Source organism: Panthera uncia (assembly GCF_023721935.1).
Source record: "Panthera uncia isolate 11264 chromosome A1 unlocalized genomic scaffold, Puncia_PCG_1.0 HiC_scaffold_17, whole genome shotgun sequence".
In the NCBI taxonomy this organism is placed as follows: domain Eukaryota; kingdom Metazoa; phylum Chordata; class Mammalia; order Carnivora; family Felidae; genus Panthera; species Panthera uncia.
The window spans coordinates 25,290,837-25,432,611 of record NW_026057577.1 but is presented as its reverse complement, the minus strand read 5'-3'; the positions used below and the strand labels follow the sequence as shown (position 1 = coordinate 25,432,611).

Sequence of the window (141,775 nt, the reverse complement as noted above, 5' to 3'; positions counted from 1 at the left end):
CTTCGGCTCAGGTCATGATCTCATAGCTCGTGAGTTCGAGCCCCTTGTCGGGCTCTATGCTGACAGCTCAGAGCCTGAAGCCTGTTTCAGATTCTGTGTCTCCCTCTCTCTGATCCTCCCCCCTTCATGCTCTGTCTCTCTCTGTCTCAAAAATAAATAAACGTTAAAAAAAAAAATAAAGGGGATGTCTTTTACTTTGCTTGTTTAGATTTTTAACAGTAAGCATATCATTCTTAAGACATTAATTTTTGGGGCGCCTGGGTGGCTCAGTCGGTTAAGTGTCTGACTTCTGCTCAGGTCATGATCTCAGGATCCATGAGTTCGAGCCCTGCATCGGGCTCTGTGCTGACAGCTCAGGGCCTGGAGCCTGCTTCGGATTCTGTGTCTCCCTCTCTCTCTGCCCCTCCTTCACTCATGCTCTGTCTCTGTCTCAGAAATAAATAGACATTAAAATTTTTTTTAAAAAAGACATTAATTTCTAAGAAGTCTCTGCTATGTTCAACTAAGGTTTGTGTAGCACAGCTACGTGACGGACCGGCTTTCTCATGAGATGTGTTGGTGGTTACATTGCTTCATCTGAAGGATAGCCTGACCTTGCTGTAACCACAGGGGGACAGGCAAAGCAGGGGCATGTGAGATGGCAAGAGCTTAGGAAAACAGATAACCTTCCTCAGAAGTGCCCACACTTTCCTCTTCCTCTGAGTTTGGAGACTTCCCAGACCCAGAACCATGTTCACTCTCAGAGAGAGAACCTTTGTTCCAGGCAGAAGTATGAACTACTCTGGAATTTTATTTTGTATATGTATACTTGTTGCTGGTGTAAGGGCTCCAGGTAAACATGGGTCACCTTTGATAGCTCAAGGGTAACAAATGTATATCCAGCTCTACTTGAGGGCCGCTTATAGGACTGACATCTACAAAAACAATGATATCCTTTTTACTCTGTTTAAATTTTGGAGATTGGTCCATGGGCACCTGCCAATGTGGGCATTAGCAAGTGAATCCCAAATACATGTGCTTCACTGGCCTATAAAATCATTCAGGAGGCAAGCTAAGTTTCCACGGGGTCTCTCAAGAAAGCTATCAAATTGTGTAGAAGCAGAACATTTGAGTGCCTGCCCTAATATTGTCCTGATCTAATGTTTATCTGGGCCCATTCTTAGAGTCCAGAACAGCCCAACTCTTGAAAAATAATACAATTCTCATACTCTTTGACCCTTGGGGTCCTACTGCAGTGTGCCAAACTATCTGGGGGAATATCACTGGATGGGTCACAGACCTCCTCCTTCTCCCCACAAGCCACTGAGGTGTGCTGATGGACATGGCTTCAATGCACCATTTGGCCCCAAAACTGAACGTCCCTGGAGAGCTTCTATCTCATTCCTGATGTTGCCATTTGTGTTGCAACTGTCCTTGCCTTGTTTTCTACCCCTTTCATCTTGACATCCCAGCCCTCTTGCTTTGGTATCTTTGGGGATTGATGCTGAGTGGAGAGGAGAGGTCTCCTTCATGGTGAGCAATGGTATGAACATATGGTGAACAGTAAATCTCTGCTGACCACTGACTGTTCCTCTCCTTACGGTTGTCCTCTCCCAGCCTGTATTGCTAACCTCTGTCTAACATTCCTCTTTGCTTGTCCATGGCCAGAAGCCCAGAAGATGTTTCAGACAGGGAGGATGTCCACTTGCACAACTGATTGCCAACATGCTTCAGCTTCAGTGGGCATCACCTCTGGGCGTTAGCCTGGATTGTGTCCAGGTGAAGGTGCTGAGTGGCAGTCAGTCTGATGGGCAGCAGATGTTCCTTCATCTGGAACCCTTCAAAGTTCCAGCAGTTTTAGGTACTGGAGCTTCAGGCAGAAGGATACTTGCTGTATCTTAAGTCCAATTCCTCATATGACCAGGATCACGATGTCCTGAGAGTGAGACACACCCTATCAGGTTCAGGTCCCAGGTCTCTCACCATCTGTCCCTGCTTCCTTCTGGATACCTCTGGCTCTGTCCAAGGGCATTTGGAAGTGGCCTTCAAGAGCCCAGGCTAGCTCAGCAGCAGAAGGTGGGAGAATCAAGAAAATACTGGAAAATTCTTTTGTTTACTGCTTTACTATCTATGTCCCTCACTAGAATGTAAATACCAGGATGACAGAGAATCTGTCATGTTTCTCCCTTGTCCCCAGTGCCCGAGACTGTGCCTGATACACAGTAATTATGTTCTCTCTCTATCTATATATACTCTCTCCCTCTCTCTCTCTCTATATATATATATAGAAAAAATATATATAGAAATATATATATATAGAAAATATATATATAGAAAATATATATATAAAATATAGAAAAATATATATGTCATATATATATTTTTAATATATATATATATATATATATTTTTTTTTTTTTTTTTTTAATGAATCAGTCCAACCATCCATCTAACCTGCTTCAGAATAGCTCACATTCTAGTCATTGGGCTATTTGGCAGTCCAGAGTGACCTAGGTGTTGAGTGGGAAGAAGAGCACCTCTACCTCAGAGGTGAGCAAGGCACAGGCCTACTGTGACCCCAGGAGATGCAGAAAGGTCCTCTTAGCAGAGTGGCAGCCAGGCATTAGGCCACATATCTCTTTAAAAGTAGCAGGAAGCCAGGCTCTGAGATAAGCGTGACTGCTAATGTGATAAAGGTGGGGAGAGGGCCAGGAGGTGGAGAGGTGGGGCTGCTCTGTGGGGATGTCCAGGCCTCTGTGGCTGGCCAGACAGCACCGCATGCTTCCTGTGGGGAACAAGGAGAGGAGATTCCCTCCAAAGGCCCTGGATCTGGGGCTGCCCCAGCTGCCTCACCCTTGACCTCACTGAGGTGGCTAAAACACAGGACTATTGTCCCTCACATCTGCCATTCTTGGACACTTGGGGGTCTGCTCTAGGGAAAGTGTTAGACCCATGTGTTCTCTGCCCTGGCTCCCTGTGCTTCTCTATGTTTTAGTCTCTCTGTTGGTAAAATGTATCCTCCACACCAGTGGTTATGAAGAGTCAGGGATGTGTAGGAGGAGGATCTCAGTGGGAACCAGAGGCTGAAGGCTCAAGAAGTGAGGCAGAGGAAGGCTGAGATGTAAGGTATGAGAGGCAGCCTGGGGGTGGTGGATGGGCCAGGTAAAGCTCAAGATGAGGGTCCTGAGGCAGGCACGGGAGATGCTTAGAGGCCCCCAGGTGTAGCTGGGCATGCCGATGCTGCATAACAAAGACCTGGCATCCCTCTCAGTATCTTATCTTGGCTGGTTCATGCTAAACAGCAAGGAGGGTAATATAAGAGCACCTGAAAGGAAGTCTCAGAGGCTAGGGTTCAAGTCTTTGACCATGTGACTCTGGATAAGTTATTTCTCTGCTCAGAGCCTTGGTTACACCATCTGTAGAAGAGGGGTTGTGGTGTCACATGATTGTGGTGAGCATTAAAGAAATGATGTAAGTCATCCCAGTGACACTATGGGCTTTAGCTCCTCAGTACTACCAGGGTCATCTTCTGGGGTGGGGATGGTAGGGGAACTGTGGACTGTGCTAAGGAAGCCAGAAAACCGCTGTCCTGACTCAGTGACTTGCTCCACCCTGGCCTCTGGCCCAGATTCTGGAGGCCTTAGTCAAGGGGTGGGTGTCAGAGCTGGGGGTTTCCCTGTAGGTTCCATGGGACAGAAGCATTGTCTCTCTCTGGAAAGCCCTCAAAACAGCTGGAGGTACCCCTGTCTGAAAAGAGCTCAGAACTGCCAGAACAGATGTGTGGGCCAGTTGGACCTGCCCCCTGGGGAAACCCAGGCATGAGCTGGCATCTGGACCTTAATACAGTTCCTGTCCATCCTGCTCCAACCAGGATCTGAGGAAAGCTTGAAGAGAGGCTGGGGTAATGCACAGGCCACAGGCTGCTCTCACCTGAATCTTGCTTGGCATCCAGCCTGTCCAAAAGTCTCCTAGTGCCTGCACTATCCAGGTCTCTTGCACCCACATCATCTCCTCATTCCCCATTACCCATTACCCCCCTCACTCCACCTGTCCTGAAGACCTTGCAAGTGATGCCACTTCACGCTACACTGACTTGCTCCCTCCAAGATTAGGGATATTTTCTGACCTCTTGGTCTCCCCTTGCCTCCATGATGCCACCATTCCTGGCTCTCTCCTCTGGGACCAATTCTTACAGACTTCTACTGTAGCTCTCTCTTCCTTTGCCCATTTGCTAGGTTTGCAGGTAGGTACCTTGGTGCTTGGTTCTTTCTCTCCCTAGCTATACTAGATATCTCAAATTTGTGAGGTATCTATGGGCCAAATCAGGGCCTGCACCCTCCAAGCAGGGTCCCTGCTTTTTCTTCCAAAGGTGATGGCACAAATTAGTGCCACCATTAAAGACCTAAAGGGAGTCCACCAAATCTTCATTTAATTCACTCGTAAAACTCAGCACCTAGAAGATGGTAGTGGGCTACTACCAATTCAAGAAGTCGTAGCCACATTTACAGCCCCTGTGCCTGCCAGATGTGGTATCTTTGATTCAGCAGATTAACATGGCCTCAGGCACTGAATGAGTGGCCACTGATCTGATTACTCCATTCTTTTTCCATCCTCATCAAATAGTTTGCATTCACTTGGAGAAAACAGTATAAATTTACAGAGCTAGGTTATCTCTCCTTCCCTCTACATAACATAGTCCCAAGAGATCTGGACCATTTGGATATCCCACAGAATATCACACTGATCTACTCTACCAGTAATTTTATGCCAATCAGACAAGGTGATCAAGAAGTGGCTAACACTTTGGTGGCCATGACAAGACACATGCACTCCAGAAGATAAGCCCTGTGAAGTTTCAGAGCCTGCCACATCAGCAAAATTTTTAGAGACCCATTGGTCTATAGCATGTCAGGAAATTTCCTTCTATGTATAAGAAAAATTGCTACATCTTGTTCCTTTCATTATGAAGAAGGAAGCATGTTTGGTAGGCCCCTTGGTGTTATGGATGCAACCTGTTGCACATTTGGGAATATTATTCTGACCCATATTCTTGGCAATAACACAAAAGCTTGCCATCTGTGAGTGGGTCCCCAAGCAGGAAAGGGCTCTGCAGTAGTTTCAGGCTGTAGTACAAGTAGCCCTGCCATTTGGGCCATATAAATGATCAGAACCTATTGTTTTTAAAGGTATGAGTAGTGGGGAAATATGTTGTTTCCCTGGGACTCTAGAGCAAAGCCATAGCATCTACATTGGGGAATTATATACATTTTGAAAACCAACTCCTGTTGTACTCCTGAGCCCTGGTGGAGCTGGGACAATCATGCAGCTGGAACTACCTGTGGCAAGTTGGTTTCTTCCGGACTTACTAAGCCATAAGGTCAGGTTGGCCTAGCAACAACGCATTATAAAATGGAAGTCATACTTCTGGAATCAAATATGAATAGGATTGGAGGGCACAAATAAGCTGTACAAACAGGTAACCCAGAACTCTGTGTCATCCACCTCTGGCACAAGAGCCTATCACACTTGTGGCTACATGAGTGATCCCCTAGGACCAGCTAATGGAGGATGTGAAAACCCAAACCTGGTTCACAAATAGGTCAGATCAGTATATGGGTGAAGCCAAAAATGGTTAGTGACTATACTACAGCCCCACTCAAGGATGACCTTGAAAGGCAATAGTAAGGAAAAATCCAATGGGCTAGAGCTTCAGGTGGTATATCTGGCCACTGACTTTGTGTAGAGAGATAGTCTGAAATTAAAATATATATGTACCCATGGGCAGTGGCAAGTGGAAAGACCAGTTGGGGATAGTGGCAGTGACAGATTGACAGAGTCACAGGCAGTGACAGACAAAGACAGAGCTGTTGCAGTGGTGGTAGTTCTGTCCTGAGCTTGGCCCTGGAGGCTCTTGGAGTTTCCTTTTGTCACTGTGATCAAAAACTTCCAGAAATTCTTTCCAGGGCCATACTTCCTCCTACCCCCATGGACCCCAAGAAGGGAGCAGGCTGTGACCCTTGCTGTCCCTGGAGCTAGACTCAAGAATCCATCCACTCTCTTGTCCCCACCTCCCCTTCCCAGCCTTGTAGGTCAAAGAAAGCCTCCCCCATATTCCTCCTAGGGCCACCTACTCATAGCATGGTGGACCTGCTTGTCCTGGAAAAGGTCTTCTTAGGAACTACTGTGAGTCCAGCCTCTGTGGGCACATTGGACAGTGTCAGGTAAAGGCTGCAGTCCCATTTATCAGAAAATGTTTAGCTCTAATTGACCAGCTTCTGTTGTCATCCTTATGACCTCCAGGGCCCAGAGACCTAACAGCCTAAAAGGTTCTAGCTAAGAGGAGACACTCCAGGCCAGATGAGGATGAGGTGATTAACCCTTTCATAGATAGGGAGACTGAGGCTGACTTGGAACATATTCAGCTCTATAGAGTCCAAGAACCCCCTAGGAAGGGGCGAGGTGTTTCTCCCTTGAAGGGATCTTTTTGCTGAAACCATGACCAGGCTCCTGCCTCAGGTTGGGCCCATGAGATAGAGACTCTGAGACAGAGATTAGCATGCAGGATTGCTCGTGGAAGGGAAGGGAAACAGGAATAAGCACAGGGAGAAGCTGGATTCAATGCAGTCATAACAAAAGTCTCAGCTAACCCAAAGGAGGGTTCTAGAGCTGGGATGGTCCTTCAAAGTTTTCCTAAGTTGGGGCAAAGAGGAAATCAAGACTTTATTTATTCATACTCATGAGTAATTGGATATAGGTTATTGGTTATTGACTTTAGGCATGGCAACTTTGTTCAGCAAAGGAAATCCCCAAAGAGACACACAGTATTCTATCTGAAGCTCAGGGCTGGTGTCTGCTGGTAGGCTAGACATAGGACAGTGGCAGTAACTAGATCACATGTGGCAAGAACTCCTGGTATTGGGTTCATGCAGAGTCTGCCCCTATGGCTATTCCATTCATGTACCCACTGGGCCAGCACTAGGGTAGAATGACAGAAACTGGACAGTATCAACTGGATGAGTCAGTACGTCTACCAGATTACTGTACCTCTTTCACTGTGGTATGATTTCTGGTGACCATTACCATGCAATATGAAACTTCTCATACTTTGTACCACAAACATTTGTCCATCACATTCCTTTATCCTCAACTTCCTTGTCTCAGGTCTTCTGGTCTTCCTCCTTCCAGGTCCCTGTCCAATCAGCAAAGCCAAAAGGAAACTCCAAGAGCCTCTAGGGCCAAGCTCAGGACAGAACTACCACCACTGTAACAGCTGTGTCTTTGTCACTGCCTGGGACTCTGTCAATCTGTCACTGCCACTATCCCCAACCGGTCTTTCCATCTTTCCCATCCAAGCTCTGGCATAATCTGTCAGTGCCAGGGACTCTCAGTATCTGTCTATCTGTTACTTTCAGGAGCCCTGAGCTGTGTCTGTCAGTTTGTCTGTCACTGTTATGGACCTGTTCTGTCTTTATGTGACTCCTGGGCCATTGGATTGCCTGACTCTAAGGAAAGATGCTCCTTCTTACCATGGGGGCTTACAGTAACTAGGGGACATAGGGCTGCAGTCATACCTGGTGTTTTTATTTGGTCATAGAGCCCAAGTCTCCGTCTCTGTTCCTGAGTTTCATAGGCAGGGGAGTCTTTGGTATGACAATGGCCTGAGACATTGCCTGCAGCTCTTGCAGCTTTCGCTGGTTTCTACCTGGTTTCCAACACTGGATGGTGTGCATTTCCAGGGGATTAACTGGTGAGAGATGGGGTATTAGGGCCTAACTGAGTCATAGTCCTTCTCTGAATCTGGGCTGGGTACAGCCTTGTTACCAGCCCTGGGGAGGGCTGGAGCTTCTGTTTCAGTTAAGGACCTGGGAGGGGCCCACAACAGCTGGCCCAGAGAGATCCCAGTGGGATAAGAGGCCTGAGGACTGTGGGGGTCAGTCAAGGAGAGCTTCCTGGGATATAGGAGGAGAGTGGAGACTATGAGTTACCATGTAGTTTCTGACTGGAAACTATGGCTCTAGCAGCAGCTGCTGATTCTTTGGGTTCCCCTCCCAGTACATGAAATGACCCCACCCTTATCCAGACCTGCTGGCAGAAGAAGCCTGGGTAGGAGCCAGGGCTTCCACCAGGAAAGCTTGGGGCTGCCCCAGGCTCTGGGCAGGAGGAAATGTGACACAATGCCAGAGAGCTGGGCTTCCCTCCCTTCTATTTCCTTTAAGATAGTACCCAAATCCGTTAAGTGGGAAAGGGAGCAGGCAGTTGTGCTGGTATTGGGTTCCCAGGTCCCCTGGCCCCTATCCTCTTGGCTCACCTCTCAGATGCTGTTGTTGATAAAGGTAATGATAACAGCATCCCTTGCTATACAAGAGTACCTTATAGCCTAGTGCTGATCTGCTCCCACAGAGCATTTCCTAAACTTTGAAAATTCATAATGCCTTTTCATCTTGATTTCCATAAAATCTATGTGCATTTCTTTTGCTTGCAGGTGAGAAAAGACTCATTTTCATCAGACCCTGAAATGTAGCCACTGCTGGCACCCATATAGTGAAGGGTCCTCCTCAGACCTGAGGGGTAGAGAAGTAGTTCAGAGAAGAGACCCCATATTCCCTGAGAAGCAGATGGTAGTGTCCCCTAAGACCCAGAAGGTGGGCAGGCAAGCCTCAGAGTGAGTATTGAGGAAGAGTATGCCCCAATAGAGGAAGTGTCCATTCCTACTGGACACTGGTTGAGTCTCCTGAGGGGATGGATGTCAGACACTTAACAGATGTCAGGCACTTGGCTGGGATACATTCCAGGCATAGAGGCGAGGGTATGGTAGGAGAACTGTGACTGGTTTCTGTTCCTGGGACCTAGGATTGCCATGAGGGGACAGGGCTATGAGCAGAAGCTGAAGGTATGTTTAAGGATCATGAGGGCCAGAGTGTCATGGCTAGGTCTTAGGCCAGATCATACAGCTTGATATTCACCCTGAGCCAACAGGCAGCCCATATGGGACACAGCCAGACTAATTCCCTAAAATGTAAACATCTCAAGGGTTGGGTTCCCTGCAGAGCCTGGCACAATTCCTGATACTTCATAGGCACTCAATAAATATTTGTTGAATAGATTCATGAGTATATAAATCCATCTAGCTGCCATGGAGAGAGAAGCAGGAGAGGTCTGTGTAGAGACTAATGTCTCTGGGCCATCTGAGGTGGCAGTCTGTGTGGGACAGGTGGGCTAGGCTGGGGCAGGGCTACAGGCTGGTGAAGTAGGTAGATTTCTTTAAGGGACCAGGAAAGTGAAAGTACCAGGATATGATGGGGGGTTGACTAGGGGATGGTGACCCTGAGAGGAGCCCGGGACACTACCTGGGGCTAAGCCCCTCAGCCTTGTCTCTCCCCTAGGATGATAGCACCTCATAGTTTCCTTGGGGCCTCCTAGAGCCTATGGGGCAAGAGACTTATGGACAAGGGCTGCACTGCAGAATGCACTGGCAAGACACCATCCACATGCATGTCAGACTGGGCCCTTTTTGAGCTAACTGCTCCCAAAATGAGATGCTAGAAGTTGACGGAGCCCCTACACAGCCGTAGTAGCATGGGGAAGTGGAAAGTGTAAACTTGCTAATTTCTGCTGTTATCAGTGTGCCTACTTCCCTGCAGTCTACCCAAGCCAAGCTCCCCAAGGGCAGGTCCAACGGCCCTGTGAGCACCATCTGAGGCTTAATCAGATTTGGTTTTGTTTCCCAACAATTGGCTTGTCAGAATGTTGACAACTGGGCAAGAATGAACAATGTAGAGAAGAATTTCCAGTAATGATGAGGACTTTGGGAAGCAGTTTCAGATTATGTGAAAGGAGAGGAAAGATCCAGAGTCTGATGGACACACAGTCTACAAGAGGTAGGAAAACCAACAATATTGCTTAAAAAAGACTTTTCCATGGAAAAATATTTGACAGTAACTACTAAAACTAAAATATGTATACCCGATGACCCAGTAATTCCACACCATTCCCAGCATTTCCAGCAGAAATGCATACAAAATACTCACCAAGAAAGGAATACAGGAATATTTGTAGCAACCTTATTAATGTTAGCCAAAAAACGGAAACAGCGAAAATATCCATCAGCAGTGAAATGGGGAAATACGTGGTGGGACATGATGGACTACCACACAGAAACAAAATAGACTACAGCTCCATCAAAAAACAGAAAGGATTGCACAGATATAATATTGAACAAGAAATGTCAAACATAAAAGAGAGCGCAGTCTGATTCCATTTAAATGAAGTTTAAGAAGGGAAAGATGAATTTATGGTGATAGAGTCTGGACACTTAGGACAGCAGATAGTAACTAAGAGGGAGAAAGCAGAGGCAGCCTTTAGGAGTGCTAGAAATGCTCTGAATCTTAGAGCTCTCGGGTGCTGGTTGTATTGGTAGAGACATACACAAAAAGTCACTGAAATGTACACTTAAGGATTCGTGTGCTTAATGTACAACTCAATTAAAACTCAAAATAATTTTCTTTAAGAAGCTTTTATCTGCCTCCAGAAGAACTGCAGGATCTTGAAGAAATGCGGATCTTCCCCTTGGGTGAGGGCCAGGAAGTATGTTTGAGGGCAGAACCTGGGGAGTTTGTGCTGATCTTCCCTTGAAGTTGAGAAAAAGAAAAGGGAGAAAGGTTTTTAATTAATCATCTCTCAGGTTGAAAGAGCAGGTCTGGGCCAGAGATAACATCAGTGGCAGCAACATGAAACTATTTCACTGCTGTTATCTCAAACCACAGTGAAAAATAACTTGTGAAGCTGCATCTTTCCTGGCAGCCATAGCTCAGGGTCTCCTCACAGGAGGGAAATTGGTCAGCCATTTCTGAGGGCATCAGCCCTTCTGAGGGTCCAGAAAAGGGGCTTCTGCGAACCAGGCCTGAGGATTCAGTCCAGCTTACCTCCTGTGTGGTCCTGAAGAAGTCCCAGGCCTGTCTGGGCCTTGGGGGCAGGGTGCTTCTAGCACTAACAGAAGGTGAGATGGCTCCTCCCCATCCCCAGCTCCCTTCTTGGAGCTGGCCCTGCTCTGACCTGCCCTATAGACCTGGATGCCATGAGCATTCTGGCCTCCCCTGTCCTCAGAGAGTGCCCAGCATCAGGGCACTCTCAGCAGAAACAGGTTTTCCTGGCCTTGCCGTAAGCATCAGGGCAGTAGGCCTTCCTATGTCATAGCAGGTTGGTCTGGGGCTGGTGCCTCTCTGTCCCTGCCACAACCCTACTTTACAGTTTTAAGGAGATTGAGGCCTAGGAGAGACACAAATGCCAGCTTTCTTTTTTGCGAAGCCCCTGTAATAGTGTGGGAGGGTCCATGACAGGAGCTGCTGGATTCAGCCATGTGCCTTCAACACAAATAGCAACTTACTCAGAAGGCCAGGTTGGCACAATATGTGCCTGGTGCATGTACCCCCTGCCCTCCACTCTCATTTATATAAACCCTGAATTCCTAAGCATGCATATGTGCAGGCAACCAAGATACAAGAGGGATAAGGGCTCAGGTCCCAGTTTCCAGGGCCAGTTCTGCCTACTTGGGTCTGTGTGATGCAGGCCAGATGTGTAGCCCCCACCCTTCACTCCATGCACGGGATAGTTGTGAGGTTAATTGAGGATGCCTGAGTAGTACCTTTCAACCTCCAGGCCTGTAGTGAGAGCTATCCTGCCTGCCAAGGAAGAGTAGCCAGGCCTCTTTTGCTGTCTATGCTATCTCAGAAAGAGCAGACAGCCCTCTGGACTTTGAGGGGAGAAGACCCCCCCCTTTTTAAGCTAATCACCGGCGTCTTGGTTGAACCACCGACTTGGGGAATCATTTGATGCAAACTGCCACCAAGAACTCCATTTACCTGGAGACACTGAAGGTGCAAATTTTCTGTAAACAAGGGAACCACATGATGCCCACTGATCTTGGCATTCAGTGTCTCTCCTCAGATCCAGCCACAGCCACGTTTACAGTCATTACAGGGTAGAAAACCAAGGAGAAAATATACCTGCCATCCCACCACCCAGGTCATCATCCCAATTCCTTTCTAGCCCTTGGCCTACTTGGCATTATCCCAGCATCGATGCCATTCTGGACCTTTCACAGGTGCCTTGTCATGTTGCCATGTTAACTTCATGTCCCTTACTTTATTTCATGGACTGAACAATTGGCTTTTTCTGTGGATAAAGCTTCGCTCCTTCTGTGTGCTCTCCCAAAATGTGAATGCTGAGTCAAAGAATGTAGCCACACTGTGGCCTGTGATAGAGACCACCATGTGGCTGCCAACAGGGCTGTTCCAGTTCTTGAGGCCTCGCATGTATGAGAAGGCTGCACAGCCACATTAGCGCATGTCTTAGATTCCTGGTTCTAACCTCAGTACTACTGACTTCTGAGGGAGAAGGAGGGCTCTAAGAGGCAGAGGGTGATAAAGAGTTGAGGTGGTCCCTAGGGAGGCCCCTGTGAAATGAAGGGAAAGGGACTGTTCAATTGTCCTGGTAAGCCTTGATGTTTGGATGAGCCTGTGTTCTCAGGCTACCCAGCCCTGCCTTTCCTCCTGGTCTAGAGGTAGGCCTAGCAAAGCCAAGAGTGTTTCTTCAGGGTCAGAATAGGCCTGACCCATATCTTTCCATGGTTATCTTCTTTGGAGGGATATAATATGAACCTTTTGCCTGGTATCCTAGGGAAAGAGAGTGCATAGGGCCATCCCAGCCATTTGGGGGTCAGGCCAAACCTCTTGTGCCCAGGTGTCCAACCCAGAGCTCCGGCCTTCCAGTGTACCAGCCTCTCTATAGATTCTGAGGCAGTAGAGCCAGTAGGCTCCCAGAGAGCTGTGGGCTCAGGCCTGCCTGGGTCTCCAGAGCAGTACCCACATGGCCCTCCCACCTGGTTCCAACAGGAACCATTACCACTATCTAGATATGAGCCTAACTGGAGGGGAAACTAGGGCACATAGAAAACCCAAGTGGCTCGGAGCACCTGGATGGCTCAGTCGGTTAAGCGTTCTACTTTGACTCAGGTCACGATCTCATGGTTCATGGGTTCAGGCCCTGCATCAGGCTCTGTGCTGACAGCTAGGAGCCCAGAACCTGGAGCCTGCTTCAGATTCAGTGTCTCCCTGTCTCTTTGCCCCTCCTCTCCTTGTACTCTGTCTCTCTCTCTCAAAAATAAATAAACATTAAAAAGAAAAAAAAAGAAAACCCAAGTGGCCCTCACTGCAGGATCTCTTCATGGATGGCATTTGGTGATCAAGGTTTAAGGGTGGCAGGGGAATGGGGACAATTATTTCTTGTTGAATAGCTGCCCTCCTACCTGTGTCCTTACCAAATTTCCTGTTTCCTAGAGGAGGCACCAGAGCCTCTTGATCAACCTTAGTTTCCCTAGAGCTGAGCCACATGCTCTGAGGCCCCAAGCTTGACAAAGACCCTGAACTTTGGCTATGGTCTGGCCTTTGGGGCTAGAGCCCACCCTGCCTGTATGGACTGTGGCTGAGAAACTGAGGTGCCTGTTCAACGTCACACAGCGAGTTAGTGACAGGCCAGGCCTGTGTACACCCTAATGTCCTGAACACAGCAAGGGGATGACAAAGGTGTACACACTAACCCCCAGACCTCCACTATTAGATGCCTTAGACTAAGAGGAGGCTGAAGCAGTGAAGTGGTAGGTCTTGTCATCAGTGTGTCTTCACAACCCCGTCCTGCCATGCATCCTGCAGGCTCTGGTGCTCATTACAGAGGAGTAACCTTAGGAACCCTGAGCACCCATGTAATGTGGCAGGCAAGGAGAGATGATGAATTAGATGTAGAGCTCACAGTCTGTGGGGAGTGCACCATGGGCTTCCTCTGGGCTTTATCTTAATTATCTTTGGCCCCTGGGCCTATCAGCCTTGATACCCAGAACTGAGTCACAGGGCTATCCTCCATGTTCTGAGATAATTTGGCAACTTTGCTCAGTCACACTTGCTGATCTGGCCTGATGTGGCCTATCAAGGTAGAGATGAGCAGGGAGTGGTCTGTGAAGCCTGGAGCAAGGGATAGGGGTAGGCAGAGCTATGGAAGGTCTGTGCTCTGGCTGCAGGCACAATCCAAAGCTTCACAGCTAGGCAAGCCCTATCAGAAGGTAGATGTTGCACACTCCCTAAAGGTCTGGCTTGGGCCACATTGTGGTTGCAGCTTGATACCTAATGGTATTCCAGAGCACTACATCTTTATCTTTCCTGGTTTGGTGAAGGAGCTCATGGTCTGGAAGGTTTGGATTGTAGGAGGCTGTCACCTCCAGTAAACTCTTCAAATCAGGGTTAGGGTTAGAATTGAAGATAAGGGGATCAGAGCTCAGTACCTCAGTCTGGCATCACTTCAGGACCAGAGTAACTTGTGAATTCACTACAGGCATGACCCCATGTGCTGGGGGATTGGGGGTAACATCAGTTGGGGAGTGGGCTGTTATACCAAGGGGACACTGAAGGGTGTTGTGAGGGACTTTACTTTGAAGTCAGATAGCTATTTGATGGTCTCAAAGAAGCTAGGGGTTGGAGATATCCCTACTCCCTGTGGACCACCCACCTGGTCCAGGTTCCCTACTGTGCCCAGTCCTCTGTGAGTAGGCTCAAAGCCCCATGCCCCTGAGCCATTTACCAGGTCTGACCCTTCTCTGGTTATACCAGTCTCAGCAAGAAAGCAGGCAAGGGGAGATGATGAATTAGACTTAGACACCCCCCCCCGCCCCCGCCCAGGAGTAGTAGTAGACACCACAGAGGGAAAGGCCTTGAGCCTTGAGTCTTGGCCCTCAGATCCAGGAGTGCTTGGGTGCTGAGTGAGGCTGGGGATGGAGGGATCTTTGAAAGGAACTGATTCGAGTTCTGAAGAGCACAGGGAGAAGAGGGCTAGTAATAAGATGCACAGACATTGATGTGCATCATTGTGTCCTACTCTGTGTCCACTGGCACTGGAGGGATAGCAGAAGAGCAGATGAGATGGGGCTCCCACTCACCCTCCTGGGCCCCCCTCCTGAGAGACTCCTGACTGTCCAGGTCAGGAGTCCTGGCTATGGAACCATCAACCCCAGCCCTCTGCCCCTTCCAGTTTACCAAGGGCCCAGGGAGACTAAACTCTATCACAACTCTCACTCACCAGCATTTATATACCCCAACTTTATTGAAATAGCAGGTACTGTTGCATCATTTACAGAAATAATTTCCTCAGGCACACCCCCATCCTTATTACCCACCCACATTCTCATCATCCAGTCCAGGGCCAGCAAACTCCCACCCCACCCTGGCTATAAATTGTTCCTGAGGCTCCTCCAGTTCCATTTCTTGTGTCTCTAACCGGACTTCACTGAAAAGATGGATTCTCACAGGCTGCTCTTGACCCTTTTACAGGATTTCCATCCTTCTATGGATATGACAACACTCTGCAAGGCTTCCTTGAACTGTGAGAAATTACTTTTCTCAGTAGTACAGTTCTTGGGTGATTCTGTTGGCTAAATAAGAAATACATATTTAAGTCATCTTTTTAGCAGAAAAAAATAAAAATAAACTCTGTTCTACTAGCCACAAGGGTCCTGTAAACCCTCCATCCCTGGGAGATACTTTGGGCAGGCCCTTAAAGGGGGCACTCGAGGCTGTCTGGAGCACAGGGTCTGAGGACCATATAGCCTTGGGGAGAGAGCAGCAAAGTGTGGGCAGGTCCCATGGTTGCCCAGGACAAGTAGGGTTAGAGCACAAAGGGGATGTGTAAACAGGGGGCTGAACATAGAGGAATACCTTGGTCATTTCCCAAGAACATGCCCCTCCTAAACCACTGCACATCCCCACATAGTAGGCTCCCAGTGGGACTCATCAGCCCTGAAGGAATCCCAGGAGCAGGGCAAACCAGAGCTCCCTGGGACTGGCCACTGAACCAAGGTTGGCTGAGCAGCCCTTCCTAACCAGCCCTGCTCTGACCTGTCTCAGACCTGCTCCACACTGACCCCTGAGCATAGGGACTTGGCAGAGGGCATAACAGAAACTTCTGAAACAACCCCTAAATCCCCACTCTCCTAAGCCCTAGCCCCTGTCAGTGAGTGCACTTCCTTTGGATCAGAAAATTATACCTGAGGCCTCACATGTGACAAGTGGGGGCCATAAGAAGTCCTTTGTCCCATTGGGCCCCCTGACTGTGGTGGCATGAGGTTCCCCTAAGAGCAAATAGCAACTTACTTCCAGCTTTGGGCAGATTCTGGTGAGTTCTTTCATGTCCTTATAAACCTTTCTTATATGATGGTCATGCTCGTTGTATTTCGTAAGTTCCTTCAGGGTAGAGATGAAGACCTTTGTAAACTCCCCGTAGCAGGGCTCCTGAAACAGGGTTGGGGGCACTGGGATGATGGTGGTGTACATCAGACCACAAGTTGACCACCATTCTCATCCATCCCTGGTCACCCTGGCTAGGAGCCCTGAACTCAGAATCAGGCCCTACCCTGATTGTCCCACAGGACACTGGTGGGTGCTGTAAGCTGTGCAGTGAGTGTCTGGTCTGTCCCCAGGCCCAGGACTGATCTAGGGTGGTGATCAGGGAGCCTAAAAAAGCCTAAAAACTGGCCACTCGCTCATCTGTTGGCTGAGCTGTCAGCTCCAAACTCAAACTCCGCTTTCTCCCCAGATTTCTCACTCTGACATCTTTTTTTCTTATCTCTGCCCTGGGTGCTGACTGGGGTGATGATCCCTTTCAGATGTGGTCAGAAGGTCCATGGGGAGACTGCACCTTACCTCACTGGTGTTCTGGGGCCTTTTGAAGGAACCCTGGAAGCAGGAGAAGCTGGTCAGAAACACAAAGGGCCACTAAGAGCAAAGTAATGTTTGATGAAGACCCAGACTTACGTTGTAGACAATGTTGTCAGCCGAAAGTTCTTTCTGAATTTCAGCACAGACTGCTGTGTGATTGTCATGAGCAGATGCGCTGGCTGTCTTCATCGAGGCAGAATGGTTTTCTGATCCCCAGAGTGCACAAGCCAGGAACACATACAGGTACATGGTATGACCTGAGGATAGCTCCAAGCCGATCTGAGCCCTGGGCTTGGCTCCACATTTATGTGGAGAGGGGTACCTATATATGTGAGTCTAAGGAAATGCTAAATCTCTTATCAGTCATCACTGGCTTACGTGGAAGACAGAGAGTACCTTATCAGTGGGCAAGATATGCTTTTCATGCATTTTCTATGACCACAGCACACTTCATGGATTCTTGTTATTGCTGAGAATCAGGCTTGGTCTAAGAATTTTTATTTGTAATCACATCTAGAATCATGACCCTTCTCTGCCTGCCTGTTGGGACAGGTCTTTGGCCAGGACTGGTGCTGTCTGCAGGTGCAGGCTAGAGCAGAGAGAGTAGGTGGGGTGGAGAGAGAGAGCCACTCAGGGGGAACAGCTGCACCAAGCCAGCTTCCTCAGGCCCACCTGTCAAAGAGAAGGGTGGCCTTGCTGTTTACCTGACACTTGAAGACCCACACACTTCCTCATTGTCCACAGGAGGGACACAAGGGAATGGGTTCAGGAACATGGCCTTCAACCGGGCTGGCAAAGGGAAGAGAAAAGCACTGCTCTTTCTTGGCCTGAAGGCCTTGGATTTTAGGGAAGCGCACCTGATTAGATGCAAAACTTCATCTAAAAACAAAAGCCAGCTCAGAAAAATGCCACACCAGAACCATGTACTAACAAATTCTGAATTTACATTCTGACTCTCAGAGATTAAGATCACCCATTTGGGGGAAAGTTTGGTAAATATGCTGAGCTCTGACCCCTGTGGTTATTTTTGTTTGTTTTTTGTCTTTTTTTTTTTTTCTTGAACAGCTAGTCTATCTCCTGGTTCAAATTAGGAGTGGTTGAAACCCTGAGTATGAGGATCAGGGTGTGGTCACAGGGTCCAGGCCTCTGAGGGGCATAGGTGTTTTGCCTCGCTCAAGGGCAGGCCTGTTCAACCAGTGGCCAGCCAAGCCCCAGGAACCCCCAAGCCTTCTCAGGAAGTATAAGGCCCTTTTTCTGGAGCACAGTGCCCACTGACTAGGTTCCTTGGACTTCCAAGTGAACCTGAAAACCTCTCTTTGCAGTGGGACCCTTGAGCATCCAGGGAAGCACGTCTAGGTGCGCAGAATGTAGCACCCAGGCCAAGTCTCACCTCCCCTCTGCTCCGACAGTACCGCCCCTCAGGCACCACCCCCAACCTTGCAGCTCCTCCCATCCTCACTGTCAGCATTCACTCAAGCTTGAAAATAAACTGGAAATGGCACAAATAAGAAGAGACTTTTAATAATTTATTATTGTTGTAAAACATGTTGAATAAATATAGAGTATGATCTTAAATAAATAAATAAATAAATATTAAAATACGTAAATATATAAATAAATATTACTGATCCCTGCCAATGTAAAACATTGCCCGCTCCCCATACCAAACCCATATCAGGGGCAGCGTGTCCCAGCACAAGTCTGGCCCCACCCACCCTCCATGGCCAGGCCCCACACTATGGTCCCTCCAAAGTGAAGATCCTGAGTTTCAGCAATCCGTAGGTTTGAGGGCAGTGATTCTCGAGGTGCACTCTCAGGGCTGGCTCCTGGCTGGACTGGCCTGCCTCACTTCTAGACTGGTTTCCAGCACTCAAAGGGGATGTTAGACAGAAACTCCTTCAGATTCTCTTTGAAATTTTTGAAGGTGATAGTCTGGGTTTCACAGGGCATTTCCTTAAAAAAAAGAAAAAGAAAAAGAAAACTTTGGGTCCAGGTATGAATGGGTAATGTGAGGGAAGCACCAGTGTGTTTCTGCACAGCCTGTTAGAACCCATTCTGGGCCCACCTGCTGACCTGGGTCAGGTGACAGGTTGCCACCATATGTCACTCAAAGGGTGCACAACTCCTCCAGTCACAGCCCGGGACAGGCACCTGACAAATTGCCTCTTTCCTCAGAGGCCAGCTCCAGCGACCCAGAAGGAGCAGGATTCAAGTCCACAGACCTCACTCCTCACAGGAAAGGACTGTTTGGGGCCTTTGTCCAATCCGGATATGACCCCCTCCTAACTCCCATGCAATTTAGGCACCTCACAAGGGGCCAGGGAAAAGTCCTGTTGGGAGGTAGCACTTGGGCCCAGGAATGTACCCTGGACCTTAGGCAGGCCCTGAGTTTCCTTGGGTTTGCCTCACCACTGAGCTCATTAATGATAATAAGAGCATAAGCCTACTACCACTAGGGAGTATGTAGGCTCACAGCTCCATGGCTTTAACTCCAAGAGATAAAAATAGTCAGGGCTGCTGACCCTCTGAAGGGGCTAATCATTATAAATCTGTTGACACAAAAACCCTTTAGGGTCCTGAACAGCTACAGTGAAAGGCCTCTCCTTTTACCCAGTCCTCAGCCCTTCTAGGCCAAGACATTCCAGCTTGGGACCCTGACATGGGCACTCACCGGAGTAAGGGGACAGTGCTGCTTGTAATGGTTGGCCATCATTCTCAGAGTCTGCTTGAGGCTGATGAGGCTGCCCCGTAGGCCCTGCTCGTACAGCTTTAGGTGAGTCTGCAGGCATTTCGGCTCCTGTGGGAAACGTCCATTCCTTGGTGAGAAGTGGCCAAGTGCCCTCTGGTGGGCACATGACAACCTCCCTGTCACTCTTTCCTGTTCTCAGCCCTGTCCCCCAAGAGTAGGGTGTGGGAGGGGAACAGGGTGATGCCGGGTCTAGTCATACATACTGCTCTGTTCATGTAAACATAAATCTGCACCATTCAGCTCAGGCCACCCTCAGCTAGCACAGCCACATTCCCTGGCATCTCAAGACGGTCCCAGTCCCCAGGGAAGGAGGTTGCTATCCCCCAACCATTCGGGCAGTAAGGAGCAGGATGGGACATCCCCCAGACCTGCTATGTGAACAGGGCTTGACCCTGAAATACCTCTGCACCTCTCTGTAGTCAGCACTCTTGTCTCCACAGGGCTTGGTCTCAAAGTAACTCCTGCTTACTTACCCGTCCCCTGGTGACTCCCACCCCCTGGAATGCTAGGTCTGTCCGTGGCTGCTCAGCTAACAAAAGAGTTTACATGTCTGCCACAGGGGCAAGGCCCGTGGCCACCTGAACACCCCTCCTTCTGGCAGCCAGGTGACTGGAGAGAAAGTGGACTCTGTGAGAGTCCATTTAAAATGGAGCCACCCCCCAAGGTAGAGGCCTCTGGGAAGGTGTGTCAGAGAGGAGTATCTTACCTCAGGGTCAAACATTTCAGAGACGACTTCTACTGCTTCATTCTGTAGAAAAGGAAAATACCGTGTTATCAAACTGACAGGGCCACTCCAGGCCAGTGAGATGGCTCAGGCACGGACCTCACTCCCTTCCTCACTCACCATCACAGCAGTTATTTCACTACTGTTGTTCAGAAGGCTCAGGGCCTCCTTGATGGCATCCACGTGTTGCCAGGGCCGAGTGACAGAGCTGGGTGAACTGGTGGGTGCAGAGATGCTGCAGACCACAGTGCCCAGGAAAAGCAGGTTCTGCAGCCACATCCTCCTGAGGACTTTAGCCTTTCTCTCTGAGCACTGGGCTCACTGGCAAAAGAGCTCTTATATACACAGTTAGAGGAAATGATTAATGGTGACCACAAAACGCCAGGGAGGCGGGGGAACTACCTGACCTGTGGAATCTCCTGGCCCTTATCACACATGGGAACGGTGAGCCTTTCCTCCAGGTGGTCAGGCTCAGCGGTTTTCGTTAATAAGTCCTTCCAAGAATTGGCAGCGCATCCGCCTGCCTCCTTGAGCACCCTCCAGCCTTCCCTGGCTAGTCTGCCCAATGAGGCTGCCCCCTTCCTCTGAGGAGCCTCTGGGCACAATTTCGACTTCCTGGCCTGGAGTGGCCAGGGCGGGGCCTGGGAGACACTGGATCGAGCTCCTACACCCAGGCTCCCCACCCTGCCTCTAATCCCAAGAAGGCTCTGGGCTGGCTGTGCCCACCCTGGGGCCCATTCCAACATCAGCCTTCCCTTCTCCTCCTAGATCCCTTTCCTCTGGCCACAGTGAAAGATCTGAGTGGGAGGAAGACCTTCACAGGCCTGCACCACAGTCCACCTAGGCAGATTCCAGCCAAATGGCACAGTCCTGCGATCCAGAGCAGGATCCAAAACAGTCAACAAGGTCTGCCCAGCCAGGGACCTCTGCCTCATAGCCCCCTGTGAGCAAAGAGAATGACACATGTGTGCGCATCATGTCCAGCCAACAAGATTGCAGAGCATTCCTTCGTGGTAAGATCCCATCTGACAGCAACAGTTCTGGTTTTCAAAGCTGTGTTTAACCCCCAGGCTGCAGAGATCAGCTGGGGTGGGTGAGGGCCCTGAGTTCAAATTCTGACTCCAGTACCACCTTGCTGAGTGACTCTTCCCTCTGAGCTACAGAGCCTCACCTCCCTCTGTGGACCAGACTACCCTTCTGAGATAGACATTGTGCTCCTTTGTAGAGCCCTTGCAGGTGCCAGGAGCTTCAGGGAACAATGGCTTCTCAAACAAGATCTTCCAGGCATAATTTTTTACATGGCCCCTGCCCTAGCTCACCTCTAGCTCCAGAGGCCTCTCTGAGGAACAGGAACTGTTTCTGAAAAAGCCAGTCTCTTGAGGGGCTGACAAGTGTTTGCTTTTCACAATGGAGTTTGGAGAGGACAGCACGAGTTTGTGTTTGCTGCCCCATGCTGTGAGTTTCTTAGCCACAGGGTGTGGCTGCACACATGTGCATTTCTGAGTGTCTGTGTGCCAGTGTGATTGGATGTGTCTGTACTTCCAAGTGTGTTGGGCAGGGGACTTTTACATGAGGTACATCCATGTGAGCCCCCATGCCTCTGCAGGTGCCCCTCTGATATGGGAAAAGCTCCCCACACTGACTTTGATGTTTTGGGGCCCCAGATTCAGTCTAGATTGATGCAGTCAGACACAGTAATGACATTCTGCTGGACTCAAGTAGACACCCCTCGAGACCAGGTAGAACTTAGGGTCTAAGTACCGTGCCCTGAGCCTGCAGCCCTGGCAGGTTTCACCGTAGGGCAGGAGCGTTGCTGCACTGGCACAGGGAAGACATACCTTAGTCCTCCAGACCTAGCTGCGTCCCCTCCCAGAGTCTGGGACCCAACATGAGGCCAGCCCTGCCCTTCTGAGCCTGGTGGAACATTCCTAGGTGGCCAGGCTAGAGTGAGGGTATAGAGTGTCCAGGCCCTGGTCCTTCCCCCTTTTCCATAAGGGCTCTGCTCAGCCCCTTCTAGGAAGTGCTTAGGAGGCACCAGAGTAGTTGAGGATACTAGATGCAGATGCTACACAGAGTGGAGATCTGTGTCAGACCATGATCTGGAACCTGGGTGGTAGAGAGTGGGAACCACAGTGAGTGGCTAAGTGAGTAGTCAGGGAGGCATAGAGCTGGTGTGGTCCCTCTAAGATGGAAGGTCACTTTCCTTTTAGAAATGAGTCGTCACAGCTCAGACAGTCAACAAATATTTCCAATCTGTACCAGGCTTTGTGCTGGGGAGGAAGTGGATGGGACCCTCCCACTGGCCCTCACTTCTGGCCCTGGAGGCTCTCAGCCTGGTAGAGAGAGAGAGAGAGAGAGAGAGCAAGCAGTGGATCCTCCCACTGTGTAGATCCAGGCAGGGAAGAAGTTCAGAGCTGAGGGATCCCAAGAAAACGCTTCTCACAACTTGGGGATCCATGGGGACCAAAGAGCCTCCCTAGGGGATGCTGCCTCCCTGTGCAGGCTAAAAGGGGAGGTAACGTCAGGTGGGCAAGTCACACTGTGGGAGGGAGGGAGAGGACAGGCTAGTGGAAGAATGTTTGGGGAATGGAGAGGCAGCAAGTTTTAGGAATAGGTATGGAAAAGAGGAGGCAGTTTCCAGAGATATTTAGGAGGTAGAAATTTATAGGACTAGATGATATAATGGAGTAATTCAGCCATTCATTCATTTTTATTGAGTACCTACTAGGTTCCCAGGAGGAGAAGAGGATACAAGGATGATGGAAAACCTACAGGGCCCTGCCTTTATGGAATTTATAGCTCTATGAATGAAAGAGCAAGATTAATCTACTCAAAACCCTCTCTTATGTGCTTTTTAATGTACATAAGAAGAGTTAGAACCACTGTCAAGGTATCTAAGATGGGGACCCAGGGATGAAGGAGCAGGTTTGCAGTGTCTATGGACCTACAGGAAGTTTCAGCAGTTTGGAGGCTGCTTGTGCAGAAGACAGATCTGCCTGTGAGTGGTTCCTGTCCATGCAACCACTAAGGCCACAGAAAGTTAGTCAAAAGAAGGGCTGAGGGCCAGCACAGCAGTTTTTAAGGGCTAGGGGCATGCTAGAAACGTGAGACACTGGCCAGTGGCCAGGGTTCCAGTAGAGCGGGAAAGGAAGAAAAGCAGGAGCCATAGGAGAGGTCCATGCCAGCAGCTGGCCTATAGGTACCAAAGTCATCATGGGAAGGACAGAGTTCCTGGGTTTGGCCACGAGGTTCGTGGGCAGAAACACATCTTCTTCTCCTTTTTTTTTTTTTTTTTGGAGAGATGACATCAAGGCTGAGGCCGTGACACAGGCAGACATTCCTAGATTGCACCGCATGGAAAGTGGCAGCGATAACATCGAGCGGGTGTGCTGACTCAAGGGCCCCAGATAGAACAGTGGGAGGGTTGGGGCGGGGACTGTGATGAACAGTGTGACTCCTCTTTGGCCCCTTCCCACAGGGCCAGGAGAAAACCCTCTGGAAGGGGTTTCCTGTGAGCATCCTCCTATAGGCTCTGGAGGAAATGGGTATGTATGTGGCTACCCCAGGCTCCATATCAGAGAGGAAGTTACCACAGCTTGAAGGAAACAGGCGTCCTAGTGCATCATGTCCCAGGGAACCCCTACACAGACATATCAGCTGATCACATACTCCCTAGGCCTGCCAACCCATGGTGTGAGAGTCTAGGAGACCAGAGGCCCACCCACACAGTCTGTGATGGCAGAGACAGGAATTGAACCCATATCTGTTCCTGATCCCCTGATGTTTCTGTTACTATCTCAGGGATCAGAATGGCAGGAAATGCTGGTTGCCTGGCTAGACAGATGAGGGATGTTCCCCATTAGGGCAGCTTAAAAGGAGACTCTTACAAGTGTTGGCAGGGAAGCCAGAGTGGCCTGTGAATGTCTCAAGGAAACCCTGAAGGCCAAGGGCAGAATTTCCCCAATAGAGCCTGTCACCCAGGCATCTCTGTGTTTCAGGTTTGGGCTCTCCACCACTGATCCCTGGGTAGCCCAAGGAAGTCCCTCTTCCCTGAGCCTTGGGTCCCTCAACTCTACAATGGGTTTAATTATTGCTGCCTCACAGAGGAAACTTTTGTCTATCCAGAAACTTTGTGGGAGAAACCTCCCAGGAAGGAGGTAGTGCTTCAACCTTTCTTCTCCTCTTCCCATCACTTTGGGAGGCTTCTGAAGCCCAAATTGGGCAGAAGACTCAACCTTGCTAGAATTATCAGGGACACATGCCCCTTGCCCAGCCATAGCCCCTGACAGCATCTTTCTGGACAGATGCAATGAGGTAGAAAGCCCAGGCTCCACCCAGATTCAGGGTTCACAGGGTCCTGGCACTGTACTCAAGAGACCCTGGTGCAGGGACAGCACCAGGAGGTGCTCATTTTCCCTGAGAAAGGATCCCAGTCACTCCAGGCCACACCAGACACACAAAGCAACATCTTTGGCCTTTGTGGTCACAGCTCCAGGCAGATCACTCTGGCATCTCCTCTGTCTAGGTCCCCAGAGGTACACCTCAAAAAGACCCAGCCTGTCCAAGTCCTAATTCTGATCCTGTTTCTTGGGTGTCCCCAGTCCCTGGTACTGGTGAGTCCTGACTGGTCTGGGAGGATCTGAAGGTGATTAACCATTAACCATGTGTGGACTCTCTGCATTCAAGCCTATAGGAGGACCCACCACTTGTGGCTGTACTTGGAGCTCATGTTTGGTGGTCACATTAGGTAGGGAGAGGGAGGACAATACCTAGACTCATGGACACCATGTTGAGGGCATCAACCAACCATGCACAGAGAATGAAGAGACAAGAGGGGGAATCAACAAATAAGAGTGAAACAAATTCAGAGAAGGCCTTGAGGGGACATGTTGCATGTGTGGGTTTGGGGCAAGAGGTGAATGAGGAGTCCAATACTCAGGGTTCTGGCTCAGGCAACTGTGTGGACAGTGAGGTTATTTGATGATATGGGAGAGACCCAAGGTAGCAGAGAGGTTTGGGGAGTTGTTCTAGACTGGACTGGATGTGGCAAGTTTAAGAGGCCAGGGGACCTCCAGGAAGACTCATTCAGTTGTGGCTACATGGGCCCAGAGGTCAGGGAGAGGTCAGGACCCAAGACACTTGGAAGTCATTGGTAAAGAGGAAGTTCTCCTCACCAGAGGGCTGCACAAAGTAAGCTGGGCCTTGGGTAGTGCCCAGGAGCACCAACTTGTAAGACTGGGCCAAGGATGATGAGACACCCTTTTTTGCTTCCTTTCTTGGTTCTTGGGACTTCCTTGCTGTTTCCTAACTGCACACTCAGGCTGGTAACACCCCACAGATGGGTTCATCAGGCATGCCCTCCATGATGCCCACTCTACCACTTATGCCTCCTGCCCAGAGTACTTTCTCCAAGTACTGGAAATGCATCCTCTGCCTATGAATCTCTGTCTCTTGGCCTCATCCCCAGGTAGGAATGTCATCAGGCATCCAGAAGGAGCCGCTTTCTTTATCTGTCTCCTTGGGAAAGAGCCATTGGATACTGCATTAAAAATGAAAAGGAAGAGAAATCTACCAGAAGCCTTTCAACCTCCCAAGTCTTATGCGCCTCCCTGTCCTTGGTTTTTGAGGCTGAAATCCAGGCCAATGTGCTGGTTGAGTACCTGGGGATCTGTACCCAGCTCTCATACCTGCCTTCCTCTGGGGCTGGTGGGCCAGAATCAAGGTTGCAGATGTGGGCTTTCAGTTCTGGTGGTTCTGGAATGAGCTCCTTGAGGACATTTCTGAAGTGCCAGGGCTCCCTTGGGCTTTCTCTGAGGCACTGTTTAGGCAGGCACATCTCTTGCTTCTGGTTCTTCAGATCCCAGAGGGCCCTGGCCTTGAACCCCAAGGCCACACCCTCTACCCTCTATTATGTATCTCTGCCTCTGGGCAGAGCATCCAACTCATTCTGGCACCATACTCCCCTAGCCCCTCACAGAAGTGAACAGCAGAGGCAGAGGGCCCAAGAGGAGTGGTGATAAAAGTGATAAAGAAAAGGGGGGGGGGGGGGGGGGGGGGGCCACAAAGTGTCTCTGGGATGGCTAAAGGTGGTCCTTGGAGATTTCTCCTCCCAGCCCTGGAGCAACAGATTCAAAACTCCCTCTCCCTGAACACACATTTATTTCTCACTCCCACAGGCCACCCCTAGTATGGGTTGTAGCCTAGTTCCCTATATAGCCTGCTGGGGTGCAACAACTCCCTCCACTATGAATGCAGAGTTGGAGGCTTGCCTCTAAGCTTGGCCCTTCTTGCTGCATGACCTCAGGCTATGACTCCAACCTCTGAGCCCCAACTGGCTCATCTCCACAAGAGGATGGAGGCACACTATGCAGTTTTTGGAGAGTGCCGGGCTACATGGAGGGATGTTTTCTATTTTGACTTGATGCCTTCCCTCCCTCTCCCACAACCCCCCACCCCGCCCCTTCCTCCGGCCCCCAGCATCTATCTTCCTGGCCTTGAGACGAGAGTAATTACCGGGATGTGGACGGCCTCCAGAGACTTCTCCTGGCGTGGAGGTAGGCTTCCCTGAAGGGAGTTTCCCTATACAGACCCCTCCCCAGTGCCTCAATACCTCCCCACACCCAGCCCCAGGAGGAAAACCCTGCTGGGCAGCTGGGTATTTAAGGTCCACTGACTGGGAAATGGCACATCGCAGGGAAAGAGCCAACTAAGAACATCAGGACAGGGGACTGTCCTCCCTAGTCCTGTCCCCCACCTCGTTCTGGCAAGGAGGAGGTGGTCCCAGGCTGTTAGGGGCCCAGGGCCTTGCCTCATAGGAACAAGGAGTCATTGAGTCTGGCCATCAGCTGAGGAGAACAGTCATATCTATTGGGTACCCACTGATGCAGGTGGGCCCATCCCCAGTGTTTCATGCCTCTCAGGGTTCACAACCTTTCTGAGGGAGAGGAGTGACTGTCTGTTGTTTTTATTACCATATTCAGGAGGGGCCCTGCCCGAATACAAGAAGCAGGACAGACACAATGGAGAAGAGAGAGCACTCCATCAACCCCCTGCCCACTCCCATGCTCTTATAACTCTGTGCTATAACTATGTTCTCTCCATACCCAGTCACAGCTGGCCCCTGTCCTTCCCCTCCCCTTCCAGAGGCCCATTCCTCCCTAACATGGTCACCTCAGAGGTGCATGTCTTCATCCACACAGCCTGCTGTCCCTGGCTGCACTTGGTTGGTCTCGAGCATAGCCCATGTGCCCTCTAGGGCAGGGCTCAGTCAGGACACTTGCAGGATACTTGCACAGTGCTGCTGAAGGAAGTCTCAGGGGCAGCTGGGGTTGGGAGTGCCGGTTGGAGGAACCAGTAAGAAGGCTTCAGACTAGGACTTTGTGAGCCTAGGGAGCAGGGAGGGTTTGCGGAGGGAAGGGGGAGGGTATCAAAGAACGAGCCAAAACTGCAGTGAAAGCTGACCCTGGGGTCTTTGAGGAGCTGGGTGGGAGTAGGGAGGCCTTGACTGCCGGCCAAGGCAGGAGAGAGCTGTGAGCCGGTGGTTTCTCTCAGAAACTCCATGAGGCATGTGGGAATGGGGGACACATGGACAGGAGCAATGAGGGCCAAGCTCTGCATCTCAGCCCCAGTGTGTGTGTATGTGGGGGTCACTGGGTAGGAGGGGACAGTGGGCATGTAGAGGATTTGGGTGCTACGTGTGTGGTGGCTCGGTGGGGTGGAGCTGAGGCTCTGTGGCTGTGCTGCTCACCACTGGGGCTGGAACCACAAGGCCGCAGAGCTAGGAGGTCCCTCCGGAGGCCTGGATCCAGCCAGGAGACTACACTTGAAAGGCTCCTGTGCCTCAGTTAGCATTGGCCAAAGCACTGTGGATTAAGGATTCATAGTCTCTGGAGTCAGAGGCTCCCTTAATTTCTCTGTGCCTCAGTTTCTTTATTTGTAAACTGGGGTTAATCACAGATGGGGTCATTGAGGGGATTCCCTGAGCCCTCCATGGTCCAGGAGGGCAGCAGCAACTTTGCCTGATCCATCTCTCACACCCCCTCCAGAAGCCTGACCTGAGGTTTTCAAGGGAAAAATTGAGGCCCTGGCTCCCAGTGGGAATTCACTCAACACTCTACTCTGGCCCAGACAGCCTCTGCCTCACCCTCCCTGCCACCTCGTCACCTGTTCTGCTTGACCAGCTCTTCTTTCCTTCAGCACCTCTCTCCCTCTGTTCTGGATCTTTCCTGTGGATGTTAAACATGGTTTCTGTTGTGACCCCATCCTATGTCTCTCCCTTCGCACACCCATCACTTCTCAGGCCATGGTTGTTCAGTCTTGCTGTCTCCACAGTGGCCAGGCCAGGCTGGGCTGGACTGGGATCAGAGAGGAATGAATGGGGGAGGGGACAAGGCTGAGACCCAGAGGTGCCGGGGGCCCTGGGTGACTGGGCTGTAGGGGCAAAGGCAGTGACTGGAGGGCCTGGTTCCACCAAGCCTCTTAGCACCCAACTCTGGCCCTATTAAGTGGCCTAGATGCTCCTGTGCTCCCAGCCTACCCTGTACTTTTAGATCTTCATTCTCTTTCTCCCCATTGTCATCTGCCAGACATCTTTTTCTGTATCTCTCTCTGCAAGATGAACCCCTAGTCCCTTCTCAAGCTCTCTTTGCATCACCCTCTGTGGCAAGCCCCTCTAACAAGACCCATACCTGTTCATCCATTGCTCTGTCTGGAATAACCCCCACCACCCTGTGCTAGGCCAAATTGGACATGGTCAAAAGGCCCCCAAGGTCCTGACTCAGTATCTCCCCAGTCCCCCACCCCAGCCTGGGTAAGCTATGGTGGGTCCTCAGGTTATTTACTGAACTGAGTCAAATGAAGTTTCCAGGACAGGGTGGGAGGAGCAGAGCCTGTCCTGAAGCAGGAGGATTCACACTATGGAGTGAGGTGAGTGATGCCTCTCTGAGGGGGCCTCTCCTTAAACACTGGCCTTCCTAGCAATTTCTCTCTGCTTTATTTTTCTGAATTCACAAATTTTTCAGTGAAGAGGATATATGCTATCTTATATTGCCCTTCCAATGAAAAACTATAATGTTTCTTAAATTAAAATTAAAAAAATAAAATAAAATTCCTGGCTGAAGTCATCTACTTTCCTGCTGAAAAGGCACCTTGGATTTGGGAAGGTGGGAACTTTGACTTTCAAAAGGCCATCCTGGGACTTTTGATGGGGCTTTGCTGCCCACTAGTGGCAAATAGACTTATAGATCTGGCACTAAGGACACTCTGGGTAGCCTTTGGAGAGAAAGCATGAAACTGACAGACATACCGGGGAGATGTGAGCACCCTGGGGCCTCCCATTGGGCCAGGGAGTCATAAGCCCTCTCCCTGCAGGCAGATGAGCATTATATAACAGTGCCCCAACCTGACTTGTTTCTGGGCCCCCCCAGGCTTGTTCTCGGGTTTGGGATCAAGGGTGAGTCTCAGTTCATCTGTTCTGTAAGAAGGGCAGTGGTGAGACCCCAGAATACTGGAAAAGGCTCACCTACTCTCAATCATGTCACCTCCACTTGTCTATCCCCTGCTTTGTGGGGCTATCTTTGCTGACTTCCCTCCCTCACACCTTCAGATCTTCCTGGGCCAGGTCTGTGTCTGACCTGACCACCACCTCCTGCCTCCTGTAGTCCTCAGTCACTAACACAGGGCCTGGGCTGGGCCTGGGCCTGAGGAGAGAAAGAGAAGCTGAAGAAGGGTTGTGGGCTCCCCACCAGATTCCACTTCTATCATAGGTCATCTCTGTTTTGTGAATGCTTTCAGCCCATTTCAGTCTCTGGATCTTTGCACTGTTCCCTCTGTCTAGAGCTCTTTCCTCCCTTATTGTCACACATCTGGCATTTTCTTGTCATTCACTTTGCAACCTATGTGTCACTTGCTCAGAAAGCCTTCCCAGACCATTCAATGTAAAGCAACCTCCCCAGATCCCCTCCATCTGTCTGGTTCACTGCCATATCCCTGTGTCCAATATAAACCCTGATACATAGGTGCTCAGCCAGAGTTTGCTGAATGTCTGAAGTCCCAGGCACTGAAGGAATATAGTGCCATCCAGCCTGGAGTGAGAATAGTGTGGCTGCAGCACAAACAGAGCTTTGAGAAGGGGCTCTGAATGGGGACAGCCAGGTAAGAACAACATAGCAGACTGCCAGCTACCTCTCCACACCTCAAGTGAGGGGAGCTCCAGCAGCTGGTAAAAGTTAAACCACAGATTCCCAGGGGAAGGAGTCCACTTTGTAGCATTTGCCCATGTTCATAGCATAAATACTCTCACTGTGACCTGTTTCAAGGTATGGATGGTTTGATAACTGGCTGGCAACTTTTCGAGATTTAACAATTGGCTCTGTGAGCCGGTATGAGCTGGTTCCATCCACCTTCGGCTCTGGCCTGCTGAGGACGAGGTGTGGGAGAAGCATGGCAGGACAGGTCACTGGGTCCCTCTCCTCTCCACCAGGGCAGAGGGTAGCAGGGCTAGCACAGGTGGAAGGCAGCTGACCCATTCTCCAGGGAGTGAAGAAGAGGTGGTGAGCAGGGACTCATCCTGGGAACAAGGGAGTGGGGCATAAATGCTTGCCTCAGCTGGGATGAAAACAGGAGCAGCCACCAGGTGTGGGTGGAGAGCGAACGGGCAGGGGAGTAGAAGTGGGAAAGCTAGCCAGGAATCAGGAAGCTTGGACCCATGCTCTCAGATCCTCCCCCAGAGTCCTGGAACATCTCACCAGTGGCCTGCCTGCCCCTAGTGGCTCCACCAGAAACTGCAGCAGCTTCTCCAGCTCCTTCCAGGGCCAAGTCCAACACAGAATCTTCCCTGAGCACCCACAGTGCTGTCCGTGGACCAGGCTGGAGAGAGGTGGAATGAGTGAGAGGAAAATTGTTTTCGTGGGAACACAAAATTGTATTAGGAAGAGGAATGTGGAGGGTATATTTCTGCGGTAGTAGATCACTCACGTTTTCTTGTCCCATTCAAGCAGCCAGGCTGTTCCTTACTCATGACCCAAGGGGAGGAGTGGATCAAGGTGGGATGCAGAAAAGAAGAGGGCTGGGACCCTAGCATCTGATGTCAGCATCCTAAGCCTTTATGGTACTTGTCAGAGAGAATGACATTGCTCCTTAGCATGGTGACAGAGGAGGGCTCACTCTCCCCTCTCTCCCCCACCATGCCAGCCTGGAGAAAGTGCACCTAGGCAGCATGCAAGAGAGCCCGGGATGGAGGCACTCAGAGCTAGAGGGTCAGTGGGACCTCAGGGGTCAGGTGGCACATGGAAGCCACACTCAGTGATGTCCTAACCTCCACCATTCAGATCAGACTGTGCCACCCTGGGCTACAATGGCTGTCCTTCCAATGGGTCCCCATCTATTCACCTATTTCAGACAAGAGCCCTGTCCTAGAATAGTGTGGACAACCCAGAGGTAGGCAGCATTTGAGTTGGTCTCTGTAGCTGGAACTCACCATGCAGAGTCAGGATCAGGGCATTCGAGGTTGAGGTGTCAGTGTGGGTAAAGATTTAGAGGTATAAAAAAAGGTGTGTGGTTCATCCAAGAACCCACACTGTATCTACTGGCTGGAGCATCAAGGAGGTTGGTAGTTGCAGACATAATGAAATAGAAGCACCAGGTGGAGGCAGGCCTCTCTTGCTATCCTAAGGGTAAGGACAAGGTCCAGAAGCCCCTGAGGACTGGAAAATAAAGTATCAGATCAACCTGGTCAGATTTGCATTTTCTAAAACTCCATCTGGCTTCCCAGTAGACCACAGATTGCCAGGGTGTGGGTTCCGGGGACCATCTGGTGGCAGGGAGGCTTGCTGGGGGTGGGGGCTGGGTGGCTGCTCAATCACCAGGCAAGAGAGTTACTAAGACTGAGTCAAATCGAGACACTGGCAACAGAGAAGTTGTTCAGAGAGTGTGGTTTATTTTCTCAGATGCATAGAAACCAGTTTAAAACCTGAGGTACAAATTAACAAGCCTCCAAGTCCCCCTCTTGAGTCTTGTTTAGAATGAGCAGGACGTAGGCTCCTTTGCTAAAATAAATACATTTCACATTGCACAAGGTAATAAATAAAAATACATAAATAAATACGTTCAATAGGATAAAAATGAGAGTATAATCACTAAAGGCCAAATGGGGGCAGCACATTTCAGAAATCAGATAATTAACAATTCATCTGACTCCACAGGAGAAAGTGAAATCCCTCCAGTTCTGGACTATGTGAGAGATATCCCAGAATCTTCAGCTGTTCTGCTGTGTTTGATGTCCAAGGCCCCATGGTGAGAAGGCCCAGAGAAGGAGGGGTATCAGATGGAGAATTCTAGGACTCAGTGTTTCTCCTTGAAATTCAGAAAGTTATCAAGGATTTCCAGATATTTAGTCAGTTTCCTTTGGAAATCAACCCAGTTATCCTCCTCGATATGGATTGGGTTTCCCTGTGAAGAAACCAGGAAAGTGGCATTAAGTTAGAAGGTAGGTGACAGGCTAGAGGTCAGGTCATGGCTAAGAGTACCACCTGCAGGGGCATCTTGAGGGGCAGCTTACCCTGGGTGTGGGAGTGGGCAGGAGTGGCAGGAATTCCTGTGGGAAGAGACCAAAGCGTACAGTCAGGGTCTCACCTGAAAAAGGAGCAGGTCCTGCTACCCCGCTTCTCAGAGGCTGGCCAGGGCCAAAGCAGGGATCCCCAAAACTCTCAACAGCTTCACCAACCTTAAGATTTTTCCAGATTAGCAGTCCATCTTCGTGGAAATTTTCTGCAGCTTTTAAGAATGCATCCAGGTTTGGCCTCAGAAGGGTGTTTTCCTAAGGGGACCAAGAATACGTATGAGGGGAGAAGGTTGGGGTTCAGCCTTCCCATGGCTGAAGTCATCCCCAGTTTTCCAAGACTGCCTTCAGGGACATCCTTGGACAATCCCCTCCTAGTCCCGTTCTTGCCCAGTTGGGTTCCTGAGATAATCTTCAGGGCACAGGTCTACAGGTGAGTGCACACCCCAAAGAAAGCCAACTTTTCTCAGCCCTGACCTCCCCTGGTTCCAGGTAAGCTGCATACAGGGCCTGGGTGGATCTTTCTGCACCTGGGTGGGGGAAGCATTGCTTAAAAGAAGATCTACAAAAGGTGGAGGGCTGACCAAGGGGAATATTTGCAGCTAAGAGGCCAGATAATAGGATTAATGCCTTGACTGGATAAAGGGCTCCTAGAAATTAGGAGGAAAATTGCAGAGACCCTAGCAGGACATGGGTGCAGCCTGTTAACTGTGCATGCCTTAAAGAGGGGGATACAAATGGCCAATAAACTCAGGAGAGATTCAACCTCTTGTTGGACCCAAGGAGTGCCATGCAAACAAAGGTGAGATAACCATGGAAGCCAACTGGAAGTAGGAAAAGTAATTGTAAATGATAATGCCAAGGACCAATCAGCATGAAAAACGACTCAGTGTCTTAAGGAAAAGGAAGGAAGCAGGCATGTTCATGGGAGAAATTTTAGGCTGCCCCACTGAAAAATGATGAACTTAAGGCCTTTGGAATTGTTCACCTAGAGCTGCCTTTTCATTTGTATTTGTTTAAAAAAAGGCATTTTCATGTTATAGATATGGCTGAGGAAATGTATTCAACACTAGTTAGCACCAGACACTGGTCTGGTGACTCTATGCATTTGTCCCACTTAATTCTCACAATGATCCCACTGAGATAGATACTGTTAATCCTATTTACAGATGAAAAACGGAGGCTAGGCAAGATGGTGTGACATGCCTGAGGTCACCCTGGAGGAAGTAGATTGGGATCCAAGTGCACCCAAGTGTGGGCTGAGTGCTTACCCTCAGGATCTCTGTCTCATTTGGGTCCAAGGGGTCCTGTGGGCGCAGAGGAAGAGAGAGTCCATTAGTCCTATTGGCCTGAAGCACCTGCTAGCCCTCCCTACCCTATGCCAACCTTATCCCAGTTACTCACCTGTGAAGGCAAGGGTAACTTGTTTAAGATCTGCATAATTTCATCAATCTTTGCCAAGTATTGGTTCAGCTGGTATGTCGGAAAGGGCCGCCCCTGTGCCTGAGGGGCTTGGAATCCAAGAAGAAGCAGGAGAAGGTACATGATGGGAAGGTTGCTCATGTTCAAGCTGTCAGGGTCTTTTCTGTCTTGTCCTGGTCCTTCGTGGCGTCCTGAAGCATCCAACAGTCTCCCGTCTTTTATGCGCTGAGGCAGTGTGCCTACACCCTGGCGGTGTAGGAAGGGGCGGACGTCGGAAGAATCTTTATCTGACATGGAACCCCCATAGCAAACCACAGACTTATTCATCACTTTCTAGTGCTGGAGATCACTGAAACTTGGAAAAAAATTACTCAGAGGTTATCTCCTCCTTTTGCCTAGGAGAATAAGATGGGCTGGCCACTGGACAGAATGGGAACAGGTGAAAGGACCCCTCTGACAGGTGAGGGGCTGCCTGACTCTGAGCTCACTCAAGCCTCCTGCGCAGTGGGACCTGGTCCTACCATCCCCTGGCCAGCTCTGACTGACCCTCTGTTGCCCTCTCTGCTTGGCTCCACCTGGTCCTGTGTGGGTGTCCAGGTGAAGGCCCACGGGAACAGACAAGGATTTGTCTGGAAGCCTGTCACACAGCTAAGTATTCACATGTGGGCTCATCCACTGAGAAGCACATCTCTTGACATCTCCCACCCCCATGCTGAGTTACTGGTATTAATGTCCCCAGTGGTTTGCCTCATGGCCTTTAGGCTGCTTCTCCTCAACACTTTCTGGTCCTAGCGGGGGGCAGATGGAGCCCAGGCACTGGATGCCCATTCTTCTTTCATTGGTCTGACAGCCTGACTCTGTCCTGTGTTTTGAGATCTTAACCCCTAGCAGAGGCCTGGTGGCAAGCACTGGGCAGTCCCTTTGGTAGCACGGAGGAGCTGGGTCTGGGCCCCTGAGGATAGGGGTCTTTGAGAAAACTGTCACTGGGAAACAGGGGGAGGAGGCTGGCCTGGGAAGTTTTCAGAAGTAGAATCGGAAGCTCTGAGAGGCGAGGCAAGGGAGGAGGGGAGGGCAGCTTTTGGTGTCAGGCTGGGTCTCTAGTGATAGGGGCAGGTGGACAGTGGAGAGAGCTGTATTGCAGGGGTCCTGACCCCAGTCTGCGGGAGCTCGGATTTGGCAGGGACAGGCTGGGTAGGGAAGCTGTGCTCAGCAGAGAAGTGGGCCGGGACAGACCATGGAGGAGTCCATAGAGAACCAGAGAGGCAGCAGCTAGAGAAGAAGCAGGAAAACCAGGAGGGTAGGGAGCCCAGAGGCAGCCCCTGAAGGGAGGGGGGGACCACTGCCCCATGAGGTGTGTCAGGCCCTGACATAGGCCCAGGACAGGGGGTTTTGGCAAAGGGGAAAATGTGGCAGGGCACGGGGAAGAGTTCTTTGAGATAACGGGGCCCGGAGTGGCGGAACAGGAGAGGCGGGGTGAAAGAGCTAGGGGTCAGGTGGAGGTCTGATACAAACAGTGTGGGGAGATGAAGGATAGAAGGCTATGCTGAGGAACTTGGGTGTTTCACGCCTCTGAGCAGGAGCAGATCTGGTAAAGACAAGGACCAGGATGTGGCTGAAGAGGAGGCAGGTGAAGAGGCTGTGACCCAAGACAGTGCTGAGAGAATAGTGCCCTTAGCCAGAATGCACGGCTCCCTGCTCAGCCACGGGCAAGGAAGGGCCCTGGGATCTGGGCTCAGAGCATCCTCAGAAAGCACGAAGAGTGTCTCCAAGGCACAGTGAAATGAGGCAACACAGGAAAGTTTACAGCAAGGTACTCACTAGGCATAATTCATTCAACAAACTTTATTAGTTGTGTGTAAACACTGGAAATAGAACAGACTTGGTCCCTCCTCTTAAGAAACAATCTTGTAGGGAGAGACAGATCGCAAGCCTTGCTACTTCCGTCTTGGACCTCAGAACTGCTGCTTCAGGTCACCTGGGAGCTTGTTAGAAGTGTAGATGCTCAGGCCTCACCCCATACTTTCTGAATCAAAAATTACGTTTTGACAAGACTCTCAGGTGATTCACACGACATTGCAGAAGTACTGATTTAAAGTACTTGACTCTTGCGCTGCCTGGGTGGCTCAGTCAGTTAAGCGTCCAGCTCTTGATTTCGGCTCAGGTCATGATCCCAGGGTCACAGGATTGAGCCTGCTTAAGATTCTCTGTATCTCTCACTCTGCTCCTCTAACTCTCTCCCTCTACTATAAATAAATAAATAAATAAATGTACTCAACTCATAATACAAGAGCTTAATAAATGTGAGCTGCTGTTATCATCTGCCCTCTCTCATGTAACGTTTGCTCTTTCTCTGGACTAGAAAGGACTGTTTGTTCTCATCTTCCCTATTAGACTTGGAGCTTAAAACTGAAAAAAAAAAAAAATAGAGTACTCCACACAAGCAGGGCTGGGGATCCTTGACCCAGAGACACAGGGCTTCTTGACTAATCAACCGTGGATTGGTGTTACCTTCTATATAAAAGTTTTGGGGACCTGTGTACAAAAATGTGTTATTTCTTACAGAGAGAAGCCTCTATTTTTTTTTAATTCAAAGAGATTTTTTTGAGGAAATTTTAAAGCTCAGTGTGTTTTAAAGATAGGGAGGCTGAACATTTCCTGCAAATCCTCGCTTAAAAGTCCTGACTTTGCATTCCATTATAGCAAAGAAAACCCCTGAGTAGTGCTACTGTAAGTCTCCACATTTATAGTATTTGTCTCCAGTTTTAAAAATACTTACAAAATCTATCAAAGGAGAATGAGGTTTAGGCTTCATGCTAGAAGCATCGAAAGAATTGTGGGGTGTTCAGGAGTATGGTCCTGGAAAGTTTGGGTTCTGGGAAGCCAAGGTTAGCTACTGTGGGGAGAATGGCTAGGAATAGTCAGGACACTGTGGTGGTCAGTGGGGGGTGGGGAGTTCTCTGGACCACAGATGATGGGGAGGCAGAGAACTGCATGGAGGTAAAGACTCTAACAGCTAAATTCCCCTGAGTGACACTTAGTAAATGCTGGACACTAAGTAAGTCCTTTTCACTAGTTGACTCATTTAATCCTCGCGATGAGCTTATGGGGCAGCTACTATTATTATCACCATTTTACAGCTGAGGAAACTGAGGCTCAGAGAGGTTTGGTTCCCACAGCTAGGAAGTGATGTCACCACAACTGAATGCAAGCAGGTCTCTCTGACCCCAGAGGCTGAGCACCACAAAGTAATAGATTAGGGAGTAATGCAGGGTGGTGAGAGGGGGACCTTATGGTGAAGGTAAGATGTAGTCCCTGGGATTATTGACAGAGAGGACACTGGTGCCTCTGGGGGAGCAGTTTTAGTGTGCCCTGAGGGCAGATGCTGGTGGCAGTGGGCTGAGAAATGAGTGAAGGTGAGAGAGGGTGCGACAGTAGATGCTGTGAAGTTTTATTCTGAAGGGAAGGAGAGAGATGGGGCAGCTGGAGGAGTCAGTGAGTCAGAGAACGATCTTTCCAGGCAGAGAAGCTTGAGGATCTCTGTGCTGGAGGTGAGCTGAGAATGGGCCTGATAGCTGGATGGTGGGCCGGTGCAGTGGGTGGCCGAAGGTGATACACATAGGGAGGGCTCCCAGCATCAGGCGTCACATGCTCACCTGAGCAGAAGCCTCAGGGAAAGTCCATTTGGGTGGGTCCAGTCCATCCAGCAGGGAAGGTGCCATGGATTGAGTCCACCAGTTTGGTGGCAGATGAGGACAACGGTTTCTGTGTCTCCTGTGAAATAGGAGGCAAAGTCAGCTCCTAAGGATTTAGGGAGGTGGAGTTAGAGGCTCTGAGCTGACTGCCTGAGTATAACCTTTAGGGGCTGGTAGTCTGGGTTAAAGGGAAAGGAGGTTGGGAGAATCCAAAGTCTTTCTAGTCCAGAGTATAGAATGGAAGGCCTCTGAGGCAGGGTGATGGGGCCAGGGGAGGAGGCTGAGATGGACAGAGAAAGGAGCAGGGACGGCCAGAACAAGGGAGGCAGGAGGTATTGGGCCCAGTCCCCCTGGAGAGGCCCTTTGAGTGCAGCCCAGCACTTAGTCCTGTGCAAGGAACAGAGTCACACTCCACAAAGCACATGCACGTCAAAGGGGGCTGCTCAGCTGAGGAGGACAACCGAGTACCCTCCCCATGCTTCCACAACATCTCAGGGCAACCAGTAGACAGGGGCCTCCTTTGGAAGTCTCCCTTGAGGTTTGCCTTGACTGTAAAGGAACTGCTTCAGGTGAAATCACAGGAACCTCCTTGGTCTCCCGCAGGCCACAGACATGCCCAACCCTGGGGAGAGGCCTGGCCCCCTGTAAAAAAAAAAGGATTCCACCCCAGGCGTTTGCGTCAGCCCCAGCCTAAGAAAAGCCTCCTCTGCAGACCGGGCTGATTGCAATCAGGAAGGGAAATGAGCTGAGGGTGCCCAGCCATGGGTGGTACAAGGGAGGCCCTGCTAGGGCCGAGGTAGGAGAGCCAACCCAGGACTGCTGATTGCAGTCTGCAGAAAACAGATCTTATGGCTTTCAGGGTGGGTCTCTGGGCCCCTTCCAATGGAACTCTGTAGGCCTGTGGTCTGGATTTATTCAGAATGGGGCACAGTGTTCAAGGTCGTGGCCTGTGGGCCTATCTAACGTGGGCCCATCCACATCTCTTTCCCATCACTCACCCCCACAGACCTCATGGGATTTTCTGGGGTGCCCACCACCAGTAGGGACCCAGGCCTCAGTCATCATGACAAACTCCCCTGCCACCCTCTCTGTGATATCCCGTGTCAGATTTAGTCTGCCCGTGACCTCAGTCATGCTTCCACTGGTAGCAGAACCACACCACCTGGTTTTGTCAATACAGAAGGCAGCACAGGGCTCCTGGCTGGCCAAGCAGTGCTATCAGGTTTCACATGCTCACCTGAGCAGAGAGCTTTGGAAAAAGGGAGGTATGGCCTCCTTTTCACCCAGCTGTGTATCCCTTCCCCAGGGCCTGCATAGCCTCACACTGTATACCCTCAGCTTTCCATCCCATGCTGTGGATATGGCCTCCTTGGGGCCCATCTGTGCCAAGTGGACCTCCTCCCCAAGTTCAGTCTAATGGAGGAGACAGATAGAAAATCACGGTTTAGAATAATAAGCCTGGAAAGGAGAAAGCCTAGAAATGGGTCATTCTCCCCTAGCCTGGACTATCGGGGAAGACTGAGGAAGGGAAAGCTAAGTTTTCTGAAGGATGGTCCAGACCAGCTGTGTTACAGGTGAAGTGCTCCCAAGTACAGTTGGGTTTGGAATGTAGATGTTCTGTTTGTCAATTTCAAGTCTACTAACCTCAGCTCTAATATCAGGTAACTGGGATAGTCATGCCAGTCTTATTTATTTATTTATTTATTTATGAGAGAGACAAAGCGTGAGTGGGGGAAGAACAGAGAGGACGGGGGGTGGGGGGAGAGAGAGAGTGAGAGAGAGAGAGAGAGAGAGAGAGAGAGAGAGAGAAAATTCCAAGCAGGCGCAGTGGTATCAGCACAGAGCCCAGTAAGGGGCTCAATCTCACGAATCGTGAGATCATGACCTGAGCTGAAATCAAGAGTCAGATGTTTAACTGACTGAGCCACCCAGGTGCCCCTAAAAATGTATGTGTATTCAGTGCCTGTCACTCTCTGGTTGGCCACCTGGAACACAAAGAATTGGGACAGGTGTTCCTATTGTGTTGATAGTATTTATCTCAGGTAAAACCACAAGCCAAGGGAGGGGCAGACATACAGGACCTTCAGCTCCATACTCCTGATTCTCAAAGAAACTGTCCCAAAACTGTGAGGTGACCACATTGGGACTTCATGTTAGTAACATAGTGTTCCAGGCTCCTAAGAACTGCTTTTCTAAGCGGTTGAGCCTTCATGCAGATGGTTAGCCATAGAAATGATGTTGCCGGGCAAAATCTTGGCTGCCACTCAGAAGGGGAGGCCAGCAAAGGTGGGTGGCAGAGAATCAGAGCTGTCCAAGGGACAACAGGACCAGATCCTGGCTGGGGAGAGGCACAAACAGGCCCAGGTGAGCTCAGAGCCAGGTTGCCCACTCTATCCGGTGAGCAATCATTCTTATTTTCCTTGGTGAGGTGAGGTGAAACCCTTTGAGAATGTTTTTTTCAAGTTTTACTGATCGTGGGTTCCAGAGAATGATGAATACATTGATATGTTTGTCATGGAGGTTCCCTATCAGAAAAGGGTATCAGCCCATCTGGGGCTTCTATGAACATCCCTCATCACCCCGTTTCCCGCCCTGCCCTACCACCTCCATTGGGCCTATAAGAGAGCAAGCAGATCGGACCACTTCAGATTCCATAGGGCCAGGGAGGACCACGTTAGCTTTCAGCAACTCAAAGATGCGGAGATCCTTCTGTCTTCAGCTTCTCCTCATCTTCCTTCCCTTCAGCCTCCCCAAGTCCCTGCACTCAGGGACCTCTGGTACCCCAGGTCAGGACTCCTGCAAGTACTGGGACAGCATCTCTGAAATCTACTATAAGCTGAACACTACCTCTGTGAGTACTTGGGGACACACTGGACATGGGCAGGGATGGCCTGGCAGTCTCAGGCCAGAGGCACTCACGGTTCTCTCTCTTTGCCCCTGCAGACACCTGAAGAGTTTAATCTGCTGCTAGAGCTGAAGGTGAGAGCTCAGACCCAAGGGCCCCCTGTCTCCCTGCAAGTGACTGCCATTGTGTCACTGGTGACTTGGGTGCTTTTGGGTCAGGCACCCCTGGACGGTCACATCTGAGCCTTAATCTTTTGTCTGGCGTCTTCAGTGCAAATACTTCCATCAGCGTATTCATTGCCTCATGGGGGTTGTGTAGTAGATGTTTATTTCCAAGTATGGGAGTTCTACAATTTTATGGTGGCAAAGCTGGCCTCCTTCCCCTTGAGCTCTTTTGGTAGCTGGTTCACGAAATTCCCTATTCACCCAGCCTCCTTCCCCAGCCCATCTGAAGCCAGGAGGTAGGACAAGCTATGCCTTGGCTAAGATTTGCCACGATGTGCTGTGACCACCTCAGTTGTCATGGGGCAGCTGGGTCCTTCCTGGTCTGGGGCAGGGCAGGGTGGTGACGTAGAGAGCTGGGGGAGGTGACAGAGGATGCTGGGAAAGGCATTCCGGAAAGGAGGCAGGAGGGATGACACACAAGACCGGGAGAAGGACAGCCCCTCCTTAGCCCTCCCTCATGCACTCTTTGTCCTACAGGACAAGACCCTTCTGAAGTCTAACCTGGCTGCCTTCCGGACCATCTCAGAGAAGTTCATCAATGTCTCTAATGTAGTGTCATCCATCAGTAAAAATCTGGACTACCTGGAGGTTTGTGAGGTTGGGGAGGGTCTCTCTGGCACTGGGTCTCCATGACCCCAAGGAACCCCATTCCAGGTCAGAGTGCATGGCCTTGTCTTTCCCTTTTCCAAAATAGCAACAGCACTTTTCACCCCCACCCCCAAATTCCTACCCCCTCTCCTGCCACCAACCCCTCCATAGCTGGGGGCAGAGCTACCACCTAGTACTTTCTTATGTACAGTCACTAGCAGGGAGACACTGATACCTCCCAGCTACTAGTGAAGCTCCTGTTGTGTTCCTGGCTTTCCCCCAAAAGGCTGACTGGCTTCTCTTGTCTCTGGTCTACAGGAATTGCTGCAAACCTTGACCATGCCCACGCCCACATCCCAGGTAAGCTGTCCAGGCCGAGTGTGGCTGGGTTGCCCACTTCCCAGGCTGAGTACAGCACCTGTCACATTCCTTCTACCTCCTTCATACCTGACCGAAATTTCTGCTTTCTTCAAAGAGAGAAGTGCATATCGAAGCAGAAGATTTTAATGAGTTCTCAGAGAAGCTGCTTGTCTTCCTGGAAGCCCTGGATGATTTCCTGAAGCCATTACTGAAGTGCCCAGAAACTTTCAAAGCCTCACGTAGAAAACCTTAGTTGGGGCCTTTGCACTGTCAGGGTTCAGATTTGAGCTCAGGTCCTGGGTCCCCAGCTCTCCTCCTAGATATTCCTCCACTCTGTCACAGATCTCACTGACAATCTTATTTATATAGCAATTTATTTATTGTCCATGCTATCGTGGAGTTATTTATTTTAATAATGGAGACCCTCTCAGAAGTCTCTGAACAGAGCCCAGAGGTAATGTGAAGCCATTTTCATTCGTATTTCAGATTTCAAAAGTATTTCTTCTCTTCTGTGAAAAATAAACCTTTATAAAGAACCATTTTGTGCCCAATGTTGCATTTCTTGAGGGTTTCTCTGTCTGACTTGGGTCTGGGTTGCAATTTCCTCACTCCACAGTTAATTTCTTTAATGCCATGGTTTTGATTCCTCTCGGGATTCTGTCTTTGTTTCCCTGGTACTCCCTGTATCATACACTTCATGGGCCCATCCAGATCTTCTCCTCCCTAGCTCGGGCACCACCACACACACGCCCCATGATCTGCCCACATCTGCATCCCAGGACCTCTCTGCTCTGTCCATTTCCCATCATTCCCATGCACACCCTGCATCCGGACCCAGGCCTGGTTGCCAGAATTCCTGCCAAAGCTCCCAGGCCAGGCATCTCCAACCCTATTTGCCACACCTGCCAGAGTGACTGGACACCTCTCTGCCCACACCTCCTGTGAATGTCCCTTCGGTGACTTATGGTTTGCCCACGTGGCCCAGGCCCCATGACAAACACAGCCTGGTTTTCTTCCTAAGGAAATTCCCATTGGGGATCCATAGTGCTCCTTTTAGTACAGGGAACAAGTAGTCCTTGTTAGTTTTAGATCCTGGCCTCCCTAAGCCCCCCACCCCTATTTAAGCCTTTGGTCCTCTCTCAACTCCTCCTGTCCTCCCTCCTGGGAGCCACATCTAGATGAGGACAGGAGAGCCCACATGATATGAAATGTGCTCCCATTTTCTATTCTAAAACCCTCTTACCAAACTCAGTTAAAAACAACTTTAATGGCTGGACACTAAGCAAATGCAATGTTGTCTTCTTCCTAGTTAGCTGTTAGCTAGAGGACATTTGCTTGTTTGAAAGCACACCCTCAAGACAAAAGGTCAGTTTAACAGGATGCTGAGTAGGATTTTACCTATTGTCCTAGAAAAGACAACCAGCATCCAACACTATGCCTCTCTGAGCCAAGAAGATAACCAGTGGGACAGAGTACCCTGGAGCCTTCTGGCCTCCCACAGTGTGGTGGAGAAAGGATATATGGTTTTCTGAGGCCTAAGTGAACACCCAGAAGTTAGAAAGGCTTATACCCCCAAAGAAGAATGCTACCTGCCAAGCAGGGGAACCCAGGCGGAGATGGTAGGATGACCACAAGGACTGGAGCAGGGGCTCAGAAGGGACAGAATGAGGGGATTTTCCTTTGATGGGAAACTATGAAGTCGGGAGGTTCCTGTCTGTTCCTTCACAGAACCCTGAAGAATACAGACACATATCCATGGGACCCTCCTGTCACAGAGAGCCTCATAGCCAGGCCAAGTGCAGTCTGAAAAGCAACAACAGGTAAGAGAATGACAACAGTGCCTGCCATGTATGAGATAGGGTCTCTTTCCATTCTCCCCACCCCCAATAGCCCAAGGCAGAAAGGGTCCTGAAGAGGGAGGGGTTAAGAGGAAGACAGGGGCCCCGCCTTCACTCCCGCCTCCCGCAACCCCAGCAGCTCTCTGTGACAGAACCAAGCAGCCAGGGGGAGGGGAACAAATGGCTGTCACATGGGCTTTAAGCTGCACCCGATTTTCTTTTACGATGCAGGTGACTCAGGAGTTGGGAATCTGCCCAAGAAGTTGACCAGCGTCAGGAACGAATGGTAGGAAGGGACACAGTTCAAGGCAGTGATTGAAAAAGGTAAAAGTGGCGCTTTGTGTGTTCCAGACTCCACTGGAACTTACAGAGCACCCTGAGCCCTGTGGCGCCCTGGGAAGCTCCCTCTGCACCCTTCATCCAGCCAGTTGCTCCCATGCATCTTCCTCCCAGTTCAAAAGCCCTGACTTGCTTCTTCTGTAGATCCCTGAGACCAGAGGACAACTTGCATCCATGTTCTCCTTCCTCTCTGCCTCTCTCTGACTTATGCCTAATGTCCTCTGGACACTTATTTTGGGAGCTTAAGCTCCTTAGCTCTGGAAGTGTTATCCTGTCTGTGCTGTGCCCGAATGGCGGCTCCTGTAGCTCCTTCACTCTTCCTCCCTCCACACACAGGACCCTGTATTTGGCTTCTTATATATCTTATCTCTAATTTGCAAGGGTTTAGGTTGAAACATTTGCCTGACTGTTGCACACTAGCGTTTCCCAAACATCTTATTGTGTATTGGGTCCCCTGGGTTTCCAAGAGACTCTTTCAACTATGAAGAACTTTTTCAGATTTAACTACTGGGTCGCAGTCTTACCATTCCACTGAACATAGTACTCCATGAGGCTGGGGTGAGTTGAGGAGGCCCATGACATGGAATGCCACACTACATTTCTGCCCAGATGTCCATGCCAATAGTGCCACAAGGTCACAGACAGCATGTTAGAAGTGGAATTGGAGCCATGGGTCTCTCTGGTCTTAGTAGGTTAATCATACTGGCCTCTCTAATGATCATTTTCTTAACTGAAATTGCCTTAGTTTCTGACTTTAAGACATCTAGTCTGTATTTGTACACCAGTGTTCATACAGCTGTCTTTGTCCATACAGGCTGCTATTACAAAATGTCATAGGCTGGGTGGCTAATGAAGCACAGAAATTTATTTCTCACAGTTCCAGAGGCTGGGAAGTCCAAGATCAAAATGCTGACAGGTCAGTGTCACAATAGAGGCTCTTTTCACTATAACCTCACTTGGAAGAAGAGGCAAGAGAGCTCTCTGGTGTCTCTTCTGTAAGGGCACTAATTCCATTCGTGAGGTCTGCACCCTCATAACCATTTCTTCCCAACAGCCCTACCTTCAGATACCAACACACTGGGGGTCATATTTCAACATATAAATTTTGGAGAGACAAATACATTCAGTCTATAGGAGCAGCATTATTTACAACAGCCAAAACAACCCGTGTCCAACAATAGCTGAATGGATAAAATATAGCCTATATATACAATGGAATATGATTCAGCCTTAAAAAAGAAAGAAATTCAGTGGTGCCTGGGTGGCTCAGTCAGTTAAACTTCTGACTCGTGATTTCAGCTTGGGTCATGGTCTCACGGTTTTGTGGGTTCAGGCCCCGTGTTGGGCTCTGCACTGACAGTGCAGAGCCTGCTTGGGATCCTCTCTCTTCCTCTCTCTCTGCCCCTCCCTTGCTCATGCTCTCTCTGTCTCCCTCTCTCAAGTAAACAAACAAACAAACAAACAAACTTTAAAAAAAGAAGGAAATTCTGATACATGTGCTGCCATATGGATGAAACTTGAAGACATTGTGCTAAGTGCAGAAAGCCAGAGACAAAAAATAAATAAATATTGCACTCCACTTATATGAGATACTTCTTCTAGTAATCAAGTTTATAGAGACAGGAAACATAAGGATAGTTGCCAGGAGCTGCAGGTAGGGGAGAAAGGGGAGTCATTGTTTAACGGGTATAGAGATTTATTTTGGGAAGATGAGAAAGTTCTGGATACAGATGGTGGTGATGGTTGCACAATATGAATGTACTGAATGTTACTGAAGTATACAATTAAAAATGGTTAAAATGATAAATTTTATATCATGTATATTTTACTACAATAAAAAAAAAGTTTACTCAGGCGGCACCTGGGTAGCTCAGTTGGTTTAGCATCCCACTCTTGATTTTGGGTCAGGTCATGATCTCACGGTTTGTGACATCAAGCCCCACTTTGGGCTCTGTGCTGACAGCCCCAAGCCTACCTGGGATTCTCTTTCTCCCTCTCTCTCTGTCCCCCTTCTGTGCTCACACACACTCTCTCTCAAAATAAATAAATTAGTCAATTAAAAAAAAAGTTTATATTTTTTTTCAGCAGAGACTGAGAGTCTGCCTGAGTCTCCCATCACTCAGATGTGTCAGTGCAGTGAATGACAGGGTCCTCTGAGTGCCAATCCCAGGGTTCTCTCCACCCTGATCCCTGTTCCTTCCTCAGCCTGGGGGTCCTTGGCCCCTTCCCAGCTTGGTGAATGCCTCTTCATTTTGAGACTCAGTTCCTGATCACTCCACTGTACAGCTCTCTGAGCCTCCTCACCTCCCCCAAGGACAGTTCTTGCACTCCTGTATGGCCAAGCTACACCTACCTTCCTTTCTCTGTTTATGAGAACGTGTGGGCCAGGCCCAGAGGTTTCCATAGGGAGGCCATATCAGCTTCCTCCCTGTGCCCTGGGAGACCTGGGTGGGGAATAGGGGACTGGTCTGGGAGTCCTGGAGGAATAAACATTCTGGACTCAGACACCAGGCAATCAGGGTAGCAAGGAGGTAGAAGCACCACATGAAGATGGCTCTAGCGGCTGGCAACCCGTTGCTCACAGCAGGATCTGGCCAAGCCCCAGGTTCCCCTTGCAAATTTGTACTCTTTATATTTGACATTTGGAATGTCAGCTAAGAAAATTTAGATCTCCCAGAGAGTACCCTCAGGCTGAGAGGAAGAGAGGCCGGCAGAAAAGGCCATGGTTCTGCCATCTTGCCAAACCCTCTTCACTCTAAAAATTTTTCTAGCTCTTTTGGGTTTTCCCGTATTCAAAGTGCAAGAAATTTCGTTTTTTATTGTATTTTTTACATTTAAAAATGGAATATAGAGCACACATACAGAAAAGGGTATAAAACGTGCATGCGAAGTTTAACAAATAATTATGAAGCAATCACCCATATCACCAGTGCTCATCAAATGAAGGAACAATGCCCAAACTCCAGAATTCTCCCCACATTTGCCTTCTAATCATGGCCTCCCCCCCCTTGCGGATAACTGATTAGCCTGGCTTATGATGATCAACTTCTTGGTTTTCTTTAAGCTTTGTCACCTTCATATGTGTTCATAAACAATATCATTTAGCTTTGCCTGCTTTTAAACATTAAGTGAATGGAGCCTAGTTGTTTCCAGTTTTCATTGCAAAAAAATATGCTGTGAATATTAATTATCTTGGTGCACATGTTCATATATTTATTAGACAGAGTAGATGAACCCCAATCACCCCCATGACCAAGATGTCCGTGTCTTAATATCTGGAACCTGTGAATTTGTTACCTTACTTTTGTTGAGAAGATTAAATTATGGAATTTGAAATGGGAGGGTTATTCTGGATTAACCACAAGGGTTATAAGAGGGATTCAGGAGCGTCAGATCCTGAGAAGGAGATGGAACAATGGAAGCAGAGGTCAGAGAAAGAGGGAGGGTTTTGAAAAGGAAGGCTACACTGATGGCCTGACAATGGAGAAAGAAGCCATGGGCAAGGAATTCAGGAGGCCTCTGGAAGCTGGAAAAGTCAAAGAAACAGATTCTTCCAGAAGGAATGCAGCCCTACCTTTTAAGACTTCTGACCTTTAGAACTGTCAAATAATAAATCTATGTAATTTTAAGCTGAAGTTTGTAGTTACATGTGTATATACTCAAACCTAGAAGTGTAATTTCTGGGTCTTGGAATATATTTAGCTTCACTAGATAATGATAAATAAATGATTTCACAATGCCAGACAATTTACATTCCCACCAACAGTATTTGAGAATTCCTGCTACTCCACATCCTTGCCAACATGCGATATTGTCTGAACTTGTCAGACTTTTTATTTTATTTTTTTTAGTTTGAGAAAGAGAGTGAGAAACAGCATGAGGTGGGAGGGGCAGAGAAATGGAGAGAGAATCCCAAGCAGGCTCTGTGGTGCCAGCGCAGAGCCCAATGTGGGGCTTGAACTCATCAACCATGAGATCATGATCTGAGCCAAAATCAAGAGTTGGATGCTTAACTGACTGAGCCACCAGGTGCTTCATGAAATTGTCAGACTTTTAAAATTTATACAAATCTGATAGACATCTGATGTAAATTTTCTTTGTCCTGATTACAATGAGGGTGAGAAACTTTTCATATGTTTACTGACCTTTTGGATTCCTTATATTATGAAATGCCTATTCAACCTTTTGCCTATTTTTTTTCTGGGATTTACTGCAATTTTCTTATTTGCAGGATTTCTTTAAATTGTCTGGATACTAATGCTCTGTGGATTATACATGTTGCAAATATCTTCTCTCATTCTGTTTCTTCTCTCGTCATTCCATGGTATCTTTTGAAGAAACAAAGTTCTTCATTTTAATGTACACATCTTCCTCAGCCTACAACAGAGTTATGTCCTGATAAATCCATAAGAAGTTGAAAATATCGTAAGTTGAAAATGCATTTTGTACACCCAATCCACTGAACTTCGTGGGGTAGCCGAACCTACCTTAAATGTGCTCCAATCACTTATAGTAACCTACAGTTAGGCAAAATCATCTAACACAAAGCCTACTTTATAATAATAAAGTGTTGAATATCTCATGTAATTTATTGAATACTGTGCTGAAAGTGACAATATGTATATTGATTGTTTACCCTTGTGATGGGGTAGCTGAATGGGAGCTGCCACTCCCCAGCATTGAGAGAGTATCCTACTGCACATAGCTATCCCAGGAAAAGATAAAAATTCAAAATTCGTAGTATGGCTTCTGCTGAATATGTATCACTTTCCCACCATTATAAGATGGAGAAATCCTGAGTCAAACTATTGCAAATTGGGACCATACACAGTTAAATCTTTTCTGTATAGGTAGTGCTTTTTGTATCTTCTTCAGGATTTCCTTCCTTCCCTACCTAATGGCTGTGAGATTTTCTTGTATACTATCTAAGAACTTTATAGTTTTGCTTTCCACATTGATGTCTTTAATTGACCTAGATTGCATGAGGTAGGCTCTGATTTAATTATTTACATATTAATATTCATTTGTCCCAGCACCATTTTTTGAGAAGACTGCTCTTTCCTGTTGATTTGCATCACTATCTCTATCATATTTCCAGGGTTCACATATATATATGGATGTGGGTCTCTTTCTGGGAACTCTGTGCTATTCCATTGGTCTATTTGTCTCCCCTTGAACCAATATCACACTGTTGTAAATATGATAACTTTATAATACATCTTGGTATCTGGTAGAGCAAGTCCTCCCCCTTCTCCCTTCCTTAAGAGTATCTTGGCTATTCTTTATCCACGTCAATTTTAAATTGGCTTGTCGACTTTTCCCCCATCCCCACCACACAACCAAAACTTCTGGGACTTTGGAATTACATTGATTCTATATATCAACTTAAGTAAAATGGCATCCTTAAAATATAGAGACTTACAATCCATGAATATAGTATATCTATTTTTTATTTCTTCGATGTCTCCCAATAAAGTTTAAAAAAAATTCTCAGTAGAAAACTTACATATCTTTTGTTAAACTTAGTCCTAGGAATTTGGTATTTTGGTGTAATATTAAAAATAATCTTTTAGGGGCACCTGGGTGGCTCAGTCAATTGAGCAGCTGACTTTGTATCAGGTTATGATCTCATGGTTCAGAGTTCAAGCCCCACTTCTGGCTGGCCACTGTCAATGCAGAGACCACTTCAGATCCTCTATCCCCCCTCCTGCCCTTTCCCCACTTGTGCTCTCTCTCAAAAATAAATAAAAACATTTATAAAAATAAAAAATAATATATTTTTAAAAATTTATATTAATAAATGTCTTTTTCTTGTGTAGATAAATATGATCTATTTTTATAGATTGATTTTGTACCTAGCAAATTTGTAAACTCTCTTATCAATATTAAAACTTAATTTACAGATCTTTTTGGATTTTATATATAAAGTTTAACATGTGTGAATAGAGACATTTTGCTGCTACTTTTCTTATTTTTATATATAGTTTTTCTTCTTTACTATGTAGGTTAGGACATTCTGTACAATATTGAATAGAAGTAGTGATAGGCACCATTGTCTTGTTACAGATCTCAAAGGGAAAGATTACATCATTTTACCATTTGAGTGTGTTGTTTCCTCTAAGTATACAGCAGATATCTTTATCAAATTAAGGAAGTTCCCTTGCATTCCTGGGTTTGCTGAGAGCTTTTATCATGAATGGAAAAGGATTTTATCAAATTTTTTCCACATATTTTGAGATGATCATATGTATTTTCTTTAGTGTTTATTTATTTATTTTGAGAGAGAAAAAGAGAGAGGGAGAGAGAGAGAGAAAATCCTTAGCAGTCTCTGTGCTGTCAACGATGAGCACCATGTGGGCCTTGAACTCATTAACCATGAGATCATAACCTGAACTGAAATTGAAAGTTGGACACTTAACTTACTGAGCCACCCAGGCGTCCCTGTATTTTCTTTTTTAATCTGTTTCTGTGGTGAGTCACATTAATTTATTTTCTAATGTTACAATAAAATAATCCATATTCCAGATAAACCCAACATGGTCATCATATATTATTACCATTTTTATATATTGCTAGTTTTTGTATCCTAGCTTTTTTTTTTTAGGACGTTGCATCATTGTTTAACAGTGAGATTTAAGAAAATACAAGCTCTGATTTGTCTGAGATAACTCCATTTTATACTTGTCTTCCTGGCATCATTATGAATAGCACTGCCTTTCGCTCTCAAAAGTGTTCTGTTTTGGATAATAAAGGATAAGATCAGTCTAGTGAGAATGACTGTGATGCTGTCTTCTTATACTGTCTAGTTTGGTAACACAGCAGTGTTTCCTTATTTTATATTTTCTGCAAGAGTTTGTGTAGGATTGGAACTATGTTTTTCTTGAATTGTAGAATTCACTGTTGAAGCCACTGGGGTTGGAGTTTTACTGAATCCATTACTTTGTGGGTTATAGGATTATTCTTGTTTTCTATTTCTCCTTGAATCAATTTTGAGGTCATATTTTATATTAATTTGTCAACTTTTTCTAAATTTTGTTAGCATATGGCTTTTCAAAATATGCTCTTATCTTTTTAATATTTGTGGCATCAGTAGTGATGGCCCTGGTATTGGTTGTTAATTTTTCTACTTTCTTTATTATTTCATTAAAAGTTTGTGGATTGTTTTAGTCTTTTCAAAACACCAACTTTAAGTTTTTTTAATCCTTTATATTGTATGCTTATTTTCTATTTCATTACTGTTTTGCTTTCTATAATTTTTTTTCATGCATTTTCTTTAGGTTTATCTTGCTGTTCTTTGTCAAGCTTCTTAAGATGCATGCTTAATTTGTTACTTTTCACCCTTTAATCTTTTCCAATATATGTAATGAAGGCTCTAAACCAAAACCTTTTTCTGTAAAAGACCAAATAGTAACTATAGTTGGCTTGGCAGGTTTCTCCCAGAACAACTTGATTCTGCCATTATAGCACAAAAGCAATAACAGGCAAGAAACAAATGGAAATGGCTGTTCCAATAAAACTTTATTTATAAAATCAGTCTGTAGGCTGGTTTTGGCTTGGGGGCTAGATTTTGCCAAATCCTGCTCTAAACTTTACAATATCTCACAAACTTTGATAAGCTGTTTTTTGTTACTCAGTTCTAATATTTTATTTCTATTTTGCATTCTTTGACATGTGCGTATGGGGTGTTTTTGAAGTGTATTTCTTTTTTTTTTAATGTTTTTATTTATTTTTGAGGCAGAGAGAGACAGAGCATGAGCAGGGTAAGGGCAGAGAGAGAGGGAGACACGAAATCTGAAGCAGGCTCCAGGCTCTGAGCTGTCAGCACAGAGCCTGATGTGAGGCTCAAACTCACAGACTGTGAGATCACAACCTGAGATGAAGTCGGACGCTTAACCGACTGAGCCACCCAGGCGCCCCGAAGTGTATTTCTTAATGTCCAAGGTTTTTGGTGATTTCTAGTTTTCTTTTCTTTCTTATTTTCTTCTCTCTCTCTCTCTCTCTCTCTCTCTCTCGCTCTGTGTGTGTGTGTGTGTGTTACTGATTTCTTCTTAATTGTAGTCAGAGAATGTGTTCTCTATCAGTCCTATTCATTAAAAATATAATAGAAGCCACAAATATAATTTAAATTTTTCTAGTAACCACATTTTAAAAAGTGAAAAGAAGCAAATGGAAATTAATTTTAATAAAGTATTTTCTTTAACCTTATGCGTCCAAAATAGTATCATTTCAATATGTAATCAATATAAAAATTATTATGCCATATTTTAGATTTTTTGTAGTAAGTGTTCAAAATGCAGTGTCTATTTTACATGAATAACACATTTTAATTAGGACTAGCCATACTTCAAGTGCTTAGTACATGCTTACCAGCTACCATATTAGGCAGTGTAGCTCTAGATCATGTCATCCTTCGAATATAGTATATGGTCCATTGTTATGAATGTTCTATGTATATGTGAAAATAATTTGAACTCTTTAGTTATTGAATGCAGCATTTTGTATAAAATACATTTATCAAAATGTCCACTTGGTCAGAACTCTCACTATATTGCTCAAATCTGTATTCTTATTGAATTTTTGGAATTCTTTTCTTTTTAATGTTTTATTCATTTTTGAGAGACAGACAGAGACAGAGCATGAGCAGGGGAGGGTCAGAGAGAGAGGGAGACACAGAATCCGAAGCAGCCTCCAGGCTCTGAGCTGTCAGCACAGAGCCTGATGTGGGGCTCCAACTCATGACCTGAACCGAAGTCGGAAGCTTAACCGACTGAGCCACCCAGGCACCCTGAAATTCTTCATATGTTATGTGGTGAGTCAGAGAGTGGTATGTGAAAATCCTCCACCATCATTGTGAATTTGTCTAATTATCCCTACAGTTTTGCCAGTTTTTCTTTACGTACTTTGAGATAATGCATGTAATACTTAAATTGTGTCTTCTTGAATTGAATAGTCCATTGCTGTCAAGGGGCAATGAGTATTAAAAACTCTTTTGTTTCTGAAAAGATGTTTGCCTTGAGGTCTATTTTGTCTTACTTCATTTTCTTTTGGTAATTGCTTGCATGTTGTATCTTTCTCCAGTATTTTACCTTCGACTTCTATCATATTTTAGGTGTGTCTCTCATTTTGTTTTTATAGTTTTTTAAATGTTTATTTATTCTTGAGACAGAGCGAGAGACAGAGTACGAGCAGGGGAAGGGCAGAGAGAGACAGAGGGAGACACAGAGTCCCAAGCAGGCTCCAGGCTCTGAGCTTTCAGCACAGAGCCCAACGCAGGGTTCCAACTCAAAAACCTCAAGATCATGACCTGAGGCGAAGTCCAATGCTTAACCAACTGAGCCACCCAGGTGCCCTTCATTTTGTTTTCAAATTCAGTGTGACAATCTTTATCTTTTGGCTGGAGTGTTGTATTTTAATTTGAATGTGATATTACTGTTATATTTTGGATAAACTTTTTATGTTATACAATGACTTCATTTTTCCTGACTATTCTATTTCTTTTCTTTCTTTGGTTATTTTGGGTTGGTTAATTTTTTAAAAATTTGTTTGTTTGTTTGTTTGTTTTAATGATTTTCTCCTCCTTTAGTGGTTTGGAAAACCTCTAGTTAAACCAGAAAATGAAGTACCCTTCTGTACTGAGATCCCTTAAATCCTTCTGACAAACCCAAGGAAGGGACAGGATTTTGGCTGCTATTTTCCTAGGGATCCTTACTCTCCCCTTGCCTGCCCCTACCCCAAACACCCCATTCTACCAGTTGAGGAACCTTTATCAGGATGGATAAGAGGTCTGGCCCTAAGCCATTTTGCTGTCAATTCTTGTGTCCTGAATCCCTTAAGAGCCTAGGCTTTTGAAAGTTCCCCAAACAGCCTTTTCTCTGTTTCTGAGTTAACATCCCTCCCTGGAAGTCCTGTATGCCTCATATTCCAACCGCAGGAATCAGGGAAGCCTTATGAGGCAACAGAATTTGCCAGGAAAACAACTGGCTTAGTATTTCCCAACATTCTCCTTTTATGTCATTGTCATCCAATCTTCTATCCTTGGCTCCTTGGGATTTAAGGAAAGTTGATAAGAAGAACAAGGGCCCAGCGACCACAAGTGACAAGGAGGGGGTTGAGGTCTGGGTGCCAGTTCTGTTCTCTCCCCACCCTAATCTCTCCTTTTTTCTTTGCTCCAGTGTGAACTTTGAGCCGCATACCCAAGGTACTGCCCTGAAGAGGGCACTGCATCTTGCTCTAGTTGAAGCACATGGGCATTCAGTTTTAGGAAGCACCTGCCCCAGTGATCTCACTGAATGTTTTCAGAATTCTTAGCCTGTCCCAGCACATTGCTGGTCATTAACCTCCTAGGGCCAGGCCTTCCTGGTTATCCCCCGGACAACTTCTTCTGCCTTTATAACTATTCCTTTGCCTGCCCCCAAACAGCCTTCTTTGGGTTTAGTCTTGGAGCTCTATTATATTACTCAGACCAGGATGGCCACCATCTACAAGCTCCTTCACCCCCTCTAGGCCGACCTCTCCCCTTAGATGCTCCACAAGGACCTGAAGTTTATTTCACTATAAAATGGCTCTTCTTCCTCTAGCTGAGCCTTCTCTTCCCAATGTTACCATGCCAGTGGCTGACTGACACCTACATCCACCCAGACACCCAAGCCAGGTGGTCATCCTCACTTCCGCATGCCCCTCACCTCCACATCGCCCACTCACATCACTTCCATCTCCAAGCTCACCCTCAGTCCTATAGGGGAAACTCTTCTTGGCTTTGCCCCTTGCCCCCTTTCCTATGACCTCTCTCCTGATGTCTGCTACAGCCTCTTCCCTAGAGTCCTGTCTTCCAGTCATGCCCTGGCAATTACTCTGCCCAGAAACCTGATGGAATCTTTCCAAAATTTAAATCTTGCCATTTCACTCCCCTTTTCCTCAACTTTTTCAGAGTTTCTCTGTGGACTGGTGTTCAAGGCATGGCTCCTCAAGGCCTGTCACTCCCCATGCCCCTGAATGTTGAGTGTAGAAAGATGATTTATTGGGGCACCTGGGTGGCTCAGTCAGTTAAGTGTTTGACTTCGGCTCAGGTCATGATCTTGCCATTCACAAGTTCCAGCCCTGCGTGGGGCTCTGTGCTGACAGCTCAGAGCCTGGAGCCTGCTTCCGATTCTGTGTCTCCCTCTCTCTGTGCCCCTCCCTGACTCAGCCTCTCTCTCTCTCTCTCTCTTTCTCTCTCTCAAAACTAAATTTAAAAATTTTTTAAAAAGAAAGAAAGATGATTTATCTTCAGACCCTGCCCTCAAGAAGTTTACCAAAAAGTAAACAGGTTACTATTATTCATTCATTCATTCATTCATTCATTGAACTAATATTTATTGATCCCCCACTAATTGCCAGGCATTGGTCCAAGGGCTTAGGATACATTAGTGAAAAAAATAGCCAATGATTCGTGCCCCTGTGAAACTCAGGAGGGAGAAAGAGAGACAATACAGAAATCAGTTGCTAATAAATAATTACATAGTATGTCAGAAGGTGATAAATGCTTTGGAAAAAGTCGAGCAGTTTAAGGGAACCAGGAATGTTGACAAGAGGAGGGAGGAATAGTGATTTTACACACCGTGGTCAATGTGGCTCTCAGGGAACTCAGTGGCAGCCTCCTTGAGAACTACAGTTTGTTCAGGGGCTGTGGAAGCAGAGAGGGATGCTCTCCACCCTGCCAGGAGGAGTTTATGGAGGGCTTCCAGGAGGAGGGTCCCATGAATGACCCTTGAAGGATAAGATGAGAAGTTAGCTGAGAGAAGACAGCAGGGAAGGTATTCTAGGCAGAGGAAGCAGCATGGTCAGCAGCCTCCAAAGAATGGAGAAAATGGCCCCCAGACAGGTGACTTTGTCAAGAGAGTATGAGGAAGAGGTATCCATCCTGGAGCCAGTGAGAGCTTGGGTGAGGATCATAGCCCGGGGATGGTAGACCACAGGTGGCCCTGCAGTACTTCCATCTGTCCCTTTGCCCAGAATATTGGTGGGATTTTCCAGAATGTGAAGCTAGAGTGACAGGGTGCCCTGCCCTGCCTATGCTGAGTGCAGGTCTGCCCAGAGCTGTTTTGTCTATCTGGAGCCAGGTCTGCCCCTCCCCACTACAGCAAGGTGGCTGCCAGGAAGCGTGCCCCTGACTCACTGAACACCTGTCTCGGGAGAGACTGGGGGTAGGAACAGTGTACCCAGCCCTGTGTCTCTGAAGTCAAGACTCTTCTGACAGGGAAGCCACTAAGACAGTGACTGTGGCTTCTGATCTCAGAAGGAGGCAGGAAGCTGTGGCCAAAGCCTCAGCAACAATGTTTGCTCCTCTAAAAGGAGAAAGGAAGTGTGTGCCAGGAAATGTGTACAGTACCCCTTCCCCAGCCTGGGCCTGAGTAACCTCAGTCCAGCAGAGTCCCAGATCTGACCCGACGCTCATGATGGCACAGTGCCCACTCCCTCCCAGATGGCATCTTCTGCCCGTGGAGCTTCCCTGGTCATTGCGTTTGCTGGCTCCAGGACCTCTGGGCACTGGAAAATGTAGAATCTGTGACCACAGGCCTCAGGCCTCCCCACACACCCTCACCGCATGACCTCTCTGACTTGGGGCTTCCCATGACTACAGCCACAGAGGTTTCTTGGGCTCTTTTTCTCTGACGCTTTTTCCATAGCACAGCTGGAAACTGATGTGAACTGCCATCTGACGCCCCAGTTCCTAAAAGCTTCTCAGATTCTCCTCTGCACTCTCTTGTCTGTCTCCACATCCCTGCTCTGTCCAGAAGCCTGGCAGAGAACTCAGAGCTTCTACTGCAGTGCGGCAGAGCATCCCACATTAGTGAGGCTTGACCATCTTCTGCTTCTATGGTGGTCATGCACATCACTGGAATTCATGCTCTGTTCAAACACAGTGAATGTTAGGTCTTAGGATACAGCAATGAACAAGACTGGGTCTGCCCTCAAGGAGCTCCCAGGAGAGGGACAGAGACAGACAATAAAGAAGTGAACACATTCACAAACAAGATAGCTGCAGACACTGATAAGTGTTATTAGTAAAGTAAAACAAGGAACTATGACCAAGTTTGACTGAGTGGGCACCATGAGACTGGGTTTTTCAGACAAGGCTTCCTTGGGAGGAGACATCTGAGTTCAGACATGAGCAACAAGAGACAGGCAAGCATAGCAAGAATGGGGATACAGAAGAACAGTGCCAGGGTCTTTCATGGGTTCCAGGGAGTCTCTGAGGAAGAGCAGACCAGTGTAGATGGAGAGGGGGCAGTGAAAGGGGATGAGTCAGAAAGGTAGTCAGGCCTACATCACCTATAGCCTTAGGTCTGAATTCTATTGCAAGTTGAAGGATTTTAAGCCAAGCTGATGACCTGATCTTAAATTTTCAAAAGTGAGTCTGGCTGTTGTGACAGAGTGGACAGCAATGGGACAAGAGTAAGCATGGGTGGTTGGGCTGCATATAAATTCTGAAAGTAATGCTGAGAGAAGTTGATGACAGACAGGATATGGGGAGTGAGACTATGAAAGGAGTCAGAGATGAGTTGAAGGATTTTGGCCAGGCCACTGAATGGAATGGCCTGCCATGAACTGAAATGGGGGAAGATCACAGAAAAGAAGGTTAATGGGGTGGTGGCAATATGAGAGTTCTGTTTGCTCTTATATGGATCATGATGCTTCTATTACCAAGTAGCAGAAAGTACAAGTAAAACTGGCCTAAACACCAAGGGGAATCTATTGACTCTGACAACTGAAAAGTACCGATTTTGGACATGGTTTGATCAAAGCTTCTCCATGGGTCCTCAAATCTTGCTTTGTCCTCAGTCTGGCTTCCCACAGTGGTGCAAAATGGCGGCATTGGTTTTAGTCCTGACCCCTACTAGAAGAAGCTTCTACTGCCCAACTATTAAACAAAAGTCCTGAACTTTTGTTCAATTTTACTGGACCAGTTTAAATCACCAATCACTGTGGCCAATGGGAATGGGGTTATACTAATTTTCTTCACCAATTAGAGACCACCCATGCAGCTGTGGGTAGGAGGACCTGCTTCCCAAAGCAGGAGGCATGGCATGGATGCTGGGAAAACAGCCCTAATGTCCACAGAGTGGTGGCTCATTGGAGATGGACTTAGGTGTCCAATGGGAGCTACCAAGGGGAAGGCTGGATCTAGGAGTGTGAAGCTCAGGAGGGAGACTGGACAGGGAAATCAACATTTAGTTGTCACTGGTGTATAGTAGTAGGAGGGCACCAGTGAGTGAGTGTAGATGGTGACTTGAGGACTCATCCCTGGTGCACTGCAATATTTGGAGGTAGGAATGCTCCTGAAGAGAAGTACAGAAAGGAGAATACAAAAGACCAGCCAGCTAGGTGAAGGGAAAGCCTAGGGAATGTATTGTCATGGATAAAAGAGAAAAATGTTTTCCCTGAACTAAGTTGAAAACTGGTAAGCGAAAAAGCAAGGGGAGAACAAGGATGTGGATCCTGGATTTATCAACATGGTCACAATGTGATACTCACACCCACCTCTTCTCTGCGGCCCAGCTTGGCCCAGGGATGGAAATAGTATGGAGAGGACTGAGGCCCATTTATTGTGGCATCAGCACAGAGGGTAAGTCCTGTGCACTGAACATGACAAAGGTGACTGATGGGGAGTTGGGGAATGGGCAGCAGTGGGCTTGGGGCTGAACAGGAATGGAAATGAAGGATGAAGGACAGTGGAATTCCAACAGCTGGCGTGAGTGCCGGAAAGTCACGAGGCTGTGTTTGTGTGAGATGTGTGAGGGTAAGGGCGATGGAAGAAGAGTCACAGAAGTGAATGACTGGAAGGAGAGGGCTGGAACAGGGTCCTTACAGTCCAGGTCACCTTTGGAAGCTGCCCTAGGATGATGGTGGTACCTGGGCTGAGAGAAGTCCTACAATATGGGGCCAAGCCATCACACATGTCATGATAATGTTTTGAGGTGTTAACACCTCCTTGTTATCTGTCTTGTCTCTTAGCTCATGTGACAAAGAGAAAACATGAACCCCCCCAGCCCAGAGCTCCATCCACACCAGTGAAAGCAGCCACGTGAGGGATGGTCAGCATGCTCGGATCATCTCTGTATTTCCCGGGGGCAAGATCTCTCCATGGCTGACTCCAGGATCTCAGGTCTCTGTGGGAGAGAGATACTTGGCTTGGCATTGGCTGGACTCATGGTTGGGGGTAGGGTGAGGGGGTCTCTAACAGCTCAGATATAGTAAAGGATCTCAGCCACCTACTGCCTGGACACTGGAAGGGGCCCAAAGGGACAATATTTGGTGAGTAAAAATGAACAACAAATGATCAAATAATTAGTGATCAATTCTGAAACCTAATTTCCAAAAAGGTAGCAGAGGTTAAAAAAAAATTCTAGGTTAGGAAGGATTGAGTCAAGGCAGTGAGCAACCTGTCTTAGTGTCCTGGCTGCTCACGGGAGGCCTGGGCCTCAGCTATGCCTGGTGATGAGAGAGGACATTGACTCATGGGAAAGATGCTGTAATCAGGATCAATATGATTCTGTGGGGGAGGATATTAGAGAAAGACTTTTAATATGTTCCTCTGCCTGGACTTTTCCTTCCTCCCACTGATCATCCTGTGTTATCTGGATTCTACATGCACATCTGCTGATGGGGCTCTTCCCCACTGCCCCTCACCCCCACCCTCACCCCAGCCTACGTCCTCTACAGCACCAGATGATGTGTGCTAAAATGAATCCCTGTTTCAAAAAGCCACCTACTCATGGGTCTCCACTTGCATTCTTTGAAAAAAGATGATTCCTTTTTTTTTCTGGCCACAAATGTGATACACTTTCATTACAAAAAGTTTAGAAAACTCAGAGAAGTACCAAAAAAGAAAACAAAAACCAGCCTCAATCCCAAACTCCGAGACAATGCCTTACTTTTGACACATCAGTTTTGTGTCTTTCCTGACGTCCTTCCAACCACATCTTCTTTTTGTTAATTGGGACTATATAAGTTATGTTCCAGTTTATGCATTTTGTCAGGGAATGAAAGCTTCTGTGAGGCAGTAGGAATTTTATCTGCTTTATTCACTGCTTTTACTACCACGAGATAGCCACTCAATAAATATTTGTTGTTAGAATGGATTTCATAACTTGTTTTCACTTAATGCAACGTAAACATCTTCTGCATCATTATGTATTCTCTTATGCCATTATATTTAATGACTACAAAATATTTTGTAGTATGTGTTTATGATAATTGATTTATCAAACTCACTATTGTTAGATATTGTTAGATTTTTAATAGTATAAAAATTACCTCACATTTTTTATACTATAGGTAACATCATGCTGAACATCTTTGAAAATTCATTTATAGCTATTTCTGGACATTATTTCCTGAAGTTAAGTTCCTAGAAGTGGAATTGCTGGATTGAATGTGCTTTACTTAAAATTTCTGTACATTTTGCCAAATTGCCCTCCCACCCAAAAAAAAGGCTGATGCAAACACATGTTGTAAACTCTTTCCAGAGGAATCTATGACCATGTTTTAAACTTTGATAATTGATAGAAAAGACATACCTTCTTTCCATTGAATTTTTCTTTGATTATTTGTGGGATTGACTTATTTTTTATATTTTTACTAGCCATTTGTATTTTCCTTTCTTTATTGCTTAGTCAGCTACTTGCTCCTGATTCTTTCCAGGTGTGTCTTGTCTTTTTTTTTTTTTTTTTTTTTTTTAGAGAGAGAGAGAGGCAAGGAGAGGGAGACAAAGATCAGAAGCAGGATCTGCACTGACAGCAGACAGCCTGATGCTGGGCTCTAACTCAATAACCGTGAGATCATGACCTCAGTCAAAATCGGATGCTTAATGGACTGAGCCCCCCAGGTGTGTTTTTTCTAACTAATTTATAAGAGCTCCTCATATAACCAATATTTGGAGGCTGAAAAATTTTGAAATTTCATGTAGTATTTGTATTTAGTATATGAGCTTTCTAGTCAGTTGGGTCTAATTTCTGTACTGATGAGTGGACTTAATATTTGTGTGATTCATCAAATTACCTATTAAGGCATTTTGGTTTTTAGATTATTGTCCTTTCAAAGAGGGCTTTTGGCCAGTATTGAACAGGTATGTCCTTTAAATTAAATTTAAATCCATTTTAGGGACGCCTGGGTGGCTCAGTCAGTTAAGTGTCCGACCTGGGGCTCAGGTCATGATCTCACAGTTTGTGAGTTTGAGCCCCGCGTGGGGCTCTGTGCTGACAGCTCAGAGCCTGGAGCCTGATTCGGATTCTGTGTCTTCTTCTCTCTCTGCCCCTCCCCAATTCATGCTCTGTCTCTCTCAAAAAATAAATAAACAATACAAAAAATATTTAAAAAATTTTTTTAATTTAAATCCATTTTGTTAAGTTTAATTTTTTTTTAACATTTATTTTTGAGAGACAGAGACAGAGCACGAGCTGGGGAGGGACAGAGAGAGAAGTAAACACAGAATCCGAAGCAGGCTCCAGGCCCCAAGCTGTCAGCACAGAGTCCAACATGGGGCTGGAACTCATTAACTCTGAGATCATAACCTGAGCCTGAAGTTGGATGCTTAACTGACTGAGCCACCCAGGAGTCTCCATTTTGTTAAGTTTAAAACTGAGATTGCATTAAGTATAAACCCAACTTTGGGGAGGACTGACATGTTTGTAATATTTAGTATTTTAATCCAGAAAATTAGTTTATCTCTTCATTCGCTGAAGTCTTTTTTATGTCCTTATATCTAGCTTCAAAGCCTTCTTCAGCTTGGTTCTGCACACCTATTGTTTTTTCCCAGCTATTTTCTTGTTTTTTGGTTACTTTTGTGAATATTTTTTCTGTATGTTTTCTGTTATATTTATTTTCATATTTAACAAATATTCAGCCACCTTATAGAAACACTTCTATTTAGTATCACAGATTTTAGTTCCTTCTCTTAGAGTTTCAACCATGCTTACTTTCTCTCCTCTTTCACTCTCCCATCCACGTATGGAGGCAGAACTAAATTCGAGTACCCCAGAGCAGGAGTACAGATCAGCGCGCACGCCTGTCCTCAGAGGGATATGAATGATCTTCCCCAGTGAGATCATTTGTGCCTGTCTTGGAAAGAAGAGTCTGCTTTGGATGCATGGATGTTCATGGTGACACAGGAGGCACCCGCCCCCCCCCCCCCCCAACCACCACCACTTGCACAGCTATGGAACCATGGAAACAAGTCTCCTAGGAGGAGCACAAACCTAGTGAAGCAGAGAGCATGCAGATGGGGCTAGGGGTAATTTGGCAGAAGATCCAGCAGAAGCAAGCCTTGGGGACTTGCAGCTGGCTAGAGGCCCTAAACTTCGTGCTCTTGCAGGAGGGCCCACCCCTGAGGAACATGGTGATGGGAATGGTAGGGCCCAAGAAGAAGGAGGAGGGGCTGAGTGTGTGTGTGTGTGTGTGTTGTGGAGCAGTGTCCGGGGCAGGGTGGCAGTGGGGAGGTGGGTTGGAGGGAGCAGAGGTACCTGGAAGGAGGACTCGTCTGCCCAATTCTCTGTCTTCCTTCAACTACCCCCTCACCAGAAATCCTTCCTGACCCTTCCTAAAGCCAGAGTTTAGAAGTCCATCGTACCTGTTTCCAAAAGGTCCATGCTGACCCTGGCACAAACCCTGGGAGACCTTCTTTCCAGTTCTCTACCAGAATGGATCCTACTGGTGTTTATATCTGCTTAATGATTTCTCTTTTTTTTAATTTTTTTTAAATGTTTATTTTTGAGACAGAGTGACAGAGTGTGAGGAGGGGAGGGGCAGAAAGAGGGAGACACAGAATCCCAACCAGGACGCAGGTTCTGAGCTGTCAGCACGGAGCCTGATGTGGGGCTCGAACTCACAGACTGTGAGATCATGATCTGAGCCAAAGTCAGATGCCCAACTGACTGAGCCACCCAGGTGCTCCTAATGATTTCTCTTTTATTCTAAAATTCTACAACACCACACTTTCACCCTGAGCGTCTCCTGAATGCCCGATGGCTGAGCATGACAGCAGCATGTGGAATGGAAGGGATGATGGTGTCAAGGGCTGTCCTGGATGGAGGGGGTGGCAGTGTGTGTTTCAGTCTGACTGTACAAAGATGTGGGTGGCTGATTCCCACCCCAACTCCTTACCCTGAGGTCCGTGAGAATTCACCGTGTGAAACTCCTCTCTTCATCGCATGCTTGGCCCGGCAGCTCTATCCTGGGTGTTTCACATTCCATCATCTTTTCCTTGTTTGGGAACTTTCATTCTACAAAGTTAAAATAATGTCTGAAATTATTTTGAATTGGAGTTGTACAGCACAGTATGCAGGATGCCCTGGTATTTTAGGTGAATTCCCTGCTGCTGTGTCATCACCAAGAGCTCATGGTTGGCCCTGATATTTCTACCATGCAGGGGATATTGTCTTTCCTTCCGCCTGGGGTTTGCCTACACACAAACCACATCACAGCTTTGGAGATGAGAGTGACACCTGTGATTCCTGAGGATACTGGGGTTACTCTTGCCATCTTTTCCCACTGGAAAACATAATTGGCTCCTGAATTCAGATTTCTTCTTCCCAAGAAATTAACTCGATCTTTTTCCTTCTTTTCCATATTCCTAATTTTAAGAGGTTTTATTGAAAAAGGATGTGCAATTGTTGTGGCTTCCTCTTGATGTGACTCTTGCCAATTTTCCTCTTAGTCGATATGATGGAAAGAACACAGGCATGTTGGGGGCACCTGGGTGGCTCAGTCAGTTAAGCATCTGACTCTTGACTTCACCTTACATCATGATCTCACAGTTTGTGAGTTTGAGCCTCACATCGTGCTCTGTGCTGACAGCATGGAGCCTACTTGGAATTCTTTCTCACTCTCTCTCTCCCTCTCTGCCCCTCCCCTGCTTGCTCTCTCTCTCTCTCGCTCTCTCAAAATAAATAAAAATAAACTTAAAAAAAAAAAAAGAATACAGGCACGGGAGCTGGATGGCTCTGGATTTAAATATCAGGCAGCCTTGGGATCTTAGGTGAATTATATCAGCTCTCTTAGGTGAATTATATAAGCTTCAGTATCCTCATCTGCAGAATTAGGTATTTAATGCAAGTGACTGCAAGGCTCACTGGGAAGTATCTCACACATTGCAAATGCAGGAACGTAACTGGGCTTGCAAGGGGCACTGAAATAAGGGTGCCGGGCACAGTCAGAATTGAAGGCCGTTGAAGACAATTGCGTCATGGACATAGCTGGAAATCTTTACCTGGGATTTGTTTTGAGTTGCAACATAGTTGGACCTGATCGCCCTTCTAGTTGGCTGACTAGTATACTGACTCTCTCCACTCCCTCACTGGCCCTGTAGAGAACTCGACAGTGAATTCTTCTGTTTCTCATTTCTGCTGTTCTGGGAATATTTGTTTCATTTTTCATATTCTCTGCAGATGTGTATTCTTTGCAGATAAAGACTAAAATTCCAATTCCAAATTCCCAGGGGTGAACTACTATTGGACCAGTTACCAGTGACCAGGGGACAGAGTCACATTGTGTGAACATGACAGCCCTAGTTGTAAAGCTGTGGCTGGATCGAAGGGCATGGTGAGAACAACATTTTCTAAAGAAGGTGGTGCAGAGATAACCCTGACAACCTTCTGTCTCAGAGTTGGAGTGAACCGGAGTTCATCGCGCAATTTCACCTGGATGACACTCAGCACAGCTGCAGGTATGGCCCCTGGCTGTTTGTTCCCCACCAGCCTGTCACCCTGCAGTATAGGTCAGATTTTATTCTAGTGAGAATTCAATTTACATAGTTAACCTGTCTGTTAAAATTTCACTTACGGGGTGCCTGGGTGGCTCAGTCGGTTAAGCGTCCAACTTCAGCTCAGGTCATTATCTCATGATTCACAGGTTGGGACCGTGCGTCAGGCTCTGTGCTGACAGCTGAGAGCCTGGAGCCTACTTTGTGGATTCTGTCTCCCTCCCTCTCTGACCCTCCCCTGCTCGTACTCTGTCTCTCTCTCTCTCTCTCAAAAATAAATAAAACATTAAAAAATTTTTTCACTTAGGATTTTTGTGCCTATACTTATATCTGACGTTAGCCTATCTGTGTTTATTCAATTGTTTAAAAATCGAGTCTTGGAATTTTGTCTCTAGTTACCTCATAAATTGAATTGGATAGCAAATAATGTTTTTATATAGTTGCAAGTAATTTATATAATATAGAGATGACTTATGTTATCAAATTAAAAAAAAATTCTCGCTGGGGAGTAATGTATGGTACATTAGGTTGGGAGTTAGAATGCCCAAGGTTTGGTTTGGTCTTCATCTTAATTTTCTGTATGAACATAAGCAAGCCCCTATGCCTCCCAGGCCTCTGTAGGATTAGGGAGGACAGGACAGCTGGCTCAGATGTCTTGTCTGCCCCCCGCCCCAAACCCAGCTGGCCTTTCTGGGTAATCAGCCGCTGGTGCTCGGAGTTGTTTCTTTTGGCAGGCCCATTGACTCCTTTCTGGAGCCCGGTAGCAGATTTCTAGCCAGTGGTGTTCCCCCCATCTTTGAAGTGCTTTCTGTTGTGTTCCTGGTTTTCTCCTGGCCCTGAGAGTGCCCCCGCCCTCCAGCACTGTTTTTGTTTTCCTTGGGTCTGAGCTCACATGGTCAATGACTTAGGCATTGATTTTTTTCGTTCCCTATAAGGAGCTCTGAGATGGGAAGCATCCTGCCTGCCTCCAGGGAATGTATCATCCCCTTCTGGAAATTCGCTTCTCCTTGGATTTCCCTGGCACCTGGACCCTCCTCAAGAGTTCCTCCTTCCACTGCCTTTGTCCCCCTTCCCTCTCTCTATCACATCCTCGTAGGCTGACATGAGCCACTCTGAAGGTCTTCCAACCATGATCTCCCTCTCCAGCTCCAGCTCAACATGGACTTCTTTTTTTGTTTGTTTATTTTTGAGAGAGAAAGAGAGTAAAAGCAGGGGAGGAGCATACAGAGAGGGGGACAGAGGATCTGAAGTGGGTTCTGTACTGATGGCATAGAGCCTGAAGCAGGGCTTGAACTTGCAAACTACAAGATCATGACCTGAGCCAACATCAGACATTTAACCGACTGAGCCACCCGGGCGCCCCTCAGTGTGGACTTCTAATGGCTGCCAGAGCCAAGGAAGCCTGGGACAGATGCCAAGAGCCCCCAGGGTCAGGAGGTGAGGAGTCTGGTAACACTGATCTCTACTCATACCCACCCTGCAGTTCCTGATATTTGGGAAGGAACATCATTCTGATTTCTCTAATGATCTTCCCATGACCTGCTTTTCCCTCTCCAATACCCCAACCCTTTCTGAACTGAGAGAGGACTCTAGAAATGGCTTCTTCTTATATCAGATTTTTCCTTGTTACAAAACTGTCTATTCATTGTAGAAAATTTGGAAAAATACGGATGAATTCAAAGAAGAGAGAAAACCTTATAATCCCACCACTCAGTGACACCACCTACTAATCTTTCTTCCATTTTTTCCATGAATATATAAATGCTTTTAAACATAATTGGGATTGTACTGAATATACTGCTTGGTAAGCTGCAGGTTTTGATTGGCCACATGCCACAAGCATCTCCCTGTGGCACCGTGCAGCGTTCTGCATCATCATTTTTATGGGCAGCAATGCATATACCATCTTATAGATGTGCAAAAATGAATTCAGCTTTGTGATTGAACATTTGGGTTGTTTCCAATTTGGCACTGCTGTAAATAATATTTCAGTGACAATCTTTGTGGACAAATAATTCCTGATTTTCCCCCTTTGTGTTAATTCCTAAGCAAACCCATCAGTGGCAGTCAAAGGTTAAGTCGAAAAAAAATTTTTGAGGTTTGTGACACATCCTTGCCAAAGTGCATTTCAGAAGGGGTTTGCGGGATGTCAGAGCTTCAGATGACCAAACTTTCTCCTGATCCCTACTTTTCTTTTCTTACTGAGGTCAGCTGGCCTGGCCAGGAGGCTGAGCTGCCCAGATGGTCACCAGGAAGAAGGGTCTGAATTCCTGTTAGATGGGAGTAGTGAAGTGGAGGTGCTTCCAGATAAGTGAGGTGGAGTTTATGGAATGCTGGTCCTCTGAGCACCTCTGTGACATGGCTTGGAGTGGGGCCCCCACCTGTCTTTAGAGGAAGGAGACAGAAAAAGGGACAGTGACACTCAGGCAGTAGCTTCACAGCTCACTTACATGGACCGCTGTGAAGAGAGGGCCAAGTATTTCTTCTTCTTTCAATTCCCTGTCCATGTCCTTTGTTCATTTGTCTTTTTCTTCTTGATTTGGTAACATGTCAAAACCTTTTCCTGTTGCCTGTGGTATAAATAATTTTTGCAAGTTATCTATTTATCTGTTAAATCTTTTTAATTGTGGTTTTTAAGATGCAGACATTTAACATTTGCTTGTAGTCAGATCTTCAAATCTACCAGTGTTTTCCTTTTGTGGTTTCTACCTTCTTTATTGTACTTAAAAAGATTTTTCCTAACCCCAGATGGCATAAACATTCACCTATAATTCTTCAAAGTTTTTTGTTTGCTTCATTTTCAAAGTCTTAAAAATGTGATTTGTTTCCCATCAAATCCTGACCTTGTGTGAGTGGGAGGCACAGATGCTGGTGCTGGTGGCTTGATTAGCTCTAACTTCCAGGCCTGTGAACTCAGGACAAATTCCAAGTCCTTCGTGTTTGTCCTTCTATGACTCTGGGGAAATCCCAGGAGCCCTCTAGTTATTTAATTGGCCTTTTTAAAATTAAAGAATCTGGGGATGGGGCGCCTGGGTTGGTCACTCATTGAAGGATCTGATTTTTGGTTTTGGCTCAGGTCGTGATCTCACAGTTCCTAAGCACTAACAGCATGGAGCCTGCTTGGTATTCTCCCTCTCTCCCCCCACCTGCTCATTCTGTCTCTTTCTCACTCTCTCAAAATAAATAAATAAACTTAAAAAAAAAACAGTAAATAATGTGGTTGCTTATGTCTGTCCAGTTGGCTCATCAGAAAGCTTTCAATCAAAAGAAACCTTCCCAAATAAGTAGATTAATGTATTTCTGACACCTAGGCAATGGCCTTTCCATAGAGCGGATGCACACCATGTAGGCAGGGACTTCTTGTTTGTTCACTGCTACATCTCCAGTACCTACATAATGCCTTGCACATAGTGGGGACTCAACATAGGCTTCTTAACCGAATTATGCATGAATGATTATCATGTACCCATTTTTTAAATTTAAAGAGGTGATAACATGGAGAAAATACTCATGTGGTCAGGTTTAAAAAAGTAACATAGGGTACTGAATAAACCGTATCCATCATTCATTCGTTTAACAAATAGTTATTGAACTCCACTATGCATGGGGAAAAGACAGGATGAATATAAGGATTAAATGACTTAACATATTGTATTAGTCTTCTGGAGATTCCATAACAAAATACCACAAACTGAGTGGCTTGAACAACAGACATTTATTTTTTCACAGCTCTGGAGGCCAGAAGTCCAAGATCATGATGTCAGCAGGGTTGGTATCTGGTGAGACCTCTCTACTTGGCTTGTGGATGGCTGTCTTCTTGCTGTGTCCTCACAGTCTTTTCTCTGTGTGTGTGCCCTCCTGGTGGCTTTCCCTTTTCTTATAAGGACACTAGGCCTATTGGATCCGGACTCCCTTATGGCCTCATGTAACCTTAATTATCTCCTTAAAGACCCTGTCTCCACATATAGTCACATTGGAGGCTGGGGCTTCAACATATGAATTGGGGGAGGGTTGGGGGGGAGGATACAATTCTTTTTGTAACATATATGTAAAATACTTATAAATAATGCCTGGTTGGGGGCACCTGTCTGGCTCCTTTGGTAGTACATGAGACTCTTGATCTCGGGGTTGTGAGTTGAGTGTAGAGATTACTTAAAAATAAAATATTTTAAAAAGAAAAAAAAAGATAGAACATCTGGCACATACTAAGCACAATGTGAATGTTTGATATTATTATTACTATTATTATTGTTAGAAAATATACAAAATCACATTGTTCATTATCCTTGGGGGAATGAGATTACAAATGACTTTAGCTTATACTTTCCTGTATTTTCTAACATTTCTACATTGAACAATTTTATTAACATGGAGGGGAGTGGGATTTCTACTGTTCAATAAAAGACATGGGTTGAATGTTGTTTGCAGCCCTCCAGCAATTTCATCATATATTCCAAGCTTCTGCTCTGGATAGGGTTTCAAGTTATTGCCTCAGCTCTTTGGATTTGTGGTTGTCAGAGTGCAGAGAAACAAAAATCAGGCTCAGCTCACACAGGCCCACCACCTAGAGCTTCTATTTCCTCATGTATGCAGCGATGAGAGTGGGGGTGCATCATATAGTAAGGGCTGGAAAGACCTTTAGCAGTGGGGTAGTGAGTAGATCAGTTTGAGTTCTTGACTGCAAGCAACAAAATCCATACTGACTATTTTAAGCAGAAAAGGAGCATTTTAAAGAATGTTAGGTGGCCCACAGAATTTGAGGGAAGGTTCAAGAAAAATAGTCAGATCTCAGCTTCTAGGAACAACTCCTCAAACCATCCTCTATCCATTGTTTCTGCTACCAGCCTGTGCCAGTAAGATGGAGACCACACATAGGACTTTCTCTTGCTTACTGTTGGCTTTTGAATCAAAGGTTTACAAGGGTATATCTGATCGGCATGGTCTAAGTCACTTATCCACCCCCTCCTGCAAAGGAGGCTGAAAAAGAGAGTTTTCTGGATTCTACCTTAAGAGGAAGGTTCTTACAATGTGGAAAACTATCAAAATAAAGGAGAGTGTTAAAAAAAATGTTGGAGAGTCAAAAAATCAGAAGGTCCACCACTGTCAGAGAAGCATGGCTCAGATGTCCTAACTTCAGGAAAACATGAGACCAGAGTGGCTGAGCTCATTGTTTGATAGTACTTAGAGCCATTATCAGGCTAGAGACAGAATGACACTGGACCTCACAGACCAGAGGGTGACTTTTTGTGATGATGAAGAGGCAGCAGAGGTGTGGCTAGTCAGTCAGTTAAGTCCTGATGCCAGAAACCTCTCAATTAGCCTCTCTTTGTACCAATGGACACAGAGAGGGACAAGAAGCTTGCCCAGGACTGCACAGCATGGCAGAACTACAGCAAGGACTGGAAGTGGTGTCTTTTGCTCCACTTTGATGCCTGGCAAGATTTAAGGCCCCTCTGGAATATTTCCTCCTTCAGGATATCTCCCCTGGGTTAGGCTAGGATTAAATGTGTGTCTTCACATTCACCACTTGGACTGCTCATCACCTGTGCTTCCTTTTTGACTTTTTTTCCCTCCTTGGTTCCAAGCAGGGGGTCAAATATATACTAGTGAACATTAGCTGAATGAATGAATGAATGAATGGATGGGTGGATGAGAGTCTGGAGGCCAGAATTGCTCTGTGACCTGAGGCAAATATTCTGCTCGCTGGACTTCAGTCTTCTGTTGAAGAATATACTGTTCTCTGTATTCTCTGGATCAGACCCTGTGCCAGGATTTGAAAACATGATCAGGATCCCACCTGCCTGCTCTGTCAGAGGTGCTGATCTGGGAGGAGATAGATGTGAACCGAGCTGACCACTACTGTGGCTGATCTTACTAACAGAGAAGTCCAAGGGTCCTCCAGGCTGGCCTAGGTATCTCTGGGCCCTGGGTCCCCTCCTGCTGAGTTCCATGGCTGCTACCCATGCAATCTGGATGCCTCAGTGTCACAACTGCTGAAGTTCACAGAAGGTCCATAGATATCCACCCACAGAGGGGGAAAGAGATCTCTGGAACCAAAGACAGAAAAGAACAAGTCTCTGTAACCAGTGGCAGGAATAAGCCTAAAGAGGAAAAATACCTGGCCATGATCCCACGGCCAGGCCCATGGTCTTCGAATCCCTACCCCTCAAGGAGTAGGTGGAGATAGGCCATGCTTGAAAAATACTCAGTTAAGCTGTAATCTGTCACAGCTCAAGCACATCTTTTTGAATTAAAATATTCACAAGTAGCAGAGACATCTGTAGGAAGAGTAACTGGATGCGACATCCTGCAGGAGGCCAGACTAAATGTGTCCCATGACATCACTCTGGAGAAGAGGCTGCCAGGAGCCATGCAAGGGACTGGAGCACTTCTGCAGCTGAGTGTTGTAGAGGAAGGCTGGGCCTGGGGCTAGCGGCATGTCTTCTGGGCCTCCTGCTCTACAGGGAAGTTCTTTGTTGGCCCCCTGCCCTATGGAGAAATTGTCTGACGATCTCTCAAGACTAATCTGATCTGGAGAGATACTTTCTTGTTGCCCAGCCTTCTGGTTCCCCTTAGGTTTCCTTATGAGCACCAGCAGGGCTTCAGTTAGTCTGCTGCCAGTGGGATTTTGGAGGGGTGGGGGGTGTGGGATTCTGATAGCCATGTGACATCCTCTTGGAGGAGCCTTCCAAACCTGGAGTATGAGAGATTCCATCAAAGTCCCTGCCAGGTTGTGCCTGAGTTCCAGCAGGAGCATCTCTACCAGGAGTCCCGATCCTGCTTTGGGGATGGTGGAAGATCCTACTGTAAATATGGGAATTGTTTCAGAGGCACACATATGTACACTTTCACCTACAGGTGTCTATGGACAGGCCTGGGCAGACGTATGCCATACACTGGTACTGCAGGTGCAGGCCCCTGTACAAATTCACACCCTAATGGCTAAGTTGTTGAGCACATGCGCACATAGGGCAGGTGGTCTCTGGTAGGTCTGAAGAGACCTCTGGCTCTTCCATTCTCTGCCACCTGATCTCTGTTCTCTGGTTTTCTACCCTTTTCTCCCTGGGTCAGCTAGTGCCTGGCCTGGGAGGGTTGCATATATTCTGGACTGGGCTGCTTGAGCGCTGTCCTCGGTGCTGGAGGCCTGGTGGGACATGCACATTTAAGAACAGCAAGAGTGTTGGGAGGAGGTGACCCTGAAATCCAGGTGTAGGTGTAGGACCCACCAGGATATCTAAATTTATTCTAGTTATTCTTTCAAAAGAAGGTACAACTGGGCTTCCTCTTTCCATCCCAGACACTGAAACAGAAGGTGTCCAACCCCTCAGCCAGTAAAGTGGCCATATGTGGCTGTGGGTGGCTGTGTAGCCATTCCCTGTAGCTATGGGGGGCTTCTTGAGACCTCATGTGCCATAAATAGGTATGTATGAAGACCATGACTGCCTGTGTATTCAAGAAACACCTGTGATTCCATGTGGTTTCCTGTGACCTGTGACCCATGTGGCAGGTTGTGACTACATGGAGCCTCCTGTGACCTTGGGTGGCCTCAGATTCAACCTTCCCAGAAGGGAAGATCTGAAGTCTGGGGTTCCCAGGGAATTTGGGCCCTAATCAGGCCTAGAAATTCGTTTGCCAGAGCCTACACGGACCACCTCTCTCTGCTCTGGCTTGCGAACTTGGCACCCATGGGCTCCTGGTGTCTGTAAACTTGGGTCCTGGGAGGCGTCCGCGTCAGCGGGAACCGGCCCACAGGCAGCGTGCCTCCTAGAACAGGTGACTGCAACCCCTCTGCCACCCAAGCCTGCCCAGCAATCAAAGGCAGGGGCACGCGGAGAAAGGGTCGCGCAGCGGTGGGGTGAGCGCGGTTCACGCTCCGCGGCTCGTCTCCCGTGCGCCCCTCTTCTGCCCGTTTCCCCAGAACGCCTAGTCCTGACGTTGGGGGCGGGGGCGCAGAGGGCTGGTCGGCTCTGCGGCCGGCCCCTCCCCCTCCCGGGCCTCGGCGGTTCCGAAGAGGCTCTGAGCGCTGGGGGCGCCAGGGACTCGGCAGGTTGCAAGGCGGCCTGGGGGGCTCCGGTGCCGAGCGCGCGCCGCGCCCTCCCCCTCCCGCCAAGACTCCGCAGCGGCGCGGAGAGGGGGGGCGCTGCGGAGCCGGGGGGCGGGGGCTAAAAATACCCGGCGGCGGCGGCGGCGGCGGCAGCGAGGCGACTGCTGGGGCTGCGGGGCTGCGGGGCTGCGGCCGAGGAGGCCGTGCAGGGCCAGGCCGGGCCCCGCTGATCGACATGCTGACCTTCTTCCTCGTCTCCGGGGGCTCCCTCTGGCTATTCGCGGGTAAGTCCCCATTCTGTCCTCGTCCCAGACCCCCATCCCCCGCGCGCTGTAGGGTCTTGGCTCCGGATGGAGGTGAGCTCCCAGTCTCGGCCTCTGAGCAGTCCCTTCAAGTCTCTCTCGCCACCCTGGCCTCCCAGGTCGTCTCCCCACCCCCAAATTCTGGCGGGCTCTGTGTCGGGGTTTGGGAAGCAGCTGGATGTTCGGAAATGAGGGACCTGGCTCTCAGGACATCACAACAGCCTCCCTCGGGTTCTCGCACCCTCTCCCCTTAAGGGAGCACCACCGGTGATCAAGACTAGGCCGAGCCCACTCGTACCGCAAGGGACACGTAGGGCATCCTTGCCCATCCCTAGTGTCCAGAAACAGAGGTTGTTGGTGCCTGACGTTTTGCCGCAAGTCAGCGACATAACCAGCACTGTCCTGGGGCTTCTGATCGTGGTCAGGGGTCTCCTCAAGACCCCTCACTGCCCACCCTTGAGCCAGAAATCTTAACTAGATCTCTGTAACGGAGGTGTTTACCTGATTCCTCAGCTCTACCCACTGCTTGTGTCCCCACTGCTCCTGGGCCTTTCCCCTCCCCCTCACAGGAGTGAGCTCCTCGCCCCTACATTCTCTTAGGAAGCAGTAAGGACCCCCTGTGAATCCCTGCCCAGCACTCCCCTCACCCCCCTACACACACCTGGGGTCTCACCACAGGCCCGTTCATCCACCAGTTCTGCTGCCTGCACCAGCCAGTCCCCTCTGAGAGCGTTGGGTTCCTCCAGGGTATAATACCACTAAAGGGTCTCCACATAGGACTGCCCATGTGCAGATTTAAGCCTGATAAGGTATGTGAAGTGTTTGAAACTTAAACTGGCCTTAAAAGGGACCTAGTCTAAAGTGAATACTCTGTGAATGTTAATTCACATTCAAACTGCAGCTTCAGAGGTCATAAGGTTCTTTTTGAGCCAAAGAAGGGGAATCCAACCGTTTTGAAATCCTTACCTGAAACTTTACATGTACTATTTAATATTCACAGCAAATACTAGGAGTTTGATGGCACTTTCCCTTTCTAACTGAGGCTCAGAGGTAATTGACTTGCCCAGTGTCACATGGATAATATCTGGCAGAGTGGGATTTGATGTGAGGCTTTAATTGATCAATCATTGCTAAGTGCATGGTGGTATAAGGCCTGAAACTTGGTTGGTGGGCCAGGTGATCACCGACCCCCCCCCCCCCATTGCCCTGAGTTGGGCCACAGGGACACTTCCCCTGAGCCAGGGAGTGAGTGAGGCCTCTCTAATCCCTTCAGCTCCCTAAGCTCCTTCTGTCTGTTGGTGTCTGAGGACAGGCCATGCAGGGCCATTCTGGGCCTGATGTGCTCATCTAGCAGGCAAGGTCAGAGCCGGAGCTGGACTCACGGGTCAGGGGCAGGAGTTACCAAAATAATGATGAGGATGATGATGGTGATAGCGACAGCCACCATTTACTGAGTGATGGTCTCCAAGCCTTTCCCTAGTGCCAGGACCCTTTGCTTTACCCTTAGTAGGCCCTCACCAAGCCATGGAACCTTGGTCTCCTGCAGCTGCAAGAAGATATCTGGAGACTACAGGGCCACATGTGTTGGGAGTAATCAGCAGCCTTTGAGAAAAAGCCCCTTACAGTGTTGGGTCCTTGTCTGAAATTGGGGTTCAGCAGACATTGACTCAAACTGACCTTCTGTCCTGCATCATTGTGGAGTATTTCCCAAAGTGGTCACATGCCTCTCTGAATGACTGTACAGAGGCCCTGGAGTGGTCAGGGAAGGTGACTCTTGGTACAGATGGCAGCTGCTTCCATAGAGGGCAAGCTCCTCAATGCAAAGCAGGAAATTCCTCAAAGATGCCACATTTGACACCAGAGTGAGTGACTAAGTAGTGATCACTGGATGGAGCATCCCACAATCATGTTAGGGCACTCCCAGATCATGTGTCCACCGTGCTTGGTACTTTGCCTAGACCCCAGCTTTTCTGTGGGGAGAGAGGAAACTCCTAGGCTAAGCCTGACAATACATTCGGCCTTGTGATCTCCAGGGTTCCTAGGAAGCTGTCAGATCCCTTTGGCTCAGCTAGAAAGAGGAGAGGACCCTCAAGCTGATGTCACTCTTTAGTAGAGGTATGTGCTTTTCGCCACCCATTCTGGCTCTAAGGAAACAAGGACTGCCTACAAGGGGCTGCAGGGAGGAGATAATGTGAAAAGGTAGGAGGAAGATACCTGGAGGAAGAACTTTCCATCTGGGGGAGGCAGCCTTGTGCTCTGAGCCCTAGGAGAGCAAGAGCTGCATCTTTCCTATTCCGCACTGGAGAGGCCAGTACTGAGTCCTGGGCCAGCCCAGGTCCCACCTGTGTGTTGAGTAGTAAACAAGGAAACAAATAAAATAGATCCAGCCTGAGTCAGATGCTGTGCCTGGCCTGGGAAAACCTGGTTGCTTTCAGTGTCATGAGTTCTCAGGACTGTGGGAACAATGGATTGCCATTTCTGCCTGGCCATCCGGCACCACTGGGCAAAGCAGAAAGAGGCACCCCACTTAGTGGATGAATTTCTGAAAGGGTGTCCCTTCCTCTAGGTTGATGCAGCACCATGCCAGAATAGACAAGGTCTATTCTGCTCAACCATATGCCTGACCATTGGTGACATCTTAATAGGCTTCTGCGGCATAGAGGGGTGTTTGTCAGAGGCAGGTAGAGAACATCAGGTCAGCAAAGGTGTGCAAGAAGAATTATAGAGTGGGTCTTCAGAGCCTTGTGCCTAGGGAGCCTAGATTGTGGGAGGAAGATGGAGTCTGGATAGCTGGAGATTCTGGAGGAGAGGAGGTTTTTTTAGCCTGTACAGAAGCTCCCTGTTCAGGTGCACTGGCCAGGCTGTGCCAGCAGGGGGAGAATGGAGGCTGGTAGGGTTCAGAGAGGCTGTTGATGGTTTGGATGAGATTAGATGTGGCTCAGGTTGAGGCTGGGCTCCTGGAGGGGAAAGTAGGAAGCCTCAGCTGTGGCCATGGGGAATGAGGGCTGGCTCTGGTAGCAGAGACTGGTGTGGCAGCCATCTGGCTGTAAGTGTCCAAAGAAGGTGCAGGCTTGCACAGCTTGGCTCAGTTCAACCCCATCAAATCTTCCCCCACTGATTCCAGGCTCCCAGTAGTATAGAGGACTGATAAGAGATCTGGGGCCATTATAGGGGGCCCAAGAAGGCACTTAGGACCTGTAAATATTGTGGGGCTCCAGGCAGAACAGCTGAGGGCATGCCTCACAAAAGAAAATTTGGATTTACACATGATGCACTGCTGTGTAGGAGAATTCTCACCTCAGCACCTTACCCTCCCCAGACTGTGGTAGGATACAAGAGTCATACCAGTGACAGCACACCAACACCAGAGGGCAGCAGAACTGGGCCTTTCAGCTCTGGCTGGTTTCCTGTCCCATGTGATTACAAGGGCCCTTAGATTGACCTTCAGAAGGCTGACTTTGGCTCAGCTTCAGGCCCAGATGGGACCCAGGACTATTCCATACATACATCAAGCAGAATAAGTGAGCATGAGGCTCTGGCTTGTTTGCAAAAAGAGGCAAAAGTTATAGGCATTTGTATAACACAAGCTGCACTTTGTAATTAGCCATGTGATTAGTGTGGCACATAGTAGGCACTCACATATTTATGGAATGTGGGAGGGGGTTGTTTTTATGGGGGGAAGTGTTGTTGCAAACGTGCTGATTTGACTGCTGTTTCCCTGAGCACCTACCATGTGTCAAGCCCTGCGTTCTACAATTCCCTAACCTTTCCTTTAATCTTCCCCACAACACTGTGGTGCTGTTATCCCCATTTAAAAAATGACGCCATGAGACTCAGGGAGGTTCAGGGGTGAAGCAACTCCTAAGAGCTATGAGCCAGACCATACCCTCAGACTTCCAGTCCAGGGAGGAACCATCAGACCTGAGCAGCCAGGGCATGAGCCCTCCAGCAGACTTGTCCGTGGGCACAAGTAAGGGACTGGTCCTTGGAAGGGGGAGGGTTTGAAGAGAGGACAGACATAAAGTGCTGAGAGCAGGGGCTGGCACATAGGAAAGGGCCCTTTAAATGTTAATTCAAGCTAGGCCTTCCTTAAAGCAGGTGCAGGGTTCTGATGTGCAGAAAGGGAGTAGGGAAACAAAGCATTCCAGGCAGAAGGACTAGTCTGAGGAAAGACTGGTCATAGGAGTGACTGTGGCCAAACTCGGCTTGGCGAGTGAGGTCATCAGGGCTGGGTTCTGCAGGCCCTAGAATACCAAGCCAGGCATCCTGGGCTTTGTTCTGTACAGTGGCTGCTTCCAGGAAACATAGCCCAAACTGGACATGTGGGTGGCCAAGGTGACACTACCCCTGCACATCTACAAGCCATGGCTAGTGGCACCTCTCCCACTGAGCTGCAGTTTTGGGCCTCCTATAGTATGATCTCCTAGAGGGCAGGGCCAGAGTTTCTTCTCTCTGTGCTCCAGTCTGGGGCCAGGCACAGTGTGAGCTGTTGTTTACTGCATAAATGAATAATATGAAGAATTCCATGAGAATAATTTATTTTAATAATGATGTGTTTTATAAGCCATTCTCTTACCACAAATCAATTAGCAAATAATAGATCTTGTGTGTGCTTTTACTAGGTGCCAACTGGGGATGATGCCAGTGTGGTAGAAACAGTAGGGGAAAGCAGGCATGAACTCCTCGCAGGCAGGACAGGTCAGCCTTCAGGGGGGAACCGTTAGTACTAAGAACCCAGAACAGAAGGAGGTGCTCCAAAAGTTTTTGCTAAAGGAAGGAGGGAAGGACCAAACCCATACCTGCAGGTGATTGGTTTTCTGGAAGATATTCTTCTCTAAGGGTGAGGTATTTTGTTTCCTTAGAGCTCCAGTAGGGTGGGAGCTCTGACCAACTAGAGCAGACAGGAGGCCTTAATCAGGGTCCTCAGCTCACTTGATGGTCTGGTGTCATGGCCCCATTTCCTGCATTGGCATGGCCAGAATCATCACTAGCCACCCATTGGGCTTCAGGAATGCTACTTTGGGCCCTTGGAGTGTCCTTCAGGATGCCCAGGCTGGTCTCCCACCAAGGCTTGGATGCTCTGGGAGCTCATGGTGGGTGTAGTCATTCCCAGACCTTGTTCCTTTTTGTGGCTTTTGATTCATGTGAGGCTTGGGGTCTGTGACAGGCAGAAATGGAAAGATGGGAAGTGGGTTGGGACAAATTCTGAACCAAACTGAGCTATCTGTTCTGAGACCTAACCTGTAATCTCAGAGCCTGAAGGATTTTTAGATCCCAAAAAGTCCCACCTGTACCTACCTACTTGCTCTTCCCAGGAACATCTTTCCTTTCCTGACAGCTAGTTCAGGTGTTTGGCTGGGGTTGTCTATGGAGAATAGTTGTGGGGGAGGGGGGTGCTGGCTTCTGATTTGCCATCTGCCCATTCAGGCCTGCATTCTGAGATAGGTGTCTTCTGGGGCTTTAGAGCAAGAAGCCAGGCCAGGATAGTACCAGTGAGGGAACAATCAGCATCTCTGTTTTCAGACCCTGGGACAAGCAAATCTGGAATGACACCTTTTGGGGCTAGGAACAGACCCAGTGATTGATGATTATTGGAGGAAAGAGAGAGGACAGGCAGGCCCAGGTCAAACGGGCAGCTCTGGGTCCAAGCCCACTAACCAACACCAGGAATCCCACCCTACTCCCAGTGCACTACACCAGCCTGGCCCACCAGTACAGGAGGTGGATCCCAAGGGACCAACCAGGACTCAGCCCTGCTACAAGGCCCTTTGGTACCCTCCAGCATGTGGATTGCTGCTGGGGCTAACTATCTCCAGTCAGCGTCCTTCTGACCACTAACCCCTGGCCCAGCCTTGGCTATAGGCCATTCTGGGCAGTGACTGCAGATCCTGTCGAATAGGCATAAGAGCCACTGGGAGGGACAGTGAGGTCAGTCAGAGACTGGGCAGCAGGATAAAATATGGGCCTGCCAGTAAGGTTGGACAGGGAAGTTGGCCAGAGGCTGGATGGCGAGGCTCTAGAGGCCAATGAGATGAAGGCAGTTAACAACACGGAGAAGGGGGACTCACCAGGACCCATCCAGACCTTCAGTGAATCCTTAACTTTGGAAAGGGCAGTGCTTCTGGCCCCTCTGCTATGGCCCCTAGAGCTGAGGTTGCATGAAGCCACCTGGTTTATGTTGGGTTGCATAAACCCCAGGACCCTGCTTAGTGTCTGGCGAGCTTCAGTGTTAACAGTGATAGTGCCTTCTAGCAGATGGGTGGGACATGGTTCTCTTGGAGATGCCCTCAACTCACCCTTACTCAGCCCCCCACCCTGCCTACAGTCTCTCCCCACAAGCCTAGCTCATCTTGGAGTGGTGGAGAGAAAGGGAGGGCAGGCCTTTTCCTGGCCAGTGGGCTGGTGAGAGGTGTGTGTACATATGTCCCTATCCCTTGCCACGGGTCAGACATCAGGGAAGGCTGAGACCCATGAAGCACCCTTTCCATCTATACTGAAGCGTCCTTTCCCCTCCTGCTCCTCTCCTTCCTCTGACCTCCTGTTCCCCTCAGGGTAGCTCCCTGAACACTCACAGACATGCCTGGCCTCTTGGCTTCATGGGGGTACTGTTGGCCCCAACTTACAGACGAAAGACCTGAGGAGGGAACAGCAATGGATGTTCATCACAGATGGGCATTTTCTTTGGGCTGAGAAGCTGACCAGGCCTGTTTCCGTTGGCTTGCAGGGAATCAGCAGAGCAGCCACCAGACCTCCTGTTGGTTCTGAATCAGTTCCTCAAGTGTTTTTGTCCTAGATTTCCACTCAGGCTAAACCACCATGTGTGTGTTTGAGGTCTCCCTGTGTCACTGTCTCCTGTTAATGGGAGTCTGAGTAGCATCCATACTTCATAAGGTACTAGCTTTGTACTCTGGTTAATAGACAGCTCCTGGTGACCCCCAGGTGTCAGAAAAGCAGCTCTTCTGGCCTCTGGAAGTCTGAACAAAATTGATGTCTGATCTTTTCATGGGGCCTCTGTTGAGGATGGAGTCCAAGCCTTGGAGTGTCCCAGAAGCTTGTGATCTCGCACGGTGGGCTCTGGGTTACCGTAAACCCTACCCACAGTTTGAGGGCAGTGTGGCAGCAGTTCCTGGTGAGGCGGGCAGAGGATGCACGCGGCCTCCATTCTTAAAAGTCCTTTCTGGGCACTGCAAGTTCTTTCGTTTACCATTACATTTTTCTTCCCTTTTCTTTCTCCATGTTTAATCATCAACACTATGAAAATTACCAAAGTTCCCTCATAAATAAAAGGCGGTGACCTTAGATCCAGCCATTTCTATTTTCGAAAGGGGGCAAAACGAACAGATCCTCAGAACGAGCCAATCCTACTTCTTGGTGCCACCCACTCTGACCCAACACAGTGCTTTCTTTCCTTGGGGCCACAGAGGCCTCTGGCTCCATCTGGAAAGGTGGCGGGTTCAGTGAGAATCCAAGTGATGGTTGCTCTCGGTGGGTCAGTGTGAACAACGTCCAACAGCCTTCCTGGACCAGCCAGGGCCTCGTTTTCGCTTGGTCTGAAAGAGATTTTTGTTTTCTGGTGAGAACAGCCCCAGTCTGGCGCCCAGAGCCAGTCGCAGGAATACACACCCTTTCATGTGACAGGCCCAGAGTGGAAAGATACAGCACCAGGCCCTCCCCTGCACTCCTCAGGAGGCGGGCATTTGCATATTCCCCATTCATCCTGGCCTTGAAAAGGAGGCCTGAGTTCTCAATGCTCCTGCCCAGCTGAGGGCTGGGCCACTTGAGCCCTGATATTAACCCTGTGGACACCAGTGGCTCTCAGTGGCCAACAACAGGACCTTGCGGCCCTAGGGCAGTGAGAGACGGCTGCTGTGTGACCCTGACCTCCAGAGGGATGAATCAGGAAGTGGCAAGGTCCCACTGACAGGCATAGCCTTCCACTGAACTAAGTGAAATGTGGATTTGTTTCTTTTTGTGGCATTCCGAAGAGAAACTTTGTCAGAGTATGGGGGAGCCAGAAAATTAAGCTATTTATCAAATTTTCCAGAAAATTTACTTTTAACCAAAGGCAAAACTCTCTCTTCTCTGGTTATTGTCTGTTCTGTGAAAAAACAGTGACACTTAGAATGGTTGGAATGGAGTCTTGTTGGCTCCTGGCTACAGTAGCAGCCCCTTTAGCAGAGTTCTAGGGGTACAGCTTGCCTGGTGGGGGGCATTTATGCATCTTAAAACCCTAGGTTACTAGGAGCTGGTGGGTTCTCTTAGCTGATGGATGTGACACTGAAGGCATGAGGCTTATATACAAGTACCAAGTCTTTTTTCTTCTGCAGCTAAATGCTATCCTCCCAGCCTCAGCTTCCTGCCCCTTTCCTCAATGCAACCAGACTCCTGCCACTTTCCTAGGAGCCTCAAAATCTTACAGGCTGTTTCTGCAACTTACCAACCCACTTTTATCAGTCTATCCCCTTCTCAGAACACTCCTTTCCATCTGCTCCCAATTCCCACCTTCCTCCCTATTCCTGACTAAGGATGTGCCTCAGGTCCTGTCTTTTGTGCATTCCTTCCTGAGCAGGGTCCCTGAGTGCTCCTGAGTGAACAAGCAGGTGAGCAAATCCCTCTCTTGTCCCCCCACCTCAGTTACCACAACCCTATCTTAGCAGAACCCCCGTTGGAGGAGGTCACATCCTGGGCTGCGGCCATCTGCAGTGAGCCCTAAGACCCTGGCCCTGCCAGGAGTGGCCTCTGGTCCCTTTCTGAGTTTGAACCTATTGGGTTCACAGTATGTCCTCAGCGTGGGCCGGTGACGGAAATGGATCACTGCTCATGAAGCCAGGACACTGGCAGTCCTAACACGGACTGTCTGGGAGGGGAAAGGATCATGTTGCAGCCACAGGATTTGGCTTCCTGCACAGTGGGGCCTGGCCAGGGGGTGTCCCTCTGCCTGTGCAGTGCTCATGATCCTCACCAGCATCCCCGAGTCCTGCCTGCTGTCCCAGGGCTTGGTGTGGAAGGAAGGGCAATGAGGTTGAGGCTCATCCACACCATCAGCCCTGGTTATCATACTCAGTAAATATTTCCATAGGGACTTCTGCCAGTTTTAGCCTCTGATGCCCCCTCTTTGCTCTGAAATTTTAGTTGTGCCCGATTCATGGTAAGGACAACGTTTATCTCAGAGCTTGTAAAAGACACTGTGTTTCTGTTCGCTCCTCTGTCCTCAAGGTTATTTGTATTTTTAAGTTCCTGAAAGTGTTGTTTGAGCCTGGCTTCCTGGTGTTGTCGTCAGGAATGTGGGCCCATGTTCCCTGACCAGGGCTTAGGGTGAGTGGGATTCTTTAAAGGTGCCGGCATGGTGGGAGGAAGGTGGGGAGGTATCAGAGGGCAGTGAAGGCTGTTTCCCACACTGAATGAATTGCTAAAGGGAGGCATGTTCACGGTGAGTCCGGGCTAGCAGGTACAGGTGGTGGCCCTGCTCAGCGGTCAGGCACAGCCAACTGTAGGTGGACTTTTCCACATCGAAAGGGCTTAAATTCAGCCTTCGGAGCTATAATCAGGCTCCCTGGGGAAGCTCGGCAGGTGAGTTGCTGTGTAACCCAGCAACCTGCATCCTAGCCTCTTGGGGGATGTGCAGTGTGTCTCCCCTGGCACTTCCCCAGTTGGGGAGGCCCTGGGCCCCATCTCTGCCCCAATCATCTGTGGTTCTGTGACTCTAATTAAAACCCAAGAGGAAGATGGAGAGAAAGCCTCACATAGTAGAGATAGGCATGAACATCTGTGAGGACCGGGTAGATACGTGGGCCAAGGGTGGGCTGCTGTGTTTGCGTGTCTGCATGTCAGGGCCGCACAGGTATGATGGTAATATCTGTGCTTTTCTTAACCTAGTGATGGGGCCACAAACTTCCTGGGACGGAACTGCTGCTGTGACTGTGTCCCCAGCACCCTGTGTGGCTTTCCATCAGCCAGGACCTTGGTCATGGCCGCTGAATTTCCTGCTCTGAAAGCTGCCCTGAGAGGCATTTAAATGAAGATTTTGTCTTGTTTTAAAACATCTCTGAAGATGACTAGAGAAACGTAGGGGTCCTGCTAAGAAGGATGAGGTAGGAGCTTTGTGAACAGAACTTGGGTCCTCAGGCATTTGTGTATGTATTTTAAAGCTTCTTCCAGGTGGATTGGAGGAGGATGGGACCTGCGGGCCGAGATAGGCACCTGCCAGATTCTAGGTGGGGGCTACTGAGGCAGGAGGAACTTCCCCTCAGGGCCTGCCCCACGTGGTGGGGAGAGCAATAGAGGCTCCATCAGCCGCAGGGGAAGTGTTGCAAGGTCTGTGAACTCTAGACTCACCAGGCAAGTTGTGCACACAGCCCCTTAAAAGGGAGCTCAGAGCACTGGACTGTGGCATGGGACTGTCCTGCTGCTGAGGAGGTAGGTCAGATTTGGGTAGACACTGGGTCCATCTTGGCAGACTCGGAATCACCTGTTCTGGGTAGGGCCTGGAGGGTGGTGAGCTGGCCACTGTGGCCTGGACTTGTCTTTTACTCTTCAGCAGGGGCCACCATGTTGCTACTGTGTGCCCAGCCACATGCTGGTCACCAAAATAGGAGTGAAAAATGGCCATACCTGACCCCCTCCCCCCAACCCCACAGAGACAAACCTTGCAGGAGTGAGGCCCTGGGAGTCTGTGGGACCTCTGGTCCCAGTCTGTCTGCCAGAGGTGCTGAGAGATGTCAGAGATCAGCTTTGGTTGCAACAGGCCTGGGTGTGGATTCTGGCTCCAGGATGGCTAGTCCCTGGCAAACCAGGAAACAGTGTCTCTAAGGGCAGTCATTAAGGAGGGGCTGGTGTGCTGGACTAGGGTCTTGCAGAAGAGACCTGCTGACCCTGATCCTTGGTCCAGAGTGTCCAGAGCATCTCTGAGCAGGTGTTATATCTGGGACTGTGACCAGTTTCCTTCCTCTCGCCAAGTAGACAGGTTGTGACCTTGTGGGGTCAGGGAGTGGAGACAGTCCCTGGGAGGGGCTGGCGGTGGAGTCTCCTGGGCTTCTAGATGCCTCTCTCAGCCGGACATCTGGCATCCCCACACCCACTCCCCACTACTTCCTACTACCTCCGCCAGTCACGTTGGCTGCAGGTCCCCAGCCCCTGGCTGAGGTTCTGGCCCCTAATCGGTGTCACGGATGGATGTGTAAAGAGGCTTTGTCCTTAAGCAACCCATTTGGCAAACTCCCGTCCAGGACTAAAGACAGAGTGGAGGTGGGGGAGAAGCAGTGAACGGAGCTCTGGAAACCTGGCAGAGTGGGGGTTAAGGCGGGTTGCTTGGCTCTAAGCTGATCTGAGCCAGTGCTGCCCAATGTGCAGATGAAGGGGAGGGGGGGGGCAGCAGCTCCTCATAGAGCTGTTCTGTACCCAGGTCCTGCCAGACCTGCTCCCACGGCCGCCAGGGAGCCTCTGCCACCACTGCTAACGCCTCCACCACCACCCGGCTTCTCAGAGCAGGCGTCTGTTGCCATCCGCTGTCCCCAGGAGGGCACACTTGGGGCAGGGCCTTCGCCACTTTTGTGCCTTGCTCAAGATGTGGTAAGCTCTCTCCCTGAGCCCCACATACCCTTTATAAAGGGAGGCTGGTACTAGTGGGACCAGTTCAGCCACCTCCCCAGTGCCAGGAGCCCTTTGGAAAGGTAGGGTATAAATGCATGTACTTTTGCAAGTTATCTTTGAGCCCTTCTGGCTGACAAAGAGATGGAGTAACCGCGTTAGCTAACTACTGTCTACTGAGTGTTTCATTTACTGTGTGATTGGCACCACACTCTCTGTCTATCCATTGGCTTGTTTGAGCAGAGGCCCAGAGGGATAAAGTGACTTGTCCAAGGTCATACAGCTATCAAGAGTCTGAGTCAAGGTTCAGACCAGGTCAGTGCAGCACCAGAACTTACCTTTGGGCCCTCTCCCTAGATTGTTTTCTGGGGACCCTGGGCCCTGGGAGAGGTTGTGATTTTCTTTTTGAAGCCTTTCTTTGAGAGTTAAGGAGGTTCTTTAATGATCTGGTGGCTTGCCTTGTGCTTGCCTACCATCAGAGACCCAGAACCCCATTGCAAGAACTCCCACCCCACTCCAGGTGAATGCAGAGGGAACCTGAGTGATTTAAAGGGGAGGAAAGAATCTGAGAGTCATGAAGTCCCTCAGTACTGGCGTGATGAGTTTGGACTTTTGTCCTAAGGTGGTAGGGAGCCAGAGAAGGTTTTTGAGTAGTGGCATGACATGGTCCTATCTGTGTACCAGGAAAATAACTTTGGTATCAGTATAAGCACTGGTTAAAAGCAGGGATGCCTATGAGGAGACTGGTGTGGGAATCTGAACTGCATTTAGTGGTAGCTGGACCAGGCCATGAGCTGTGGGGGTGAAGAGGAGCAGTCAGCTTTGAGAGGTGTTTAGGAGGTGGCCCTGACAGAGCCATCTAGGTAGCTTGTGAAGGTCTAGAGTGCTGCAGTTAGGAGGCTGGGTCTGCCGAGGGTTCTTGGATCTGAGCCAAGGGCCTCAGGGCCATCTCCAACAGGGACTGTGCCTTGGGGCTCTACCCCTGCCACCCTGCCACCTTGGTGCCAATATGCTTCCCACCAGGGTTTCTTTCCTCCTATTCTTCCCCTTCCTGGGCTTTGACAGCTATGCCACTCACCACCCACCTTCCATGTGCCCCAAATCAGTGGAGAACATGGTACAGGGAGGGGAGGGGTGGGGGGGACTCTCAGTCCCCTAGCCTGTGCCACCACTTGGGGTCCTGAACTCTTCTGTGCCAGAGGACAAAGAGGTATAGGATATGCCGGGGGAGAGGAGACTAGTTTGTGCCGAGGGCGCGGTCCTCTTGCCAGCTGAATATTTACAAACACTCACTTGGCAACAGTGCACCACTGATTCCGTTGGGTGCTGTCCAGCCCACCCCCATCCCACATCCCATGCTGCTGCCACCAGGAGAGCCTCCCTGGGGTATGGGAAGAGGCAGCTCTTGCTGGGATCCCAGGGACCACCAAACCCCACCCTAGCTTAATGGAGAGAGAGTAAAGTTCAGAGGAGGCCAAGGCCCTTTGAAATAATGAAATGAGACCAGACCCCAGGCCTTGACTCTACCCTGCCCCCATGCGAAGGGTTTGGTGGCGTGGGTTGGCTCTCAGGCCCATGTCCTCAGAAGACCTGGATTTGCAGCTCTGCCCTGCAGTGGCTCCCAGGTCTGCAGGGAATCTAAGGGTATACGCAGGCAGCCCTGAATGTCTGAGAAGGTCAGCAAGCCTAGGAGCATGATATGTGCACCACTGATTCCCTTGGTTGCTACCCAGCAGGGAGGGGTGCAGGCCCAGCCTCAGGGCCAGAGTTGCTACATTCCCTTCAGATGCTTCCTTAAGGGTGGGTACCTAAGAAGGAGCCTGAGGAGGAGTGGGTAGTCAAGCCCTTTCTCCACCACCCTCCATTGCCCCAGGCAAATGGGTTATCTAGAGAGAAGGTCCCAGCCAGGAGAAGATGGTCTGAGGGACCCACCCTTACTGTGTGCACAGTGAAGAAGTGAAGGGGCCTGACTGCCTGATGCCGCTTCATAGGCTCTGGTGGCCTTATGCTGCCTCCTTCCCCTGTAACCTGGGCCTGGGCCTTTCTGAGCAGGTCTGGAGGTGATTACCTGTGGGTTCAACCCCACCGCAAATGAGGGCACAGGTGTGGATATGATGGTCCAATGTTGGCAGGGATGGGGTAGTGGTATGGGAGGCTGTGGTCTGGGCCCTGGATCCTGGCTTCCCTAGTTGCCCCCTCTGTATCTGTGGATGGCAAGTACCTTCTTCTGTGGAGTCTGTGTGTTCCCACCTCCGGCAAGGGCTTCCTGGACACCAGGAATTCAGCAAGTTTAGACAAGTTCTGTTCTTCCCTCTCCTGGGGCCTGTGATACTTTGGTGACTTCTGAGAACTTGCATTTCTAGGAGGCCAGCCTCTCAGACTTGTGGCATTGACCTTTGTACAAGATTTCTTGGGCTCAGACCTTATTTCCTGAGTGGAATATTCAGTTGGCTAAGTGCTCTCTGCTCTCTGTCAGCTCCAGCTTCTGTACGTTTGCTTCCCTCTGTTCAGGACACCCTTTCCTCTTCATCTTTCCATCTCAACATCAGTATGACTCCCTGCCAGAAGCCTGTCCCGACTCCCCATGCCTGCACCAAGCACCTTCTCTGGCTCCCCATGCCTAATCACAGCCCAGACCACACTGCACAGCCCTGTCCGCTCCTTCGTGAGTCGCCCAGGAGGAGGGCAGGCCCACATCTGGCTTGTCCCAGGGTCCAGCACTGATCTAGATGAGAGCGGTGACCATGTGAGGGTCTGCTGAGTGAATGGGGGTTGGCTGGGTGGATGGATGGAGGCCATTCTGGGCTGTGCTCCGTGGATATCAGCGAATGCTGCAGATACCCATGTTCTGCTGTAGCTCAGGGCCCATGAGCAATGGCTGAGGACTAGGGACTGTAGGGTTCTCTCTAAAATTTTGGGGGACCATACAGCTAAGCTCTTAAGGCTTGTCAGAGGCTTCTCAGCCCATTGAACCAGTTCAGCCCATTAGACGAAATGTCAGTGAGCTCCGAGCCCACCCCAAGAGCTGATGAACACCCGGATTTTCCACTATGTGTACTGAGTTATTTCTCTGACAGGCAGGGCTGTCACTTGGTCTCCCCATCTGCAGCTTAGGGAAGTAACTGTCCCAAGGAAACTAGCTGGCTGCCTGCCCAGGGTCTTCCCCAGAGTGGTTTTCCTTGGTGAATTCACTGGGGGCCATAGCTGGGCCTCTTCTTTGCTTGTGCAGAACCATAATGTGATTGATATGCCAGGAGTGATTTGTTCCTGTGGGATGGCCTCAAAACTGATCTAGCTCAAGGAGGCTACTAGTAAAACTGGGTTTCCAGCTCAGGAACTCAGTGAGAATGATGAACTCAGTGAGAATGATGAACTCAGTGAGGAATTCAGTGAGGGCTGGCTGGGGGCTCACTTTCTCTGCTCTCCAGGGGGCAGCTAGAACCTGGGCTTGGTTCATGAGTGTTCCCAGGATTCAGACACTCAGACAGCCTGTTGTGCCATCTATAGAGCATAGACTCTTGAGGGACCATATCCAGGGCCCAGCCACCTCTGCCCGGTGCTTGGGCCTGCCTCCTTGGTCTGACAACCATACCCCTTAACCATCTGTTTAGTCATGGCGTGCCTCTAACTATGCCAGACACAGTATGAGTAAATGCCTCTGTGATACTGTCCCCATATTAAAGATGGGCAAGTGGAGGTCCAGAGAGGTGAGTTATATGCAACCTTGTGTCACTTATAAGTGGAGAAGAAGGGATTTGAATCAAGATTTACTTGCTTTCTCTGCAGTGACTTGCACATCACTGATCTCATCTCTGATGTGGTAATGTTACAATATAGTACAAATATTATTTATTGGGATTTCAGCAGATTGCTCTTTTCTCCGGGGTCAAGCAATTGCTGTTTGGCTCATATCCTCTGGCTGCAGAGTAGCTGCTGTTGGGTTTCTCACTGTTTTCCAAAAAGGAAAACCACAGTCTTGCTTCCAAAGGTCAAGGGCCAGTAAGGAGAGCGGCCATAAGTGGTGCATGGCAGCCTGGAGCTTACCCAGCCCTCATTAAGTTGGCAGACCTATAGGTATTATGTGGTGCTTGTAGCCTCAAATCCTACTGGGCAGTGACACTGAAGATGCCCTAGTGAAGATAAAAGCATCCAATGCCTGGTCCATCCTCACTGCCTCTCTCAGTCCTGGGTGAAGTGAAGACCCTTAGCCCAACAGGCCATATGTCTGCCCTGCCATCATTGCTTCATTTAGTGGCCATCAGGAGAACGTGGCAGCTCCTGAGACCTGCTCTCTTTGAACCAAACTTAGTTAATAATATTTCTCACAGCAACACTTCCACTGTCCACCCCAGGGCATCCTCTCTATGCCCTCATCAGCCCACTGTCGCCACTTGGACTGTGGTGGGCAAGCATGGAGTCCTGACCACTTTATGTGACATCAGAAGGAGTGCTGCTTACCCCTAGAAGTGCACACAGCACTTTGCTGAGCCCTTTCTCTCTGAGCCTTGGTTCCTTTCCCTTCCCACCAGTTCCCCTATGCCACTTCTGTGTCCTCTGGACATGAGCTGATTGGGTCCCGGGGGGACGGCCCAAGGCCCAGTTAATGGTGGGGCCAGCTGTGCCTCTTGGTGCTTGGTCAGTGGCCATGCAGAGTTGTAGTGCATAGTGGTCAGCAGTCTGGGGCCAGGGAGAGTACCTGGTCCCACCCTGGCTGCTCTTGGTAACTTTGCTGTTCCTCACAAAGTTGGCCCCAGCATCACCTCTGGCCCTGGCAAGACTGTGGCTCCAACTTTTCTTCAAGAAGAGCCTATGGTATGATGAGGATGTAGACCTGGGGAAGCCCTGCTGTGTCACTCACTGGACCCTTGCCAGAGAGATGATTGCCCTCATGTCATGAGGGCCAGAGGCACCTGTAAGAGTGGGTTGATAGGCTCTGCTCCCTTTCCTTTCTCTGTCTCCCTCAGGATCAGGGCCTGGTGCTGGGAACTTTGAGGTAGACTGGAAGGAACCTGTACCCCTGACCCATTCTGGTCACTGTGGTTTTCATACTCCAGGAGCAAAGAGAAGCACAATAATATGAACACAAAGGAGAAGCAGAGCACCCAAACCCTGGGGCTCAGGAGGCATTAATTCCAGAGCTTTCAGAGCATTCCCCGGCTCCTGGAAGATAGGGAAGCATCTGTCATCCATGCCCTAGGGCTTGAGCATATAGTTCTCAGGAAAACCGGGCCGGATGTCTGACTGTCAAGTGTGACCATTAAGGGTTCTGGCCTGTCACCTGGACAGGCCTGTCTAGGGATACACTGTGTTGCACAAGAAGACTGTACACCCCAACCAACCCAGGGCCTGCCCTACTGTATTTGGCCAGGGCCTGGCCAAGGTCATTTTGTCACTTGTGATCCAAGACAGATGGAAGGACCGAACCAGACTCCTCCCTAGCCTGCCATCAGCTCTCCTCTCTCACCTACCTCTTGTTTCCTACAGAGTTCATCCTCTCACTTCTGGAGAAGATGCAGACACAAGAGATACTGAGGTTGCTGCGGCTGCCTGAGCTGGGCGACTTGGGCCAGTTTTTCCGCAGCCTCTCAGCCACCACCCTTGTGAGTATGGGTGCTCTGGCTGCCATCCTCGCCTACTGGTTCACTCACCGGCCAAAGGCCTTACAACCACCGTGCAACCTCCTGATGCAGTCAGAGGAAGTGGAGGTGAGCAATGTGGAAGTGGCTGGGCTGTGGAAAGGAGTGGGCAGAGGACAGGTATCTTGAAGGTAGAAGCCAAACTTGTAGCCGATTTTACCTAAAATGGTGCAGAGAATCTTGGTTTCCCCAAGCAGTGAACCACTAAGCCCCCCAGTAGCCTTGAGCAGCATCTCCTGCTAGATGCTCCTCTGCCTCTCCCAGGAATTGAACCCTGGGCAGAGCCCAATCATGGCCTTGCACCAGGCCTCTAGTTTGCCTGTCTCTTGGGTGGGAAGCCTTGGCTCACTGGTGCCTCAGTAGAAAACCTAAGGTTCTCAAGGAGCTGCCAGATAAATTCCCTCCCACAGTCTCTCTGTGCCCAGCCATGGTCTGGAGCTGGGACTCTGAACTGAGCCCACCCGTGCCCCTGTCCTCCCAGAGCACATGGACTCACAGAGAAGGTCACCAAGGGGAGGAAAGGTGCAGTGGCCCAGCCTGGACAAGGGTATTCCAGGCTAAATCTAGAAGGACTAGTGAGATTTGTTTCTTTCTTAAGCTTGTGACATTTATTTTGCCTTTTTTTAAAGTTTATTCATTTATTTTGAAAGAGAGAGAGAGTGGGGGAAGGGCAGAGAGAGGGGGAGAGAGAATCCCAAGCAGGCTCTGCACTTAGCACAGAGCCCCATGCGGGGCTCGATCCTGTGAACTGGGAGTTCATGATGTGAGCCGAAATCAATAACTGGACACTTAACTGACTGAGGTACCCAGGGGCCCCTATTTTGCCTTTTTAAAAATTATCTTTTTCTTAAACTTTATTCATTTTGAATACATAATATATTCACACTTCAAAAGGGAAAAAGGTCATAGACTGAAGAGCTTCCACCTTTTCTTCCCCAGGGAAACCTAGTAACGATCATCTGTGGGCGAATAGATATTTGCCCCTCTTTTTAAAAGCTATCATGCTGCATATACAGTTCAACATCCTGCCTTTTTTGCTCTTGATCTTGGCAACCATGAGCATAGCAGAGTTTTGCCCACTAGGAGAGGGTGCAGGTCTAGATAGGATGGGAATGTTCAGGGCACTTTTCCAGCAGAAGGCATGATATGTGCAAAGATGTGAGTATGTGATCTTGTACCTGGTGGCTTTGGGAAATGGAGATTCATATGGGGTGGCTAGACAGTGGAGAGGGGCTACCAACAGGCTAGCAGAGTAATTACCAGTATGGCGTTTGGTATACAGAAGCCCTGAAGGGCTGGCTGTACCTCTTACTAGCTATATGATTCTTGGCAGTTTCTTAACTCTCTGAGCCTCAATGTCCTCAACTGTCAGGTGAGTAATAAAAGGAGTATCTGCTTCCTGAGTTGTGGTAAGGATTTGGTAAGGTGACACAGAGAAAGCACCAGACTATTTGGTAATTTTAATTATAACTTACTTTGAGAGGCCAGCAAGGACAAAGGCCCATGGGCCAGGATCCTGGAGGGAGCAGCATAGATTTATTTTTTGTTTTTAGTAGTAAGCAGACACAGGGTGAATTCGTGCCGTAGAAGGGTCATGTGGCATGGGCAGGAGTGTTCCTGGACAGGCACCTTTAGCCAGTATTCAAACTAATTCACGCTATTATGTGAATGATGGATGGCACCCAAATTTTTCTTAACCTAGGGGTACAGCAGCAACAGATGATGGGATGAAGGCCACCTTTCCAGGCTGATCCTGATGCCAGAGGGTAGCCTGACTCTAGCCAACACTCACCATTCCATTGTATGAATGAACCATAGGTATATTTGAACAGTCACTGAAATTATGGACATTTTGTGTGTGCTCACGCAGTGTTTAGGTGCTGTGTGCATGTATGGGAGACCAGTGTACTGGGCCTGTGTATGTGAGCCAACTGTGTTTGAGTGTAGCTGCATATAGGTCAAGCGTATACCAGCCATATGTGTGTGAGTGTGTGTAGAGGTTGTGTGTGTACCGTCCAGGTGTGTGTAGGCCATGTGTGTGAGTGCACACAGAGCATGTCCCAGTCCCAACTGTGTGGCCCTGGTGTGCATCCACGCCGTGTACAGCCTGCTGCATACCGGTGCTCTCCCCTGATGCCTATGCCTGCCTCAGCCAGCTTCCCTGGCCTGTGCTTGGCTCGTAGGACAGTGGCGGGGCCCGGCGATCTGTGATTGGAGATGGCCCTCAGCTGCTCACCCACTATTATGATGATGCCAGGACCATGTACGAGGTGTTCCGCCGTGGGCTTAGCATCTCAGGTGAGAGGGGCTGTGAGGGTCTGGAGGAGCCCTGCCAAGGGTTGAGCAGGTGCAAAGATGTGAGCTGACAAGCAGGGAACCAGGGGCGTGGCAGGTGAGTGGTTGCCAGGTTCAGAGGAGAAGAGCAACTCCTGGCACTCCTCCCACTTGGAGAAGTAACTGCATTATGCGGCCGAAGGGCTGACCTCAGCTTTGTTCTAGCCCTTAGCACTGCCTGACCTTAAACCATCTCTTAGCTCATAGTTACAAAAAATTTGTTTTAATGTTTATTTATTTTTGAGAAAGTGAGAGAGAGAAAATGTGGGCCAGGGAGGGGCAAAGAGAGGGAGGTACAGATTCTGAAGCAGGCTCCAGGCTCCGAGCTATCAGCACAGAGCCCAACGCAGGACTCAAACCCACGAACCCCAAGATCATGACCTGAGCTGAAGTCAGACGCTTAACCAACTGAGCCACCTAGGCACTCCTTAGCCCTTATTTTATATCTCCCATGGGCAGCCCCTGCTAAGCCTCAAACTGCCAGGCCTCTGGCTGGCATGGTTCAGAGCCTGAGCCTCTGGGATGTCTGGGTGACCCAGGATATGGGTCAAAAGGAAGTGGTCACAGAGAGGCAACTCTCCATCTCTGCCTCATAGTCCCCACGTCTTTGTGTCCCCTTGGGGCTGCATCACACAGGTCATGGTGGGAACTGGCACTGTGTTAGTCCTTATTCCAGGGCCTCCCTGCTCCTTGAGGACATGTCATGCTTGTGTGCTTTAGGCCTCCTTCAGCTTCAGCAGGTTAGACAGGCAGCTGGGGGCAGTTCACTTGACCCATGGACCACCCCACAGGATGGGATGTCCATTCACCTATCTGATGAGCAGATGCAGGTGACACCCACCCTACCATCCTCCCTGGCACAAGGCCTGCTTATCTCTCTGCAGGGAATGGACCCTGTCTTGGCTTCAGGAAGCCCAAGCAACCTTATCAGTGGCTGTCCTACCAGGAGGTGAGTGATAGAGGACAGGCCCCACCCTGTCGACCCATGTAGACCTGGCATTGTGGGGCTTGTGGGTACCCTGCAGGGTCTCAGAGGGTCATTGTTTCCTTGCATGGCCTGTTTGCCAGACTCCCAGCAGCAACTTCAGAGGACTTCCTGCCGACCTGGGTAGGGTCTTAGGGAGGTCTCAGGCCTGTAGGAATCCTTACCTGGGAATCTCCCTCCCCTGCTAAAAGTCCTTGCTTTCCATCACTTCCCCATGTCCATGTGCAGGTGGCCGACAGGGCTGAATATCTAGGGTCCGGACTTCTGCAACACGATTGTAAAGCATGTACAGATCAGTTTGTTGGTGTTTTTGCACAAAATCGACCAGAGGTAAGCTTCTGCCTTGATTGGTTTTAGAGGTTTCAGTAGAGTAGGGGGTTGGGTACCATACAACAGCCCTGGTCCAACTGCATGTAGGGCCTAGGACAAGAGAAAACATGGATGTACTTGGTCCATGCCACCACCGACTCCTTTGGCTTTGCCCCTAATCAGGAGTGGACATCTCAGCCAAGCTCCATCTACACCCCACCCAGCCCCACAAACAGGTGTTTCCTGAGCCATGGGAGAAGAAAGACCCAGGGAAGAAGGCCACAAGGCCTAGAAGTAGGCTTTGGGCTATTTGGAGGCCCCAAATTCCCTGGGGCATGCGTGCTCTAGAAGGCTGTGGGGAAGCAAGTGCAACCAGTTAATCTCATGGATTCCTTGCAATGTGGAGAGGGCCAGAACAGAACCTTCTCAGGAGGACCCAGAACAAGTACCCTGGTTGCCTGGGCATAAGAGCAGTACAGCCCTCCTATCTGCTCTGTGCTCCCCCAACCCCGCACCTGTGTGTCTCCACAGTGGATCATCGCAGAGCTTGCCTGCTACACGTATTCTATGGTGGTGATCCCACTATATGACACCCTGGGCCCTGGTGCTATCCGCTACATTATCAACACAGGTGAGCCACCACTGCCTCCTCTTGCCACTGGCAGCCAGCCCCTGGACCCCAGCCTCTTAGCTTACGCTAATTGTCTGATACTAGTAAGCACTTTGCTTCCATTCTCAAAGAACATTTTCCAATCTGGCCGTTGAGTTGGCTTTCCCCAGTTGGACTTCACCTGAAGGCACCTTCCACAGGGCCTGGCTACCGTGAAGGAGCCTCTGCAGCAGCCTCCACACAGGCTTCCGACTCTCTGAGGCTTACTTTTCAGCTCAGGGCAGATGTGGGGGAAGCGGGGTGATGGTGGCAAATAACCTCAAGCAGACCTGAGATTATGGATCCTGAGCCTGGAGCAAAGGAATGCTTGGAATCTGCTCCAGGACATTCCTTGGCCTCTTGCCCTTGTTTCTCCTAAGCTCCATGCACTTTCCTCTGTATACAACACATAGCCTACATGGCCTGTCTTCTGCATTTATTTACACACAAGCTTTGGCACACACAGCCCATGGCTCTGCTGCCTAGCACATGCTACCCACAGTCACAGCCTGTGCTCACACAGCCTGACTTTTCCTAATGGTCCCTTCAGCTGACATCAGCACCGTGGTCGTGGATAAACCTCAGAAGGCTGTGCTTCTGCTAGAACATGTGGAGAGGAAGGAGACTCCAGGGCTGAAGCTCATCATTGTCATGGAACCATTCGAGGAAGCTCTGAAAGACCGAGGGCAGGAGTGTGGGGTGGTCATTAAGTCCATGCAGGCCGTGGAGGTGAGTGTCTGCTTCTGGGCTGTTTACTGGGCCATAGCTGGTTGGCTGCTGAGCCAGGACTGCTGGTTATCTGCCCCTCTCATGCCCCCGGGTGGACGTCTTGGGCCATCAGGGTGTGTCAGGGCTGAGATAGGGCAGGCTTTTACAAGGGCTGGTGGCAGGTGGTGAGGTTGGTGCCTATAGGCATCCTCTAGGTGACAGGCTCAGTTGGCTGGCACATTGAATAACACAGGCACCAATAGGTATATGGTAGTGCCAGTCTGCCCCAGAGTTGCTTACATAGCCTCTGGATCCTCCATGTTTTCAGCTAGCCATCAGCCTGTCTGAGCCTGAATACTACAGACATGAAGTCCAGGAGTCTTTGAGAGGTTCCTTCAGTGTGTCCCAAACTCCCAGCAGCCAGCAGAACCAGTTTTTCTGTGCATGACCTCCCCAGAGGCATCAGGCTGGTGGCAGCTTGTGACCTGCTAGAGTGGCACAGGACATCCTGGTCCCCAGGGCCTCACTCCCGCCTCAGTAGCAGCTCACCCCCACCATCCCTTTCTGGATGTAGGCCCCTGAGCTCTCCAGGTATTCTCCTACCTGCCTGTCTGTCACCAACTATACTTGTAATATCTGGGCAGTTGTACTGTCCATGGTTTGGGGGCCACATTTATGCTGACAACCCCCCCCATCTGCCCCTCTAGCCTTGACCATTTATCTGGAAGTGTAGGCCACCTAGCCATTCTGTCCTGAGCATGTGTCCCAATGGGCACCTCAAGCTGTCTCCCCCGTTGTGCACGTGCACAGTGTCTAACCTCTCCTTGGGCCTCAGGCCCCTGTATGTAATGTGTGGGGTGGCCTAGGCCTGGATGTGCATATAAGAAGAGCCACTCAGGTGGTTTCTCCACATAGGCAGGAGGTGGTTTCTCCACCATGCCAAGCTTATTTTAATTTTTTGTTTATTAACTTGTTTTGATCAATCAGAACTTTTGAGCATTTTAAAAATCATGGTTTTCTCTTCCAGGAGTGTGGCCAACGGAATCATCACGTCCCTGTGGTAAGCTCATCTGCCAGCAGGTCTTTATTGATGGTGTGCGGGGCTTATCCTCACAGACCACGCTCACTATGCAAGGGGCCTTGCTAGGGGGTCAGAGAAGCACCCCTGTGTTAATAAGCCATTGCTGTGAGCAGCTTTGGAAATACCCACTCAAGGAACCAGGACTTGTGTAGGTGAGGGTGTAGAGAGGGACCTGGAACAGGAGTCAGACGTTTAAGGTGGAGAAAAAAAGGGCAGCCATTCCTCACTACCCTTGGTTCTCCAGAGGCCTTTTCTTTGGGAAGGCTTATTTTTTCCCCTTGTAGGTAGTGAACTCTACAAGGATGGGGTGAACAGGAGAAGCAACAGACTTAGAAGTGAACCCCGGGGCCAAGTGCCCTTGTAACATCTGCTGTCCTTGTTCATCTTTGTGAATTTTTCTTTTTAAAATTTTTTAACGTTTATTCATTTTGAGAGACAGGGCACAAGCGGGACAGGGGCAGAGAGAGAGGGAGCCACAGAATCCAAAGCAGGCTCCAGGCTCTGAGCTGTCAGCACAGAGCCCAACACGGGGCTCAAACCCACGGACCATAAGATCATGATATGAGCCGAAGTTGGACCTGACTGAGCCACCCAGGCACCCCGTGAACTTTTCTGTGTGTTACCCCCGAGTGATACTTCCTGGGGTCAAGTCACCAGTGACAGTCACTGGCCCTGGGAGAGCCGTGTGGGAGTTTTAAGCTTGCTTACGAGGCCTCTTGCCTCCAGTCTTCCCTCCAGCTCAGCCCTTCCCACTCTTCTTACATGCCCCTGAGCTTTCTCATATGCGGATCAGCCCTTCATGGGCAGCCCTGGTGTATACCCACCTCCCTCATACCATACCCCCGCCTTCGGAGCACCATTCTCCAACCTCCTGGCACACCCTTGCCTCCATGCCTCCACCAGTAACCAGGCTAGTTCCTCTTCCAGAGCCCATCTTCCCTTTGTCTGGAGAGATCTTGCTTGTCCCTCAGTCCCAACTCATGTCATCTCTTCTGCATACAAGTGGGCATGATAGGCTCCTCCTGGTGACCCCAGGACTCTGTGCCCTGGGCCAGGGCCAGGGTCTGATACAGAGCAGTCTTGGTGCCACAGTGGGAATCTCAGTTCCTGGGCCACACATTCTGTTCCCAGGCCTAACCCCAGACATTTGGGAGAAAGTGGGAAGGCAGGATGGAACTTCTCCACTGAGAAGGTGAGGTCTTTGTTAGAGGCCTAGATGTGACCACTGTAGCCCAATCCCATCTCAGATTCAAGCTGGGGAGGCAGCAGGACCAGGTGAGAAATTAGTGTGACAGATGGATGTCCAAGCCCCCATCAAGTTTCCTCAGCCTCTTTCCTGAGGACCTGCCAGCCCACCTTTCTGACGGCTGCAAGCAGGGGCAGGCACACGACTCTATACCCACTCGTGGCGGGTGGGGGTGCACAGAGAGGCTGGCTGGTTGAGAATTCCAGGGGTCTCGGGCCCTGGCTGGCCACTCTGGGTCCTCTTAACATACACTTCTTCTCAACTCTGCAGCCCCCGAAGCCCAGTGACCTCTCCATTGTGTGTTTCACAAGCGGCACAACAGGTGAGCTGAGGCACCCAGATCACCAGCCGGGGCCACCTTCAACCTTCTCTAGCAGCCTTGGTGGTGTGACTGCAGGGGTCTCTGCTGCCCCCCTGACCTCTGAGGCATGGGCTGAGCCTTGTCCCATGCCTGATTCCAGACCATGGGCTCCCAGTGCCCAGCAGGAGGCAGCATGGGTGGTGGGACATGGATAGTGTGGACTGCGAAGTCCAGGGTGGGGGCTGGCCATTTCCTGGAGCTGGGGCCAGAGGAGGGCTGGGTAGCTGAGTCACATCATCCCTTGCTGAGAAGCAGCTCTCACCACTCTCCTTCCTGCCCTGACTTGGCCTTTGTGTCAGGGACCACAGACAAAGTGTGGGGTTTGGTGTCTGAAAGTCTTGATTTGGGTTCCACTTCTACCACTTGCTGGTGGCTAGGAACCACTCACCTAGGCTTGCTGCCACCTCCTCCCCAGCCTCTCCCTGTGATAGGGTGGTTGAAAGTGCCAGAGAGGGAATGGTGTGGAAAAAGGCAGTGCAGAAACTCTGAAGGATGGGGCTGGTATGCTGTGGGCGTGGATGTCGGATGAGGACAAGCAGAAATGATTCACCCCATGCCTGGTGCTGACAGAGGAGTGCATAGGGCAGCATCAGCAAGGATAGCCAAGGAAGGCTGCTTGGAGGAGGCAGGGTGCACAGGAGGGGTGTGGCCACAGGCACAGCACTTCACAGTCTGCAGTGCCTTTTCCGTCCAGTCACTGAGCTGCTGGGACCTCAGCACGGCCTGTGAGGCAAGCAAGCATGGATGCTATATGAGTGGATGCCACCAGCAAGTGGAAGCAGGGGACTTGTGCCCTTTTTCCAGAACCCCCGGCCCAGTGCTCTTCCTCTGCTGCTACTCCATCTCATCTATTGACTTGGGAAGTCACTTGTCCTAGCCTTGAATGGGCAAGAAGTTTCCAGCCTTCTTCTTCTGGTTGGAGGGCTGGCCTGCCTTGATGATAATGCTTGATGGGGTGGGCAGTGAAAGTGGAACTTTGCACAGTCTCTGCAGATGCAGCCTCTAAGGCATTTGGCAGGTCCTCCCCAGCCCCATAAGCAGACCCGCCATGAGGATGGATCATGATAAACAAGGCTTTGTTAGATCTAGATGGATTTTTGCCATTAACTCAGTGGGTTTGAGGATTTCCTCCCCACGGCTAATTTTTAACACAAAAGAAATAGCATAGTCCTTGCTCTCCAGTAGCTGACATCTAGAGTCAACACAGAATTCAAAAACGCCCTTCAGGTTTACGTGGGGTTTTTTTGTTTGTTTGTTTTTTGTTTTGTTTTGTTTTTTTGTCATGAGTTTCATACGTAAAATTTTGGTGATATGTCTCTCCAGCCTGGGTTGGGAAACAGGTTACTATTGTGGCCTTCATGTATTTATTTTTTTAATTTATTTTGAGAGAGAGAGCAAGCAGGGTAGGGGCAAAGAGAGAGAGGGAGAGAGAGAATCCCAAGCAAGCTCCATACTGTCTCACAGAGCCCAACACAGGAGAAAGAACTCACAAACCATGAGATCATGACCTGAGCCAAAATCAAGAGTCAGACATTTAACCAACTGAGCCACACAGGCGCCCTACTACCATGGCTTTTACCTTTTGACCCTTGATGTTCAAGAGTGCCCCTAGGCTTTTAATGAGTCACTTGGTCATATTGGCCTCCATATCTGGAGAAGAACTTCATGGAGCAGAAATGTGCTATCACACAGGTGGAGAGGGCAGGCCTCATGTCCCATGCTTTTCCAAACCATGAAATCACAATTGGAAGCTAAGCCATCCTGCCCAAGCTCTGTGTGGTGGAAGATGGTCATATGGAGCCAGGAAAACAGGTTGTGATTTAGTGCCCAAGCCTCCCGCGATAGAAGTGCTGCTGGTGCCAGGGCAGAGCTGGGGGATTGAGCAGACCTCTTATCACCCTGCCCGGCTGTACTTGGATTTCCTTGGCATTAGCATGAGCCTGTGCTGTGCCTCTGTCAGCCATCCTGTTTTCGAACACATCAGCCCTGCCTGTCCTCAGCATCACAAACCCCGGATACAGCTTCTCTTCTGAACTGTGTTCCCAGCTTCATCAGGGGCCCACACTGTTCTTTCAGTGGGGAAAGATGGAATGTATGATCTAAACCTGACATTTGGTTCATGATTCTGGTGGAATCATTCTGGGAAGATTTTCTTCTTGCTATATGATGGAAACATCTGTGGAGATCCCCAGAATAAGCCAGTGCTATGGGACCCCCTAGTCAGGCTGTGACAGTCCTGCAGGAGGTGAGAGGATGGGGTTTGTCTACACTCAGGGATGGCTACTGGGTGGGTATATAGTTCGTTGTTCATTTCAAAATGACTGTTAGCTGGACTGGAATCTGATAGCCCCTACCCCCCACAAAGAGAATTTGTGGGTATAATATAGCCTTGTTTGGGAAATTGGGTGCCATTAGTGATAGTTAAGACGTATACTATGAGTTCATGTACCCTCTCTTCCCAGAGAAGAAAATACAGCGATCTTTTTAAATATATCCTTCTCAAGCTCTATGCTTTTAGCATTCTTTTTCTAACTTATATCGATTCACTCATTCAGCTCATTTATGGAGCATCCAGTATGCATCAGACCTAGTGCTGGGGGCTGAGGTCACGGGGATGGATAAGACAGACCCCTGTCTTCATGAGCTCACAGCTTATGTTACCGGGCAGTTCAGTACAATGTGGTCACTGCCTCAAGAGTCCACATCCCAGAGTGCATGGAGCACTATGCCACCAAGAGGTCAGAAGAGCAGGACAGAAAGGATTCCCAGCGGAGTCCACTGGAGCAGAGTCCTGAAAGATTGGTAGCTGGAGGAGAATAGGAGGAAGGGCATTCTCGGCATGGGGAACAGCATGTGCAAAGGATTGGCTGCAAGAAAGAAAATATTGCTTCAAAGGAGAGTTGAGTGAGGAAATAGCTGTCTGGGAACATGGCCTGGGAGCACTGGCAGGAGAGGAATGATGAGGGCAAGAGTTTCAAGTGGAGGCTGAGGTAGAGGTGAATAGAATCTGTCAGTGTTGTCTGGTGGCTGAACTGTACCCAGAGGATGCCACCACAGAAATGACTGCTGGTGCTCTTGGCAAAGGCTAATCGTGGAGCGGAGGCTGGAAGCAGAAGCTGATTGCAGTGGAATGAAGAGTGAATGGGAGGTGAGGATGTCACATCAGCACATGTGGACAATTTCTTCAAGAAGCATGGCCATGTCACCAAAAGGCATGCTCCATAATGTTGATAAACATCGCTGTTTGAATAGTCAAAATCTGGAAACAACTCCAGTGCCCATCAGCGATAGAATGGTATACCTCAATAGAATCCTCTCCCTTACTGTACATTGAGTGAAAGAAACCAGACACAAAAGATTGCCTCATTTTTTTGGTATAAAATTACAAGAACAATAAACTAGTCTATGGTTTTATAAGTCAGGATAATGGTTGCCGTCCAGGATAACGCTGCCCTGGAATGCTGATGATGTTCTAGTTCTTTAAAAAAAGAAATTGTTTTTAATATTTATTTATTTTTGAGAGAGAGACAGAGTGCAAGCAGGGGAGGGGCATAGAGAGGGGGAGACACAGAATCCAAAGCAGACTCCAGGCTCTGAGCTGTCAGCACAGAGCCCAATGCAGGGCTTGAACCCATGGTTCGTGAGATCATGACTTGAGCTGAAGTTGGACGCTTAACCGACTGAGCCACCCAGATGCCCCGTGATGTTCTATTTCTTGATCTGGTGCTGGTTGCCCAGGTAAGTTCGCTTTGGGAACAAAAAAATCTACTGGATCTGTACACTTATTTGGGCAATTTACCACATATGTATGTTATGCTGTAAGGGAGAATCTATGTGAAAAATAGATTAGCTTTGAAGGAATGACAGACCAAGAGTGGAGCTGGCAGAGGCTATGGAGGGGGTGGGGCTCTTGTTATGGAAACACCTGAAAGTGTTTTTTGTCATCGAGAAAGAGCCACTAGAGACAGAGGAAAGGGAGGTGCTGCTCAGTGGAGGAGAGCCCTTAAAACTCTGGTGTGGATTGAGGGAGAGAGGAGGCTTCTGGATACAGCAGGAACGAGATGTACCCTGCCTGGAGAAGAAGGGAGGAAGAGTGGGTAGAGGCCCCTGGAATTGGAGCATCTCTTCTGTTCTAATTGAGGGCACCCAGGAAAGCTCAGTCATCTGCAGTCATTTAGCCGAGCATGTAATGCCCATCGGCCTTACCTCTGTGGCTGCTCAAAAGTGGGATCTTGGGAAAATACTCTCTTTGACCTATTTGTTTTGTGCCATTCAGTTCAAGACTTATGTGACCATATGCATAAAACTACATCTGGGTATTCCTGCTGTGCAGCTTTAAGAGAATTTCTTAACCTCTCTTAAGCCTCAACTTGCTTGAATATTAAATGAAGCCATCTGATATCTGTAATATAGGCTGTTTTAAGAAATAACTGAGTTACCATGTATGTATGTATGAGATGCCTAGCACAGTGCCCACAGTCGTGGATTTCAGTACCTGGCTGCTATTATAGTTATTATTTGTATTTCTACCAGCTCTCAAGTCTGATTGTTTAAAAAATTGGTGGATATGGGGTTGATGAAAGTAGGACTCAATCCTGAAGAAGAGTTGGGAGCCTCTAGCAGGGAGATGAACACTCTATCTGCATTATAAAACTTCCAGAGCATTTCTGTCACCGGTGTCTTTTGTAACCCACCTTTGTGTGAAAGTTGAAGCCAGCAGCCAGAGGAACCTCCAGCCAGAGGGCCCGTCACTGTTCCCAGCCCCACTCCCATCCCACCCCTGCAGGAGAGACCTCGAGCTCAGCTTCACCCCATAACTGCTCTCACTTGGAGCCAACATCCATCTGGGGCAGACCTTTAGCTAGTGAAATGCCTTTCTGCAGATCAGCCATGGATGGCCAGCCCAGGAATACTGGTTAAAGCCAAAGTGACATCCGCAGAATCTGAAACTAAGAGGTTTTTTTTTTTTTTTTTCCTTCAGCAGCTGGAGAGAAAATAAATGAAGGGATGGCCAGCCTATGAGTAGAAGGTGGGGAATGGACAGTAGATCTCATGTTGATAAGATGGTGCCATTGATGTTGCTCCAGATAATAAGAGAAACAGAGCAAACAGTGGTTCTGTCACTTTGCCATGGGTCCAGCTAGGAATGCTCACCAGTTCCTCCATGTGAGCAACTTGAAAAATCTTCCATATCACATTTTTAAAACCTGCTGTCAGATGCATGCACTTGTCCTGAATCAGAGAAGCAAACAGAGCTTTCCAAAGAGTGACCTCCCGCCTCCTAACTCTGACCTTGCATCTTCTCCCAGGATTTGCTGTCAACACGTACTTCTCCTTCATCCCTTGGGACCACGTCAAGGGATGACTTGAAATCATTTGAACCTTTTCTGGGAATATTTAAAAATCCTTTAGCTCATTAGAAGTTTATGAAACTTCACTTATACCTACAAGAAATCGTTTGTTTCTAAAAGGTCTTGGGGCGCCTGGGTGGCGCAGTCGGTTAAGCGTCCGACTTCAGCCAGGTCACGATCTCGCGGTCCGTGAGTTCGAGCCCCGCGTCAGGCTCTGGGCCGATGGCTCGGAGCCTGGAGCCTGTTTCCGATTCTGTGTCTCCCTCTCTCTCTGCCCCTCCCCCGTTCATGCTCTGTCTCTCTCTGTCTCAAAAATAAAAAAAAAAAAAAAAAAAAAAAAACGTTGAAAAAAAAAAATAAAAGGTCTAAACCTCTCTCATCATGTTGGAGAGGAAAAAGATTTGCCTAAGCAGACTTGGGTAACTACTACCATTGTATGTGTTGTGGACTGAAGTGAATGGAGGTTTCAGAAAATTTTCATTAATGAAGACAACTTTCTTTTGAAATTCTCGGTCACCCACCCTGAGGTTACATTAGGCATGAGCAAGGCAGCCAGCCTCACAGATCTGAAGTTCTATAGTACTGGACCCTATTTTGTGGGAGTTCTGATTTCACATCTAGTATTTTGGTGTTATTCTTTAGAAACATGTAGAACTTGGGAATCCACAGGTGAAAATTCCCAGGTGATACTCTCAGAATTGTTTGTGGGCCCAGAGACTGTAGAATGTGTATGTAGGAGGCAAATTAGGGACATTTCTTTTTTTTTTTTTTTAATGTTTGTTTATTAGAGAGAGAGCGCGCACATGAGAAGGGGAGGGGCAGAGAGAGAGAGAGAGACCCAGAATCTGAAGCAGGCTCCACGCTCTGAGCTGTCAGCACAGAGACCAATTTGGGGCTCAGACTCATGGACTGCGGGATCATGACCTGAGCCGAAGTCGAACTTGGACGCTTAACCAATTGAGCCATCCAGACGCCTCCAGGGTCGCTTTTTAATATGGGGTTGGGTTTGAGAAAAGATGCTGGGTTAAGAGAAGGACCAGCAGAGGTGAAACAGATCCCATGCATCTTCTTCATTTAAAAAAAAAAAAAAGATGTTTTAATAGTTACCTATTAAAACCCTGTAACCTTCTGTGTCCCTAGAATCATCTCTGTGATTTGTCAGTATGGGGGTGTGTCCCAGAGCATTTGACACAACCTCACCCATCACACATCTTGGTCAGACCAAGATGGAGCCATTACTGATGCTCCTGTTTCTGGCAGATGGAGCTCCAGTAAGTTGAGCAAACAGGCCTAATGGGAGATAATTATGTGAGCAACTTTACCTTTGTCTCCATCTATTCTTTTAAAGTTGTTCAGTGGGGGTGAAAACATACGCACCTCGTGCCTTTTATGGTCATTCTCAGGTCAGTTTCATGGGTGTGGTAAGTCACAGACAGTCTTAATTCACAACTACAAGTGTCGGTCCAAAGTGTGAATCGGTCCACTTCCCTGTGACTTCTTCCCTCCGCACCTTGGGCTGGCTGTGGGCTTGGTGGTCTGCTCTCCTCTCTTTCTCTGATGTCTCTCCTCCTCCTCCCGCTTGCTAATGAAGCTTTTAGCCCTCTCCCACCAGGTGGAAGTGGGAAGGGAGAATAAGGATGTGGGAAAGGGAAGTTCTCTGATGGTTTGGGGCAACACTTAAAACCTGCTCTTTGCGTCACGGACACTTTCAGGAGTTCTCCTTTTGTTTTGTTTTGTTTTGTTTTGTTTTGTTTTGTTTTTGAGAGAGAGAGTGAGCGAGAGTGAGAGAGTGTGAGTGCACATGCAGGCAGGGGAGGGGGCAGGGAGAGAGGGAATGAGAATCTCAAGAGAGCTCCCTGCTGGGTGTGGAGCTAGATCTCAAGACCATGAGATCATGACCTGAGCTGAAATCAAGAGTTGGATGCTCAACTGACTGAGCCACTCAGGTGGTGCCACTTAGGAGTTCTCTTTACACTCCCTCCTCTACATTTTGTGCCTGTGGACAAGATTCCTTTTTAACCCACAGTTCTTGCCATCACCCCCTCAGACTAATGTTCCTTCTGCCAACTCCATATGCAGTCCCTGGGATTTATTATTTTTTTGCAGCCACGGTCTTCTTCACATTTCTCACCAGGATCCCCAGCTGCAGGGAACATGATTGAGCTCTGAGTTAGCTGGGGTTTCAAGTTGGGAGAGAGGATGGGCTAAAAAACTCTGCGTAGCTCTCTCTGAAGAAATTCTTTTCACAAATCCATTCCTCTCCCTCTTCCCCTTCCTCCTCCTCCTCTTCCTCCTCTTCCTTCTTCTTTTCTCTTCCTCTCTGAGGTAAAATTCACATAGCTTAATTAAACATTATTAAATATTTTAAAGTGAACAATTTTATGGCATATACTACAATACTCTCTTAATCTCTAATCACTTTGTCCTTTTATTACCTCTTTCTGGGTGACGGTTGCAAAGTTAAACATATTGGTTTATTTAATATTTCCTGGGTAAGTTTGCACATGGTCTGCCCTCTCACTTTTGGAGTTTCACAGTGGTTGTATCTGCTGCCTTATTGGAAACTTCTAATAACATCTTTTGCACATGGATTATATTCTTAGACCTTATGAAAGCCCTATGAGGTGGGCATTGTCCCTATTTTACAGGTAAGCAAACAGAGAGGAGAAATGGCTTCCCCATGTTATGCTGGCAGTGACGGGAAAGGCCGGGAGTTGAGACCAGTCAGATGTGTCCAGACGCGGCCTGTGTTGTGTCCACCCTGATGTGAAATGGTGACCACTCTGGCCTCCTTCTCCAGCCTCCTGCGCCCTGGGTCCCTCACCTAGAGAATGACTCTTCTGAGTCATTCTAACAAACCTGGGCTTCACTACAAGGAGTAGTGAGAAGTCTTATCAAGACAAAGCAAGAATATCCATGTCCCATCTTTGACAATGAGCAAGCAGGGGGTCTACCCCAGCGCTCTGCACCTCTAGCCTAGCCTTAACCCCGGGGCCTTTCCTGGTGCTGGATGCAGTGAGGAAGTCCTCTGCTAGCACAGTTGGCTGTTGGATTCTGGAGATTAGACCTGCTTAGCCCAGAGGCCAGCTCCACGTACTGGGTGAAGAGGCAGGGGGCCGAGAACCTGTGCTCCCTTAGGGAGCACAGGCCACAAGTAGCCAGCCTGTCAGGCTTTGAGTCACCCTGTGTGTGTGGCTGTGTCACCTGCCTTCTGGTTTAAGCTGCTGGGAGTCTCAAGGTGGGCTTTGAGTGTCTACAGGATGAAAGTATCTGACATGGCATTCATCTGCCTAGGACTCTGAAGTGGCTGCCAACGAAGGCCAGAGGCTTGGGTCTGGGTCTGGGTCCGACAGTCTGGGGCTGTCAACTTGGGCACTATTCTCAAGGAGTGGCCCTTGAGCTTCCAACTAATTTGCCTTTTGTGCTTTCTCTTTTCAGGGAACCCAAAAGGTGCGATGCTCACCCATGGGAACGTGGTGGCTGATTTCTCAGGCTTTCTGAAAGTGACAGAGGTGAATAAAGTAGACTTGCTAAAGCAGGTGTCTCTTGAGGACACCCTCAAGCCTCAGAGGTTTTTTTGTTTGCTTTCTTTTTTCTGCCCTGATGTAATCTGAGCTGCCTTTCACAGGCAGGTGTTTCTGTTGTCATCAGTACAATCTGACCTTTATAGATATTTTAACCTCAAACCCTGAAGTGATCCATACCTGAAAAATAGCCAATTTGATTTCTAAAGGTGCTAAGATCCCAGAAAGACCTGTAAAACTCTTTTTCATTTTTAACTGCAAAAACTGAGATATCTGTGGTTTTTATGTGTACCTATATTTAGAAAGTAATCCTTAATTACTTGTTTTTCAAATAGGTCAGGGTTTAATTCAGTCATTTCGTGTTTAAGGACTACTAGAGTCTGGGAAACAATGGCGACTGCTAATGTGTAAGACTGTACTTAAAAAGGTAAATCTAAAATCAAAAAAAAAAAAAAAAAAAAAAAAAAAAAAAGCTTGATATCTTGGCCTGACAAAAGCATGTTAGCATTTTATAACCGGCTAAGAAAGAAGGACATTTTTCCACAAGTGGTGAGTATCCATGTCTCCTGCAGCTTCCTTAAGGAGAAAGGAATGTTCCTTTTCACTTAAGTTAGGCTTTTTCTCCACAGTGGAGGAAAATCACTGTCTGCATTCCTGCCAGATGGCATTACGGAGCATATGCCCCAAACACTGATAGATTTTGGTAGAAGACTGTAAGAGACTGTTGGTGGCCGAACCCAAGACAGGAGCTGTTTGCCCAGTTCCCAGGGCTTGTCCAGACTCGTTCAAAAGCCAGCCTTGGAAGAATAAAGGCCCCTGTGAAAGGGTGGGGGACAGGGAAGTCCAGCAAAGGAGAGCACCCGAGGGTATGTCTCGCTCCTGGGCACAGGCCTTGTGCAGGCACCCCTGGCTGGAGCAGCCCCTGTCCCTGAGATCAGTCCCATCTGTGAGATGTGGGCCAGAGAGGAGGGGTGCAGCAGGGCTCCCTCTTGGCCTCCCCTACAGGCCCTGTCCCCAGACCTTGGCTTGTGAGGCCTGGTTTAGCCATCTGTTTGTCCTGGGCTCATACCCCAGCCACAGCTGGTATAGACCCAGGGCTCCCTGGGTCCCTTTTCTGGAAGAAGGACTAGAAAGTGCTGATAAGCCAAGCCCCTTGGACTCCTGGCTCAGGTGGCCCAGGGAGATGGCGAAGTGGGGTCTGGCCCCAGAGGAGACTTCCCTGCGGAGCTCAGCTCTGCTGGTTTATGTGTGCTTCACTGAGCTTTTTGCTTCTGCAGATAACCTAGACCCACTGGCTGCGCCCTAACACTCCGCCTCCTACGCTGCCCTGTCTCCCTCTCCCTCTCTTCTTCCTGCGCCTTTCATCTTCCTCTTTCTCTCACACATTTTTTTCTCTCTCTCATCTTGACTTTCTCTCTCTCTCTCTCTCTCTCTCTGTCTCCTCCCCACCCACCTCCCCATTTCCCTTCCCTTCTTCCTGTTTGCCCCTCCAGGACCATTTTTCTCTGTATTGTTTTATGACTCTCTTGTCGTCTTCCTGTCAGTGTTTTCTTTCCTTTCTGTCTCCCATGCCCGTCACCTGCAGAAAGTGATCTTTCCGAGACAGGACGATGTGCTCATCTCCTTCCTGCCTTTGGCTCACATGTTTGAGAGAGTAATCCAGGTAAGACGCCCACCTGACTGACCGGGCCTTGCCTGGGCTCCTTCTGTTTTCTTACAGAGTCAGTGGGCTCCCACATGTGCGGATGTGCACATTTCCTATTTGCCTTTAGCACACATGTTTGAGAGAATGGTGCAGGTAAGGCCCTGGCTCCAGGGAGGCACATTCTGTGCCCAGAACCCAGAACCCTACCAGAGTGCCACTTGTCACTGGTGCCATGAAATAGAACTAAACTGCCCTGTCCTCAGACAGGTACCACAGGGGTCCTGGGAGGACTCCAGGGAAGACCCCAGGTCTGCCTTGTCTTCCCTGCGGGTGTAACTCCTCTGAGAGAGGCCCCAGGTGATGGTCTGTGCTCAGAGAGAACTATAGCTTTGAAGAAGTATTTTTACCATTCACACTCTGTGCCATATGGCTCCACTTATGGCCAAGACATTTCCATACCATAACTTCCAAAACTCGCCAACTCCTGGAAAAGAAAACAAGACAGTAAAGTTGGGGAATCAAACTATCATGATCCCTTGCTCTGGAGATGGGACTGGCATTATGATTGGCCCTGAGATAGGCCTTACAGGAGCGTAGAGGGAGTGGGGGGAGTCCCCATGAGGTAGTGGGAACAAATAATTTTCCACACATGGGTCACTCAGGGGGCCAGCTTATGAATGAGCTATGTCTTCTAAAGCCTCTCACATCTATCTTGGGGGAGGGCTGGTATATTAGGGCAATGCTTTCCAGCTTTTTAGACATAGATTAGAATGCCATAGTTCATTACTATGAACTAGTTTTGCGACTCTGGGCAAGTCCCTTTACCTCTCTGAGTTTTGCATTCCTCATCTGCAAAATGGAGATATAAATGCTGCCTCACTTATAGGGGTGCTGTGAACATTAAAGAAAGGCACATGCATTAGGCCTCTGGAATATTCCTAACCCCAATCAAGAACCATCCAGGACCCCCCCCCTTTTGGCCCCCCTCCACCAAACAATACCCAGAGCCAGCGTTAGCATTGTCCCACGGTACTCACAGGCACTGCACACACTTCCAGAGTTGCTGAGGTGTCCCTGGGACAGATCCACAGATCTGGATCAGATCTACTGATAGGATACAGTATAGCTCAGAGACCTGAGACCCCAGGGAGGTCCTTGCCCAGGGCTTGGGAGTTGAGCATGAGGGAGCAGGAACCAGTGAAGTTGGCTGCTCTGGCATCTCCCAAAGACCCAGGATTCCTCCCTGTCTCCTGCTGCTTCACCCCGCGCCTGAGTGGGACTTAGTGGGAAGTGGGGGACACCCCAGACAGCATTCTTAAGTGTCTCATGGCAGCAGCTGGTGCTGGGATAGGGGGTCATGGGCGCCCTCCATGTAGGGCAGAGCTTTGGACTGCAGCCAGGAGTGATCACCCTGAGGGACTCCTCCCTTCCTGTCCTCTCCCTCCAGTCTGTCGTCTACTGCCATGGAGGGCGCGTAGGCTTCTTCCAGGGAGATATCCGTCTCCTCTCAGATGACATGAAGGCTCTGTGCCCCACCATCTTCCCTGTGGTCCCTCGATTACTGAACCGGATGTATGACAAGGTAAGCCCCAGAGGGGGTCTCTAGCCAGGCTGATGTGCTGTGTGTCTGCTTGACTGTACAGGGTCTGAAGCCCCAGGCAGGCTTTCCATGCCTCCTCCCCCAGGTCCTGGAAGTTAACCTCCTTTCTTGTATTCCTTCACTCTCCCCTTCCTTATCCTGTTTTCTTCCCATTCTCCAAAACCCTGTTTGGACAGATTTTTCTTCAGGAATTTCCATCCCTACAATGTGGCCAGACATTGGTAATGTTCACTTTAGCTGGGTGTCACATCCACTGATGTCCTGCAGGGGCAAAATGGAGCTTCTCTTTTGGTTAGTCTGGGCCTTCTTTCTGGGGGGATCTGTCTAGAGGTAGTACACGGGGCCAACAGCTTCTTCCAACTTCTCTTCCTCAGATCTTTAGCCAAGCAGACACACCATTAAAGCGTTGGCTCCTGGAGTTTGCAGCAAAGCGTAAACAGGCTGAGGTCCGAAAGGGAATCATCAGGAATGATAGCATCTGGGATGAGCTCTTCTTTAATAAGATTCAGGTAAGAAAACAAACAGTGTTATTATGGAGTGACACCAAAGTGGCCTTATAGAAAAATTGGAGAAACCCATTCCAGTGGGCTTATAAAATGATAATTCATTTGCTCATGAAGTCAAAGCTTAAACTACCATTGAAATATTAAAGGACTCATTTTTGTTATTTGGATGTGTGTGATATTTGCCAAAAGGCAACCAGCAAGAAGGACTCCTGGAAAATAGATCTGTTGGTCTTCACAGGCATTGGGGCAACTTTGCCCTTTTATGGTCAGGTCCATCAGGAGCTTCTGTGGCCTGAAGTTTCCCTTGCCTTTCCCAGTAGCCTTGGCCATGCTGGCTTCCCAGCAACACTAGGTTCTAGCAAGGTGACCAAGAATCTTCCTTTCCCTTCCTGTTAGCTACATCTTCAACCCCTACCAGTGCAGACTGATCATGAATTACTCACTTCTGTATCCTCATTTAAGTTGTCAAGCTCTGCATTACCCAAAGAATCTATAGCTAATTCATAGCATTACTCGTTTTTTCTTACTACCCTATTTTTAGCTCTCAGAAAATTAATATTTAAACTCTCTTGGCTCAACTTACAGAAACAAAGTGTTTAAAGAATTCTTTGTCCTCTGCAGTGCATAGTCAATAGAGCAGAAAACAGTATTGATTTATAAATGAAAAAAGGCTATGCCATTAAGATGGAAGTGGGAAGAAATTGTTCTAAGTAATTGTTTTGGCTGCTGGCAGATGATGGGAGAATGAGAGGAAAGCTGTTCATTTCAAGGAAGGGGGAACCAAAATTACAGAACACTGCCCAGAAGAGTGGCACTTACCTCCAAAGGCGTAGAGAAGTTGGCCGTTTTGTGGGTCGAGTTGCAAAGCTGATTGGGTTGATTAATTTGTAAGGAGAAGGGACTGAATCTTCAGCTCACATGTTATAAAGCCTCAGGCCTTCTCTTTTAAACCTGACCTAGGGTCAGGTAGGATCCAACTGTTGAATGTTGACCTTGAAAGAGGCCCAGATGGGTTAGATGCCACCTTCAGCAGCCCAGACTGGCAGGTTCTTTTCTCTTCCCACAGGCTAATCTTGGCGGGTGTGTGCGGATGATTGTTACTGGAGCAGCCCCGGCTTCACCAGCAGTCCTGGGATTCCTCCGGGCAGCTCTGGGATGCCAGGTATTGCCTTTATGTGACTTTCCCTAGGGGCAATGGGATGTGTGTTAAGGCAGAGCAGGAAGCCCACTACACCCTCTACTGTATAGAGGAAGATCCTGGGGGCAAAATTTTAGTGGGACAAAAGCTCCCTCCTCTGAGGATGAAAAAGGCTCAGTGAAAGCCAGGATGATCTTGTGATATTCTGCAAAGTCCAATTGTATCTACTCTAGGAAAGGGGGTCAGATAAACTACATGTGGATCATCATTGTGCTGGAGAACCCATACCACACCTGCAATAGCATCTCTGAGTTCTCAATCCTGCAAAATATCTCCCAACCCAGAAAAAGAGCACTAGAGAGGGGGATCAAAGTTCACTGATGTTTTTTTATTTGATTCAGTAGGTTTTGTCATCTCTAAAATATTCATTTTTTTATTTATCTGTTCAACTAATATTTTCTTAAAGTTTATTTATTTTGAGAGATTGAGAGAGCGTGTGTGCGTGCAGATGCTCTGGAGGGGAATATCTAACAGAGTTCAAGTAAAACTTATAGTAGGTTTTAAAATATTTGTCTTTGGGGTGCCTAGGTGGCTCAGTCAGTTAAGTGTCCAGCTCTTGATTTCAGCTCAGGTCATGATCTCTTAGTGGTTGATGAGTTTGAGACCCACATCTGGCTCTGCACTGACAGTGTGGAGCCTGCTTGGGATTCTCTCTCCCCTCCTTGCTCTGCCCCTCCCCTCCTCACTTTGTATCTCTCTCTCTGTCTTCTTCTAGACATATGCTGACAACTGAATTATGTTACACAGAAAATAGAAAATAATAAACCCACGGGCTCCTGGGTGGCTCAGTCGGTTAAGTGTCTGACTTCAGCTCAGGTCATGGTCTCATGGTTGTGGGTTTGAGCCCTGCATCAGGCTGTGCGCTGATGGTGCAGAGCCTGCTTGGGATTCTCTCTCTCTTTTCCTGTCTCTGCCCCTCCCTTGCTGGTGCTCTCTGTCTCTCTCAAAATAACTAAATGAACTTAAAAAAAATTTTTGCCTTTAATACATATCATCCAAATGAAAAATAGAGTCAGTAGTTGAAAATAGGTCAGAAATCTTTAACCCAAACCACATAACCTTATCTACTAAGTGTCTGTGGTACAAATCACCCTTCTTCCAAACCAAGTGGTCACACCTGTTGTTTGTGTTCTGTTTCACCTGGAGAAACCTACCTCCAAAGCACCTCCCTCCCTCTGTCACCAGCATGGAGCAGCTAGATGCTCAGTGGGAAGTTAGCTGGCTGAAAAGGGAAGGCCATCAGCTGTAGGAGCATGTATACTTACAGTGTGGTTTTGTTTTCCATTTGAAGGTTTATGAAGGCTATGGCCAAACTGAGTGCACGGCTGGATGTACCTTCACCACACCTGGGGACTGGACCTCAGGTAAGATGGCCTGTAGGTATGGGAGGGACTCATGGGGCACTGCTGAGTTAAAAACAGCAAGATCTCAAAAAGTGACAGAAAAAGAAGAAACAAACTGATGGTGATTATGTCTGGGTTGTGGCATTATGGATGTTGTTCTTTTTGTAACATGTTTTAGTATTCTCCAAGTATGTTTTGTATTTTCCTATTTCTTTTATAGAGAACTAGAAGTCATTTTAAAAAAGTAGTACATGACAGAATACGGTTCCAGGTAGAAAAATGCTTTCAATATCAGTCAGTATCAGTATATTGGATTTTGTAGGTTCTAAATACCACACAGCTTGGTTGTGGTTGTTTTATCACAATTTTTTAATGTTTATTTATTATTTTTGAGAGCAAGAGAGACAGAGTGTGAGCAGGGGAGGGGCTGAGAGTGAGAGAGAGAGAGAGAGAGAGAGAGAGAATCTGAAACAGGCTCCAGGCTCTGAGCTGTCAGCACAGAGCCTGACGTGGGACTCATACTCACAGACTGCGAAATCATTACCTGAGCTAAAGTTGGATGCTTAACCAACTGAGCCACCCAGGCGCCCCTGGTTGTGGTTGTTTTAGAATGAAGTAAGTAGGCTATGAATTGGATATTATTTAGGAAAGAAAGGCAAGTTCATAGTGAATAGAGCACTATTTCTTTTTTTTTTTAATGCTTATTTTACTTTTGAGAGAGAGAGAGAAAGAGACAGAGACAGAGTGTGAGCGGACAAGGGGCAGAGAGAGGGAGACACAGAATCTAAAGCAGGCTGCAGGCTCTGAGCTGTCAGCACAGAGCCAAACGCGAGGCTCAAACTCATGAACTGTGAGATCATGACCTGAGCTGAAGTTGGATGCTTTACCTCCTGAGCCATCCAGGTGCCCCAAAAGCACTATTTCTTAAAGGGCCATTTCTGAGGCTCTTTGGGAACTGGGGTGTCCTATGATGTTAATGTCTGGAAGAAAACAGCAACTTCAGGAAGGAGCAGCCCCTTTCCACGCCCTCATTCTGAAGAGATTCACTTTTCAAGGCAAGGAGGAAGGAGTAGGTAGCCCATGTATTGCCCATCACCAAATTTAAACCAAACACTGGAAGAATCTGAAAAGCACAGAACAAAAGAATCCTTGAGGATACCAACTTTCTCTGGGAACCTGGAGCCACTCTTCATCCTTAAGTTTGCCCAACTACAAACCAGAAAACTTAGGGTGATGCACATGGAAAAGAAATATGCACAGTAATGTAATGCTATTTTCAGAACACCTTGAGGCAGTCAGCAGAAACATGATAGGTGGATTCCAAATTGAAATCATATCTGGCCACATCACGGACAGAAGCATTTTTGTCCACGTTTTATCTCTTCACACTCTAGTTGAATAAAGCCTGTCTTATGTATAAATTCTTTGGTCTCTCTATTGCTGGAAAATTTACTATAAGTACTGTTTTCTGAGATCCTGGAACAGTAGCTCTTTTCTTATTGTTGCCATCATATTTCCTGATCACTCACACATCCCCTTCTTTCTGAATACTCTCTTCCCTCTTAATGTCATCTTACACATTTTCCTATGTAAGATTTTTGAGGTTTTTGCCTTTTTAAATCATATTTACTACAAAAACTTGCAAAGCTATTGAGTATGAGAGGATAGATATCTTTGCACAGTATTGTAAAAGTTGGCAGCCTGTCATTTAAAAGAGAAACCAGAGTGTCAGCCTCATTTTTCATCTACGTGGCTCACTTTTCTTTCAGGACCTTGGCCAGCACCTGCTTAAAAATCCTCTACCTTGCCAGTGACTTGTGTTAACAACCACAGTTACTAGAAAATGACTTAGATGTAATTTTGTGGTTGGAGTATATATGACCAACAACATTTGAAGTCGTATCTTTCAGGGATGAGTTACCTCATCCTTGTCTCCCATTCCTTTGTTACTCAAAGTTTTATGTGTGGACCAGAAGGATCAGCATCGCGTTGGTGTCATAAGGGACATAGATACTTAGGCCTCATCAGAATCTGCATTTTAACAAGATTTCTAGATGATTACTATGCACATTAATCAATAGTCTGGTGACTGGAGGAAAAGTGATGATAACTATATATTATCCGAAAACCAAGGGTCTCACAATGGGGAAAAATGTTGAATATGGGCACTATTGTAAAAGGTCCTGATAGTGGTGTGGTTGGTGTGGGTATGAACCCCCTACAGACCCTATTCAGGTTGGTGCTGGGCCAGGTGTGCCTGTCTAGCTTTTTAAGACTCAGATGTAAAACAGACCTAACGGAGGTTGGCCTGTCCTTTCTCCAGACCTTTTTTTTTTTTTTTTTTTTTTTATCATCAGTGCTTGCCTGTGACAAATGCTCATCTAAAGGTATATTGCTTTTCTGGATTGTGTGGGTGGCTCAGTCGGGGTTAAGCATCCAACTTCAGCTCAGGTCATGATCTCGCAAATCACGAGTTGGAGCCCCACGTCAGGCTCTGTACTGATAGCTCGGAGCCTGGAGCCTGCTTCAGATTCTGTGTTTCCCTCTATCTCTCTGCCCCTCCCCCACTCATAGTCTGTGTCCCCCTCTCTCTCTTAAAAATAAATAAAACATGCAAAATTAAATAAATAAAGATATATTGCTTTCCTTCCATAATTCCCCACTTTGACCACTGGAGGGGTTCTACATGGCATGGAGCATCTTCAGTGCTGAAATGGATCTGAACACTGACAAATGCCATATTGCTTTGGTGTTGTAGGGCATGTAGGGGCACCTCTGCCCTGCAATCATATCAAGCTCGTCGATGTCGAGGAACTGAACTATTGGACCTACAAAGGAGAGGGAGAGGTAAACTTAGGAATTTAGCTGTGCATGTCTGTGGATGCCACATAGAGTGAGTGAAAGGGAATTATTTTTCTTTCACCTTACATGTAAAGTCACTTTAAATTACTGATTTATTTGACTCTGTTTAACTCAGCATTTCCTCTCCTATTTATGAAGCAACCAACCCCCAAGGTTGGGACTGGGCTGGTCTAAATCAAGACTTGAAATTCCCAAACTTTTTTTTTTAATTCATTTTTTTTTTCCTAACTGACTTGGCCTGTTACTATGTTTCTGTCCCAACAGAAACAGTACCACTTGCAGCTAGGCCAGAAGGGGTAGGTAGTGCTGGCCTGTCCTTGTTTACCGTATGGGAGTAGTTGAGAAAGCTGACTGCCTAGTCATGAAGAAGAGGGCTCAAGCATGTCTGGGGAATTAGCCAGTCATCAATACCTGAGGAGACCCCATCCAGTGTCACAAAGCAGCATATGCTAAAGGGAGGGAGGGAAGGAGGCCTGGGATGGCCAGGACAGGGAGAAGAGATGGCAAGGACAGAAGATGGTGTTTAAGAGAAGTGGGAGACAGGTGACAATCTGCTGGTAGCTGCTCCTGTCCTCTCTCTCTGCCACTGCATTCTCCGCAGTGCATTTCCTGAGGAATAGGATAACTTATTCTATGTGTGTCTCACACCAGCCTCCCTTCAGGACCCCTCATGCTGTGGGCTGACAGAAACCTGGTGTTTGTCCCCACAGATATGTGTGAGAGGACCAAATGTGTTCAAAGGTTACTTGAAAGATCCAGACAGGACAAAAGAGGCCCTGGACAGTGACGGCTGGCTTCATACTGGGGACATTGGGAAATGGCTGCCGGTGCGTATGTTTGCAACCATGGCTCCTCATACATGCTGGTGGTGCGAGGGTGTGTAATCTGACTCACTTCGGAGGCAAAAGTCTTCTCCTTACCTGCCCTGACAATTAGCCATTCAGGAACTGAATTAGCCATTCGGGGATTGGGAGGTTCTTCCTTACCTTGCCCCCAAAAGCTTTCTTGTCCATCCTCCTGATAAAGGGGATAGAGATCTTTATGGGAGGGTAGAGCTGGAGTTTAAGATCCACTCCCTACCTTATCTCTTTCTCTGATACAGATCAGACAGTGCTGTGGAATCCAGTGGGTGGAGTGCAAGACACAGGGAGTTCATAGCCCTGGGAGGTCTGAGAAAGGCAGGGCCCAGGAGCCCACAGATGCTGGCCCCTAGCCAAGAGGTTGCACCGTGCAGTGAGAAAAGCTTGGAACTGGGTGGGAGGGTATCTGAGTTCCTTTGGCTCCGTCAGCAGTTGCTCTGAGGCCTTTTCCCGAAGTCTCATCCCTCTCTGGGGCCACAGACTTTTTTGTGGAGTAAAAGAGTAAGGCTACATGACATTCTTTGGCTGTGACGCAGCCAGACCCAGTTGTTGGGCCTCATTCTGGCATTTGTAAAGTGGGGATAATGACACTGCTTACCTCTACGGTTGTTGTGAGGAACAAATGAGTTACACCTGCAGAGCGGTCAATACAATGCCTGGCGCACGGGACATATTTAGATAAAAACTGTGACCAGGAAAAGGCTCTGTCACTGGAACCAAGAGCCTCTCCCCTGATGCAGCCCACCCCACAAATCTCCCCTGTGTCTTTGGGAAGTTGCTAAGGTTTAGGGTGGCCGTTCAGAAATGAGTTTGTTGGGCACATGAATGATGCTGAGCCCTGCAGTGGTCCTCTGGGCTGGTGAGCCGATTTGCCCCTGCTTGAATTGAGAAACCCTCATTCCTGTAGCAGACATGGAAGTATACCGTATATGTACCCTGGGCCAGGGACACTGCTCAGAGGAAAGATGCATCTTTAGACAGTTCACAGGCCAATATGATGGGCATAAGCTGAGGGCCATGGTCACCTGGGGAGAGGCAGAGGAGGACAAGCACCTGCTGGAGTCTTCGGATGTGAGTCATGTTCTGAGGAGACAGGAGAGAGTGAGGGCGGTCAGAGCAGAAGTAAGAGTGCATGCTGAGTAGAGAGACACTGGAGGTGTGAGGTAGGTGATTCTAACTGAGGCCCCCCAGTTGTGGAGGAGGGGGCCCAGAGAGGCAGCAGGGTCCTGCAGGCTGGCTAAGGGGGAATTGTCCTATCAGCTCAGGAGGCTTGGGCTCAGGGCCCCTCACTTACAAAGGTAACTTCCAAGCCTCTGCCCTTCGTTTCATCTTATTTTTCTGAAAGAAGGAGGATCCTCAAGTATGGAAACTGCTTGAAGCTCCACAGAACCTTGGATCTGCTCCTGACTCCCTATAATTTGGATGCAACCACCCACCTTGCAGGGTGTTATAAGAAGCAAGTAAACTAATTCATGTGGAGACCTAGTGTTGTGATTCCACTAAGAGCCTAAGACAGCAGGCAGGCGGTGTGGAGGAGTCCATTTTTTAAAAATTATTATTGTTTTGAAATAGTATTAGATAGATTAAAGAAAAGAGATAAACTTCTGATGCAGAAAGACTTAATTCAAATCCTGGTTTCCCTACTTTCAAGCTGTGTGACTTTGGAGGAATTAACTCACCTCTCTCATCCTCACTTTCATCATCTGTAAAATGGAGGTGATGAAAACCAGCTGAGGGGATGCCAGGAGGGCCAAAGAAACCAGTATAGGGAAAGTGCCTAAGGTCCAGCCTGGGTTTTGAACGACACAGAATCGGTTGGTTTTTTCTTTTCTGGAGAGATTGCTCTGCTTTGGCTAATCAAACAGATAGAGGGGAGGGACAGAGTGTATGCAGAAGCCCCGCCAGAAAGTGGTTTTGATGGGAGAAGGAGGGGGTGTGAGAGGGATTTATGATTGAGGACAATGAGCCTGACTGTTAGAAGTCCCAGGAGAGGCAAATAGCAAGGCCATCTCCCAAGTTTGGGGCATGGGGGCTGGGACAGGCATGAGGAAGACAGAGATGGGCTTCCTTAGTGGCCTGTTTGTAACGTGCAGGGCAAATGGTCTGGTTTCTGAAGTGTTCTGAGTGTTAGGTTCTGGGCCTGCAATTCAGTGAAGAAGTTTGGCTGGAAGGTTAGGCAGAAGTGGGAATGGCCAATGAATGAAGAAACAAATGGGGGTTATTTCAAGTAACATTGTCAGTGGAGGTAAGGAGGGTTGAGCCAAGGAAAGAGACCCACCTCTTCACCTGAGAAACTCAAAGAGGTTGAATGGAGTCAGTGAGGTGAGGGGAAGAGGGGTTCTAGAAGCCAGGGGCACAAGCACTCACTGACCAAGGGGTGGCCTGCCTGCTGCAGAGGCCCTGGAATGGTGAGGACTCCTGATGCATCTTGTCTGTCAGGTAGGAGCCTCTACCAGGCTGTGCTGTATGCTGGGCGAGGGAGAGGCCACTCTTTGGGAGTAGAGGCAGTAACTAGGCAGAGAAGCCTAGGCTTTGTTTGAAGGAGTGAATTTGAAGATGGTGGTGAGAAAAGGGACAGTTGGAGCAAGGGCCTGGGTGAGAGGGGAGCCAGGATGGACAGGTAGATGGGCCTCCTGAGGATGGGGACACCTGTTGTTGGGCATGAGGGTGGCAGGCATGGGAACAGAGAGTTGGGGGAGGGAGGTCAGTGCTGAGGGTGGGCACTCAGGGTCCAGCAGATCTTGAAAAGCATCAACCTGTGGCGCACGGTGGCCCTCTCCAACCACACAGGGGACATGTAAGAGCAGAGACCTCAGATGAAGGAGCAGATCCAGGTGGGGTTTGCAGGGTGGGATGGGACAGGGGTGAAGGGCTATGGCACCATTGAGTCAGGGGTTTAGGCTCAAGAATGCTATCTTTTCACAAAGCTGTTTGTCCAACTCCACAGGCAGGAACTCTTAAAATTATTGATCGGAAAAAGCACATATTTAAACTTGCTCAGGGCGAATATATTGCACCCGAGAAGATTGAGAACATCTACATCCGGAGTGAGCCTGTGGCACAAATCTTTGTTCACGGGAACAGCTTAAAGGTGAGTCTCCTGTGCTTCAGCCCTTCCGCGTGTACTGGGCCTGCTGAAAAATCTAGAGTTATTTGGGAATAATTTCATAAATATTTGGTACTTGATTACAGTGGTAAACATTAATTTCCAGTCAGACACTGATATTCTCCTACGTATTAGATCATGAGAGAAAAATTAAAAAAAAAAATGTTTATTCATTTTTGAGAGAGAGAGCATGAGCTGGAGAGAGGCAGAGAAAGGTGAGATCATGACCTGAGCTGAAGTCGTATGCTGAACTGACTGAGCCACACAGGTGCCCCATAATTGCTTTTTTAAGATGTTTATTTATTTATTTTGAGAGTGAGAGATCAGGGGAAGGGCAAAGAGGGAAAGTGAAATCCAAGCAGGCTTTTCGCTGTCAGTGCAGAGCCCAACATGGGGCTCCATCCCATGAACCACAAGATCATGACCTGAGCCGAAATCAACAGTTGGTTGATTAACCAACTGAGACACCCAAGTGCCCTGAGAGAAAATTGCTTTTATTTATTTTTAAAAAAAATTTTTTTTAACCTTTATTTATTTTTGAGACAGAGAGAGACAGAGCATGAATGGGGGAGGGGCAGAGAGAGAGGGAGACACAGAATCGGAAGCAGGCTCCAGGCAATGAGCCATCAGCCCAGAGCCGACGCGGGGCTCGAACTCACGGACCGCGAGATCGTGACCTGAGCTGAAGTCGGACGCTTAACCGACTGAGCCACCCAGGTGCCCCGAAAATTGCTTTTAAATGAGAAATCTAACTTGCTTATAGTTTGATAAATTGCAATTAGGTAAATAAGTTGCTTGAAATAGTAGTAATGAACATTCCCATTACTTTTAACTTAGGCTCCACCTACTTCCAAGAGGGATTTTGAGGTAAGATGCCAAAGCAGGATTCAGGGTTTCTGCTGTTTAGATTTTGAAATATGCAAATGAACTTTACAGACAAATGGGTACAGTATTGCAAATAATGGTAGTGATGATAACATAGCTTAATATATTGGTTCAGTATATTAAACTATTATGTTAACATAGTTTGGGATTAAATTATTTGCAGAGGATTTATATTTATTCTCCTTTCAGCATCATTTACACTTGAAGTCAGCAAGATCACTGTGAACATATTCTGCGCTATCATTGCATTTATATAAACAAATATTATTAAATTATTTTTTAAGACAATGCCCTTAAAAATTAAAATGGAATTCTTCATGATTGGGGACCATATCAATAAAACATTTTCAAACTGGTGAGAAACCCTGAGAAATACATGTGTTTTGGTTCATAGAATTTTTTTGAATGGCATCCTAAAGGTGTTCTCATTTAAGATGAGCATGAAATGATCTCATGGTTCGTGAATTCAAGCTTTGCATTAGTCTCTGTGCTGACAGCATGGAGCCCCCTTGAGATTCTCTCTCTCCTTTCTCTCTGCCTCTCCACCGTTCTCTCTCTCTCTTTCTCTCTCCCTCTCAAAAAAAAAGAAAAAAGATTGGCGTGAGAATCAGATACATGTAGGTCTAACTTTACTAATTCTTAATCACATTAAGCTTATCGTTTATTAACTTTTTAAAAAAATTTAAATGGGGCACCTGGGTGGCTCAGTCGGTTGGGCATCAGACTTCAATTCAGGTCATGAAGTCACAGTTAGTGAGTTCAAGACCCGCATCAGGCTCTCTGGTGTCAGCTCAGAACCAGCTTTGACTCCTCTCTCTCCCCTGTCTCTCTCTGTCCCTCTCCCCCCCAGCTCTCTCTCTCTCTCTAAATAAACATTAAAAAGAAAAAACTTTTAGAAAGTTAAGGAAATATATCAGAAAATAGTCAAGAATGTGTGTTGTTTTGATGGAAATGTATCATAACATAAGGATGTATTTATTTTTAGAAAAGGGTGGAATCTGAGAATACCAAGAGATTATTTTTAATGCTGGACCACAAATAACCACTTTGAAAACATTTGTAATGACTGTGTTTTCCTTTGGTTGGGATTGCAGGCCTATTTGGTGGGCATTGTTGTGCCTGACCCTGAAGTCATGCCCTCTTGGGCTCAGAAGAGAGGAATTGAAGGGTCATATGCAGAGCTCTGTGCAAATAAGGTCTGTACCTTGGCTGCTGGACCTCTTATGATACTGTATAACGGGAGGACAGAAACACAGGAAAGCAGTGGATTTTGAACATGTAGGGAAATTTCTGACTTTATAAATGGTAGAAATCCTAAACTAGAGGTTCGTCTTTTCATTATTGTTGTTGAAAGAATGCAGATTTCTTCTTAGAGAGCTGGATAAGCTGTTGAATTTTAGAGCTGGGAGACATCCCAGGAGGCTTGTCCCACCCTGCCATTTTGCAGCTTGCAGGAGAGTCCAGAGAGAGAGGGGGTTTACCAGAGGCCACACAGTTGATAGAGCTGCTTAACAGCAGTATCCGGTGTGACTGTAGGCCTTCTAACTCATTGGCCTTGCTCTCTCCAAACGTGAGGTGGCTTTTGTGTGCACTGGGCTTAGTCAGTCATGGAATTGAAAAAGTAACTCAGTTCTTCCTGCTTAGAGCTTTACCACTCACACCTTCCCGAAGCCTCTTGGGCACATGTAGGGTCCTAGAGAAGAGATCCCTGTGCTCTGAGATCTCTGTGCTCTGGCTCAGCATCATCTCCTCCAGGCTCATGGCCCATTTTTCAGCAGTATCCATCGATCCTGGTGCTCCCACTGGGTCCTGGGCTCTTCTGGCGGTGACAGGATCCCTGGGACTCAGTAGTCTGAACAAAGAGCCACCTTAAAAAATGGATGGTCCCCTAGTCTGTTCATGGCCACTCCTCTGGCTATGCCTGGCACTTACTTGCCTGATGACAGGTGGTGACTGTGTGTGGCCTGGAGCATCAGCCCCAGTGAGGGGGGTGGGGATTGGGGTGGGTGTTGGCACAACCATCAGCTTCGTTTTGCTCAAAACTCGTTGTTTCCTGTACCTCCATTTTGAAATGTGTTTTTGCCTTGTAATTTTTCCTATATGGTTCAATTCAGGAGCTGAAAAAAGCCATTTTGGAAGATATGGTGAGGTTAGGAAAAGAGAGTGGACTCCATTCATTCGAACAGGTATCTACTACCTTCCCCATACCTTGTTATAGCCCCTTGTGCAGTGACAAAGATTAAACTAGCCCATGGTGACCCTGACCTAGATTCTCCACCCTCCATGCTGCAGCCCATGGGCAGGCTATGTACCGACAGACCCCTGAAGGCCTGTTCCACGCCAACTCTGTGGCAGCCTCTATCCTGAGCTAAAATAGGTCATATGAGACTGCACTTGCTGTCCTCCTGATCACAGGCATTGGTAAAGCTGAAATATTACCCTCACTGTCACTAGCCGAGTATGTGCACACATGGTTGGCCTGTCTCCACGCTGCCTGCAATACTTAAGACCCAAGTTCTTATTTTTATTTTTATGGAGACTGTCTTCTTGCCTGTGGCAGGCAAACTTAGTTGTTAGGACATTGGAAAGATCATGTTTCTTGGGCCCATGATCTGTCAGCCCAGCGTGTCTACCACAAAGAGGAGGAAACATAGAATATGCTGGGAGATGAGACAACAAGCAATACTCTAAGGCTCTGTCTTTGCAGGTTTGGGGTTCTTACTGAAACTGAGTTCCTAAACAGTGCAATCTTGGTCCTACTTACCTACACCATTTATACATCCTCTCTAGTCAAAAAATCTAAAGAGAAAAATTTGTCAAGTAGAGAAATATTAATATTCTGAATTTTAAAAAAATTTCCAGGATGTCTTTAACATAATCATTTTTAATAAAATTATATTTCTCCAATAGGGTTCCCAAATACAGTGTTAGGGATCTGGATGGGTTGTGAGAATTTGGAGTTTTGTATGTTCATTTTAATGAAAACCTGAAAACATTTTTAAGTCAGTTTCCAATAAAAACTCTAATGGCAAGTATTTGCAATCAAAAACCATTTCTGCAGAATCAGACTTTAATTTCTTAAGTTTCAAACTGATGAAATCTAAGCATAGTTTCAGAATTGTTTTCTTTTGAAATGGATCTTTATATAAATCAAGTTTGAGAAACACTCCTTACCCTCATCTGTCAGTATCTAAGGCATAAAAGGTTTGTATGAATAAATCTTTATTAAAAAGAAATTATAAAATCGGAGGCACTCAGGCAAGGTGTTTCTGGCATAATTATTTCAATTTCTAAATTTGCTAGGATGGACTTCCGTGTCCTTCCATTAAGGGGAGCTGTGTGGTTCATATGATGATGTAGAGCAGGGGCCACATATGGGTGGTCCACAACCCATTTGTTCTGGGCCTACGTGTTGGTCCGAATGGGGAGCTATAAGGGCCCTGGGGATGCATTGCCTAAGGGGATTAGTTCTGGCCACTACCTTTGTGATTTCTGAGGCCAGCACGCCCCCTGCTGGGCTTGGGATGCATGACCTGCCCCAGGACTTGAGAGTCTTAACAGTTAGATTCTTATTCATGGATTGTCAACTCTTAAGATTATGCTGAAAGGGGACCTTTGGTTAGGTTTCAGATGTTAACCATTGCTCAAATTAGAGCTTTACTGAGAAGAGATGTATTCTTGTCTTCCCATATTCCTTAAGCAGTTTCTGCTCTAATAATCTGCCCTCACCATGGTAACTTCAAATACAGGGAAGTCATGTGGGTATTCCAAAGGCCTGAGTTTTATTGCCAACAGTGTCACCTCTTCATTTTCTCTGTCCTCCTTCTCCTCTTTGTCTGTGTGCATCTTCCCCTCCACAACCAGTGCGTAACCTCAGCTGACCACAGGAGAGCAAAAATCAGGCCTTCATGCCTGAGGAGGATGTGTGCTCCCAGTTGTGTTCCAAAGATCAGTATAAATTCTTTCAGTTAATCTACGATTCACTGTCAGCTTGTCCTTTTCCTTTTTCCTCAAAAATGAGTGATCAGTTAAGGCTTAACACTAATTTTTTTGAAAACCACACAAATAGACAACCAAGCCTAAGGCTTAAATCATTCACCAAAAGCTTTAGGAGTTCAGGCTTACTGGGCAGGGTTGATCTGAATTAACATTTGAATTAGATTAAAAATTAATGTAATTTAATTTTCAAAAACAGTTCCTAGAATGAGACGAATTATTATTAATTTAAGGAGATCTTTGGAAGATATATTTTAATGAGTAGATAGGAAGCATTTAAAATAACTCTATCAGTAATTAAAAATGTAGGTGCCTGGGAAGTTTCTGAGCACATCTAACAATGATATAACCATTTTATTAACATTTATATGCCTTATGAGTTTGTATAGATGATGCAAAGTGAACTTTGACACTTGATAGATAGATTTTCCAAATTCTGGTGTTTTCACTGTCATTCAAAAGATGTTATTGTATTTCCTGTCACTGAAATGAATACTTACCTAACCAATTTGACTTTAAATCAGGAAAAAAAATTGAATTGAGCATTTCCCTAATTAATTTTTTTTACTTTATCTCTTCTGTCCTAAATTATTCACTCTGTGTTTATTATCTCCAAGCAATATTATGTGTTTCATTCACTAATACCATTTAAAAGCTTAAATACCATGTTTCTTCAAAATTATGGGAAGTTTTGTGCTTTAATGAGTTGGCACAAATTGACACTTTTGAAGTATTTTATTCCAGTACAATATTTAAACGTTACAGTATTTCTAAATTTTAAAAAACCCTATAGAATCACTTTTCAGTGACAAGAGTGTAGTTTCAGAAAGGAAGCTAACATTAAGCATCTCCTTCCTTCCTTAAGAAAAATTTTGCTTATTACAAATTGGAAAATGCGTTTCATGTTGTGTTAGGCATAAAGGGAGAGCAAATCCCTTTACAAATCAACAGTTTGTTTTTATTAGAAAATATGTAATTATTTATAGAAAATGAAAATTTGTTTTATCATTTATCATTAAAATTTTTTTTAATGTTTATTTACATTTGAGAGAGAGAGACAGAGCGACAGAGCCTGAGTGGGGAGGGGCAGAGAAAGAGGGAGACATAGAATCCGAAGCAGGCTCTAAGCCCCAAGCTGTCAGCACAGAGCCCGACGTGGGGCTCCAACCCATGAACCGTGAGATCATGACCTGAGCTGAAGTTGGATACTTAACCGACTGAGCCACCCAGGTGCCCCTTACCATTGGTTTGCTTCTAAAAAATACTATACATTTGGGACCCACAGTTATGGTTAGTATTAGTTAAAAAACTGATTTGACCCATTTTTTCCCCACTTAACTGACTGGACTTTTAGTCACTCAGGCAGTCTGTGTCGGTATTTTCATGGAAGAATTAAAATAGACCCAGAGCTGCAGGTCAGACTGGAGCAGGAACTGGCAGCCTGGCAGCAAGCCCCTAATGTACTAACTAAGGGAGTTAAAGGTGAGCCAGGTGCCACATCCCTTGGCTTCCTGCAAGGCTGTATTTAGTGATACTCCCTGTCCTCAAACAGAGGGAGTATCACCAAATACTATTTTGTAGGGAGCCACACCGAACTGCAGATGCCCGCATTGGCCTCTAGGTTTGCTGGCAAATCTACCTGTTGATTCAGTCCTTCATTCTTAAGATAATGTTTTCTTTTATAGTCTATATGGCATCTAAATAGCATTAGGTAGCTCTCCCTGTGTAATTCATCTGCCCTGTACTTTATTGTTTGTAGCTTCTGCTTGTCATTGCTAGATTTTCAAAGGTGCTCACCCCAAGTCCCTGTACTGAACGTGCACTCTTGTCCCAATTACACAGTGTTCTCCATGTTGGTTTTAGGAGCTAAGATGAGCTGAAACCCAGGCTCCAGGGACACAGCAGATATCATATCTTGGCATTTGCTTCTCCTTTTACCATTGTATTATTAATTTCATTTACAAAAGCAGGTGAATAGATCATTTGCACTTACCAAAAGTCTTTACATGATGTCATTTCTATCAGAAGAGAACCTAAAAAAAAAAAAAAAAGGAAATTAGCATTGTCAGTTTTCAGCTTTTCATCTTATGACAGTGAACATGAGTTACTAAGTTAAATCACAGTATCTAAGATTAAAATATGATTTAGATTGTGTTCCTATTTTCTTCAAGTTAATTACTTTTGTTGTCAAGTGGTGATTTCCAAACTTCTGTAAGTAGCAGAGCTTAGATGGCATCTTATCTGAAAGTGAAGCTTGCACCAAATCTAGATAAGTGGTAGCTCTGATGGGGTTGGGGCTTGAACCAGAGCCTTTCTCCTCCCTGCCCCCCAACCCAACCACTTCCCTTAATCCCACCTCCACCCCACCTCCACCCACCTCTGCCTCTCTCCAGCTACATCCCCCCCCTACCCCAGCTGCACCTACCTCCACCTCTGCACCACCCCGAGCAGTGACCTCCACAGGACCCCTACTTCTCAGTGTACTGTGTCTGAAAATGTCTCCTTTGGGACCTGTTTCCAGGGAATTTGGGGTCCTCTGGAATGGTTTCTGTTTAATAAAAACAAATTAGGGAGGGAAAGTATATCCAGAGGGTACAAAACATGGCAGACCTGTTTCTTCCCAAATCTTTGCTTCTTTGAATATCAGGAACACTGAGACAGTTTTCCAACAGATATTTTTTACAAGAGCCTTTACTAATCTTGAAGCATGTGACAAGACCCCTTTTTAGCCAAAAGCCTCAGATTTCCAGCTATTTATATTGGATATGCAAGTAGAGATCCTTTCAGTATGTGAAGTCAAGTGGAGGCAGCTACCAAAAAAGCTCGCTCTAGTGTTGGCCTAACACCCCCTCCTCACCTTTCCCTACATACACAAATCCCTTCAAATGCTATTCTTTTCATAGCAAAAGTGAATCCTTCATTTGGACAAATGTCTAAAAACAAAGTGAATCTGACTTGTTAATGCTGTGCTCATTTGAAAACTTTCACATTTTTGAATTATAAGCCTGGGTTTAAAAATGCCAGAATTTGTTAGAATGTTTCTTTAAGGATTTTTTCAGACATTGGAAATATAGCCATTTTAGGATTCTTCTTTGTATATTGAGTTTTTGATCTGAATAACCAATGAACATAATGCAGAGATTTCTGAGCAAAGAGTTCTTTGCCATCTCAACATGCCCACCTCCCAGGACACAAGACTGTTAACATCAGAAGTTTTGAAAACAGTCATTGACATATTGAACATCTTGCAACTATTTGCATCCTCTGGTTTTTTTCAATTTTTTAAATTGTGGTAAAGCACGTATGACATAAAATTTACCATCTTAACCATTTTCAAGTGCACAGTCTAGTGGTATTAGATGTATTTGTAATGTACAATCATCACCACCATCCATCTCCATAACTCTTTTCATTTTATAAAACTGAAACTCTGTATCCATTAAACAGTAACTTTTAGTCCCCCCACCCCACTCCAGCCTCTGGCAACCACCATTTTACTTTCTGTCTCTATGACTTTGACTACTCTAAGTACTTCATGTAAATGGAATCATAATATATTTATCTTTTTGTGACTGGCTTCTTTCACTTAGCATAATGTCCTCAAGGTTCATCCATGTTGTAGCATGGGTCAGAATTACCTTCCCATTTAGAGAGAACAATATTCCATTGTATGCATATAATCACATTTCGCTTATCCATTCATCTGTCAGTGGACATTTGGGTTGCTTCCATGTTTTAGCTACTGTGAACAATGCTGCTATGAACATGGATGTACAAATAATTCTTTCCAGATCTTGCTTTCAATTCTTTTGGGTATATACCCAGAAGAGGAATTGCTGGGTCATATGATAATTCTATTTTTAATTTTTTGAGGAACTGCCATATTGCTTTTCCACAGTGGCTGCACCATTTAATATTCCCATCAACAGTGCACAAGGGTTTAGATTTCTTCACATCCTCGCCAACACCTGTGTCATTTTCTGTTTTTTGGATAATAGCTATTCTAATGGGTGGGAAGTGGTTCATAAATTGATTTTTGAAATAAGTCATTTCCTGATTGTGTCCACTGATCTTATTAGCAGATTTTTTTAATGTTTATTTATTTATTTTTTTTGAGAGAGAGAGAACAGGGGAAGGGCAGAGAGAGAAGGGGACAGAAGATCTGAAGTGGGCTCTGTGTTGACAGCAGCCCCCCTATGGGGAGCTTGAACCCACGAACTGTGAGATCATGACTTCAGCCGAAGTTGGACACTTAACTGACTGAGCAACCCAGGCACCTTGATTCTATTAACACTTCTTATATGGACAGTAGCATCTGACAGAGTGCCCTCTCGTTTTTGTTCTCCTGCCTTTTGTAACCTGCACTCCAGTATCCAAAAACCACGTGGTTTTCCCAGAAGCATTTCAGACTTGAACATGAACATTTGATCTTCCCTCCCCCAAAGCATGTTTCCGTTCCTCCAGTTTCTCTGCTCAAGCAGAAACCTAGAACCATTCTTACTTTTATTATTTCTCTTTCTTTACCACTTACCCACACAAATTCTAAGTCCTGTCCTTTTCAGCCCCCAAATTCATTTCCATCTCCACAGCCAACTGTTATAGCTCAAATCACCATCAGTCTTGCCTCTTGGCTGGTCTTCCAGCTTCCATTTTTACCTCAGTTCAATCTATTCTTAGCAGAGTACTCTTTCCAAAGAGCCATTCTGTTTCTTGTTGCTTAAAAATTGTTTAAAGAATCATGTCCAAACTCCCTACTTTGGTCCTTTGTAATTTGGCCCCAGTCTACCTCTCCAGCCCCATTGCTTTCTTTTTCTTCATCTATACCATATGCTTCAGCCTACACTTACAATGCCCTGAAAGTGCTTTGGCACATGTTGCTTCTACCTAGAGCACCCTCCTCTCCTCAGGTCATATAGCAACCACTCCTCCTTCTCCTTGCTGTCTTCATCAGCCTGAAGCTGACTTATCATACAGAGTTCAACTCAGGCATCTTTTTTCTTTTTTTCTTTTTTTTTAAGTTTATTTATTTATTTTGAGAGGGGGCATGCGAGGGGTGGGGAGGAGAGGGGAGGCAGAGAGAGAGAATCCCAAGTAGGCTCCACACTTTCAGCATAGAGCCCAATGTGGGGTGTGAACCCACAAACTGTGAGATCATGACCTGAGCTGAATCCAAGAGTTGGATGCTTAACTGACTGACTCACCCAGGTGCCCCAGGCATCTCTTTTCAATGAACCCTTCCCAAGCCTGGGTTAGGTGCTATATCAGAAATGAATTCAGCTCTAACAGAAACACATAGTGTCTTAAACACAGAGTGTTTTTTTTTTTTTTTCTCACATAAGATGTCTGAAGGTAGACAGTCCAAGGAAGGTACAGGTCCTCCAAGACCTAGGCTCTACTATCTTTCCACTCTTCATTCTTAGTATGTTGGCTTATCACAAGGGCACTGTTATAGCTTTGGACATTGTCCATATTCAAGGAAGGAAAAAAGAACAATGGGTGGAGAAATCTATGTCTGAACCTTATATTAGGAAAGCAAAAACTTTCCTTTATCACTAGCCAAAAATGGATCTCATGGCTATCCCCTAGCTGCAAGGATAGCTGGGAAATCAGAGAACAAGATTGCCCTGGTAGACATAGACATAGTTTTGGTTTCATTAGCATGGAAGAAGTCAAGAGTGGGTATTGGCAAAGCAACTGATTCTGCCTGCAAAAGGTGACCCTCTCTGGGCTTGCCCCTGTGGTAGCAATGTCATACTGCAGCATCTGTCATTAGATTGTAAATCTATGAGGGCAGGGACTGTGTCTTGTTATTCTTTGTATCCCTGTTGCCTGACACATATCTGACACATAGGAGTTGCTTGATAAATACCAAATACATAAAACAACAAATGAATGTGTATGTGTATTTAATACATAGGTTTTGAATTAATATTCTAAATGTCTGTGACAGTTGACTATTGAACAACATGAGTTTCAACTGGAGGGGTCCACTTGGATGTGGTTCTTTTTATATATATATAGTTCAGTAACTATAAATGTATTTTCTCTTCCTTATGATTTTCTTTATAACATTTTCTCTAGCTTACTTTATTGTAAAAACACAGTATATAATACATACAGCATACAAAATATGTGTTAACCAACTGTTTATGTTATAGGTAAGTCTTCTAGTCAATACTAGGTTATTAGTAGTTAAGTTTTGGGGAGTCAAAAGTTATATATGAAATTTCAGTTGTGCAGGTGGTCAGCTTCCCTAACCCTGTTTTGTTGTTCAAGGGTCAATTGTACATACCAATGGAGTAGTTGGACTTGGTGCACTTCTTACTGGTGCTACCTGGGCTTCTCTGCCAGAGGATTCTGAGAAAATACTTATTTCAGTTTCAAAATTGCATTTTAGACTTTGAATAACATGCAGGACAGAATGGCATGAATGTTTAGCAAATGGTATCTGTAGTCATATTGTGTCTCTGTGCCTCAGGTTCATGACAGTTTTATTTTTTCAAAAATGTAATAAAACTTGTTATTAAGAAGTCTATTACAGCAATCCATAACCCTGTTTGCTATTTAATGATATGGGCCTATTATCTCAACAAAAACCATTTAATTTAGACAATTGTCAGTCCAGACACGATTTCCAGTATCACTCAAGGATTCAGTTCAAGCTCGTATGATAAAATTGTCATGAAACTGTCAGAGACCCTTTCAGATAGAGCCCCACGTGGGAGGAGTTGGCCCAGGCCCTCCTACATTAGTTCATCTGTCTCTGGTCAATTCATCACTGCAAAGGGACTTTGCATGAGGGGGCCTAGGATCTGCCTCACAGAAATAGGAAGTGCGAATGCTAAACCTGACCCGTACATTCCTCCTTCCGGTAGATATAAAATTCCATGGTGAGACTTTTTTTTTTTTTTTAACAGACTCATCATTATACCCTCAAACTTTATATTCCTGCTGTGAATTGCAATACCATCCATGTACCCATTCAAGTCAGAAACCCAGGGGTCATTGAGGCTGCCTCCCTCTTTACTACCTCTTATCCGTGGAATGGGTCTTAGAACTGCTTACTTGTCTCTGTCTCTGCCCTGAATCTAAGTGTAGGTGCTTATCTGGTCCCCCGTGGATTGGCCAGATCCCTCAGATTGGTTTCCCTGTTTCTAATCTTCATGTTCTCAAAGAACATTTTCACATTTCTCTTGGCGAGATCTTTCTAAAATGTGTATTTAGCCATGCCACTGCCCTGTATGAAAACCTTAAGTGCCTTCTTACAGACTCCAGCCTAAAGTTTGAGCTCCTCTGTAAACTGTTGCATTAACCACTTCAGCTTCATCTCTTACCCCTTTACCTCCTACTTCATGTATCTACACCAAAAAACCACTTGGATTTCCATTCGCATGTTCTGTCTTTTCTCATTCCCACAGCTTTGTTCTTGGGGTTGTCTCTGCCTAGAATGCCCTCCATTACCCACCTCTCCTCCTTTGCTGGTTAACTCTTACTCATCTTTTAACACTCATCTAATTTGGGAAGGCTTCCCTGGCTGCTCCTCCTTTTCCCCTACCATCACTGCCTTAGGCGCCTGTCACTGTGCATACCACGCTGTCTGATAATTGCCTGGTGTGTCTGCTCTGCTGAATGCTAGTGTGCACCTGCTGAGGGCAGGGGCACTCATGACTCTTCTTTGTGTCCTCAGTGCCTGGCACAGAATAAGCACCCAGCTCATTTCTGTTGACTGGCTAAATGAAGGAGTAGGAAGGGAGAAAAGGTGGCTTGCAGACATGTTAAATAGGCTGAAATGTTACTGACCTAACTTTGACTTTTAAAAAGAGCATAGTGTTTTTATATCAATATATCTATTCTTGTATGCCTGTTACTTTTATCATGTGTACTATAAATGCTATGTCATATTCCTGATAAAGACATATTCTGCATTTGGTTTTTAGGTTAAAGCCATTCACATCCACTCTGACATGTTCTCAGTTCAGAATGGCTTGCTGACACCAACATTAAAGGCTAAGAGACCTGAGCTGAGAGAGTACTTCAAAAAACAAATAGAAGAGCTTTACTCAATCTCCATGTGAAGTTCAAGGAAAGTTCTTCTCAGTATAATGGACTGTGTAGCAATATTATAGTTTCTCTTGAAAGTAATGAATCAGAATGATGCAGCTGAAAATGAATAAGCACGTGATCTTATGACCATGCCTTTTCCTGTCCCAAAAGGTCTTTAACAATATTTTCTCTATCATCACTGAGTACACTTTATTTTTATTAAAATGATATTGTAACAAGCTGCTAAAAATATCACAAATGGCAATGTAAAAATCAAGACTTTTCTCAAGGACTGTGTACCACTAAAAGTAATATATTCTCAATGTTCACAGAACTCTTATTAAACATAAAGGAAAAACATAACTGATATACTGTACTTCATTATTTGTGGAATAGTAACCTGATATAGCAAATATCTAAGCAATGTGGACTACCTCATTAGTAACTGATTGTCAAAATCACAGTTAAATCAGACTTAAAAAATTAAAATTAGGTGTACAGAATCATGCTAAAACAAGATATAATGCACATTCTACATAAATTCAGATTCTTTATACATGACAATTCTTATTGATGTGAACAAGTTTTCCCTGTCATTTTTACTTTTATGCATGAAAAATGAGATTTCAGATATTATTGAAACATGTTATATTTATATAACATTTTACAAAGATCTTTCAACATATTTTCTCATTTATTAAGCTCATTAAAATATTCAGGAACTACTTAGAGACAAATGTACAACTACTTCAAGGATAAAATGTGTATATCCATGGACTTCTTACCACATGAATTCTAAAAGATGTCTGTTGACTCTACAATGAATGGACCTTTGGGGAAGACTTGGGCAAAGAAACCCAGAATTATTTCTCAAGATAGACAGCAATTAATGTACCTATATTCCTTGCTGGGCTCTTCAGGCCTCCCATTCATAGTATGTCCAGGCCAGGCCTGGGAAACCAAATATGGCTGTAATCCTGAACAAGGGGAGGAAGGGATGTTATTTCCAAAGAAAACAGTTTTTCAACAACTTAATTTTGAAGAACCTCTTCAAAACACCGCTATGAAAGTTTTTAAATCCATCATAGATGAATATCTCATAGGGCATAATTCCATTCAAAAAATCTTTAAATGCTTTTAAGCTTAACCATGGAAACCTCCTTTTTTGCATTATGTATTTAGATACTCCTTGCACCCGAGTACCAACGATTTCTTATAATTAAAACCCAGCATGGACAGCAGTTAGGTTCCAAGCTACAGACTGTGCTTCTGAAGAAGGAACCATCCCTAGGCAAGTGTTTTCTTCTATAGAGACAGGACTCTGAAAGCAGACATGGGGAAAGCGTTCACAATCCAGAAGTTCCTTTCCCCTGGAGCAAATCCAAGCTGTAAATAAATGCTATTGGTTAAAAAACTGCATCATCACATGGGCCTACTGGATGAATCTGTATCAGTGATTATATACACTTATATTTCAGCATTGGCAAAAGTGGATCACACCTTCATCTGATGCGTTTATCCAATTCTTTACACATTCCTTTGGCATATTTCTGTCCGCAGATCCTCTACTTACACTTACAAATCCGACTTTTAGTATATGAGTTAGTTCCATGCATATTCCTTCTTAAAGGCATTTCTGAATAAATAAATTCTAAAAATTTCCAAGGCCATATCTACATAGCATTAATTTTTTATATTTAATGTTTGACTAAAAGAGAAAATCATTATCTGAATTAGATATTCATACTCTTTTAAAATAAGGCAAGTAGCGTCACATGTTGAAGAAAATGAAGCTGATTCCCATTGTCCTTCCACTCAAAAAAATTTCAGTTGTCTCTTATTTTCAGGAGGATTTTGGACAATATAACATAAGCAAATAATGTAACACTTATTTTGGTTGTATTTTTACCTCATAGTAGTTAGATATGATTGATTATGGACAGGTAAAGATCTCTTGTTTTTCTCACTTTAAAGATCTTGTGTTTCTTCTGGCCTTCCTGATCTGTATGTAAAGCATCACATTTGGGCCAATAAATAGGTTACAGCAAATGTGCTGAGAAAAGTAAACAGTGGGCCCTAAATATACTGCAGGTACATTTATCTATTCCTCTGTTTAACTCCACTGAATTTTTGAATAAAGAAGAAATAAAACAAGATGTGTTAATGGAAAATCCCTCTTGCTTCAGATTCCCCAGCTTTATTTTGGGGGGAAAATTTTTGTATTTCTCTTTAACCAATATAGGAAAAGGCTATGTACTTAAGATGTTCACATTTGTAGTGGACATCAAATCCAACAGAAGTCTAGAGGCATAACAGATGAATTATTTTTTAAAAAGTCATGTTCCTAAATGTTTGGCCTTTTATCTGTTTTTCATTCAAATGTACATTATTAATGTAATTAGGAATATAAATTAGTAATTTTCACATTTTAGAAGCCAATCCTGTGTATATTTTCAAATAGAATATACACCTTTTTTTTTTTTCTTTTGCCATAAAAGACATCTTTATATTTTATTATGATTCCCCCCAGGTGAGAGAGGAAACTCTGACCAGGTGTGGCATGGAGGCCTAGTTCCACATTTATTAGGGACTCACAGACTCAGAAGTTCAAGGAATAAACATACTATGTCTCCCTCATATGAGCAAGTTAACCTTTCATTCTACATTTGATTAAAACTGCAAGCATGAGGAAAATAGAACTTTCCACTGCAATTTTTATAGTCAGGTAATGTTTTAGCAACTCGAAGTTTGCACTTAATTAGGTTGTATTACCCATCAAAGAACTGATAATCTTTTATTTTTTCTGCAGTAAAGAAAATGGATTATTCTTCATTTTCCAAATGTGTAAAGCACAAAGGTGATATAGTTATTTAGGATACAAAATACTATGAGATGAATGTAAACAATGGAAAACTGTATTTTTTGCATGAAAACAGACTACTTACAAACTTGCTTAATATCTCAGGAGAAAAAAAGAATGAATAATCATATATAAAATTGATAAATTATATGTTGAGCTAAGTTGCTATATTTTTTGCCTGTTTTTTTTTATTTTAAGGAAGCATAAACATGAAAAGAAAATGATCCTGATAATTTGAATTGTCTCTCAAGTATGCTGCACAGTCCTTTCTGTGATTCTACAATTAACTGCAGTTAAGAATGGGATTAGCATTCAAGTGAGGACAAAGCCCTAAATGAGAAATTCTTGAGTTAGAACAATGAATGGTTATAACCCAGAGGTAATAGATAAATACCTGGAATATAAGCAATTCTAAACCTTGTCCCAAACTGAAAAGGTCCTGATGAGGTGATGGTGGCTTTTAGACATTTCATTTGACTGATTAATTTTCCTTGTAAGTCACTGCAACAATTGCACGGGGTGGGGAAAAGGGGTATTTTTTGAAGAATTGCTTATTCTACATTAAATTTTTAAAACTTGAGGAAATTAAAATATTACCTTTTAAATATGCATACAAGTATCTTAACTGTAATTATCTTTTTAGTTGCTTTGTTATAATAGCATGCCTATCAAATATAAAATGCATTTATGAAAACTTTTGTAAAAAATAAAGATTTTTTCGTTTCTCAAAGTTGGTTATAATTACTATTTTATATATTTATATAGCATAGTCCCCTGATGTTAGTATATTAGTAATCATTGATCATAGAGCTTATGGTAAACATTATATCAAACTTTACCACTAGTCAGCATACTCTGCACTCTCCATAAGTGTCCCCAAACTCCAAAGATTTACAGTCCTCCCCCACCCCTGAGGTGCTCCTTTTCTTTGTGCATTTTCTGTTACCAAGTGTGTCCTGGATTTAAATGTGTACTGAATTTAAACCATTTTTATACTTTTAAAAGAACAACTGTATTCAAACTTTCCATTGTGATGCCCCTGAAACAGTATTTCCATGTTTTTTACCCATATACAAGATAATGGTTATACTTTCTTAAGATGGTACATTCTTCCATGCCTAAAGTTATGCAGATTCTGCCTTCTCTGTATATTTGCTATTGTCTATTCCTCCATTCTAATGGCTATTAGTATAGTTCAGGCCATTCTCATCTCTTGTCTGGAATATTACTGTTCTTTCTTAATTAGTTTTCCTGTTTCTACCCCAGCTTCTTTAAATGTCACCATCCACATTTTAGTCAGTGTGATCTTTCTAAATTGAAAATCTGGTCATGCCACTCTCCTGCTTAATATTCCTTCCATGACTTCCCAGTTTCCAGGATAAAGTTCAGACTCCCTGGTTCAGCACACAAGGCGTAGCATCTCTACTCCTGCGCTTCCTCCATTGGAGCCTTGGTTCCAGTCATATCAACTACTTTATGTAGTGCCCTAAAAGCATCATGCTTTTCTGTGCCTCCATGTGGCACATATGGTCCCACTGTCATGGAATGCCATAGCCTTTAATAGCTCTGCTAACTGCCACCACGCAGCTCTTAGAACAGTTCAGTTATCCTTTTATCTGAGAAGATTCCCTCTGCCCCACTCCCACTCACGCTGTGAGTTGCTTGAGGTTATAGCCCCAGTGCAGAAGGACTAGCCCATACAGGATGCTCAAGAAATAGCCACGGAATGAAAAATCCCCTTGGCTGTTTTTCATGTGTTGCATAGCATTAAGATCACAACACCTGAAGATACATTTCCTCTGTCACTGTGGTTTTGTACAGTCTGGTCAAGTAAGCAGAAATAAACTGGTTTCCAGTTAGACCCTGAAAATTGTGGTTAGTAACACAAACAGAACTGCTCAGTGAGTCACTCCAAAAGAAAACAGAGAAGGATTGCCTCTGGGCTCCAGGGAATGCTAAACCCACAAAAGAGCTACTTAAAACAAAGCAAAACAACAACAAAAACTTCCTTCAGAAATCTCTTCAAAATTTGGAATTTGTTTTATCATGGAAGTTAGTTTCTCCATAACTGTTCCAAACCTAGTCAAACCCATCGTGTGACCCATCGTGTGAACTGAAACACTGCTAGCAGAATTCTGAGTCTAGATATGGGAGTAGTACAAAGGGAAACAGGAGAAGTTCAATTTAACTTGATGAATGCTTGCACTGACATTTGTGTATCTGGGGATAGAATGAGGAGATACAGAGAGATAATTGAATTGAGACGTCTCTGCCCATCCTTTTGTATGGGACACATCTCCTTCCCTTTTATAGGCTGGCACTGGGTGAAGCTTTAAACAGACCAAGTGTGTAGGGCACATAGGTGGCTCAGTCAGTTAAGTGTTTGACTTAGGCTCAGGTCATGATCTCACAGTTTGTGAGTTTGAGCCTCACGTCAGGCTCTGTGCTGACAGCTCAGAGCCTGGAACCTGCTTTGGATTCTGCGTCTCCCTCTCTCTCTGCCCCTCACCTGTTTGCTCGCTTGCTCTTTCTCTCTCTCTCTCGCTCTCTCTCAAAAATAAATAAAACATTAAAAAAATTTTTTTTAAACAGACCAAGTGTGTCTATAGTATCTTTCATCCCCTTGCAACTGAGGGCTTCAAACTCCTTTCCTTGCTCCCCCGACCCCTTTCCCAGCCATGTGTTACGAAGAACAGGGCCATGACAAGCACACTAGCCAAATGCCAGGAGACTCATGCCACCTATGCCAATCATCTGTCATAACGAGCCTCCCTAACCTGTAGTTTCCTCAGCTGCAAAATGAGGGGTAAATTAGATCATCTTCAAGGACCCCTTTTGGCTCAAGAAATCATTCCAAAGGTTATTTCCAGTTTTGAAACCCTATGCATTAACTTCCATAAACCTTTACTTGATGGCATTTCAGTAAATGGAGATCAGTATAGCAAGACAATTAAGGAATAGGGACACCAAAGCACAGATCAGCTTTTGCTTTAAGCTCTTTTCCTTTTTCATTGTTTCTTCCCTTTCTAGGTGTAAGGCATGGAAGGATCCATACCTCCCACAAGTCATTTAAGAACTCCGAGTTTTTTTCACAATAGCCTCCAGAGAGAGGAGAGCCTGGAGACCTGACTTGTAAACAAGAGACTGCTTGTCAGCATGTTATGGATGTGACTAAAGAAAGGAGGTTGAAATATGATAATTGCTTTGTATTGCAACAAGACTTTGAGATCCTAGACTGAAGGACCATTTCTAACACACTTCTGTATCCCCAGGACCTACCAGAATGCCTAACACAGACTAAGATGCTAAGTAAGTATTGATTCAGTGACTCAAAGCACTATATCTAACTAGGTAGGAATTCCTACCTTCTGTTCTTTATAAAGCTAAGTTTTAATAATTAATTGTATATTAAATCGATTGTTGTGACTTTCTATGAGAAAATTTTAAATTTTAAAAAGTTCAGAGGAATTTAATTAGGAAAACATTGTGGCTATATGTGTGCTATAGTCACACATACAATATTGGAACATCACAAGTCTTTGAGTTTTTGAATTTTATATCTACAAACGCATTTTTTAATGTTGTGAAATGTCATTTTAAAAATATGAAGATGGTTATTATATGCACAATATGCTTATCAGATGCAGCCAGGTGGTTCAACCAGGATGTATGGAGAGAGGGAAGTCATTCCTACGTTCCTGCAATGAGGCAGAGCAAACAAGCTGAGCCCCAGGACACTAAGAGGTAAGAAATTCTCTACCTTGACCATAAAGCTGCCCAGACGTCCAGGAGATAGCTCCTGGATGGGGCGAAGGGATTCTTCTTATCCTTAAGAAGAAATCTCCTGGAAGCAAGGTCTTTGAATGCTAACTCTCAAATGCCATGGCTCCCCAGTAAACCGGTGGCCCCGGAACTGAAGTTGATTGCTCAGGAGGATATTCTCTGCTGGTAATGTGCTTTGGTTGCTGTCTGACTTTCCCTGCACTGAGTCAGGCTGACCACCGCACTCCGCACCCCACCAAGACTCCCTATGTTCAGAGACCTAAAATATTACTGAGGCATTAATGCAATGTTTATAATGAGATGGGCTAAGCCATCGGTAGCACGCAGGTGATGAGCTCAACACATTAAGGGAAAAATAAAAAGCAAAGGTTGCAACCACCAGGAAGATTAAAAGGCTTTTTCCCATAAGCTTCTCTTCAAGCGTGAGATGAGACAGCCAGCGCCACTGGACCTGCAACCATGCGGGTCTACCGCCAAATACCCGGACGCCGCACCTCCAGGGGGGCGGGGCGGCCTTCACGTCACTCCGTTTCCCAGAAGCCAGCGCATGGCTTGGACGAGATTAAAAAAAAAAAAAAAAAAAAAAAAAAAAAGGCGGGAGCGAGGCGGGGTGCTCGTCAGTCCAGTGTAGCAGTTGGTTCCGTGGGCTTTTCTCCGCCCAGCTCTTGTCATACTGCTCCGCAGGCAGCTTCTGTGCGTGGACGCTGAGGCACTCAGACCCTAGCTTACTTCCTCCGGAAGGCGACGAGAGAGGCTGTGGAGGGCCAAGAGGCCCCTAAGGCCTTGGGGGGTAGGGTGGCAATGTGGTCGCTACGGGTGTATACCCGCAAGAAGCGGGCTGGCCAGAGGCTCAACCTAACCCCGACGCCGGAGCTAGGCCCCACGGTGAAGGCGGAGGCCCCTCCAGGTCCAGACAGAAGGCACTCTGCGCACTGTAAGCCCGGGTGGGCAAGCCTGTGGAGCGGCACTCGGGGTCGGCAAAGGCGAAGGGCGGGGGCGGCTAGGCCTCGGCCCAGGGAAACCCGAGGCCGGCAAACGGGCCTGGGGCTTCTCCCTGAAATATGCCGCCCTCTCTTAGGCCTGAAAGGAGAAGCGCCCTGTTTGCCGAAGATCTCAGAGAGAGCCGAGTGGAGTGGGCGGGGAGTTAGCCGCTCTAGGCCGCCGAGGTGCGTAGCCACTTGTGCCAAGCCCATGCCTCTGGCTCCCCTCAAAATTTTCATCCTCATTTTCTGCCAATAGCCAACTTATCCTTCCGAGAGTCAACGAAGAAAATAGGTGGAATACTGTGATTTCGCTCCTCCCACAACATAGGCCCAGAATTTTTTAAAGAGCAGTTTTGCCAAGTTACCTAAAAGCAAGTGAGCTCAAATCTTCAGAAAGCATTCACACCATCAGTTGGGTATTGGTACAATTAACCCACTGGGGTCTTTTTCTTAATGGCGTCCCCACATGGCCTTTCAGATTCTGAACAGTATGAACAGAGCCGTGGAAAGCCAAGCCCAGACCGTGCAAACTAATTGCGTTGTTTGTTTGTTAGCACTCAGTTAAGAGTTACAGGACAGAAAAGCCTGCGTGGAAATAGCACTAGTGAAGAGCCCTGGGATGAGAAGTTTGCTCCATTGAGTGTATGTATATTTCTCTTACGGACCTTGGGTATACTTAACAGCAGAGACCAGCGGTAACTGATGCGCCTGTAGATTAAAATGTAGTATAGTCTTTGTTCAATAGAGAATACATGGCTTCGTAGCATTTTTATAAACGTTGGTGTTTTCTCTTTAGACAGGGCCTTGAATTTCTGATTCTGGTGGATTCATAGCCACATTTTTTATTTTTAATTTCCCTTGACAAAAATTTGAGAAATGCCCATTACTGAGTAATTTTCTATGAAACAGGTATATGTAAGTTTTTCTTAGTAACTCCCTTATGTTGAGGAGCACTTAAAAGCATTTCAAAGTCATTTTCATGTTTTCTTATTTGACTTTCCATTAACAACTAGAAACAGTGTTCGTTACCATTAGTATATTATATAATTTCTTGACCTACTGTACTTAATATGGATTCTGTACAGTATTTTAAAGATACATAGCAGTAGTTTGGAGAAACTCAGATTTTAAAAATTGCTTGTGACTCATCTACCATTAGCATTAAATAGTCATGTTCCAGTG

The 141,775-nt window shown here is 47.1% G+C and overlaps 4 protein-coding genes across 8 annotated transcripts in view; 2 read left to right on the top strand and 2 right to left on the bottom strand.

The window, feature by feature from the left end:
• Positions 1 to 18,243: 18,243 nt before the first annotated feature.
• CSF2 (colony stimulating factor 2) lies at positions 18,244 to 20,605 on the bottom strand. The gene is made up of 4 exons (XM_049648833.1): positions 20,327 to 20,605; positions 20,189 to 20,230; positions 19,405 to 19,530; positions 18,244 to 18,686 (listed from the first exon to the last, which is right to left on the bottom strand). Exons 1-4 carry the CDS (start codon positions 20,483 to 20,485, stop codon positions 18,585 to 18,587), a joined length of 429 nt encoding a protein of 142 aa, XP_049504790.1. The 5' UTR covers positions 20,486 to 20,605; the 3' UTR covers positions 18,244 to 18,584.
• Positions 20,606 to 32,545: 11,940 nt separating this feature from the next.
• On the bottom strand, positions 32,546 to 34,327 carry IL3 (interleukin 3). The gene is made up of 5 exons (XM_049648867.1): positions 34,167 to 34,327; positions 34,034 to 34,069; positions 32,928 to 33,020; positions 32,763 to 32,798; positions 32,546 to 32,653 (listed from the first exon to the last, which is right to left on the bottom strand). The coding sequence occupies exons 1-5, from the start codon at positions 34,323 to 34,325 to the stop codon at positions 32,546 to 32,548; spliced, it is 432 nt and encodes a 143-aa protein (XP_049504824.1). The 5' UTR covers positions 34,326 to 34,327.
• Positions 34,328 to 72,913: 38,586 nt separating this feature from the next.
• ACSL6 (acyl-CoA synthetase long chain family member 6) lies at positions 72,914 to 133,330 on the top strand. Of its 4 annotated transcripts, XM_049649130.1 has the most exons (22): positions 72,915 to 73,135; positions 75,187 to 75,268; positions 90,224 to 90,444; positions 92,559 to 92,673; positions 93,594 to 93,658; positions 93,923 to 94,024; positions 94,535 to 94,634; positions 95,203 to 95,381; positions 96,388 to 96,420; positions 97,958 to 98,009; positions 106,838 to 106,911; positions 108,509 to 108,586; positions 110,016 to 110,150; positions 110,543 to 110,677; positions 111,741 to 111,836; positions 113,164 to 113,236; positions 115,974 to 116,062; positions 116,788 to 116,904; positions 119,885 to 120,028; positions 122,023 to 122,124; positions 123,043 to 123,114; positions 132,862 to 133,330. In XM_049649130.1, exons 2-22 carry the CDS (start codon positions 75,250 to 75,252, stop codon positions 132,997 to 132,999), a joined length of 2,139 nt encoding a protein of 712 aa, XP_049505087.1. In that variant the 5' UTR covers positions 72,915 to 73,135; positions 75,187 to 75,249; the 3' UTR covers positions 133,000 to 133,330. The 4 variants fall into 4 exon arrangements, with proteins under 4 accessions (XP_049505085.1, XP_049505086.1, XP_049505087.1 ...); XM_049649128.1 differs by lacking the exons at positions 75,187 to 75,268; positions 108,509 to 108,586 and adding an exon at positions 108,644 to 108,721 and having other exon boundaries at positions 72,914 to 73,135; XM_049649129.1 differs by lacking the exon at positions 75,187 to 75,268 and having other exon boundaries at positions 72,914 to 73,135; positions 108,530 to 108,586.
• A 6,898-nt stretch (positions 133,331 to 140,228) lies between these two features.
• MEIKIN (meiotic kinetochore factor) overlaps positions 140,229 to 141,775 on the top strand; it is a 79,773-nt gene continuing 78,226 nt past the window's right edge. For both annotated transcript variants that reach the window (XM_049649126.1, XM_049649124.1), the window contains exons 1-3: positions 140,229 to 140,544; positions 140,689 to 140,776; positions 141,148 to 141,235. In XM_049649126.1, the coding sequence (XP_049505083.1) occupies positions 140,412 to 140,544; positions 140,689 to 140,776; positions 141,148 to 141,235 (309 nt within the window). In that variant the 5' untranslated portion in view covers positions 140,229 to 140,411. The remainder of the gene's footprint in view (positions 140,545 to 140,688; positions 140,777 to 141,147; positions 141,236 to 141,775) is intronic.

Excerpts from the sequence above, each read along its gene's own strand:
- ACSL6 (XM_049649128.1), top strand. The coding sequence starts at position 73,087 with ATGCTGACCTTCTTCCTCGTCTCCGGGGGCTCCCTCTGGCTATTCGCG. Across the intron at positions 98,010-106,837 it reads TTTCACAAGCGGCACAACAG|GGAACCCAAAAGGTGCGATG; the intron begins GTGAGCTGAGGC and ends TTCTCTTTTCAG. Across the intron at positions 110,678-111,740 it reads TCTTCTTTAATAAGATTCAG|GCTAATCTTGGCGGGTGTGT; the intron begins GTAAGAAAACAA and ends CTCTTCCCACAG.
- CSF2 (XM_049648833.1), bottom strand. The coding sequence starts at position 20,485 with ATGTGGCTGCAGAACCTGCTTTTCCTGGGCACTGTGGTCTGCAGCATC. Across the intron at positions 19,531-20,188 it reads CTGAAATGTTTGACCCTGAG|GAGCCGAAATGCCTGCAGAC; the intron begins GTAAGATACTCC and ends CGTTTCCCACAG. Across the intron at positions 18,687-19,404 it reads AGCACTGTCCCCTTACTCCG|GAAATGCCCTGTGAAACCCA; the intron begins GTGAGTGCCCAT and ends CTTTTTTTTAAG.
- IL3 (XM_049648867.1), bottom strand. The coding sequence starts at position 34,325 with ATGAGCAACCTTCCCATCATGTACCTTCTCCTGCTTCTTCTTGGATTC. Across the intron at positions 32,799-32,927 it reads TAATCTGGAAAAATCTTAAG|GAATTCCTGCCACTCCTGCC; the intron begins GTTGGTGAAGCT and ends CTCTTCCCACAG. Across the intron at positions 32,654-32,762 it reads TGCCCACTCCCACACCCAGG|GGAAACCCAATCCATATCGA; the intron begins GTAAGCTGCCCC and ends GTTTCTTCACAG.